This window comes from Staurois parvus, unplaced genomic scaffold (genome assembly GCF_062004578.1).
Source record: "Staurois parvus isolate SC_StPar_1 unplaced genomic scaffold, SC_StPar_1.0 ptg000151l, whole genome shotgun sequence".
In the NCBI taxonomy this organism is placed as follows: Eukaryota; Metazoa; Chordata; class Amphibia; order Anura; family Ranidae; genus Staurois; species Staurois parvus.
Window position 1 is genome coordinate 6,850,893 of NW_028317947.1, and position 144,179 is coordinate 6,995,071.

Below are 144,179 nucleotides of genomic sequence, written 5' to 3' on the forward strand. Positions count from 1 at the left end.
TCGCCACACTCTGCCATGTGCCACTTTCAGGTCTCCTCACACTGCTGGTGTGTTCAATTTTTTGACATAGGGTGCTGGCAGATTACGGGCCTCCCATAGCTGCTGCCAGGCCCCTAATCTGCCATGGGCCCCTATACCGCCTCCTCATGCTGCTGCCAAGTCCAGAGTGTGTCATGGGTCCCTGTACGGCCTCCCATTGCTGCTGTCTCCATAGCCACACTCTGCCATGTGCCACTTTCAGGTCTCCTCACACTGCTGGTGTGTTGAATTTTTTGACATAGGGTGCTGGCAGATTACGGGCCTCCCATTGCTGCTGCCAGGCACGTAATCTGCCATGGGCCCCCGTACCGACTCCTCATGCTGTGACGTTGCAACAAGGTGGAATTCAACCCTACATATGTTAGACCGCCTTTACGAACAGCGAAAGGCCATCACCGATTTCCTGATGTTAAAAGCGGATAAAGGTACTCCCTGTGTAACTTAGATGTCAGCCATTGGCAGCTCATGCGTGACACCTGCGCTTGCTCAGGCCCTTTGAGGAGGCCACGCTATTCGTGAGTCGGCAGGACTATGGGATGAACGACGTCATTCCTCTGTTGCACGTCCTTGAACAAATGCTGTTAACAATGGCTGGTCAGGGTGCGGTAGACGTGGTGCACAGATCTCAACGCCACATGACCCCTGTGGGGGCAGGACAGGAAGAAGAGGAGGAGGTAGAGGAGGACATTGGTGCTCAGGAATTATTGAGTGAAATGGGTGGTTTTTCCACTCAGCGGACAGGAGTGGAGGAGCAGGAGCATCTGGTAGAGGAGGAGGAGACAGAGGACCCAGACGCACCGTGGCAGTATGCTGTGGAGATGGAGGCAGGGAGTCCCTCGCATTCCTTGGCACAAATGGCCCATAGCATGCTCGGTTGCTTGCGTAGCGACAGCCGAATAATAACCATCAGACAGAAGGATGACTTTTGGCTGTCCACCTTGTTGGACCCTCGCTACCGTTCAAAAATGGTGGCCTTTTTCACACCTGCTGAGAGGGAGGCCAAAATAACGTACTATAAAAACCACCTATGTAGTCAGCTGGTCTCTGCCTGTCTGCGCCAACGTCCATCCTCAGACACTGTGGGCCCTGTGCGCTCGCGTTCCGCTGCCATGGCAGCAGGGGAGGGGTGGGGTGGTAGGAGCAGTGGCAGCTCCACCAGCAGCGGCTGCCTCAGTCTGCAGTCGATGATGAGTAGCTTTCTTCACCAGCGCAGTGAGGAAACTACTAACCAGCCGCAGCAGCAGCAGCAGCATCAGGTGGACCTGGAGCAGGACCTCAAACAACAGGCTTAGGCCTACTTGGACAGCACCCTGCCAACCGAGGTAGACAATCCCCTTGACTACTGGGCAACGAAACTTGACCTTTGGCCCCAACTAGCTGAATTTGCCCTTGAAAGGCTGTCATGCCCGGCCAGTAGCGTGGCATCGGAGCGCGTGTTTAGTGCGGCAGGAGGTATTGCAACTCCGCGGAGGACACGACTGTCCACCCAAAGTGTGGAGAGACTGACGTTTGTGAAAATGAATCAGGCGTGGATTAGTCTGGATTTCAAACCACCAGTTCCTGACACAACTGACTAAACCCGCCATGAATCATGCCCCAAACATGTGCCACTTTCAGGTCTCCTCACACTGCTGGTGTGTTACATTTTTTGTCATAGGGTGCTGGCAGATTACGGGCCTCCCATAGCTGCTGCCAGGCCCCTAATCTGCCATGGGCCCCTATACCGCCTCCTCATGCTGCTGCCAAGTCCAGAGTCTCTCATGGGTCCCTGTACGGCCTCCCATTGCTGCTGTCTCCATCGCCACACTCTGCCATGTGCCACTTTCAGGTCTCCTCACACTGCTGGTGTATTCCATTTTTTGTCATAGGGTGCTAGCAGATTACGGGCCTCCCATAGCTGCTGCCAGGCCCCTAATCTGCCATGGGCCCCTATACCGCCTCCTCATGCTGCTGCCAGGTCCAGAGTCTCTCATGGGTCCCTGTACGGCCTCCCATTGCTTCTGTCTCCATCGCCACACTCTGCCATGTGCCACTTTCAGGTCTCCTCACACTGCTGGTGGGTTCCATTTTTTGTCATAGGGTGCTGGCAGATTACAGGCCTCCCATAGCTGCTGCCAGGCCCCTAATCTGCCATGGGCCCCCGTACCGACTCCTCATGCTGCTGCCAGGCCCGTAATCTGTCATGGGCCCCTGTTGTCGCTTGTTGGCATATTCCGCTCGTTCAGATGCTCCTTCTCCTGCTACTCCTCTTCACGGATTCCGTCAGCAGTCTTTCTTGGAATCCGTTTCCAAGAGACAACAGTTTGCGAGCACGCACCAGATGGTGCAGAAACTGAACGTCCTCCTGTCCAAGTTGCTGCTGCCAGGCTCGTAATCTGTCATGCGCCCCTGTACCGCCTCCTCATGCTGCTGCCAGGTCCAGAGTGTGTCATGGGCCCCCGTACCGACTCCAAATGCTGCTGCCAGGCCCGTAATCTGTCATGGGCCCCTGTACCGCCTCCCCATGCTGCTGCCAGGTCCAGATTGTGTCATGGGTCCCTGTACGGCCTCCCATTGCTGCTGCCAGGCCCGTAATCTGCCATGGGCCCCCGTACCGTAATCTGCCATGGGCCCCCGTACCGACTCCTCATGCTGCTGCCAGGCCCGTAATCTGCCATGGGCCCCTGTACCGCCTCCTCATGCTGCTGCCAGGTCCAGAGTGTGTCATGGGTCCCTGTACGGCCTCCCATTGCTGCTGTCTCTATCGCCACACTCTGCCATGTGCCACTTTCAGGTCTCCTCACACTGCTGGTGGTTTCCATTTTTGTCATAGGGTGCTGTATGGCCTCCCATTGCTGCTGCCTCCACCGCCACACTGTGGCTCCACACTCTGGTTTTGGCCCCGTGACTGCCCAAATGAGTGAAGTGTGCGGTGATTCTAAGATCGACGGCACTCGTCTGCATGTCATACTGCCTGACAGTATTATTTCTCTTCCCCAGCAGACTCCAAGGGCATTTAAATTAAAGGTACAGTGTTCAGCACTAATATTAAGTCTCTCTGAAGCCTAGAAACACCCTTTTTTAAGTTAAATTCACAGCGAATATATTCGACTCAAATCGAAATTTTTCCACGAATTCGCCGAATCAGTCGAATCGAATTTTTGAATACTTCGCTCATCTCTAATTATGACAAAAAAGAAGAATCATATAGCTATGTGCCTTATGTCATGTAGAAATTACTTCTTCTTTCATTAGTAATAATGTTCATAATTGCTGACTTAATAGCGGCTATGGTGCTAATCAAAATGCAACTCCATAAAAAAAGTTCTCTGAACTGTACCTGAACTGTGTATTTATTTGCCAAAAGATTACACATTCTTTTCAGGCAATAAGGTGACCCAGGTGTCCCCACCATACTGTATATACAGTATAGCCAAGTCCTTGCAGTTGCAGCACAGATTGGTCCAGAGTATATCCCAGGTCATTTGGACTATGACGAAGAAACAGGGCACTTATGAGCCATCACTCATGGACCCCTCTGCATATGTCAGCACATGTACACAATAAGGGAGCCTGATTGGCACCTAAGAAACTAACAATCATTGGTGAGCCAGCAGGGCCTTTTTTGCTGGACTAAACACTGCCTAATCAGAATCACTGACATGTTTTAATACATACTTTCTATGAATGTGTATTAAATTATCCCCAATAGTCCACTTCATTTCATAGATTTTCTCTTGGTTGCATTGGTTCCAGTAGTGTATGTTTTATGTTAGAGCTTTTGTATAAACATATTTCCATCATGATAGCCCTCATGTGTTGCCAGGGTCAAACAAATCTGTCTTGAGGCCTTCAGAATCAACAGTGCTGGCTCCTGTAGCTTACAGTAAATAGCAAAGAAACTGTAGCTTTAACCAATCAGATTTTGAGTTGGCGACACCGGGGCCATCTAGCAGGTGTACTTATACCAGAAATACAACTGGACATACTCGACTTTCAGCATTAACTTCCGTGGCGATAGCAAAGAACTTATTGTTGGAACTGAAACATACAGATAACCTGTACAACAGAGTAACTGAACTCATCTTGAGGAAAGAAAGGAGGATGGATTTTGTGTACACATTTACAGTAGTTTTGGTTGAGTATAATGCATTTTATTTACCTTTTTTTATAAGTCATCCCTGGGTAATCCAAGTCCTGCTCTTTTCATGCTTAAGTTTCAAGGTTTGCAGCCAACAATTGCTGGACTAATTCAGGTAGGACATCACTGAAGGCCTAGGTTTTTACATATCTGCCTGCACTTCAGCTTTTATTCCTTGAGTTGGTTGCCAAAAGCTACAGAGTTCTGTAAAATGCAGAGTGTAGGGCTCACATGGAATGACAGGACTATAATGTATATAGAGAGCTGCCAAAGCCAATAACTAAAACAGCACTCTGCCCAAATAGTGCTATCAACAGCTTGTAAGCAGGTACTTCCAACGGGTTAAAACTTTTGTTTTGTTCTGAGTCATGCTCTGAGGCTATTTGGGTCAACTGCATAATTTGTACAACTAAATTGTTACAATGTACAATATTTTAAACAATAGCCAGCATGGATTAATGAAAGACAGAAGTTGTCAAACAAATCTGATTTCTTTTTATGAAGAGGTAAGCAAAAACGTAGATGAAGGAGTGGCAGTGGACGTGGTATACTTGGATTTTGCAGAAGGGTCTGACACAGTTCCCCACACACGGCTAATGTGTAAGGTAAAGTCTACAGGCTTGGTAAAGTCTGACTGTAAATGGATGGAAAACTGGCCAAAAAAATTTATTCAGAGAGTAGTGGTTAATGACTTATACTCTGAATGATCTAAGGTTATTAGTGGTGTACCCCAAGGTTCAGTGTTGGGACCCTTACTGTGTAATATATTTATAAACGATATAGGGTCTGGGATTAAAAGTATAACTTCATTGTCTGCAGATGACACCAAGCTTTGCAGTGGAATAATATCTGTACAGGTTGTCTTCAATTTACAAGCCGACCTCACTGCTCTCTTTAATTGGTCAGTTACGTGGCAAATGAGGTTTAATGCTGATAAATGTAAAGTTATGCACTTGGGGGCTAAACATCTGCACACATCATACATACTAGGGGGGAGTACAACTGGGGAAGTCAATGGTGGAGATGGATCTGGGTGTTCTGGTAGATCAAAGACTTAATAATGGCATGCAATGCCAAGCTGCGGTTTCCAAAGTAAGCAAAATCCTTTCTTGTATTAAAAGAGGTATAGACTCAAGAGAGAAGGGGACATTATTTTACCCCTGTACAAATTATTAATAATACCTCATCTGGAATATGCAGTTCAGTTTTGGGCACCAGTTCACAAAAAGGATATTGGGGAACTGGGGAAATTGGAGAGAAGGGCAACCAAACTGATAAGAGGCATGGAGGAGTTCAGCTATGAGGATAGATTAGAGCAAGTGAATTAATTCTCTTGAAAAGAGGTGATTGAGGGGGGATATGATCAACAAACAGGTGTAAATACATAAGTTTTCCATATGTACTTGGTGAGTTATTCACTTTAAGGTAATCACAGAGGACAAGGGGCCACGCATTACATCTGAAGTAAAAGAGATTTAACCTCAAAATACTGAAAGGCTTATTCACAGTAAGTGAAAATGTGAAAAAAAAGACTCCCGCAAGAGCTGATTTTGGCCAGCTCAGTAGATTGCTTTAAAAAAGGCCTGGATTGTTTCCTGAATGCACAAAATATAACTGGATACTAACATTTATAGGTAATGTTAATCCATGGAATATCCAATTGCCTCTTGGGGGATCAGGAAGGATCTTTTTCCATTACTGGAGAAAAATGGATCATGCTTTATTGGGTTTTTTGCCTTCCTTTCGACCATCTGTGGGCATAGAATTGTGTATATCGAGGTTTCCTATGTGTGTGTTGTTTTTTTCTCTGTGGGTTAAACTTGATGGACTAGTGTTTTTTTTCAACCAGACTAACTATGTGACTATGTGAATGTCGATATGTGTGCTGTGTCCTTAGGTTGACCTAATGTTGGTGGATCTGGGAGGAATGGGTTAACACTGCTGGTTAGGTTTTCCTGCTCTTTATAAGAAGATTACCACCCCCTACATGTCATACCATATGAATAGGGGCTCTTCAGTACTCCAGGGAAGATGGTTAAGAAAGACTACCAAGATGTAGCCTTTACTCTCTATCTGGGAAGCCCAGTAAGAATTCTCTGTGGGGTCTGGAACCTAAAGACTTACATGGACTTTTAGCTGCCAGTCGTGGATTTACCGCCTTTTGTGAATTGCTGTTGAATCATGGACTTTAAGGGATTAATTACTGCCCCTTTGGATGTACTGCCAAAATTGACTCTTGCCATGAAAGGATTGCTTTATGAACTTTGCTGCTAATTCAGGTATGACTACCTCATGGGCACTTAGAGAACATTTGCATAAGAAAGTGTGTAAAGATGTTCCTTTGTTACCTGCTTTTATTCTCCTTTGGTTTGTGAGTATATATCTATTTGATTTCATAATAAACACATGGTGTACCACGGTAATGCACGATGAGAGTGCACCCTTGTTTGCTTTTGTCCAACAGAGTCTAACATGCAGAATTCTGTCCAGCTATATTGCCATTCATAAGGACTACTGTATTTGTGTCACTTGCTAAAGCAACCAACCAGCCAGGAGATGGGTAACATGGCAAGGGTGACGGACACTCTAGTAGCGAAAGGGTGTCATGCTTGGCCTCTTCACTAGCAACCAGTTCCCCAAATACTGGGACCAACCTTGCAGCACAGAGTGCCTAGGGGTCTAGCCTGGGAGTCAAGAAAAAGGGAGAGAGATATGGAGGTACCTTAGGAGAGAGAACAAGAATGGAGTTATGTTAAATGCATTTCTTGTATCCAGTGGCAACAGTTGGAGCAGTCACTAGAAGTGAGGTGACAGGAATTGCTGAGTTGATTGAGATCTGTGCATGCTCCCGCGGTTCCAGCTGTCTTGAGACACCCCTGCTAAAATCAAGTCAACTGCATGAATGCCCCTTACATTGGTGACCAGTAGGAAGAATGCCCCCTTTACAATGCTAATCAGAATGCCACCCTTACAAACAGCTAAAGAGATTGTTGGTGTAATACGGCTGCCTCTTCCAAGTAGTACTGGCCCCAGAACTATGGATGGGAAGTCAATCAGCCACAACTCAAAGAACTCCTAGCAACCTCTGGAAGAACCCCTGGGTTCCATGAAACACTGGATGAGAATTGCTGATTAAAATAATGACAAAGTCAATCATAACATGTTTTTTTCTAATTATAACAATGTACATTTTTGGGTGTGGGAATGAAACAACACTTCAATGTTGTTTTTAACAAAACCAAGCCTGCCCACAGTCATATTTATAGCAACAGGGAAAAATAATCTTTCAGACTTCCACCCAACATCACATAAAATGTTGTCCCAAATGGCCTAGAGAAAGCGTATTAGTTAATACAATCCTATTATGTGAACTATTCACAGGAGAAAAAAAAAGAACAAAATATATACTGTATATATTCATATATAAAGCCCAGCTCCAGACGTAGCCTCTGATCATCCCCCACCCCATGGTATGTTATGTTTTATTTCTAAGTATACTTACCTTTTTCCAAAGTGTTCAGGCCCCTCATGTGACATGCTGGGTCCTCATACGCTTAACTTTTTTCTCAGCAGATGCAGAGATCAGCAGTGACTCTCTTCAAGAATACACTGTGAATTATTATTATTATTATTATTATTATTATACAAGATTTATATAGCGCCAACAGTTTGCCCAGCACTGTACAATATAACAGGAGACAATACAGTTCAATACCAGAGGGTTAGAAGGGCCCAGTTCCTTGGAGCTTACAATCAAAGAGAGGTTCATATATATTCCAAGCACGCAATACAAGACAGAGGGTGTCATTCGTCTTGTGGCCAAGAAGTCCCATGGGGGAAAATGTCAGTTGAATGTGTGAATATGGCTTAAAGCTGAACTTCACCCAAAAGGGGAAGTTCTGTTTTAAGTCATCCTCCCCGCCTCTACCATATTTGACATGTTATTTATTTGTGGGGGAGGGACTACCTGGTTTTAACAAGTACCCGCTCTCACTTTTGCTCGGATTGAAGTTCTCCCACCCCTCTTCCTCCTCGCAGTCTCCTGGGACACGTTACAGGTCCCAGAAAACTGTGGGGCCATTCACAAAGCACAGCCCGTGCATGTGAAGTGGTCAGCTGGCTACCCACAGTTAGGATGCTGGCCCCAGGAATCTGAAAGCTAGTGAAGAACTAGGCCGGGTGAGGACGGCACTGGATCCCTGGACAGGTAAGTGCCCTTATATTAAAAGTCAGCAGCTACAGGATTTGTAGCTGTTGACTTTTTTCTTTTTTTTGTTTCCAGAGCAAAGAACCACTTTAATCCTTTCATACACGGATCAAAATTTTGTCAGTTCAGCAGCTATCCATGTTAGGGCAGGGCAGTTGTACATATGTCAATCTACCAATCAACTTCTGTACAACCATGCTGTCAGGATACAATACATGAGTAGGAGTATTTTTTTCTTGTTCAATCCACATGAAAGAAAAAAAAAAATATCACTCATCCTTGGGTTGCTTTACTGATGGGGACAATTTTAATTTAAAGCTCAAGTCTGAGCAAAATTGTTATTTTTAATGTGATTCAATGGGTTTTTATGCATGCTCCTTCATATTTTGTTATTACATTAAATACACAGATCTGTAGATTAGAGACCTCGTGGATCAGCCCACACAGACACCTGTCTTTCTTCTTACCTGCTAAGATATCACCGACACAAAGAGGGCTTTGTTTTTCATGACTCGGCCAACTAATTGACTTTTATTGAAAAAGCAGTAAAGCACAACTACCTCCTTTTACAATCAGCATCCCAGTATCATAATTTCCAACTTATTATCTCAATGAAATTAAAGATATATCAAAAGGATTATCACAATACTATTTTCTAATCCTTACCACCACCAAAAAAAAAAATCACTAAAGTAATATAATGCTTACATTATCATGGAGAAATCCACAGCCATGGCCAGAGATCTTGATGTGTAAATGCTCATTTAAATGAACTATTACTATGTATTCCCTTTAAATAATTAACTTATTCAAATTAACTATTACTTTTTAAAAATTGAATTTACAGTGCCTTTAAAAAGTATTCATACCCCTTAAAATTTTAACATATTTTGTCATGTTACAACCAAAAACATAAATGTATTTTATATGATAGACCAACACAAAGTGGCACATAATTGTGAAGTGGAAGGAAAATGATAAATGGTTTTCAACATTTTTTACAAATAAATATCTGAAAAGTGTGGTGTGCATTTGTATTCAGCCTCCCTGAGTCAATACAGCTGTAAGTCTTTTGGGTATGTCTCTACCAGCTTTGCACATCTAGAGACTGAAATTTTTGGCCATTCTTCTTTGCAAAATAGCTCAAGCTTTGTCATATTGGATGGAGAGCGTCTATGAACAGCAATATTCAAGTCTTGCCACAGATTCTCAATTGGATTTAGGTCTGGACTTTGACTGGGCCATTGAATATGCTTTGATCTAAACCATTCAATTGTAGCTCTGACTATATGGGACTTAGGGTCATTGTCCTGCTGGAAGGTGAACCTCCACCCCAGTCTCAAGTGTTTTGCAGACTCTAACAGGTTTTCTTCTAAGATTGCACTATGTTTGACTCCATCCATCTTCCCATCAACTCTGACCAGCTTCCCTGTCCCTGCTGAAGAAAAGCATCCCCACATCATGATGCTGCCACCACCATGTTTCACGGTGGGGATGGTGTGTTCAGGGTGATGTGCAGTGTTAGTTTTCCACCACACATAGTGTTTTTAAATTTTGGTCTCATCTGACCAGAGCACCTTCTTTCATGTTTGCTGTGTCCCCCTCATGGCTTCTTGCAAACTGAAAACGGGACTTCTTATGGCTTTCTTTCAACAATTACTTTATTTTTGCCACTCTTCCATAAAGACCAGATTTGTTGATTGCATGACTAATAGTTGTCCTTTGGACAGATTCTCTCACCTGAGCTGTGAGCAGATTCTTTCACCTGAGCTGTGGATCTCTGCAGCTCTTCCAGAGTTACCATGGGCCTCTTGGCTGCTTCTCTGATTAATGCTCTCCTTGCCGAGCCTGTCAGTTTAGGTGGACGGCCATGTCTTGGTAGGTTTGCATTTGTGCCATACTCTTTCCATTTTTGGATGATGGATTGAACAGTGCTTTGTGAGATGTGCAAAGCTTGGGATATTTCTTCATAACCTAACCCTGCTTTAAACCTCTCCACAATTTTATCCCTGACCTGTCTGGTGCATTCCTTGGCTTTCATGATGCTGTTTGTTCACTAATGTTCTCTAACAAACCTCTGAGGGCTTCACAGAACAGCTGTATTTATACTGAGACCAAATTACACACAGGTGTACTCTATTTACTAATTAAGTGACTTCTGAAGGCAATTGGTTCCACTAGATTTTAGTTAGGGGTATCAGAGTGAAGGGGGCTGAATACAAACACATGCTACACTTTTCAGATATGTATTTGTAAAAAATTTTGAAAACCATTTATCATTTTCCTTCCACTTCACAATTATGTTGGTCTAGCACATGAATGAATACTTTTTCAAGGCACTGTAATGAACTTGAAAATAAAACAAAGTCAGGGAATTCAAAAATGCAGTACCGTCATTTTTCTAACAGTATTGCCCTTTTAATATAGCCTGCATCAAATTCTTGAAAGCCTTGCTCCAGTTTCAGTAAAGGTACTTGTCAGGGCTCTGTCCACAGCAGAGGTACTCAGAGACCTGGCATTCCTGCCAGTACCTTGCATGGCCGCAGAAATGCAGACTGCCAAAAATCTATGCGCATTGGCGCAAGGACCCGAGCCGGAACACGCATGCTCACTGGCGTATAGTTACGCATGCATTAGCTCAGTTTGGCGCCAGACGGCCTTTAGAAGTAAGCCCATCACTCCCTCAAATTGCTGGTTGATCTCTGGCCTTTGTCCGTGTTCCCTTGCTACTGTGATCTCCTGTTACCGATTTGGCTTGTTCCTGGACCTGTCTTCTCTGCCTGACTCCTGATCTGACCCTGGTTTGGCTAACGGATATTCTCACCTGCTCTCCCGATCTGACCTCGGCTTGGCTAACAGATATTCTCACCTGCTCTCCTGATCTGACCTCAGCTTGGCTAATAGATATTCTCACTCACTTTCCTGTGTATGACCCTGGCTATCCTATTGATTACGTCTGCTCCAATCTCCACTGGGTATCTGACCTTGGCTTTGAACAGATTACTCTGTGGTCCTTTTCTACCTCTCACGAGTGCCACCTGTCTGCAGACACCATTCCAGTGCATTAGCTGTGCTCCTGGGTGTACCTCTGACAAGCACTCCTACAGGAGACCCGTGGTACTTTGGGCCTGACTCCTTCTGTCCCATATCCAGAGGAGTCTGGAACTTAGCCGCAAGGGAAGCCCTCTCTCCATTGGCCTCTAACACCAGGTATGCGATAGTACCATTGCATGCTCCAAATTCATGTAGTTGTAACTACCAACACTTTTAGAATCTGTCACAGAGACATATTCTAAAAGAATTACTTGTTGGTTCACAGATAAACCAACTGGCGGTAATAAAGACCAACTTAAAGTTAGTGTACAGGGCGAGGGAGTTGTTGAGTTTTCATTATTTTATTTTATTAATATGTTTGTGTTTTACATTGATAGCACTGGTTAGGACAATGGCTGTCTGCTTCCTAGCAACCAATGAGGGAAGTCACACTGAACTGACAGTGGGCAGAGCCTGATGGGGAGATAGTTCCCCATCAGGTCCACTTTGCATGTGATTGACAGAGGATAGCAGTGGGCAGATATATAGCTGTTATGCAGTCCAATGGTGGCAATCCACCCACTGCCATTCGCTGTCAGTTACAGGCAAGGTGGATCTGATAAGGAACTAGTCTCAAAGTTTCGGGCTGCAGCCACGTTACAAGTCAAATTCATGGCTGCTGAACCTGTTCGGTGAGCGGAGCCTAAAGAGAACTCTGAGACTATTTCCCATCAGGTCAACAATGTCTGCAAATCACAGTGAACTAGTCTCTCAGTTCCCCATCGGGCTCCTCTCACCTCTAGTTTAAAACTCCTTGGACATTACTGTCAGTATGTCAGGATAAGTGTCTCCCCACGAAAACACTGAGGAAGGACTGTTCAGTATGAACACTCCTCTCTCAATGCCGGGATCAACAGGCTCTAGCAACTGTCTCTGACAGGTCCAAGAATCGAGTACAAGCACTGCCACTTTTGATGCTGTGTCCTGATAGAATTCTAAAGGGTGTCTACAAATGTAGCCAGTGCAAACGTTTGGTTAGCAAGTTGGTTGTTACTTAGAAACACTCCCTCCAAATATAAGATAGCCAGCTATCACCCATTGTATTCTCTTTTTTTCCTCTCTGCCTTTGGCAAAGGTCTCTAAGAAGTATCTGCACAAACCTGCAGCAGTTTTTAGTGCTTGCTATTTTCTGACAGGGAAAGCTTTGACACTTCCTGGTAGTGCCAAATCTTTCTCATTGCCTCAATCTCTTCCTCAGTATATTCCTATTGGCCAATTCCTATTGGGATGCCTCACTGGCTAAAAGAATGTGTGGGAAGTGGCAAGCTTTGACCAAAAGTTGCAATATTTAGATAGAATGGGCCCAATGAAAGCTTCTGCAGATATCAAAGAACCTTCTTAAAGCTCCATTGCACAGGGAGGACCTGTTTGCTGTTGTTCATGACCTTCCAGGCCTGCTGCTTAATGATGACTTGTGCTTGTGAAAAGAATCTAGGCCAGAGTTTAGGTGCCTACAGGCTTGTACTGCCTTGATGAAGGGTCTTCCCAGGAGGTGTGAAGCTGGCATTTGAATTAGAGCACCATGGAAGAACTTCACCTGCTAGGAAGAGTGTTCCAAAAAGCAAGATAAAGTCTTGAACACTGCAGGTAGTCTCATATATAGCTACAGTGCAAAACAATTATCCCAATAACTGGCTAAAGTAATGAGTGGGAGGAGACAGGCAATCTTTGAACAGTAATTGTGAGATTTGGGCACAGTGGGGCCAAAAAGAGCTGCTACAGATAACAATGAGTCAATGAAATTGTAGGATTTACCAAAAACCTCAAATGGTGCTAAAGCATTTCCTGGTAAATATAGCAGAATGTTCATAGCTGAAAACTCTCGGCTTTTGGCAGGTGTTACCAGGTAATCAGGATGATTACTAGAACTCTAGCTGCCTGCTGACTGACTCTCTCCTGTGAGGCAGAACAGGGACTGAAGGAAGGGTTGCCTTCTCAACTCCCTCCAATGGCACCTTAGTATGGGCAGAGGACCACAGGGAAAGCATTCCAGAACATACCTCCTTTCAGTACATAACACATGATCAGAGATGTGAAAAAGGAGAAGCTGCCTTCATTCTCAGGTTGTAAACCAATACTAACAAACAGGTCTTCAACATAAGTGCACATCGAGTAGGAAGCATTTCAGCCACAGAGCCCCCCTCTCTCACTCAGAGCCCTTTAGCCCTCCCCCCTCAAAGACCTTGCTGTTCTTAAGCCCTTTAGCTCCCTGTTCCCTTCAGGGTTCCCCAAAGCCTCTCAGCTCTCTGACCCTTTCAGAGCCCCCCAGATACTTTTACCAACCTGCCCCTTTAGGGCCCCCAAGAATCCTTTAGCTCTTCTAGAGTCACTGAGCTTCCTGCCTCATTGAGAGCCTCTCTAAGAGCCCTTCAGCTCCAGTCAGGACCTCCCAGCCCTCCCTCACAACTTCACTCACATACCACTGACACAGATGCGGGACAGCCTTTCTCCCACTGGCACCACAAATGCTAGCTCAATATGTCTTCCCACTCATCCTAGGGCATTTGTCCTCTGCCAATGATAGCTCCATATTTCTTTACAGCACACTGTTATTGAACCCTTCAATAAGAAGGCATTAAGAATGCCTCATCCATTGCTTCCATATCAGCATATTAGTCTTGTCTCTTCCTGACCACAGTTACACCGACTTCCAAAAGTTCCCATGCATGATCATGTTTAGGTGTGTTTCCTGAACTGGTTTCTGGTACAATGCTGGTATTTATTTTTTAAGTGACTAACAGGAATTCCAGTGTCACAGCCGAATAATTGTACTGTCAGTCAAGAGTTTATATTGTAAAGTGAGAGTAGTGAGTGACGCAACAAAATCACTGGGTAACTTCTCTAAAAATGGCATTGTTGTGGATTCTAAAAACCCAGCATTGCTCCATCTCCAACTTCCTGGTCATGGAAAAGTTTGTGTGTCCAGGATAAGAGAGGAAAACAGCCGAAGGCACAAGCTATGTAGGAGAGTTTCACTCACGTGTATCTGAGTTGGTGCTCAAGTAATGGAAGATTGCCCAGTAATGTGCAGGTAATTGTGGCTGATCACCTACGCATAATATTTTATAGATCAATGCAGCATTCAATGATTGTGAAAAATAATGGTGATAACCAAAATATTTTGGTGAAATTTACCCGAAACAGAAACTCTACATTTTGCCCAATGACCAGCTTAGTAAAATAAAATCTACTCTTTTGGCTTTTCTGTAATTAGATTATAGCTTTTTTGGAGGTGTATTTTATTTAGGTTTAGTTTGTTTCATTTAGTATTTTTTGTTTTTCAACTATTATTAGTGAACTGTTTCTTTAAATTATTAATTTTCCTTTGTGCTGCTGTATGTTTTTTCTTTCTGTGGAAAAAAAATCTATTTCTCGGCACAAAACAGGTTCAGGGTAGTTTAAATGAACTTTGCTCTCTTACAAACCACCTTAAAGTGTTACCAAACCCACATCAGTAAAATCGGTCTGTATATGCAGTAAAGCATGTTTGTTATATAAGTCACTGTGGAACCTAAGGGGTTAAATGTGTGTACTGTGGGAGACTGGATATAGTGAATGCAGGGTCCTGGGTTTAGTAACACTTTAATTTCTAAATTCCATTAACTCCAATGTATTTTGCAAAAATGGCAACATTTTGCCCAAACCTCCTTTTTTTTGTAAAAATTACAGGAAAATTGAAACTCAATTTTGTTAATCTCTTGAAATTAATAATACATCTCAGAGGAGTTATAGCCATGCAGCTCAAATGGCTGAACCAGGGGCGGACTGACGATTTGGAAACTCGGGCACTGCCCGAGGGCCCAGGGTCAGTAGGGGGCCCCATGAGATGCCCCTGGTATCTTTTTCATAGGCTTTTTTGAGTTTGGGCAAGGACACAGGGGCCCCATAATCCCCTATTGCCCGGGGGCCCCATGAGTTGTCAGTCCGCCCCTGGGCTGAACATCACCTTTACTCTTTAGGTCTAATACAGCTCAAATACAGCTCATAGTTTCTCAAGCAGTGGTACTGTATATGCATCTGTAGGAACCCAGCTATAAGCAAGGGTGTCTCTGTTCTAAATTTAGTACCAGCTGGGTTGTGTCCCTGGCAATAGTGGGTGAAGATGCAATAGTGAGTTATAAATATTCATTTGTTTCTGGCCAACCTCTAGGAGTTTTTTGACAGGGAAAAAAATATTTTGGGGGACCTTTTTTGACCTTCTCGGCTTACTACACAAGCTTTGAGAAGAAAACCAGAGCTTACACGCCTACAAGTTTGCACTACCTTCCTGCTGGGCCAACCACTCCCTGGCCAACCTCTAGGAGCTTTTTTTAACAGGGAATAAAATATTTTTGGCAACCTTCTAAAAGCTCTCTTGCTCTCTAGCCTGGGAGGACTTCTGTTGTTCATGATCTTCCCAGCTTGCTACCTGGAGAGGACACATGCTTTGAGAAGAAACAAGGCCTGAGCATAAGTGCTTACAATTTTGCACAACCTTGCCAGAGGGTCTGCCCAAGAGGAGTAAAGCTGGAAACTGGACTGGAGCACCAGATAGAAACTTTGCCTGCCGGATAGTGTTCTGAAGAGCAAAGTACAGTAAATGTTTGGACACTGCAGGAAGTTTCATTTATAGCTACGGTTCTAAACAATTATCTCAAAAACAATAGTCAGGAATAAATCCATAATAAAATGTAAATAAATATGTAAAATGGTAGATAAATATTTAGCATAATACAAATCAATAAAGTCAAATAATTAAAGTCCATTCACCATAAAAACATCTATTCATTAAAACATCCCAAATGTGCTACAAGGCAGGAAAAATCCATGTCCAGTGTAATAAAAGGATAGGAAATCTGCTAAATCCAGGATATGACCCTAGAGGTAACCACACTCAATGGATTCCAATTACCTTTTTTGAAATAGGAAGATCAAACAGCACTCAGTTGGAATGCCTGACGTGCAGAGTTATAAACATCCTTTTCTCCTTACTTGCTCCACAATTTCCCCATCATGGAAAGCACATAGGATGAGACATTCATTACATACATTACATCTTTTTATTAAAAGGTTTAAAAACAGTTCTAGTTCCTCACAAGCAAAGAACTTAGACCCAGCACTACCATCTGAAAAGTATGTTCGTATCCCAGGTGCCACACTGCAGCGTTTCTGTACATGCTACCTATCAATGCGTGGTAACATAGCATGTCCTTTTACTGTATCAGCTGCAAGTGGATTTTTTGGATTCTGTACATTATTCCTTTGGGTGTCCTGTGCTCTAACCATCTCTCTTTGGAGTTTATTGGCCTGAATAAACTCTATTGACTGTCCAAAAGTGATTGGCACCCATGTGTTTATGTCCTGAATACCAGTGAAGAATCCAACTCTGAGGTGAAATGTCAGCCCACCTGACCTCTGGGGGTTCCTAATAGCCTATAGGTGGTAGGGGGGTGCTACACACTAATAGATTCAGGGGGTACATATGTTAAATTGTTGTATTGGTATTAATAATTTGCCCAGTAGAAATGGAAAATCTTACAAAACAGACTGGGACTTTATTTTAAAATTTAAAAGCACAGCAAATGTTGAGACTGGGACTGAAATGTCCTGTGGTCCATGTGGCAAATAAGTGTTGAACCAATCATAAGTTAAGTATTTTAGCTATTTTTTTAAGATTTATAAAAATAAAGGATTACTTTCAAACATTTACTTACATAAAAAGGAATTTAAGAAATATTAAATGTCTGGCTTGATTTGGTGACAACCAGGATGTCTTTGGGCAGCATGCAACCTAAACTGACACCTTTGGCAAACCCATAGTGTACTTCGATCTTGTGCTACTGTTGTAAGTTGTGCAAAGCGAAGTGTCAAGTACTGAATAAAATAACTTATTTAACTGATTAAAAACTTAAGATATCTGATTTCAACTACAAATTTCCTGCAAGGAACTGGCCACTGAGGTCAAATGCTGGCTACTGGACCATTTCCTCACTTTGCTTGTTTGGAATTTCCTACTTTGCACAATGTGACTCCTATCCATCATGCCCCCTTGGAAGCTAAACAAACAGTGTATGGCTCTCCGGGACAAAGAATGCAATTTAGGATAATCCTAAATCTATTTACTTTCCTGAATTGCTTTACTTTGTTGTATGAGTCTTTCTTGTAATTGTGGGTAGGGCAGAGATATGGCAAAGATTTATATTTCCTGTGTTCCAAAAGAATCGATTTACTAGATATTGTTGTCAAAAAGATTAAATATATTTCTGACCTGCAATTCACTTCCTTATGGGTTTTTTTTTTAATTAGACATTAAGTAGGGCTTACGCAGTAAATTGAACTATTGAGCCTGTTTCTGAAGTAACTTCCAATCTAATGGTGGCCACACAGGCTTTGATTTTTGTTATCCAATCCATGTGCAGTTTAGTCAAAATTATAAAATCCACAAACAATTGAATAAACAGACTTTCCCTTCCAATCAATTTAGACTCCATTTCAATTGGATTCCAACTGAGTTGATCAGCTAGAGCAGAATATTATTTATTGTTTTGCATCAGTCGAAAGCACTGAGATACTTTGTTGATGAATATTATTGCATTTCCATCGATCCGATTACGAGATTACATGGTGAAAACAGAGATGAAATAGCTAAAATAGACTCATAATATACAATCATAAGATATTGATCAAAATCTATCCATATGTATGACATATTGATCAAATGGGTTATTGAATATAGATCAATTAATTCTAACAGAAGAGATCGATCAGAAAAGAAATTGATCATTTATCAAATCTTGTATGGTTACCATTATATTGGCACATACAATACACTTGCTTTGGTTACAATCTGGTTATTCTGGATTTTGAGTTTCAATTGTGGAAGACTAGAGTACCCTGAGGAAACCCACTTGAACATGAGATAACAAAATATTTGAAGCTAAATAAAAATAAATAAAAAAAGAAAATATAGATATGTTTTCAAACAATAATTAAATATATTTTAAGTGTGACTTGTATAAATAACTACAATTGACTTGATTTCAGCTTCCTGTAATCCCCCGCACTGAGACATAGAAAGGGTAAGGCAGAGATGAATTAGGTGTCCTGCACAGGGACAGTTTCTGAATGCAATGGACCTTTGTGCAGGATCATAAGTTGGGCCCTTTCCACAAAGAAAAAGAAAATGTGGCACAGGCAGAGCACCATGGCAAAAAAGTAGAAGTGGTTTACATTGCACTGAATATTGGGAGTGGCTCAAAGGGGTGTAAATAAATAAAGTCTGAGACAATGTGCATAGTATAAAATGAAGCAATGTGGAATAGAGAAAGAGCACAGATTACATAATGAGATGGCGCAGAATAGGGAATGTACACCACAGAGTACAGAGTGAGGTAGTGTGGAATAGAGAATTACAGGAGACATACACATATATATATATATATATATATATATATATATATGCACTAAGTCCACACTATTATGGATGACACCTTTAAAAAAAATGACTTAATTATAGTCTACACATACTGTAATTGTGCACAAATTCCAACAAATATTAGCAATAAATAAACTAAGCATGTAATTAATTGATACTAAAACACATTCAGTTCAAAGCTTAAAAAGTACAAAGCAAATAGATAATAGTTTCTACCCCCACCCCCGTACTCCTATTTCACCAATGCTCACCTCTATACCCCCCATGTACCTTTTTCAACAATGCTTACCTTTACACCCCCCATGTGCTTTTTTCACCAATACTCACCTCTGCACCCTCCCCTGTACCCCTATTTCACTAATGCTCACCTCTATACACCCTGTACCTCTTTCACCAATGCTTATCTCTACCCCCCCCCCCCCCGTGTATCCTTTTCACCAATGCTTACCCTCTGCATCCTCCCCTGTAACCCTATTTCACCAATGCTCACCTCTACACCCCCATGTACCTTTTTCACCAATGCTCAGCTCTGCACCCACCCCTGTACCCCTATTTCACCAATGCTCACCTCTACACCCCCAGTGTAAATTTTTCACCAATGCACACCTCTGCACCCTCCCCTGTACCCCGTTTCACCAATGCTCACCTCTACAGCCCAGTGCCATTCTTTCACTAATACTCGACTCTATTATCCCTCTTTCAATAATGCTCACCCCACATGCTCTGCTCATTTGTCATGGCATGTATTAGGGCAGGGCTCTGTTTCCTTCCAGTAAATGCGCTGGTTGCATTGGAGCCAAATGATGCAGCAAGCATCTAAACCTGCCTAGAGATGAATAGTGCTAGCACCCCCATGTTAGCCTTCACCCACCCCTTAAAAGGGCTGGTTCATTGCAGAGATACCCGGCATGGCTCTCCTTTGAACTGCAGCCACAAGTGACCGACACAGCTGCAGCTCAAAGGAAGACATCACCACTGCGAACAAGTGCAGAAAGTGCATAGTAGACCACCCCCCCTTGGGGCCTGTGTGATTTGCACACACAGTACACATTAAAGACATGTCACTGGTTCTGCATTCACATTTGCCAGAAGGGAGCAGAGAGATTGCCTCATCAGACTGTTGCTGCTCCTTCACTGTCCAACCACAAGGTGGGAGCACCAAGGTTGCTTAACTGCAGAGTCAAGTCACCAGGCTGGCTGTGGCTATCATATCTTTGGTACGGTAATCTCAGGACTGGAAGAGACGTTCTTTGACAGGTAAGATAACATATACACTAAATGTATTTCAAGTGTGCATTTTGTGGTTTGCTTGGAGTTCAGCCTTAAGCAAACTGATCCCAGGAACCCAGTGCTGCCAGGCAAAGGTGATAAGCATGCTTCTGTTATTCATGTATGTTAACATACAGTATGCACTTAATCAGATACAGAATAATCATAGGTTTCCATTTTCCTAAAGAGGATAACAGCCCATTACCAACAATAGGAGAACACCATTCAGAACCATGCCAATCAGCAGAGCAACTAAAAGGCTTCAATCACTCCCCCAAGCATTTCAGCTCGCAAACGTCTTCTATTCTGAAAGCCAATGTTTTCCATTGTGGATTGTATCCTGCAGGCACAGTTTTGCCTTGGACACCAATTGAAGAGCAATTGACTGTCAGGTTGCTATGGACAACAAAAAAGTTTTCCTTCAGATATTTATAGTTGAGGTCTACTGTTGGTGAATGAGCCTTGAAAAATAAATCTCAGTCATTCCTGAATGTCAAACTGAATGAAGAAATGTTTCACAGTCAAGCAGAATCTTCCAGGCTACCCTAGTTACAGATACTAGAGTGGATGTGAAAAACATTTGCTTGAAGCCTATGGATACCATTTAGCATCCTTGTTTCATTTTTAATCCAGGACTGGAAAAATGTTAGGTGAAATTTACCTGTTTGCAGTAGGCAATAAGAAATTTTTCCTAAAGCTCACAATTTCATACATCATACCTAGTTTAAGCTGCTAAGGCAACATGGACAATCCTTTCTTGAGACACTTTTATAAATAAGGATTTTTATTAGGATAGTGGTAAATTCATAACATCCAGGGTATAGTTTAGCTGTAGTGAAATGAGGAAAAGTAGACTTTCAATTGGTAAGGATTATTGCATTATGCAGTTCCTTTTGAAGTAAGGGCATATCATTTTAGACATTATGAAATGTCTCTCTGTGCTAACCATGTGAGGTTTGGCGTTATGGTAGTTTGAATTTTTAATTAATCCTTGGATACACAGAATTAACAATATAGGGAATAGTGCCAGATATTAAAGTACCGGTACATTAGCAACCCTCTTGGGTTGCAAAATATAATAGAGGAAACAATCCTCAACTTCCTTTTTCCTGATGATGTGGTTTTTGTGGCTTCAAGAAACAAAGAATGGAATGAAACAAATATTCCATCCTACATAGTGCCCAGTTTTAAAACCAAATGTATTTTAAGTCATGACATTTGCCACAAGTCCAAAGAACAGTGAGCTTAGTAGTTAAAATAATGGTTGGGACCATGCAAATTATTCCTTACTGGCCAACTGTGCATGTAGGTCTGTTAGTTTATAATAGAGATGCAGCTGGTTAGCAATAGATGGCTACATCTTCCCAGGATTAGTAGATGAGGACTATGGTTGCCCATTTTGAGCCTACTTGCACATGGCACAAAAGCTCTGGAGAAACTCCAGAGGTGACTAAGGTGGTAGTAACAGAGGGTCCTCCTGATGCTGCAAATTCTGAGGCTGACAAAGGGAGCTGCTTGTAGATAGCTTTAGCAAGGAAAATTGCAAAATGAAAGCCAAAAAGCTCAGAAGAGACAGGGCAGGGGCACCAGATGAAAAACCTTAATGAAAACTATCTGAAAGCAGCTTCTGCAGTCCCCCTCAGCACTTGCGACAGATAGTAGGACTTGTTTGGAAAATAGAGACTATTTGTTCCTCTTTTCTGTGGAACCACCCCAAGTTCTAGATATGTGTTCCCACAATAGATAGAATGCCTGGCTTTCCCAGTTTTCAATACTATTTTTTAGCAGCTCAGCTTGTTGAAATACACAACTAGTTATTCTCATCAAGCCCACCATTATCTCCTCTTTTAAATTCTAACACAGTGATGATCTATACCTACCAACCAGGGTGCTACTCCCACTCACCATCTTTTTATACATAGTGAAAAAAATGTTACAGGAATATTGGACTAGATCCAATGTGGTCTAATCACACGCTTCCAAAATTCCTCACTGTCCTAAATGCACAATCCTGGTTTACCCTGGGTATAAAACATATTGAACTATTGTACTCTGTGGGTGAGCTCAAGACATTTCAACATATCCAGGAAGAATTTGGGTTTCCATCCAAATTCGTATTTACGCACAACTATGTCATGCTGCTCTAACCAACTTTGGTTGGCTATAAACATGTGCAGTTCATTTCGTGCCGAATCAAAATTCAGATGACATTTCTGTTATTTGGGGATTCGGATGTATTAGAATTCTGAATTATAATAGTAACAATGTTAAAGGAATCTGAAATAACAAAACTAAATTCGTCCAAAATTCAGATCGATTCGAATTCGAAAACACAATTGAAAATACATTTGCGAACCAATTCAAATTTGAAAACAAGAATAGAATAAAATAGTATAGAAAATAGATGAAAGAAAAGAAAAGAACAGAAAAGAAAAGAATAAAGGAAAAAGAACAGAATAGAAAATAAAAGAATAGAACACAACAGGGTAGAAAATAATAGAGTAAAAAAGAACAAAATAGAATAGAAAATAAAAGATTAGAAAAGAATAAAATCCATTAGAACAGAATAGAAAAGATTAGAATAGAAAATCAAAGAATAGAAAAGAATAGAATCAATTAGAATAGAATAGAAAAGATTAGAATAGAAAATCAAAGAATACAATAGAATAGAATAGGAAAGATTAAAATAGAGAATCAAAGAATAGATAGAACAGTATAGAAAAACAATGGAATAGAATACAATAGAAAGAATATAACTGCCTTCCAAAATTCAAATTTTGAATAGAATGAATTTGAATTTGAACAGAATACTATATAAAATAATATAAAATAATAGAATAGATTTGAAAATACTAAAATACTTTACAAAAAACTGTGAGTTGCGCTATGGTGACTTGAGTAGTAATCAACAAAGGCACTGTGAAAATTTTGTTGAAATAGAAATTTCCAATATGGTCACACAACTCTTCATATAGCCCATATACCATCAAAACACATAAGAATTGTGGATTATGGATTGTAACATTAGAATTATTTTTGAATCTGTTAGGATCATTTTCGAACCCATTCAAAATTTCGAATTCGGTCGATTTCAAATAAACAAATTCCAAAAAAGGAATTAAACAAATTTAACTAATCGAACATAATGAAATTAGTCAACTAACGAAACAAAACAAAACACATTTTTTCATTTTGCACGTCTAGTTGGCTGTATTTTTTTATGACACGAAACTAAAGAAATCAATCTGACAATCTGACCGGACCAAACCAGCCTCAATGTAGCATGCAGCACTAAATAACACCTCCTGTTCTAGATACCAAAAAGCCAAAGATAAACCTTTTCAACCCATACATGCATACTGGCAGTAGTTTGAGGACACCTACAGTGGCATATATCACCTAAAGATAAATCGATTCACCTGAAATGATTTAGTTAGGTATACTACACAAATGAGCCTATGTTCTTCCCCTGTATGTTTTTGATATCATGGTATAACAGCCAATATTTTTTGCACTTTGGCCATGTCAGCATGTACAGGACTTCTGGATGAAAGATTGTATCTCATCTCTATAACCTGGCTACTTGGTATATTTGAAGATTTGGTATATTTGAAGATTTACGACTATCCAGGTATGATAAAACTCTCTTTTGCATCTTATATTTATATTCTAAGAAGGTCATACTAATGCCATACCACATCTACCCTCTATAGTTGAATGCAAATACACTCACCGGCCTCTTTATTAGGTACACCCGTTCAATTGCTTGACAACACAAGTTGCTAATCAGCAAATCACATGGCAGCAACTCAATGCATTTAGGCATCTAGACGTGGTGAATAAGACTTTCTGAAGTTCAAACTGAGCATCCGAATGGGGAAGAAAGGGGATTTGAAAGAGCAGGGCCCTTGATCCCCTCATGTTTTGCATTGTATTGTTGTTGTTCTGTCCCCCTTTGTAATGTACAGCGCTGAGCGAACTATTGGCGCTTTATAAATACTGTATAATAGTAATAATAATAATTTAGGTGATTTTGAATGTGGAGTGGTTGTTGGTGCCAGACAGGTTGGTCTGAGCATTTCAAAAACTGCTGATCTACTGGGATTATAATGCACAACCATCTCTAGAGTTTACAGAGAATGGTCCGAAAAAGAGAAAATATCCAGATTGCGGAAGTTGTATGGACAAAAATGCCTTGTTGATGTCAGAGGAGAATCGGCAGATTGGTTCGAAATGATACAAAGGCAACAGTAACTCATATCAATATGGACCAAAATCTGAGGAATGTTTCAAACACCTTGTTGAATCTATGCCACAAAGAATTAAGGCAAAGGGGGGTCCAAACCGGTACTAGCAACAGTGGTGTATTTAGGTTTCATGCTGCCATAGGCAACACAAAAATTCCCCCCCAACGAAGAGACCCTGACACTGACAAACATCCCCCTCTCCCATGACAAGAGCCTGACATTGACCACAACACCCCACCCCAGCCCCTTCCCCTCATCCGAGAGAGCCTCCCACTACCACCACCCCATACACACTGGCAACCCCCCCCCCCCCCGGCTAGAGAGAAGACACTTACCTTCAAAGCTCCAGACATACCCGGGAACAAGAGTCATGCATCAAGCAGCCTGCAGCCTCTCTCAGATCCCACTTGGTCCCCATGCTGCATGTGTCCTTTCTTCCATCCCTTTTTTTAGGGGGCAGCGCTGCCCCCCTGAAAAATGCTGCTGCTCCCCTGAAAAATGCCACCCTAGGCAAATGCCTTGTGGTAAATACACCCCTGACTAGCAAGGTCTACCTAATATAGTAGCCGCTGAGTGTACATGTTTAATTCCAATCTTCTATTGAACCTTGGGATAAACCTCAAAAATCTGAAGAATTCTGAGGATCCTGGTCTTCTTATACACTCCACTTATTTGACTTTGTTATTAACTGTATTTCCTATTCATACTGTATACACAGTATGTTGTTTGCTGTAAGTATGATGTACTTCTTTGCACCAATTGTGGCATAACTATGTTTACTCGAACCCCCCTGAACCCCAAGAACAACACAAAAAGGACTTTTTTTTGTAAACGTTTAGATGAGCCTATTGCTAATCTTGTATATACAAAGCAATACAAATATCTTTAAAAGCAAAAAGTGGATCAGACACTCTTAAAAGTGTTGGATTGCAATCAAATTTAGAGAGGAGAGAGATTTTTTTTCTATTAATAAGTGTCACCTGGTGGCCAGTTAATTAGCACATTTAGTAATAAAAATCTTTACACCAGAGCTAATAAAAGGGACACTTGATGAATAAGGAACAGAGGGATTTGGTTCCATGAAAGGGAATGTCCCTCCAAATGATTGACATTTGGGAGCTACCGTATGTAGAGGTGGCTACATTGGAATGAAAGGGATTTCTACTTGAAAGGAATTTCCATGCAATAAATTGCGAGTCTTGCAGGAAAATAGACAAGTGTGAATGGGTTGTAATAGCACTAGGAAAAAAAAAACCCTCTTCATATTCCTAAAGGGGCAGAGAACCCATACATATCTGCAGTAAGTAAATCGTGCAGCAGATGACGGACATTTGAGGTATTTGGAAGCTTTCCCAGGAACAGCTAGGCATGTAATCAAACAGAACAGAATAGAATAAACACTGACATAATTATCTACAGTACCATACATTGCCAGTAATGATACATTTCTATAGCTTTAGGGTAAAATCTTGTGGATTCCTGTACATGTAATGACAACTAGACAGGAGGTCTCCGCTTGTCCTACATAATTTACTCCTGGCAAATAGTCGTACTAATATGGGAAAATAAAGGTGTCTGCAGGGACTGAGGCCGGTTGTCCCTGGATTACTGAATGATAGTGCATATGTTGACATATAGTGGAACTAAACTGCATCTGAGCACCACAAACTGAAAATGCCATTTAATCCATTTTTAATACTTAAAGAAAAGCCACCCATCTATCCGTGCTTTATTTTGTTAGAAAATCACTTCTAGCTGCGGCCAGCTTGAGTAAGGGGATGATTCGTGTAGCATTTACTTCCTGAAAGTCATCTGCCCTTAGCTCAGGCATACAGGCAGAATGTGCTTAGCTGAGAAACTCCCTCCTAGAGATGAAAGAAAAAAAAATGTCCATAAAGACCTCTGGGATTTATGACATCATTTTGGTGTAGGTCATAAACCAGGAAGCAAATGAGGAAAAGAAAAAGTTTAGTAAAAAATAATATACCTTTCTATCTACACTGCTCAAAAAAATTAAAGGAATACTTTGAAAACACATCAGATCTCAATGGGGAAAAATATCATGCTGGATCACTATACTGATATGGACTGGGTAATGTGTTAGGAACATAAGGATGCCCTATCGTTTGATGGAAATGAAAATTATTAACCTACAGAGGATTGAATTCAAAGACACCCCAAAAATCAAAGTGAAAAATAATGCAGCAGGCTAGTCCATTTTGCAAAAATTTAATTGCAGCAACTCAAAATGGTACTCAGTAGTTTGTATGGCCCCCACGTTATTGTATGCATGCCTGACAACATCGGGGCATGCTCCTAATGGGATGATGGATAGTGTCCTGGAGTATTTCCTTCCAGATCTGGACCAGGGCATCACTGAGCTCCTGGACAGTCTGAGGTGTCGGATGGACAAAAATATGATGGTGTTCTATTGGATTTAGGTCAGGCGAGCATGGGGGCCACTCAGTGGTATCAATTCCTTTATCCTCTAGGAACTGCCTGCATACTCTCACCACATGTGGCCAGGCATTGTCGTGCACCAGGAGGAACCCAGGACCCACTGCACCAGTGTAGGGTCTGACAATGGGTCCAAGGATTTCATCCCGATACCTAATAACAGTCACGGTGCCATTGTCTAGCCTGCAGAGGTCTGTGCATCCCTCCATGGATATGTCTCCCAAGACCATCATTGACCCACCACCAGAATTAATATACTGAACGATGTTACAGGCAGCATAACAATCTCCACAGCTTCTCCAGACCCTTTCACGTCTGTCACATGTGCTCAGGGTGAACCTGCTCTCATCTGTGAAAAGCACAGGGCACCAGTGGCGGACCTGCCAATTCTGGTGTTCAATGGCAAAGGCCAATGGAACTCTATGATGTCAGGCAGTGTGCACAGGGCCCACTAGGGGACGTCAGGCCCTCAGGCCACCCTCATGAAGTCTCTTTCTGATTGTTTGGTCAGAGACATTCACACCAGTGGCCTGCTGGAGGTAATTTTGTAGGGCTCTGGCAGTGCTCACCGTGTTCCTCCTTGCACAAAGGAGCAGATACCGGTCCTGCTGATGGGTCAAGGACCCTCTATGGCCCTGTCCAGCTCTCCTAGAGTAACTGCCTGTCTCCTGGAATCTCCTCCATGCTCTTGAAACTGTGCTAGGAGACACAGCAAACCTTCTGGCAATAGCACATATAAGTCCAGGCATCACCTAATGCTACTAGTAGTGACACTGACCCTAGCCAAATGCAAAACGAGTGAAAAACAGTCAGAAAAGATGAGTAGGGAAAAAAATGTCAGTGGCCTCCACCTGTAAAATCATTCCTGTTTTGGGGGTCATCTCATTGTTGCCCATCTAGTGCACCTGTTGTTAATTTAATTAACCCCAAAGCAACTAAAACTGATTAACAACCCCCACGGCTACTTACCTGACCAGATCAATATTCCAGGTGTTTAATTGACTTGATGCTATAATCTGATTAAAAAGTGTTCCTTAACTTTTTTTTGAGCAGTGTATTTACTATTGCTAGCAGTAAAAGAAAAGTTATTCTAAATGTAAAATATGTTTTTTTAGAAATAACAAACACGGTATATTTACCTGCTCTGTGCAGTGGTTTTGCAAAGATCAGCTCTGATCCTCCTCCTCTTCTGGGGTCCCCAGCTGGTGATCCTAGACTCTCCCTCCTGCCCTCTTAGCAAGGCACTTGCTATGACGGCACTTGCACGTGTTCGCTCCCATTTGCCCATTGACACACAGAGAACAGCTCAGCTCTGCCACCCCCTCACTGGCTGTGATTGACAGCTGCAGGAGCCAATGGCTCCCGCTTCTGAATCTCTGTCCAGTGAGGAGAGAAAGAGAGAGACGCTGCTCTTGTGCACATTTCTGGATCGAGAGCGGGCTCAGGTAAGTATTTAAGGGGGGGTGGGCTCAGGTAAGTATTTAGGGGGTCTGCATGCAGAAGGTTTTTGTTACCTTAAAGTGGTAGTAAACTCTCATTTCTAGTTTTACCTACAAGTAAGCTTATAATAAAGCTTACCTGTAGGTAAAAAAATAAATTTCTCCTAAATGTGTATCATTTAGGAAATATTCTACAGAGCTACAGCTGGTGACATCTCCGGCACATGCGCTTTGAAGGAACGGCATACTCGCGCCGTTCCTTCAGAGCTTTGTGCTGTGGCCGAAACTCCCGTGCGCATGCGCAGGAGTGACATCATCGGCAGCTCAGCCATTCAAGCAGCTGCAACCTGGGAACCTGGAAAGTAGAACGGGTGAAGATGGAAGCCCTGCCAGTGGTGACAGTGCACCACTGGAAGGCTTCGTTTTAAGGTAAGTTTCACATAATGTGCTAGTATACAATGCACACTAGCACTTTATATTACTTTGCAGGGGGAAACTTTTTTTTTTTCTTCTTCGAACATTTTACAACCACTTTAATGTGGATTGAGAGAGTTTAGTTCCTCTATAAAAGTCATGCAAGCGTGTGACTCTCAGTATACGCTGGACATAATTTCATGTGATTGTAAAGGGTATTTTTTTTTTTTAAATAAGCACGTCATATTTACCTGTTCTGTGCAATGGTTTTGCAAAGCGCGGCCAGGATCCTCCTCATCTAAGGTCCCCCGCCAGCACTCCTGGCTCCTCTTTTTGGCGTGCCACCATAGAAAGCCACTTCCCATATGTGGCTCAATCCCAAGCCACACTGCCTGTGTCTATAGACACAGACTGCATGGCTTGGGCCCGCCCTCCACTACAGGATTTGATTGACAGCAGCAGGATCCAATGGCTCCCACTGTTGTGTCTCTGTCCTGTGAGGAGGGGAGAAAGCCACTACTCTCGGGTACAGCACTGGATTGAGATCGGGTTAAGTATAAGGGGGTCTGGGTGGAAGGAGATGCACACAGAAGGTTTTTTTTACCTTAATGCACAGAATGCATTAAGGTGATGTATGGTCAGTGGCCCTAAGATCACCGTTACTGTTGCTCTTATCCTAGAACATTTCTGAGCATTAATTCTTTATCCAGATGTTTTAGTTTTAAACCTACAGTGTTTTCTTTTTTTTTAGCTTAACACAAGTAAATTATTTGCTAAAATTCTTTATCAGCACTTGCAGTTTACAAATTTCAATGCTGATGGCTCCTGCTTTCTCAGTGCTCCTTCCCTGAACTTCGGGTGTTCACAAGGAATAGTTAAAGGCTAAGTTCACCTTTCAAAATAAATAACTAAATAAATGCATATATTATTGCAGGTAAAAAAATGTGCATTTATGATTTTTTGTACCTGGAGCCTGCAGAGCAATGCACCAGCGATCAGTAGAATACAAGTACAATGGCACGCTCTTGCACAATCTTCCTCTAGCTTTGTGCCCGTATAACCATAAGGTCTTTCAGCAACAAAGCTGGAGGAAGAATGAATGAACTTTGAGCGTGCTAGGCAGCATGCTCACAGCCCATTCAAACAAGTACATCTGACATTGTGGCAGATGGCAATTGTAGTTCTTTAATCCACAGGAATCTGTGAATGAATGAGGCGGCGGTGTGGATGTAGATCTGCACAGCTGTGGTGTCTTATGAAAGTGACAGCGGGTATGGGAAGGGGAGCGCTGCCAGCGGGAGATGCTCCTAAGGTAGAGGTATCCTTTAACAGCCTGGAGAAGGGGGGGGGGGGGGAATAGGGAGGTGCCTTGCCATCCAAGGCTATGGGGCTGTGTGTTTCTATTGATGTACACAGTGTAGGGAGACACAACTTTAGTCCCTGCATGCAAAAGTGGCTCCATAGGATGCTGCAAAGGAAAGGAGCCACACTGAAACAGGAAACCTGGGGAAGCAGGAAGCACCAGCTTAAACTGGAACATTTTGATTAAAATATAAAGATGCTGCATACTCTAGAAGTGAGTAATTAGCTGATGAAAAGGCTTAAAAACTGAGGTTTTAATATCACTTTAACCCTTTCGCTGCCATGGATGTATGGCCTTACAGAACCATTTCCAGTTGGCCAGATCAGTATGCCTTACATTCATTGCATTTTCCCTTCTCCTATAAGCTCATGGTCACTTCAGTGACCATGAATTTATAGCAGAACTGTTCCAAATGCCCCCTACTGCTCGTTTCCCATGTTCTACTTTCATCCTCCCACTTGCCTCTGATCTCCCCACAGCACTGATCCCCCTGTGGCTCCCCTGCAGCACTGACGGCTTCTACTTTCCCCCACACTGGCTTCAGCTGCTGCAGAGGAGCCACAGGCTGCGGTCATCCCTGCTGCTTGTGCACCTTTTTCTTCCACACTTTTCCCTTCCACATAACTTTCTATTAATGTGCTTTGATACAGCACTTTGGGAACATCCAACTTCTTTTGCAATTCTTTTTTAAAGCTTTCCCTCCGTATGGAGGGTGTCAATGATGGTTTTCTGCACAACTGTCAGGTCAGCAGTCTTTCCCATGATTGTGATTCCTACTGAACCAGACTGAGAGACCATTTAAAGGCTCAGGAATCCTTTGCAGGTGTTATGGCTTAATTAGCTGATTATAGTGGGACACTTTAAGCCTACAATATTGCACCTTTTCACAATATTCTAATTTTCTGAGATTGTGGATTTGGGGTTTTCATGAGCTGTAAGCCATAATCATCACAATTATGACAAATCACGGCTTTAACCATCTTGCTTTGCATGTAATGAGTCTATTTTATATATTAGTTTCACCTTTTAAGTTGCATTACTGAAATAAATGAACTTTTGCATGATATTCTAATTTTTCGAGTTTCACCTGTATATGATATGGAGTATGTTCACTTTAAAGAGGACTATGAATGATCAAGTTCTGTAAATGTATACACGGAGCATATGCATCCGTTATGGAGAGATATTGATGTTACCAACCAATTTGTCTATTGTTTTGATAGGTACTCCCCCTTGGGGGATGTTACTCGGAACCTGTGGAGTGGGGTATGAGTTTTTTTTTCTGTTTTTAGAAATGTTTAATAAAGAAACCATGGTGTACCATTGACCACCAGCCCTTTAATTATTGTTTTTCAATATGCATACATATAAACAAACCCAATATTCTGGTTGAGTCTATAACTAGTTTTGTTTTTATGCAGTTTCTCATGGTTTGAAAGTGAAATTAGATTAGGCTGCTAATAGACACAAAACATATCCTGTTAGTACACTTTTCATGCATCCATTGCAATTTAGAACTCATTCACACCAGTGTGCAGTTTTTCCGCAAGTGCACAAAGAAAACAATTGTTTTATGTGCCCTGTTCACACAGAAACCCCTAGTATTGAGCAGATTTTTTTTCTGTGTAGGAATCTACAACGTGTATAAAAACGCACTAGATCTCACTTGAAAACTGATTTAAACTCGTGTCTCTAGAAATGAAATCTGTGCGTTTTTTTTTCCCCATCACTTTATTTGCACGTATGGTATGAACGAGGCCTAAATGTTCATAGAAAAACCCTTTACCTTTCATTCTGCAGGCAGCTATGATTTATGTACAGAATCTCTTGCCTATATTATTGTAGATTATTGGAAGAAAAAAAAACCTACTGGAGGTATCCAGTTGTTATGCTGCTCTCACAGCATAACAACTGTATACCTCCAGTAGGATTTTTTTTCCCCCCATACACTGCATTGATGATGACTAAATATGCTGAAATGGATGAAGGTCAGTTTGGGAAAAATGGCTCTATAGGATTAGGCTATATTTGCACCTGTAGCTCTGGATGTACATCTGGCCACAGGAAAGAAATGCAATGATTTGTATGGCCCTACCTGCTGTCCTAAAATGAGGAATACTCCTCTTATGTATGGAATATGTGATGGAATGAGACCTGTGAATACTTTTTGATTTAAGCTGGCTTTACTGTCCGAAGCTCTATGTAAAGGTATAAATCCATTGTGTTTCGGCGGTTCACAACTGCCACTTCATCAGGGTTGTATGCCGTCAATAAATTACATTTATACTTCACTGCAATTTGCATTAAAGAAAATGAATACATTAGAGGTCAGTAGCTGAGCACCAGCGTCTGACCTGCCTGAGAGTGTGTACACACTAAAATTTTTTTTTTGTTTAACCCAGCAGGCCAAACACAAAAATATGTGAGATCGCCGTACTAACACAAGCAATGTTGTTGCGGCGGTCTGTTCCTCTATGCCTTTGTGTTTTGACAAGGGGACTGCCCCCCCTGCCAGCCAGAACATACTGATCAGATGCTCGTTTTCCAGCATGCCATTTGACAGAAGCCGGTTTTACTGGTCTTCTGTAGAACAGACAGCTGTACACATGGGCTGAAAGTTGGCTGGTTCCTGCTAAACCAACCAATTTTCGGCACGTGTGTCCAAGGCTTTAGGCTTTGTTCACACTAGTGTGATTTCAGATGCAACTTGAGTTGCACAAAAACACATGACAATGAAAATCACATTGTTTTCAATGGTGCCCGTTCACATCAATGCAATTTAGCAGGGTGTGATTTTGGAAAAGGTTCCTGTGCTACTTTGGTGCGATTCCAGTGCAGATTTGGTCCATAGTATATGTAAACCACATCCAAGTTACAAGATGGATCAAAATCGAATTGCAGCAGTGTGAACCTAGCCTTAATCATGGATTTAAATCATAAAAAAACAGGTAGATTGTGACTCAACAGATCTCCCTTGAGATACCTCTGTCGACAGAGTGGCCTTCAAAAATGTAAAAACTCAGACTACCTATCCTCCCCCTCTAAGGGGTTCCAGCCCTCATACAATACACATTTACAGCTTGTTAATTGATTAATTGTCTCACTGCTTTTTCCAGCAGTTTATAAACACTTGAAATGACCATGAGGTCACCCAAATCGTGCACTCTGCTCCTCCAAAGACATCTTGCTCTCTAACTTTTTTGTCACCTCCTCCCATTATCACCTTCAGGACGTCTCTAAAACCTCTCCAATTCTCTGGAACTCCCTACCCAAGTATGTCCAGTTAGCTCCTACCCTGCTTGCGATGCAGGGAAGACTACCCCACCTTCACCTAAAAAACTGTACTGGACCACCGTCAGATCATCCCCTGCAACAACTACTTTTTGTATCACCTCCCCCTCCCTTTAGATTGTAAGCTCCATGAGCAGGGCCCTCCTAATCCTTCTGATTTGTGCTGTCTCCCTTTATATTGTAAAGAGCTGTGCAAACTGTTGGCACTATATAAATCCTGTATAACATTATTAACGAGATTATAAAACACATCCTCCTACTTCTTTTTGTATAAGCAGGTTTAAAAGCATTTTCCTCTCCCAGTATGCTCAGAATAGAGATAGGTGAGAATCTGAATATAATCTTATTAAAGCCAGACTCTGAAAAACATTAAAATTATCCCTTGCAGTGGTGTATGCTCGCATACTGCATACTATGGAAGGAAAAAAGTGCTTTTACTTACCTGTTCCCCCAACATCCAGCAGTGGACATAGCAGAGAAAACCCTGTGGGGGCTTGTCCAGCAGCATGGAAAATCAAGTAAGCAGATCTACCTTTCTGTGTCCCCTTGACAATCATCCCTTGCAGTGCAGATGCAGCCCCACTGCAAGGGATCATTTTAAAGTTTTCAGGAGTCGGGCTTTACATTTTTCCTGGGGGTATCAATAACCTCAAGGACTGATTTTATCAGCAAATGTAGAATCTAACATTAAATCTCACCCCTAATTTTTTCTCAGAATGCTAAAATCATTGCACATAAAGGAGCTGATTCATTTCAGAGGAAAACAGTTTTGCTGTTGGTTCCTGAAAAATCTGTTATTGGTAGGAGTATTTTCAGGAATATTGGCTGGTTCCAATTAACTGACAGACCACATTTTCAGTGCTGTCACCATTTCTAACTAAACGAACGAGATGCCCTCTTAATGAAATCATCCATGTAATTTATCAAGAACATATACAGTTATGGAGTAAATCTGTAGAAAGGACAATAAGGATATGGAAACTGCAGTAACCTACAACAGTCTATTAAATAATCTGTCTTAAGAGGTCAGTACACACAAAAAAGATTTTCCAATTTTAGATAGTTGACAAAGGGTTTAACCGCCTCTTATCTCTGTACTGGTGAGATTTTTCTGCTTAAAGAGGAACTCCAGTTTTTTTTTTTTTAAGTCAGCAGCTTCAAATTCTGTAGCTGCTGACTTTTAAAAATAAGGTACATACCAGTGCCTAGGGGTCTAGCACAGGTCTTGTTGCCACTGTCGGTCCTCAGTGCCACCACCTTGGATATGGGAGCCGACTGTGGCTTCATAAGTAACCACAGTTGGCACCCTATGGAGCTTTGAGAATGGTCCTACAGCCTCGTAGGACATGTGACATGTTCCAAGAAGCTGTGGGAGGGGAGGGGGCAAGGCAAGGGATGTCATTCTCAGCTAGGCAAGAATAATGGAAGTGGGAGCAGGAACCAACAAAAATCCCCCATCCCCTCCCCGCCAAAAAAACCCTGTAACTTAGTTAACAGCAGGTGGGGGGTTTGACGGAAGCTGCAAGACTTCACTTTTTGAGAGAAGTTATTCTTTAAAGTATATTTCCATGTCTGCAGTGAAATTTGAGAACCACCCCTCCCCCCACACTATATGTTTGTAATGTATTACCATTCACACAGCATGCATAAAAATATGGAACATGCCTCAGGCAGTCCACAAAGTACAAAAATGAGAAGAAATCTGTTCCCACTGACAAAGTGTGGATAGATTGAGTTTCTCCTCATTAACAAATAATGCAGAACCCAAGCTCTGAGATCTTCAACCCATTGTTAAGACAGATAGTGTTGAAATCCAGCTTACAACTGATAATGAGATCTGCTAGTACAGTACACACAGGGTTAATTATGATAAACATTAACTCCCCAGCCTCCTCCTTGACATTACATACCAGTTTTGGAATTTTCAGAAAAGTGAAAGTAAAAATGTCAGCACCAACATATGTTAAAATTAAGGCTATGGTGAATGGGAGCATGGACAAAAAAAAAGCCGAACTTACCCCAGTTTGGAAGCAAAAGTGGAAATACACTTTAGCTCTTTCAAGCCCAGCTGTGGCGTACCTGGGATGGGGGTGGGGGGGGGGGGGTGACGACTGGCCAATCACATGACCACTGTGATTAGCAGTCACACTGGTCACATGATTGGGAGCCAGTCCTGGTGGCTCCAGATCATTAGGAGAGACTGAGAGCTGTATTTGGTTACAGCAGTAGCATAATGTCAGCACTGAAGGTTCTGCTGCCCATGAACACATATGTGGGAAGTGTGGATGTTAAAGCCTACCCTTTGTCATTGTACATATGCATTATGTGGGCGTCAGGAGCTTAAGTTCATCAGTCTGCACAGCTGCTTTGGCCATTATACGAGTTTCCAATGTTGGCGCATCAAGGACATATATAATAAGATGGAGGCTGACTCAGCCCACCATGCCCCAACTATACCTAAAATATTGGTTTGGAGCAAACTGACACTTTATCGAAGTTAAAGTCATATGAATGGCAGTTAGAAGCATTAAAAAAATAAGCAATCAGTGAAGAACATAGCAAAAAAGACACTTCAAAACAAGAGTTCTCTGTTTATCCAAAAGAATAAAAAAAATCCCAGGAATCCTGGAAAGATTGCATACCTGTACCCGTCTTATTTTTTACATTTACTATCAACGAATATAGGAGCACAGTTCTTACAATCAGAGGCCTATGGCGACATTAAATAAATGTATAAAAATGGTTGACACATCTCCTGGCTGAGCCTGTATTAGGTAGTCCTCATAACAGAGAAAATGTCTATTAGACAGAAGTGTCATAGAGCGGTCAGAGCTTTGGCAGCTACTCTTCTTCCAAGAGGGAGTGTCAGGTCTGTGATTGCCAGCACAATTTTGGGGCTTGATAAGGTGGAGACTTTAACCAACTCAGAAACCTTTAAAGAAAGAAGATACACCAACTGTAAAATCAAATAAGAAATCACATTTAAAATCTGCTGTGTAATTTAATAATACTTTTTTGTTCTAGTTTTGTATAGTGGGTGAGTGTTAGATCCTCGGTTAGGTTTTTGTTAATTTATAGACATGCTGTATATATAAGGGGATATAAATAGGAAAGCTTATCGAGTCACAACACTATATAAAAAAAATGAAAAAGAATTTAAAAAATTATATTCCAATATGTATCCAAAAAGTATCACAATTTTATTTCTGCCACCGTTTTGCCTTCAACATAGGTATGGACATTTTATACATAGTTACACTGGTCCAGTTTGGACCAAAGTAACTATATAAATACTATACCTGGCTGATGTCCCTGGATGCTGGAAATCACTGAAGCAGATACTGCTGCTCCAGTGATCTTCCCTAGTTCCTGGGTCCCTTTGCTGTGTGGCTACCCTTCTTATATTCTGAGGTTGTCTGCTTGGCACAGATGCCATTCAAAAAATGCAATGCATTTTCTGAATGAATGCAAAGCATTCTCTGATTGGATGAGGTGGAGAGATAGGATGGTGGCATCAAACTTTGATTTCCAGCTTCCATGAGCATTGGCCAGGTGTGGTATATGCATAGTTACATTGGTCCAAGCCAGAAGAACGTTTATCAATCTAGTAGTGCCAACCACTACAGTGATTTCCAGCTTCCCCTGTAGTCCATCAGGTGGTATGAGATCTACAGTACATACTTACACTGTGCCAAGCTAGACCAATGTAAGTAAGCAACACAGATCATTCCTGTGGATCGGCTTTAAAGGGAACTTTACAGTCCATATAAAAGCACACCTCCAACTACATTTTTTTTTCTGCATTGGAAAGGGTGTGGGAGAGTTAGAACCTCTGCCAAGTTTTTATTACTGTCCATGTCTTTCTATTCTGGTGAAATCTGTATTTCAATTATTTGTATGAGTGTCACTGGGACAGAAAATCTAGAAAATGGATAAATCTCCTCATTGAGTTATCGAATAAAAACTTGACACAAATCTTAATTCTTCCCAATGCTTAACCCCCCCCCTCCCCCCCCACTGGATTTAGGCTTAAACAGATGTATATCTTTTCTACTAACGTTGAATATGCATTTTACCCAGACTGTAAGCCTGGCAGCCAGCAGTTCACGATATCCTGTGATTACCACTTTAAATAGCTAGGGGGAGGACATTTTTAAAAGGACTGTTACCCTAGAGCTTAACAAGCAGAGGCTGAATGTGGAGAGGGCAAAAGGATCTGGGAATAGGTGCCACATGATCAGATTTGCAACATAGTACAATACTGAGAACTGTGGGCTAGTGAGGACAGCGCATCACACTTACAGCTTTTATCTTATCAGTAAATAATGATAAAAGGGTCCCTATCACTCACCATGCTGAAAGGCATAAACTGTAGGATCCCGCCTTTCCCTCCTGGCTCAAGGCTCTCCACGCACTCCTCCATAAACCACTGTACAAACTGGGTGTGGGAGCCAGCTGTCCGCGCTCCCAGAATGGATGAGATCAACAGGAAAAGGTTGGCTGCAGGCAAGAAGAGGTATTTTCAGGAAGGGGGTGGTTTACCATGCAGTTATTTAGTAACGAAACAAGGAACATCTAATACACAAAACTGTTGAAATATAAGAAGATACCATTTAATAAAATTAAAAAAAAAAAGAAAAAAAAGCAGGATATGATGGGACACTATTCCTCCCACTGACACTAAATGATGAAGCACTATTCCTCCCACTGACACCAATGATGGGGCGCTATTCCTCCCACTGACACCAATGATGGGGCGCTATTCCTCCCACTGACACTAAATGATGGGGCACTATTCCTCCCACTGACACTAAATGATGGGGCACTATTCCTCCCACTGACATCAATGATGGAGCACTATTCTTCCCACTGACATCAATGATGGAGCACTATTCTTCCCACTGACATCAATGATGGGGCACTATTCCTCCTACTGATACCAATGATGGGGCACTATTCCTCCTACTAAAACCAACAAAGGGGCACTGTTCCTCCCACTAATACCAAGGAAGGGGCACTGTTCCTCCCACTAATACCAAGGAAGGGGCACTGTTCCTCCCACTAATACCAAGGAAGGGGCACTGTTCCTCCCACTAATACCAAGGAAGGGGCACTGTTCCTCCCACTAATACCAAGGAAGGGGCACTGTTCCTCCCACTAATACCAAGGAAGGGGCACTGTTCCTCCCACTAATACCAAGGAAGGGGCACTGTTCCTCCCACTAATACCAAGGAAGGGGCACTGTTCCTCCCACTAATACAAACGATGGGGCACTCCTCCTCCTACTACTGACCACATTATGCCATTTGTTTTTTTTTATGACAATACCCACCAAGCCTACGGTATCGTATACTCTCACTGACACTTGGACATTTTCTACTCCCACTGGCCACAGTCCAGCCCTTATAAAGTCTAAAGGACAATGAACTGGCATTTTGTATAGAAGGTTTGGAGTCCCCTGCTCTACATAATTCTCAGCACAACTCATGCAGTAGCGAACATCTGCTTGGCATCCTAGGATCTGTGCTTTTTCTCCTGTTTCACATGTGCTCAGCTATGAAATGCTAACATAACGCAACAAATAAGTAAGATTTCAATATCTGCATATATTTTAAACAGGTAGTCATCAGAACACCATCATGTTTTAATTCTGCAGAAAGAATTATTCCTTTAACTAAAAAAATTCCAAAAGGTCAATATTTTAAACAGTGTTCAGTGGAGATCTTTAAAGCAATACAGTCGCCTCAATGACAAACAGACCGTGGGCAGTCTGCATCAACAAAAAAAAATAAATAAAAAGGAGAGTGAGGGCCGGTTTACACTATAGAAACGCAGTCCGGATGCATACCGGACGTGTTTCCGCATCCCCTTTTTCTGACACATTCTGGTGCATTTATGATGCATTTTTGATGCATTCCAGTGCATTTGTTATGCATTCCAGTTCATTTTTTCCCCTCTCTCTTTCTTTAATGTAAATAGGGACATGTGCGTTCCAGTACGTTTTTGCTGCGTTCCAGTGCTTTTTTCCACGTTACAGTACAGTTCTGTGCAGAAAAAATGCAGCATGTTCTACTTTTTTTTCTGCTACTGGAACTGCAAGCACTGATGTGAAGTATGACATGGGCAAACATATAACCAAATTCCTGTGTGTTTGGATGCAGAAAAAAAACAACTGAAAACACATGTAGTGTGAACTGGTCCTAATACAAACTTTTCCTAAAGTGACCCTGTCACCACAAGGTCACTTTTGGCCAAGAGGTCACCTTTAAAAAGAACTGTTTATAGACTTATTTTTCTGGTGGGCTGAGTATTGAAAAGTCGCCACTTCTCCGCTCCCCAGCCAGTAATCTATAGTCTTGTACAACTGGCCAAAGTGGCCAGAGGGGGAGCAAGTATTTCACACACCCAAAATGTAGAATACTTGCAGCAGCTGGGAAGTAGACAAGCAGCAGAATTTCAACACCAGGCCTGCCAAAATGGTAAGTATATAAAAGCTTTTTTACAAGTGATTCATCTAAAAGCGCACCCTGTGGCCTATGTTGATAGGGTCACTTTAAGATCTACAGGAATTGCCACAGTCTGACACCTCCACGTGTCTCTGATAATGTATCCTGTGCTTCCTCCTGTCAACATCTACATCACTACTATCTCATGTATCAGCGTAGGGGTTTACTGAAGGAAAAGATCTCCCAGCTGTAACATGTTTGAGTAGGTCCCATTACTTAGCAAATTTTGTAGAGATGTGTAAAACAGATTTGTATAACAGAAGTAGTGTATTACTAATCCTGAGTATACTAAACACTCCTATCTCTTCCAAGCAGCTTGTCATATGACCTAAGCCAAGGCAACAACCATGTGATCACTAAGGAAAGGTGACATTTAGGCACAAACAGTTAATCAAGGCCACTGCTTGAAATCTAAACCTCTCCTTGGGGTTGGAGATCATGACATTACTGCCCAAGCCTTCCCACCTCCCAGGGAATGCTTTGCATTTGTTGAGAAAATGCAAAGTGTTCCCTAAAAGGCGCCTGTACCGAAGAGAGCAATCCTCGGGTTCACAATGCAGCAGGGCAGCCGCTTGGCAAGGGACCTGAAAATTAGTGGAGATGACTGTAAGTGCAATGCCTACTAGAGTGATTTCCAGGATGCAGGGGGATCCCACAGGTATAAGACATATATACTTACAATAGTCCAGGCTAGACCAATGTAAGCACTGCCATTCCTAACCTGCAGCTTATAAAAAAAAAATTTGTGCCGACAGGTTCTGTCAGCCTATGTAAGCATAGATCAAAAGAAATAGGGATGGCTTAGGAAAAAGTAATAGGTGACAGGAGATCCTGAATTGTTTCTAGGACATCATTGTCTTGAATTTTGTGTGATAGGTATATTTTAAGGATGTGCTGAGTGGCCAGTAACATATTACAAAACTACTTGAAAGCCCTTGTATAGTGTCAAAGTGTCTTCACAGCCAAACATGCTTACTAAGGCATTTGTGCTGCATGTGAAACAAGACAAGATTAATCTCCTAATAATGTCCAGGCTGAGACCACACAAAAAGGTCAGTCTGCAGACAGCTGCTCACCCTTATCGGGTCAAGAAGCAATCTCCTATGATCTTGTAATTGTCTCCGATACAGTATAAGGAGACGTGGGGGCTAGAGCTAAAGTGAACCTGTTCCACTACCCTGCATCTTGATTTGACATTCAATTATATTTATCGCTGATGCTGTGGCAACCAGCTACAGCACTAAATCAGTCTATGGAAAGGTAATGTTCAATGTGTGATCTTACCAAGCACTCTGTTCAATGGTTCTTTGGAGCTGATGTTGTGGATCTGCGAGGCAGAGAGAGAGCTGTTCATAGGACGTTCAGCTGTGAGTGAAGAACAGACAATTTATGTGACTTTACAACATCTAATACATTTAATAAAGGCAGCCATGAGCCAATGTGGCAGATTAAGAAGCAGAATAAAGCCACAAAATGTACTTGCTATGATTATTTGTTTTAGATTATAATTCTGATTATATCTGGACATCTGTTGTGAAATTCAATAAATGAATTGTATGGAAAAGAGGTTAATTAAAGGGATGGCAAGACTATCTGGAGCACTTTCCACACAATATCACTTTCCCTTTTTTAGGTCACCTGCATGTGTGTCCAGGAAAACTAAGAACAACATTCTCAAAGAGGTGTTGAGAACTTTTAGACTTGCATGTTTAGTCAGACGAAGGAAAACTTCAGACAAGCTCAATAGCTCTGGTGAGGTGGCTCCCACACAGCAAAGCTTCCTTCGATGGGCACCCAATGGTAGCTCAAACCACAGAAATACAGAAAGTAATGCCAGACTAAAATTGAATAAAGGAGTCCAAAATCATTTTAATTGTTGGTAAAAAAAATCATATACAACAACAGCCAACACTGTTCGGGGCAACATCACTCCCTTTGTTTGTGGTATATACTTATATGCATATCTAGACATCATGTTTCAGCATTATGACTGTGTTTTTGTGTATTTTTGAAACCTAGATGAAGGGAGAGTGGTGTTGCCCCTGAAAAGAATTGGATGGTTTTATGCGACTTTTTTTTTTTACCAACAATTAAAATGATCTTGGACTCTTATGCTGTTTTAGTCTGGCGCTCCTTTCTGTGTTTCTACAGGAACACTATAAGGCCTAGTTCACACTGGCTTTAAAAGCAGGTGTTTGAGGGGCGTTTTTAATGCTCCTCAAATGCCTATAGAATTGATACTATGGGCAGCACACAGTACTGCTCACATTATCAAAACATGAAGCGTTAGCGTCACATCGATTCAGAATTGAAGCCTCATGTCAAGTCTAGAGGAGTTTGAAACCTTTCAACGGCTCCCATTCAAGTCTTTGGTGGCGCTCCGCAAACGCACTGGCAGGTGTTTGCTGGGTGTTAATACCATAAGAGTTTATTATAGGCATTTGTGGTGCATTTCTAACACTTGTAAAATGCTTCTAAAACGCCTCAAAACCACGCTTAGGGCATTTGGGGAGCATTTTTAATGCTTGTAAAACACCCATGCTAAAGCTCATTAACGCCGGTCTAACGCTCATACTAATTCTATAGGGGCGTTTTTGAAGAGTTAGACATTTAGTCAAGTGTGAACAAGCCCCAAGTCATATTAAAATACAGTATAACAGAAAAAAATTGATGTGTAAAAGTACAGTAACCTTTAGCATCTATTAGAAAAAATTTCTTGAAAGAGAACTCCAAGACTAATAGAAAATGCAGAATTTTTTTCCATCTTAACAAATTCAGACTTTTTCAAACAGTATTTCCCCTGAATTATGTTCAAATTTTGTGCCTATGCCCACAACATTTAATGAATCATGTTGAATGACAACACAGCTTACACACAGCTTACATAGGACAAATAGAGGAAGCTATGGTTTTATCCTGAGAGCTGATGTTTTTTTCTGTTTCAGATTTGCTCAGCAGGAGACTTAGAACAAAAAGAGAAAACAGTAGTCACTCAATCTTCAAACTAGAAAAGGAGGCACAAGATGGCAGGAGCAATTCACTAAATATATACCATATCAATCCTTCAATACAATCATTATTGCCTGGCTAGCCAGCAAAAAGGACCTGCAGACTGCTGTACTGTAGTACCTACATATACAGTTGTGCGCAAGTCAAGCAAAAACTTACGCGGCCCATTTGAAATGGAGAATGAATTATTTATTTTAATTATTTCAGGTACTTATATAGTGCCGTCAATTTACGCAGTGAGAATATATATATATATATATATATATATATATATATATATATATATATAAACATTCACATCAGCACCTAACCCTCAAGGGGCGTACAATCTAAGGTCCCTAACCTACATTCATACATACACATACTAGGGCCAAATTAGACAGGAGCCAATTAACCTACCAGCATGTCTTTGGAGTGTGGGAGGAAGCTGGAGTACCCAGAGGAAACCCACGCAGGCACAGGGAGAACATGCAAACTCCAGGCAGGTGGTGCCGTGGTTGGGATTTGAACCAACAACCCTAGTACTGCCAGGCAAAAGTGCTAACCATTTAACCACTGTGCTACCCCATGTCTTTATCTTCTGTGAATTATACAGTGCAGTATTACTCCATAATACAGCCTGCATTTTGCAGCCTATTCATAAAATGCAGGCCATGGTGTGGTGCCTGTGATGTCCTACAGAGTTCTCTCTGCAAAAGTAGAGACTGACCATCACTGACCCCCCATTACCGCCTCTCCCTTCACATTGATCTATCACTGAACTGCCCAGACACTGTCAACTCTCCACCCTTACTCCTCCATGACCCCCCTCTACTTCCTATCCTCCTCCTCCTTACCAGTGATCTATCACTGATTCCCATTGGCACCTCTCTGCTCATTGACCCCCATTACCTTCTCTACCTTACCACTGATTCATCACTGAACCCCACCATTAACTCTCTACCCTTACTCCTCCATCACCTCCAGTAACTTTTCTTCTCCACTGACCTCCACTGCCTCCTCTTTTCCCGCTGATATATCACTCACCTCCCACTGCCAACTCTCCACCCTTACCCCTCCATCAATGACCCCCATTACTTCCTCCCCCTTCCCAATTATCCATCAGTGGCCCCCACACTTTTGCTACTCCAGTGCTGACCCCCACTGCCCATTCCCCTCCTCCACCTAATCCAATTCCTCCACTTTTAGACTCCTGTATTACTGACTCCCAGTGCAGTTTGTCATCCCCTTTGACAGGCACACTTCTGCTATAATTCAAATGAGCAAATAGTCATTGTGTATTCAAACATATCATTGTTTAAGTGTGTTTCCCGAAAAAGCTGTGTACACTTTTCATTCACTCAAAAAGAAAAATGATACTTTATCAGAAATGTTCAAATGTTTTCATAAAACTGACATTTCAAAAGCATGCGTCTATGATCTCGATTTTGTAAATTAGAAACAGATTTAGTAGATTTTGTTTCTGCTTGGTAATGCTGAGTACTAGGGAACTCTGTCATTTTAAAGTGATGACTCACTGAACGCATCTTAGATTTTATTTTTTATCTTTTCATGTGTCTGGGTCATTGCTGTACTTCTGACAGATCAAATCCTGGTCTACAAGAATACCTTAAGATGACGATCCCAAATAACGGGAAAGTTGTGTTACTATGAATTTCCAAGATTACAGCACTATTCACTGACTGCCCCAATGAGTAGCAGGGCCGAAATCGTGGTGAGTTTTAGTGTCTATAAACAAACTAGTTGTATGTAAAATAGCAACAGAATGACGTACGAATTTAATCCAACTGAACAATGTCAGACTATGGAACAAATGGTCACAAAAAAGGAGAACTGGAACATTACAATCTCTTTCTAAGAAAGAGTGGTCCGAAGGAAGCTGACTAATAATTTTTTGAACTCTATAGGCAGTTTTATTTTAAGGCATGTAGGTTTCTCAAGCCTTAAGCATAGATGAGCCAGCATTTTCAGCAAGATTACAAAATGACCCAGTGTAAAGAATTCCATTCATTCCAAAGTCAACTGTTAAAAGCAATTTATTTTTATTGCATATAAATGAAGAAAAACCTTTAAGCGGTTGTAAACATACATTTTTTTTACATGTTATACTTACCTGCTCTGTGCAATGGCTGCACAGAGCAGCTCCTTACCTCTAGGGTCCTCCGTCAGTGCTCTCAACTTCTCCCTTGTGCGTTCATTGACACACACAGCATGGCTCGGCTCTCCTCCTCACAGGATTTGATTGATAGCAACAGGAGCCAATGGCTCCTGTTGCTATCAGCAATGTATGTGAGACCAGGAAAAGGAAAGAATAGCTGCTGCAGATCGGACAGCAGTGGAATGAAAGAGGACTTAGGTAAGTGCTTAAGAGGGGGCTGGGGGGGAAGCTGCTATTGAAAGGGGTTTCTTTACCTTAATGCAGAGAATGCATAAGGTAAAAAACATATTGCTTTAGAACCGGCAAACAAACATTGCCACCTTCAGGATGCAGTGCTATGTTTGATGCTGTAATGAGCAGATTACAGTTAAAAAAATAATAGACAGACAGACAGACACACTATATTGAAAAAAGTATTGGTCGGTCTGCCTTTTCACACACGAACTTTAATGGCATCCCAGTCTTAGTCCGTAGGATTCAATATTGAGTTGGCCCTGCCCTTTGCAGCTATAACAGCTTCAACTCAAGGTTTAGGAGTGTGTCTATGGGAATGTTTGACCATTCTACCAGAAGCGCATTTGTAAGGTCAGGCACTGATGTCGGACGAGAAAGGCACTGATGTCGGACGAGAAGGCCTTGCTCACAGCCCCTGCTCTAATCCATTCCAAAGGTGTTCTATCAGGTTGAGGTCAGGCGAGTCAAGTTCCTCCACCCCAAACTAGCTTCATCCACATCTTTATGGACCTTGCTTTGTGCACTGGTGCGCAGTCATGTTGGAACAGGAAGGGCCATCCCCAAACTATTCCCACAAAGTTGGGAGCATTAAATTGTTCAAAATGTCTAGGTATGCTGATGCCTTAAGCGTTCCCTTTACTGAAACTAGGGGGCCAAACCCAACCCCTGAAAAACAACCCTACACCATAATCCCCCCTCCACCAAACTTTACACTTGGCACAGTGCAGTCAGGCAAGTACCATTCTCCTGGCAACCGCCAAACCCAGACATGTCCATCGGATTGCCAGACAGAGAAGCAGGATTCGTCACTCCAGAGAACATGTCTCCACTGCTCTAGAGTCCAGTGGCGGCGTGCATTACACCACTGCACCCGACACTTTTCATCACACTTGGTGATGTAAGGCTTATGGCAGCTGCTTGGCCATGGAAACCCATTCCATGAAGCTCTCTACGCAGTGCTGTTGTACTAATCTGAAAGGTACACAAAGTTTGGAGATCTTTAGCTATTGACTTTGCAAACAGTTGGCGACTTCTGCACACTGTGCGTTTCAGCATGTGCTGACCCTGCTCTGTCATTTTACGTGGCCTACCACTTCGTGGCTGTGTTGCTGTTGTTCCCAGTTGCTTCCACTTTGTTATAATACCACTAACAGTTGGCCATGGAATATTTAGTAGCAAGGAAATGTCACGGATGGACTTATTGCACAGTTGGCAACCTATCACGGTACTACACTTGAATTCACTGAGCTTCTGAGAGCGACCTATCCTTTCACAAATGTTTGTAGAAGCAGTCTGCATGTCTAGGAGTTTGATTTTATACACATGTGGCCATGAAGGGGAGATATATATAAATACACACACACACAAACCAAAAACTGTGGAGTGTATCCTTTAGATCTTGCAAAAGCTATGCATACATACATACACACACATTATATATATATACATACATACAAACACACCAAAAACTGTATAGCTTTTGGAAGATCTAAAAGGAGATTATATAATCAGAGTGTAATGTATATCAGATCAGCTTGTGTATGGACAGCATTCTGAGAACAGAATCCTGGATTAGGATTGGCCATGAGGCAAGTATTCCCAATCTTTTAACAATGTTTATGGCCAGATATATATGACTCTCAGAACAGAATATTAAAATTGTGCTAAAGGACTTTTTTTGGATCAATTTAGAAATTATAATCCCGGTCAGGTTTTTACTGAATAGGATTATTTTCCCTCACTTCTTGTCTCAAAGAGAGTGTTGAGCAAGCACAGTTATAGTAAATGATCACAGCTTTTCCAGCCCTTTACCCTGTACAATTTTTATATTTTAGCAATGGACCTATAGATTCAGATTCAAAGTTTTATTTGCATCTTTCTCTATTATTATATTATGTTAAAAGAAATTAACATTTTTAAAAGCTGCTTTTTTTAATCACTAATCCTACCTAAAACAAAGAAACAAACAAAACTCTAAAATAACATTTCTGTATGCATGCTAAAAAACAAATTTTTCAAGCAGAAGTTAACTAGGGCTAGTGAGGTAAAATAGAGTTGTGTAGGAAAGACCTTCATAAAATAAAATAAAAAAAATTGGACTTTTAGGTTTGCTACAGCAAATCACAATGCAACTTTTTTTTTTAGCACTATAACGATTAGTGATTACAGTGAGATTATTATACAGTGATCATTGGAGAAGTTAGTGACAGGTATCTCAGCTGTCAATAGTGGGACCTGGCAGGTACACCAAAAGCAATCTTGTGACTTCTATCAGTGTCCAGCACTGGTTAAAGTTCATAGAAGTTTTTATTCTCCCCTATGAGGCTGCAGGACTACTGACCCTCTGTCTGGACAGTGCTGATTGGCCTTGTGCTGATCACATGCACTCTTCCAAGAAAGAAAAAAAAAACAAACTTTCTAGCAATACACACCACACTGAGCATGTGCAGCTTGCCCCCAAGGCTCTGTTCTATCAGGAGATGGACTGGGGACAGTAGAAGAAGGGGAGGATCAGAGAAGACAGGATCAAACAGCCTTTTTACACAATGTATTGGATTAACCCCTTAGGTTTTAGTGAGTATAACAAGCATGCTTTATTGCATATACAGACTGATTTTACTGTTGTTTAGTAACACTTTAACGGAAGTCCTGCATGTCTTACGTAGTATACCCAGGGCTTCAAGGGGTTAAGCATGAAATTTCATATTCTTTCATAAGCCTAGTTGTCTCTGGTTTTCTCCAACTGTACTAATGATCACACGTGAATATAATTCAAGCTTCCTTCCCTTTCTTCATATGGACGTAAAGAGGGAAATGAGTAAGCAGCAGTCAGAAGTACTAAACGCTATACAAACTTCTGTGCCTGTATAAAGAACAGTATCATGATTTGATGTTACATGCATTGGCAGCCCTTCCTGGTTAGGATTCCAAATAAAGTAAGTATAGCGTTTCCCAAGGGGAATTCTCCGCATGCTGGAGCTGGGTGTGCCAACAGGATATTGTGCAATATATCACTGAAACACAGGTAAAAGGATTAAAATAAAAAACATACCACTCCCTATGCCAACATAACATAGATTGTGAACTATATGTTTTTACATGATTCCTTCTTAATATTAAAGACAGTTTTAATCAAACTAAATCTACAGCCACAAGTGCATCTGGATAGAATGAAGACTTGTTAGAAGCCATGCCAAAATTTCATTACTGTCTGTATTTCACAGGGGAGATTCGCCTTCTAGTTCCTGACGAGTGCTGTCACTGGGAAAGAAAGTGATAGGAAATTCAAAATTTCAAAAACGGGGATAAGGGTAAACCTTTCATATGGGACACCTGTTCTGGTGGCACCTAAGAAGGGATTTTCCCTCCCTTTGGGGAGATGTGAAAGAAAATCTCCTAGTAAAATCTGGCTGTTGGTGCCTTGCCATTTTAAAATGCAGAGAACTGTTTTACTATAGTACTATTTTACATTTTCCAATAAAATTATTAATGTGAAATTTCATTAATTTCTGTGCACCAACACTGAGATGTGGTGTGTAGAAACGCATAAAGAAATGGAGCTGCGGCGCAGGATGGCAAAAAGCTGTCATGTTGCAGATTTGTGGATTGCACTTCAGCTCACCTGAAGGGTGCATTTAAAGCCTCATTCACACGAGCATAGTATTTTAGGGCTGGTCTGCAAAAATCAATATCACACCAGTAACTTACGTCAAGTTCGTGCACAAAACTAGGCACATTTGCTGCACTTCCTTTCCTGACCACCCAGGCTGCATTTTAAAGGTGACAACACGCCCTTCTTTTATGTTTGTTTTTAAAAGTATAGGGCACATTAGAAAAATTGACCAACTAGTTAACAAAGCACGTGATCCCTGGCTGGTTTGTTTACAAACAGAAGCTGGGGGTTTGGACAGGTGAATTGGCCTCACAGTACAGTTTGCTGGGTGGATGGTTCAATCACAAACAGGCTGGATTTGGGTCGAACCCAGAAGCTCGTTCCTAATTTACACTCTCAAGAGTATAAAAGAAGGTAAGAAAGGTGCATGGGTTACTCATATCTTGCTTTCATTTGGGCAGCACAGTGGTTAAATGGGCAGCACAGTGGATAAACTGTATAATTCACAGAAGAAAAAGACATGGGGTAGCACAGTGGTTAAATGGTTAGCACTTTCGTCTGGCAGTACTTAGGTCGTTGGTTCAAATCCCAACCACAGCACCACCTGCCTGGAGTTTGCATGTTCTCCCTGTGCCTGCGTGGGTTTCCCATCTGGGTACTCCGGTTTTCTCCCACAATCCAAAGACATGCTGGTAGATTAATTGGAACCTATCTATAGTGGCCCTAGTATGTATGAATGTAAGTTAGGGACTTTAGAGTGTACACCCCTTGAGGGATAGGGACCGATGTGAATGTACTATATATATAAATGTGTGTGTGTGTGTAAAGCGCTGCGTAAATTGACGGCGCTATACAAGTACCTGTAATAAATAAAAAAATAAAATACATTTTTATTGCTTTCAGCTTCTTGTACATGTAGATCCAAAGATAATCATATTTCAGGCTTCCTTTTTCCTAGCACAGGCCACAAATTCAGTACAGTTACACAATTAGATTTTGCTTGTATCTGTAGAAATGAAACCCCAAGCATTTACATGGTATTTACCAGGGTTGGCTGGTACCGCTGGTTCCTCTTCAGTGGAGCTCAGGAGTCGCATCAGTTTGGATTGCTGGGTGTCATCCAGAGGAAACAGACTACTGTAGTCCTACAAGCAAATAAATGCATATAAGAAGAGCATAGTGCCTTAGTGATCAGAAATTTAGCTCAGGGGTACTGAATTCTGATTACCACGAAGGACACTATATTTTTCTCCCAATTTTTTTGTGTATATTCTAATCTCCTCCAGCAATCCCAAAACACCCCGACAGGCATACTGGCTTTCACCAAAAGCAAAAAGTGTGTTTGTGGAGGAGCCTGCAGTCCTACAAGAGTTAAAAGCATATGTAAACCTTAAATCTATTTTATATAAGGTTTGGCAACACAGTTTTCTTAAGGAAATAACATTTTGTGAATCTCCTGTCTTGTTTCTAACCTAGAGAATTCTGCCAATTACAGCAGTTCAAAGAACGAAAGGTATACCACTCAGGCAAACAATCCAGATCAATCCACAACAAGTGCAGGCTCTGGCTTGCCACCACACATGATGCAACAGGAAGAAGAGTCAGCCGCACACCGGAGGATAGATGAATATAGTGTATATTTATTGATCCATAGGACACAAAAAACACCAGGAAATGAACACAGGACCTGTTAACGCGTTTCACACGATCTCGTGCTTAATCATAACCAACTTATGATTAAGCACGAGATCGTGTTAACAGGTCCTGTATTCATGTCCTGGTGTTTTGTGTGTCCTATGGATCAATAAATATACACTATATTCATCTATCCTCCGGTGTGCGGCTGACCCTTCTTCCTCTTGCAATAACAGCAGTTTCCATTGCAGGTGGACAACACTAATCTATTGCCTTACAATTAGCAGCAGTGTTGTCAGCCTGTCTTGTATGCGCTTTCAGATCGCAAACTGAGCTGCTTATCTGACAAACCTCAAAGGTAGCCTAAAGTCAATTAAAATAGCACACATGGAAGGCTGACAACGAAGCTGCTATTTGCAAGGCAGGGAAATAGGGTTGTCAGTCTGCAACAGGAAGTGTTGTTACTAGTAAGATCTTTAGATAAAAAAACCTTACAAACCATTTACAAAAAATGATGATCTGTATAAGAAAACTGTATACAGCAAGGCATGATGCTAAAAATACAGAAAAACACACACATATCTACAGTTATATAAAATGCGCGTGCATTTTTCCAAATGCTGGTGATGAATATATTTATTCTTTCACTTCAAGAGTATCTAAGCTTTGTGTATATATGTATGTACAGTGGGGATCGAAAGTTTGGGCACCCCAGCTAAAAATTTGTATTAATGTGCATAAAGAAGCCAAGGAAAGATGGAAAAATCTCCAAAAGGCATCAAATTACAGATTAGACATTCTTATAATATGTCAACAAAAGTTAGATTTTATTTCCAACATTTACACTTTCAAAATAACAGAAAACAAAAAAATGGCATCTGCAAAAGTTTGGGCACCCTGAAGAGTTAATATCTTGTACTGCTCCCTTCGGCAAGTATCACAGCTTGAAAACGCTTTTTGTAGCCAGCCAAGAGTCTTTCAATTCTTGTTTGAGGTATCTTTGCTCATTCTTCCTTACAAAAGTCTTCCAGTTATTTGAGATTTCTGGCCTGTCTGTCACGCACTGCTCTTTTATCTATCCATAGATTTTCAATTATGTTGAGGTCAGGAGATTGTGAAGGCCATGGCAAAACCTTCAGTTTACGCCTCCTGATGTAATCCCCCGTGGATTTCGAGGTGTGTTTAGGATCATTATCCATTTGTAGAAGCCATCCTCTCTTTAACTTCAGCTTTTTCACAGATGGCATCAAGTTACCATCCAAAATTTGCTGAAATGTTATTGAATCCATTTTTCCTTCTACTCGTGAGATGTTCCCTGTGCCACTGGCTACAACACAACCCCAAAGCATGATTGATCCAACCCCATGCTTAACAGTTGGACAGAGGTTCTTTTCATTAAATTCTGTGCCCCTTCTTCTCCAAACGTACCTTTGCTCATTCCGGCCAAAAAGTTCAATTTTAACCTCATCGGTCCACAGAACTTGTTTCCAAAATGCATCAGGCTTGTCTATATGTTCATTTGCAAAGTTCAAACGATGATTTTTGTGGTGAGGACGTAGAAGAGGTTTTCTTCTGATGACTCTTCCATGAAGACCATATTTGTACAAGTATCTCTTTATAGTGGAATAGTGTACGACAACTCCAGTGTCTGCCAGATCTTTCTGGAGGGATCGTGCAGTCAAACGTGGGTTTTGAATTGTTTTTCTCACAATCTTGCGAGCTGTTCTGTCTGATATTTTTCTTGGTCTTCCAGATCTTGCTTTAACTTCCACTGTTCCTGAAGACTGCCATTTCTTAATTACATTCCGAACAGAGGATATTGACATCTGAAAACGCTTTGCTATCTTCTTATAGCCTTCTCCAGCTTTGTGAGCGTCAACTGTTTTCAGTTTCAGTTTTCTAGACAACTGCTTAGAAGAACCCATGGTGCTGATTGTTGGGGCAAGGTCAGATGAGTCTGGGCATTTAAAACCTTTGAGATTGACATCACCTGGTCTTCCCAGATGATGATTGACAACAATCCATGACACTGGAAGGTCTCAGCTTTGCAAAGGGGGCAGTGCATGCTATAAATTCTGCAGGGTGCCCAAACTTTTGCAGACGCCATTTTTTTGTTTTCTGTTATTTTGAAAGTGTAAATGTTGGAAATAAAATCTAACTTTTGTTGACATATTATAAGAATGTCTAATCTGTAATTTGATGCCTTTTGGAGATTTTTCCATCTTTCCTTGGCTTCTTTATGCACATTAATACAAATTTTTAGCTGGGGTGCCCAAACTTTCGATCCCCACTGTATGTATGTATGTATGTATGTATGTATGTATGTGTATATATATATATATATATATATATATATATATATATATATGCACACACACGTCTACATACATCTTTATACCTATTCATCTCTTTCTCTCAAGGGCTATAAAACTGGCAATCGCAATCCAAATTCTACATTCGAGGACCTCCCAATTGCATGAATGCTGAACATCTGGCTCAGAATGTACAGGGGTGTACGGAGGTACATAATGTGGGACAGAATAGCTTGCCAAGCTTGAATATTAGGAATAGGCTTGTGAGTGATTTATCCCACGGAGATTCTCCAAAAAATAAAATACTACTTTTGTGCAGTCTTAGCCTTTAGCTCCGGTTCACATATGTACTATACAGGAAACATGAATCCTGTGCGTTTCCAGCATCGCATTGAAATCGCACCGCGTTCATGCTATCTGCTTTGGGCTTCAATGGTAAATTAACAACGCCCCAAAAATGTGGTCCTATTCTGAAACAGCAAAAAAAAAAAAAAGATGCCTGTGCTTTTATTGTGCAAGTGCAATGCAATTTGAGCCCAAACAACATGAACGTGCTCAAATCACACTGCAAAGATTTGCATGTGATTTGAATAGGAATGTGTTGTGATTTCTATCTGAATCACATGTGGTGTCGCGCACTGCCCAAGTGTGAACCCAGACAAAATAAACCATTACACCAGTTGTTTTTTAAAATATTATTTCAAAAATGAATATTGAACTGAGCACACCTCAATGTCTTCTCGGTGTCTTTTCCTTTGCCGTGGGGAGGGCTGTCCTTTGTTTTGGGTGGAGTAAGAAGTCATAGCGCACCAAACAGATAACCTGAAAGAAAGGAAGATGATGGTCAAACAAGATGACAAGCATAAAAAGAGCATGGAGCCAGTGAATGAAAATGCTAATTAAGTGTGGTAAACGCATACTCACTTAGCCAAAGCCCGGCCTGGCGGATCCATTAATGTGTGCCATTTGGCAGAGTCTGTGAGAAGGGAGGGCAGCACATGTCCCAGGAGGGTGAGCGTCAGCTGCTGCATGTCCAGAGAGAAGATAGCATAGAGTAGTTCTACAGCTCGCACTGCAAATTCCAGGCGGGTTTCTTTCAGAAGTTCCTAGACAGAAGAATATCAAAATAACAACCCACTATACTTTAGATTTTTCCATTACAAATAACGCCACAGATGATTTACAATGTAAAGTTACCTTATTATAGTCAAGACAACTTTTTTTTTTTTTAATTTGTCAGGTAAAATTGAAAGAATGAATGTTTTGTATTTTAAATGCTGCCAACACAAAGCTCAAAGCTCCTTTTTGTGTTTTCCCATTTTTCTTTCTCTGTTGTTAAAAGCTTGTCTATACAGCTCAGTAGCACAAGCTTAAAGTTGCACAAACAAGTGAATAAATCAGAGCAGTGGCTCAACCCCCACTCTCTCCCACCATCTGTACAGCTCTGTTCTAGGTTTTAATTAGAGACAAGTGTCTGAAATATCACAACTTCTGATGTTCTTTCCCATTATTATAATAATGATTTTTATTATAATAGCCAATGAGGAGAGGGAATCCCAGGATCGCCGAGACTCCAGTGCACATGGCTGGATCGAGAGGGGGCTTAGGTGAGAATTAGGGGGGAATGGGGGTGATGCTACACAGAGAAGGTTTTTTTTACCTTCATGCATTTAATAAAAAACCTTGAGCCTTTACAACCACTTTGTTTGGAAGAAACACTCTAGTCTTAGTTTTGTCCAGAAATGGACCGTGATATTCCAAGTGACGAGTCAGAAAAAATGGGGACAAGTACTGTAGGTGTCTGCCCTATTGTCTACAGAAGCCAGAAGGTCTGTTAAAGAGAGGCAAGGAGACATCTGCTTCATTCCACACAGAATTCCTGAGCTCATATGAAGAAAAAATGCTCCCATTCCGCAATTCTAGCAAGTGGAGGTGAACCATAATGCAGAGGAAGGCTTTTATGAACACACTTTGAAATCCAGACCTTGTAGGGTGACTGGGAGCCAAGCTTGGGGCAGTCTTGACATGGTGGATGCTAGAGAGGAGAAATTAAAGTGACATTTCCTAATATATAAAAAAGGGAGAACATTTGCGATCTGTTGCTAAGGCTTCTTCTGATGGGAAATATGAGTGCTCTTGCCACCAGTAGCGTCCTTCATAATAGTATAAAGGGAAGATCCAAAAAGAAGTTTCCCATGCAGAACAGATCTTAGACATGGGTACCACAGTTAAGCACACAAGAGATAAGCCGGGAAAGCCCCCAGAAAACCATGACAACTGAAGTTTAAAGCTATGGCCATTTACTCCATGCATCCTATAAGTAAGGGATCATCCCCAGCAGTAGTAAGATCTCTTTTAGGAAATTATGCCTTGTCAACCACAGCTAGGATGGGAGGAAAAGCAGGGCCAGCAAGCATGAACATAGCTCTAAAGTTAGAAAATAACTTTTATTTTTTTTTAATGACAGTAGGAAAAAATTGAAAAAGCAAAAGGAACTGGAAAAACCCAATACAGCCAAAAAGGACTATGATGGTATGAAGGAATTGCAATACCCCGGGCGCTAACTTAGTACTTGTGACTCTGGTTCTGAGGTATCAGGCATCAGGTGAGAAAGCAAACGATCAGCTTGCGTCATCAGTGGAAAATGACGAATAGAAGAGTATTAAAGGAACTATGTAATTAGCCAGAGAGGAACCTCCTGTAATGGGGTGGAAGAGGCCACCAATTTTAAATAGGTAAAAGCTTTAATAACGTTGACCTATAAGGCAGAATAAAAAAAAGACAATAATGGCTAGGTAAATAACATTTAAGGTGTAGATTGCCTCATAACTGTGCCTTTAAAATTGCACATGTGCTTGACACTACCTTGTAGGATAAAAATTACAGATCCAAGTAATGATCCAACAAGACATGTATTGCCAGGAACTGGAATGTAAAAGTACAGAGAAACTTTGTTTTACCCTGTCCATGGTCCTGTCTAGGGTCCAGATTTCACCGGTCAGAGTGGGCATACCATACCTTCAAAGGGGTCTTCAGGGTCTGGGTGCCATAGGAATGGACAACTGCCATGGATTTGTATAGCATCCCATAGCTAACTTACTCATTGTACCATGTGCCAAGATGAGTGGCAAATGCAGGATTGGGTGCCCACAGCAAACATTACAGTCCATGGGATCTGGGTATGGTTCTCAAGGTGTATACAGCAAGGGTAATCAATATGGAAACTGCTAGTGAGCCACAAGGCAGTAAGCAGTCAGATACTGATAGAAGTGTCAGTCGAAGAAGAAGAAAAAGAAAACTGGTAAAAATCTGAAAAAAGTCTTCAACGGCAGAAGGGGTCCATCAGGAGAAGGCGATCCCACTTTTGCCAGTGTCCAATCATCTAGAGCAGGGGTCTCCAAATTTTCCAAACAAAGGGCCAGTATACAGTCCTTAAGACCTTGTGGGGGCCAGACTGAGGATAATAGGAGTAGAAAATGTCCTGGTGTTAGTGGGAGTAAAACAATGAATCATCATTGGTGTCAGTGGTAGGAATAGTGCCCCATCGTAGGTGTCATTAGGAGGAATTGTGCCCCTTCATTGGTGTCAGTGGGAGGGCATATGCTCAATTCTTGGTGTCATTGGGAGGAATTGTGCCCCCTCATTGGAGTCATAGGAAGAACATATCCCCAATTGTTGGTGTACTTAGCAGGAATTGTGCCCTTCATTGGTGTCAGTGGGAGGACATATGCCCAATTGTTGGTGTCAATAGGACGCATGCCCAACTGTTGATGTCGGTGGATGGAATAGTGCCCCAAGGGTCAGACAGAAGCAAGCAAAGGGCCACAGTTTGGAGACCCCTGATCTAGAGATAGCAGCATATAAGCCAAGATCTAAGAATCGATTCCTTAATCCTGTACTGTACGAGTTCTCCAGATTTTAGTTGCTGCATGCTTGTTTCAGATTAGTGACCCAGAAAGTTCCAAGACCAGAGACAGCTAGAGATTTTGTTTTTCTAGAAAGAAGTTAAAAGCAGCAGCTTCATATTTCTTTGAGTAAAGGTTCTGTTTAAGCGGAGTGCACACATGAGAAAATGTGGGGAATATCTTAGATTTAAGTGACCTTAGTATCCAGAGCATAGGCAAATTAGATCTGGACCTAATTAGATCTGTCCAGCCTTATGAAATGTAATGTGCAGAGGGAAAAGCAGCACAAGGAGCCAATCAGTTGTGTAGCAGTGCTCATGTGCGGACAAGGGGCTTGCCCTAGAAGAGAGTAGAGTAACAGTGAGATGAGCTCATCAACCTGCTGCTTCCCATTTCACTGCCCAACCACAAGCTGGATGACAAACAAAACCTGCAAATGTTACCCAACTTCCCTCCTAGATTGTAAGCTCCAAGGAGCAGGGCCCTCCTATCCCTCTTGTATTGAACTGTATTATTGCTGTATTGTCTCCCGTTATATTGTAAAGTGCTGAGCAAACTGTTGGCGCTATATAAATCCTGTATAATAATAACTGCAGCATAGAAATTCAGGTATTTTGCACTGTGCAGAGATATGTACATCTCAGGGCTGGATGGACAGAAATACAAATTCTTTGACAGGTAAGAGCTCCCCGACAGTATATGCATTTTATGGCGTTCAGGGTTTACTTTAAGCACTTCAATATATACATATCAAATAGCACCTGCACTAAACACTGATCACCTCAAAATTGAGTCAGTTTCTTATAATCCTGGCCATGCTACCATCTAGAGTTGAATCATTCATACAACTGCAGCTGCCATTATTCATCTAAACTTTAGATTATTCATCTAAACTGCACAATCCTTCTTAGACATTGTAAAAGCAGGTACAATATATAAACTGGTGCCACAATGCAATCCTCCACAAAAAAAAAAATCAAGGACAGCTATTAAAGGACTTCCAAGTAAATGCAAACTTATGTTATGACAAAACCACAGTAATAGTCACAGTTATATACTTGCATTTATTCCTATACAACATTATGTTTGTGGTGCACCTTTCATCACCATTCTTTAAAAGTTTTATCAGACCTTGAAAGATTCATGGTACCGTGTTCGAATGAACCAAGGCTTAGCAGAAAGGATAAGTCTTTTTAAAGGAGAACACAACTGTCCTTAACATAAAATCCCTGAAGGCGGAGCACAGTGATTCAACATTAGGATTGTATTCTTCAACAGTAGCTCTCCAAGGCCACAAATATATTCAAGCAAGTGAATATTGTTCTGCTTATTGTATGGTCAAATCACACAAGTGTAGCACAGCAAACAAGGCTATAAAACACAAACAAACAAAAAACCTCCTTTAACATAAGGGGGATAGGATAGAGAGGAAAGATGGTCATCCAGTCTAATTAAAGGACAGCAGGGGGCGCCACTAAGTGCAGTATTTAAAAAACACTTTAATAATACATCAGTATTGCACTCACATATTAGTGATGGCTATGTCGCTTGTAAGCATAGAGATCTTTAGAATCGTTTAGAGCTTTTAAATCTCTCTGCTTACAAGCGACATAGCCATAGCTAATATGCGAGTGCAACACTGATGTATTATTAAAGTGTTTTTTTTAAATACTGCACTTAGTGGCGCCCCCTGCTATCCTTTGTCCTTACAGAGACATGCTCCAGTCTCTTGGTGGAGCTGCCAACTCCTTGTATAATCCAATCATTATGGACTTTGTTTATGGACTTTATACGTGAACATTGTTCATAATTTTAAGTTATTTAGGTTCTTTCATCAATTCATTACATAATCCTTTAGTGCACGAGTGTCAAACTGGCGGCCCTCCAGCTGTTGTGAAACTACAAGTCCCATCATGCCTCTGCCTTTGGGAGCCATGCTTATAACTGTCAATCTTGCAATGCCTCATGGGACTTGTAGTTTGGCAACAGCTGGAGGGCCGTCAGTTTGACACCCCTGCTTTAGTGGTAAGTGTTCCTTGTTATCAGGAATTGCGCCATACAATTTTGTATTTTATTGATGGTCATCCAGTCTGCAGGCTTTTCATTGCAGTATCTTTAGAGGAAAACACTTCCATAAGGATGGAGATAATAAAATCTCCACTTTTAATTGAAAACTTCAAAAATACCTCCTCCTGAGGAGGATGCCATGTTTGCGAAGAAAGGCATCAAGGTTTTAGGGAGTTTTAATTGCCTTGATCCATGTAGAAGTGTTTTTTTTTTGGTCTACCTTGCCCTGTGGACTAATAACTTACAAAGCGCCAACGCCATGGCTTTCTCAATTACATGGTAATCATTTCAGGTAAGCCTCTACATGTGAGCGTGTTACCATAAATTAAATCAGTAATAAACCTAAACACAAAAATGTAATATATTGCAGCTTAACAATCATTAGATGTGTTTGCATTAGTTTTCTTTTTTAGGCTTTTCACTTGGTAATCTGGCCAGTAACACACCTCCTGTATTAAGAGTTCCTCTGGACAGCAGCATTGTTAATCTTGGGTGAAGGGAGTGTTAGAGTAACCAGCAGATTTAGCTACACTAACAAATTGAAGCCAAACTCCATCTCACACTTTCTAAGTAGTTTCAGAAGTTATTTTTTTTTTGGGGAAAAGGTTTTACAAAAATAAATAAAAATTGATCATCGTAAGCACCCCTGTCAGTAGTAAATGTTTTGTCTCATCCCTCTAACTGCTACAACTGCAGGAGAGCTTGTGCTTTTGAAAATCAACAGACTTACTGGCTGGATCAGTAGGCGAAAATAGAAGAAAGCAAGTCTAAAAAAGAAAACTAATGCAGCCATCACATCTAAGAATTTGTAAACTGCAATATAATACATTTTTGTGTTTAGTTTTAATACCACTTTAAATTGATACACTTATCTCACATTATGTGACACAACTGAGCAACAGTGTTGAAGATACAGCAATGAAAGACCTGCAGATTGGATGACTATCAATCCTCTATCCCTGTCAGAGGAATTCATTTCTATAAGCTTGTTTGCCGTGTCATATTAATGTGTGATTTCGGCTACACAATAACATGAGCATTATTTCCTTAAGAGGATATATTTGTCAACATCTCGATAATCTTCAAGGCTCCCCAGTTTCTTTCTTGGTTTCCAGTGCCTCTTAAGAGAAAATGGCACCATTCAGCTGGTGTAATATCAGAATATTCAGACTAACCTAGTCATTAAATTCTACATTTTGACTGTGAGAGTCACACCGTGAGCGTCATTGACTGTCAGATCTCAGGTGAACTGAGATCTGGCAGTCGACGTGGCGCCTGACCTAAAGCAGATAAAACAATGCCTTACTTAGCCACTTGCCCTCCAGAGGATTTACCCCCTTTCCTCACCAGGCCATTTTTTGTGATACGGCGCTGCATTACTTTAAATGACAATTGTGCAGTCATGCAACGTTGTACATAAATGAAATGTATGTCCTTTTCCCACAAATAGAGCTTTCTTTTGGTGGTATTTGATCACCTGTGCAGTTTTTATTTTTTGCACTATAAACAAAAAAATACCAACAAGTTTGAAAAAAAAAAATATTTTTTATTTATATTTATATGTTTATTAAATATATATATATATTTTTGCTATAAAACATATCCAGTAAACAAAAAAAATAATCTAATTTCATCATAAAATTTAGGCCAAAATGTATTCTGCTACGTCTTTGCTAAAATAAATTCCCAATATGTGTAAATTAATTGGTTTACGTGGAAATAAATTTATATATATATATATATATATATATATATATATATATATATATATATATATATATACACACATACACACACATACACACACACATACACATATATATACATACATACATACATACACTGGAATTTTTTTTCTTTTTTATACTAGTAATGGTAGCGATCAGCAACTTATAGCGGGACTGCGGTGGGCATTCTGACACTGGGGGGGATCTAACTGCTACATACACCCCCAGTGACACGAATACAGTGATCAGTGCTAATAAAAAGCACTGACACTGGGCAGGAAGGGGTTAACATCTGGGCGATCAAAGGGTTAACTGTATGCTGTCTCACTAAGTGTGCTGTGTGTTTTACTTGGGAAATATACTGCTGTGTATTTCTCTGCTGTGCACACAGGTCTCTCCCCTGTCAGTGATAATCGGTGATCGCCGGGTGATCTCCGACCGGGACTCAGTGATCGATAGCTGTCGCCGCCAAAGGCAGCGCGGGTAGGGTGGAACGCGCGCCCCCCTACCCGGTAATGCAAAATCACTTGTATATACACGTGATTTTGCGCAGCCGTGCCACCCTGTAGCAGTAGCTCTGCTATAGGGCAGTAGGGAAGCGGTCCTTGTCCTTAAATGGTAGATCTTAAAGGTAACCTGTACGTTTCCTATGCAAGGCACAGTAAAAAGGTTAGCCAATTGGAACTGCAGCAACGGATTTGTATTTTAAAATTTTTTTTAAAAGTCAATATTTGTAAAAACACTAAAACTCAGTAATTTTTTTTGGTTCTCCCCTGCAGGCCCCTTGTTCCCTGTACACATTGTTATTCAAGCTTCCGCCTCATGTGCTGGTGTCCACTTCCTACATTGAAAGCCTACCACTGCTAACAAGTTCCCCCACATGTGCATCGTGCTTGTAAAATAGCTTCCCACAGGGACTTCTATTGTAGGATGTTCTAATAATGCCAGCAGACTGACTGCCTACATCACCCTAGTATCAGAACTTCCTATTCTGTCACTATGCAGATGCCAAGAATAAGAATGTCAGGGTGGGCATACAGCCCACTAGCTACATTACTTAATACAATATGAAGCTCTCTTTGGCCCTTTCAAAGAAAAAAACAAAGCAAAATCTGTAAGTGAAATTAGGAAACAGTTTAAAAGGAAAGTCCCATTTAATAGCCCAGTCTTTCATACCTGCTTTTAATCTAAAGCACGACTAAACTCAGCGATAGCAATACAAAATCCTGGGCCACACTTCAGAGCGGCCCAGGGCATTGTACTGCTGTGGATGGATGGAGCAGTATGTGCGCCTTGAGAGACCAACACCTAGAGCAGAGAGAGAAAGCCAGTGGGATGGTATGCAGGCTTTGAGTGGCATCATATCTGTCATATGGAAAACTCTGTGATACCTACCTTTGCATCAATGGTCCGATGTGCGACTTCTCCCGGCTTTTGTTCGATGCTGTTTTTCGGCCATTGTGACTGGCTGGCAAATGCGCAGGAGTGCAGTTATCCCAGCACATAGGCATTTTGCCAGAACATAGACTAAGCGGTTGATATCCACAAATGTTAGACAACAGAGAAGCAGGCAGGGGAGAGTTGGCTGTTGAACACTGGAGAAGGTCCAAATAGGAAATCTCCAGAAACAAGACATGCTGGATATAGGAGTTGGAAGCGCTGATTCAACATGAGGAGGTGAAATCGTAAAGTTTAGAGATTTCCCTGTAGTGGTACCATTGGTGGAGTATGTGGAAAGAGTAGTTCTGCTACATCATAAGCACATATTGACCTACTTAGCTCCCTTGCCCCGGCCGTGCGCATATATGTGGTCTCTCGGTGGGTGGGCCTTAACGTCGAGAAGCTGCATATATGCATACCTAAAGATAAACAGACCTATGCCAAGAACATGCGCTCTGTGCACTCCCAGCGCTTAATGGAAATCTTCTAATCTCTACTTGAGATCAGGAGCTTTCCAATCATGTGACTGCTGTGACAGCCAATCATGGTGGTCACAGAAAAAGACCGGGAAGCGCCGACACCAAGGAGTTATTGAATAAAAAGGGTCAACTATTTCCGGTGCGTGAGTGCTGTTTAAGGGGTCACTACAGAACGTAGCAGCACCCAGTGGGGGTTAAAGACACACACATGCACATTGTATTTATGGTTCAAATTTAAAGATGTTTCTATGCACTTTATTTGTCACGTTATACGCATGTTTACGAACTGTGACACATTGCATGTTGAGGTTATATTTATATGGTTATCATTAGGTACTTATATTATCTGCACTGAGCACTTTGGATATTTATTTGTGATTGATTATATTAAAAGGCTAAATTTATGTGTTCAGGTTGCGCTGCCTCTCTTAGTTCCTTTTTTGCTTTTAATGCGATTGACAGATTGCATCATAAATGTACTTTATTTTGCCCATGGTTCCACTTTAGAAATTAGAACTCTGTACTGCACTTTGTAACAGAAACTCAATAGAGAGTAAAGCTAGGTGGCACATTTACATCTTTGATGTAGGCCCACATGGTTAATTGTATTGTAGAATATTCAGATTCTTGCATAAGCCCTATGGTTCAGATTCTCTTTACAGCACACAGCAGTCAAAGTTTTGCATTTATACAGACACCAACATATGGTACAACATATGAGTGGTATCAACCAACAAACTCTCCGTACCTTAACTAAGTTGTTGCAGAACCAGTAGACACCTCCCATCTGAAGCAGTGTGTCAAAGATGTGCAAAGATCGGATGTCCACCCAGCCTTTCTCTAAAGTGGTGGTGAAGGCTCCATGTAAGACTTCTTTAATTGGCTTCTTTGGGGGCAGCCGGTGAACATATGGCACAGGCTCACTACCCGTTACTGCAAATTTGATCTGTGTGGCTGTCTGCTGTAGGACTTCAGAGCACATGTTCTCCAGGATGGAACTCATGATAATGACTCTAAGCAACAGAGAAGTTGATAAGTACATTGCAAAGATGCTGAAAAGAATAAAACAAACAATAGAATAAAATAACATACCGCTCATTGTAAAACTGCAGAATGTTGTCTCCATACATGGGTGTTCCCAGCTGCCGAATCATCTGCAAAGACTTGTCCCGCTCATCTAGACCCAACATCCGGACATGAGCCACCAGCCAGGCTACAGCACACACAGCCAGGCTGCAAACCTTCCCTTTAATATTATCTGTGATTTTCTGCCATGCACATACACAAAGAGAGAAAAGATATTAGGAGGAGGCGAGAGTTATATGCCCCAATATCTGTCTACTAGGAGGAGGAAAGAAGTATGTGTATTTATATTTGGAGGAAGTGAGTGGTATGTATATCAGTGAAAGGTGTAATATGTGTCCTAAGATCTGAAGGAGGGAAGAAGTGTGTTCCCAGATCTTTTTATAAGCAGGAGGAGGAGGGTACATGTCCTGAGATCTATGGATTCACAAGAGGGACAGACACATGTTCACGGATCTTTGTATTGGCAAGAGGGGAGAGGCACATGCCCGGAGATCTTTGATGCAGTAGGGGGGAGTGGCACGTCCCCAGAGATTTTTGATGTAGTAGGGCGGAGAGGCACGTGCCCAGAGATCTTTGATTTAGTAGGGGGGAGAGGTTCATGCCCTGAGATGTGTATTTACAGGAGGGGGAAGGTACATGTCCTATTAGGAGAAGGTGAGTGGTATGTCTTGCTGTCAGGGCATTATGAGGAGTTAAATGGTCCTTTAAGAGCACCTTAAGTCTCTCTCATCTGCGTCTTTTTCTACATACAGTACCCCCTGCTCCTCCAACCTGTAACATACTTTTTAATAGGTTTACATAATGAAAAAAAAATGTGTGGGTAACAAAGACTTTTGGTCTGCATTATAAGAGTGCACAACATCAATACAATTCTAAACACACAGATTTACCTGAATGGCTTCAAATGACAAGACTCCATTCTCCCAGGCATTATGTACCTCTAGGATTGCAGCTGGAATGCTGAGACAAACCTCATGCCATTTTGTCTGACTGTGAACAGCAATAAACAAAGACAACAGAGCTCACTATCTTCACAGCAAAACATTTTCATACAAAACAGCTTTAGGCAGAGATTAATAACTGTGAAGGACATGAAAACCTGTGCTTCAGTTTAGTCAGGGCTTTTTCAGTGGGAATTGGGGTAACGCAGTTCCGGCACTGAATACATTTAATGGCAAGGGGTGTTGGGGTATGCTGGAGGGTCTACTGATGCTGGCTGCTGGGGGATCTATTGTCACTGGAGGGAGTCTATTTTTGTGTGTGTGTGGGGGGTCTATTGTTTTTGATGGGGATTCTATTGTTGCTTGGGGGGGTGGGGGGAGTCGTATGTTGTCGGAGGAGGGGAGTGTCAGTTGCTGGGAGGGATCTACTATTGAGGGAGAGGTCCATTGATGCTGGGGGATCTGTTGTTGCTGCTTGGGGGGTCTATTGTTGCTGGAGTGGTATTTTCTTGTGGGGGTCCATTGTTGCAGGGGAGATCTTTTGCTGGGTGGTATTTTGCTGTGGGGTCAATTGTTGCTGGGGGAGGGTTTATTTTTGTATTGTTGCTTGCTGCAAGGGGAAATATTTTACTACTTTTCTTGTTATCAGTGAAAAAAAATCCATACAAATTACATAGCATCACAAAATGATACTTGGTTCTCTATTCTCTAAAAGGGGCAATTCTTGGAGGTGGGCAAGAGGAAGAACCAAGTGATGGCGCTCAGAGGTGGTTGGGGGGGGGGGGGCAAGGGGTGATTCCGAAAGGGGGAGTTCCTGCACCTATTCTCTGATGAAAAAAAAGCCCTGAGTTTAGTAATGTATTCAATAAACCCAGCATGTGACAAGTCATACAATCAATCTATACTTACATTAGCTTCATCTCTGTGGATGTGTTAAGAAGTGCCACTAAGGCTTCTACTTTGGGGATATCAGGATGGCGGAAACAGGGGTGCTCTGGATTCAAGACTTTGCCCTCTCCCGGCATACAAGTTTGCATCCAACTTTCAAAGAAAGGGGTCTCTGAACCAGTACTTCCATCCGACAGGATCATCTAACATATAAAAAAAAATATATTAATATGTTGGATATTTAAATGCGCAGATTGCTAACAAATTTCACTAGGCTGCACTTGGAGGGAGCACGGAGGAGTGGAGGAACAAGTAAGTAAATCGTCATTAACGTGTTGCTGGAAAAATAACAAGTATGTGTGGCAGTAAAAGGGTGGGCTTTAACACTCACATGCAGCATATATGCATCGCTGAGGAGGGCACTCCCTGCATGCTTCCAGCGCAGAGACCGAGTGGCGAAAGACAGCTCCAAGTCCCTACTTGTGATTGGGAACGACTTTTGACCAAGAGATCACTGTGACAGTCAATCACAGTGGTCACATAGTCATCAATCCTCTCCACTCCCTGGGCATGCAGAACATCTTAAAGAAATGTTAAGGCAGGACGAAATGAGGAAGAGTTAGTTTTAATTAAGTTAATTGGCAACAGTTCAGTAACATGCCAAGGTATAAAAAAAGAATCTTGGAGAGTCAGAGTGTCTCAGAATTAAAGATGAACAGTGGTTCACCACCTGCGAAAATTGTCAATTTCAGAATAATGTTCCTCAACGTAAAATTACAAAGACTTGAAATATATCATAATCTACAGTATACAATATCATCAAAAGATTCAGAGAATCTGAAGAAATCTCTGTGTGCAAGGGACAAGGCTGAAACGCAATACTGGATGCCTGTGATCTTCGGGCTTTCAAACAGCATTAAAAACTGCCATGATTCTGTGATTGACATCACTGCATGGGCTCAGGAACACTGTCTGAACGGGGATCGCTGCACCATCCAAAAATGCAGGTTAAAGCTTCATCATGCACAGAAAAAGCCATATCTGAACATGATCCACAAATGCCGCTGTCACCTCTGGGACGAAGCTCATTTGAAATGGTCTGTTGCAAAGTGGAAAACTGTTCTGTTGGCAGACAAATCTAAATTTGACATTCTTTGTGGCAACCATAGGCACCCTGTCATCTGGACTAAAGAAGAGAGATACGTCAGTTCAAAAAAACCTGCATCTCTGATAGTATAGAGGTGCATTAGTGAATATGGAAAGGGTAGCATGCACATCTGGAAAGCACCATTAATGCTGAAAGATATGTCCAAGTTTAAGAGCAGTGAATGCTCAGGCAAGAATGGGACAACATTCTTCTCCCAAAACTTCAGCGATTGATCACCTCAGTTCCCAGGGTAGTTAAAAGAAGAGTTGATGCTACATCGTCATAAACACGGCCTTGTCCCAAGCTTTTTGAGACGTGTTGCTGCCATCAATTTTAAAAATTATTACCTTTTTTTTTTTCTTAAAATGGTACATTTTCTCAGTTCAAATATGTTTTCGATAATATGTAACGATATGTTTTCTATTGTGAATAAAATGTGGGTTTATGAGATTTGCAAATGAAAATAAATAAATTTTACATAATGTCCCAACGTTTCAAATAATTGTATTCTGTTTTATGTAGATTGTACATAATGTCCCAACGTTTGTGGGGTTGTACCTTCAAAGAAACCTTACCAGTCACTTTTGTCTCTATAGGCGAATTTCCTAGTTTCTTAAAATTAACCTCATGCTTCAAAACTAAAATTGCCCTAAAGAGCGACTCTGTGCTCCCTAACAGCCCCCAACCCAGGTCAGTCTTTTTTTTTTTAGATACTTTCAATCAAGACACCCACAGCACCAGCAGACTCCTAGCAGAATGAGTTCTTGTATTGAGGCGTTATTGGAGAATACTGGCAGCTATAGTTTAATGGAGTTATAATGACATATATATAGAAAGAAGTCCCCTGACACTCAGGATGGCCCCTCTCCCCAGCAAATACTGATTACTCCGCTGCTGATATGCAATCTGTCAGTACTAATGTGATCAGTAGAAGAGCAGAGTATTTATCATTCACCGCTGACCTGCTGCCTCAGGCTGGGAAAATAATGGTACCCTGCTAACTCCTTCTGCTCTGTGACTGACCATTGTGCACACATATGAAACACCCTGACATTTTGTAGGCTGGGGTAATATTTCAGAGAATGCAGCTTACTGTATATATTCAATAGGATCTAATGGCCTCGTTGAGGCGCTTTTAGACCTCGTACAGCAAAGGTTCCCAGTGAATTCATACACATAAATAGCCAGTTGTACCCCTATGGTTCAGTCATCATGCCGTAGAAGCAAATGTGAAATTATGGACCCACTTGTGTCTTCCTCATAAAAACACAGACATGTTTAATAAATAATTGTATTTATGAATACAGAAGTTGCCATTAATTTAAAGGTTTTTTTTTTTTTTTTTTTACATGCTTTCATTTATTGGGTCACCACCCTAGAACAAGCATGTGCATATAAGGTATCCAACATGTGCTATGCACATGTTTGTTTCAGTTCAGCAACTCACCATGAAAGGAGCTTAAAGGTGACAACCCTGAAGCTTGGACCTTCCAACACAGTCAGCAATGGCAGCTCCACTACTACTTTTCAAAGCCCCCCCTCAACATAGCCGTGCTATTTACACCTCTAATTACAGACTTCAGATTAGTGGGCAAAAAAGAGCAGGTGTTGCAGCCCACCCCAGGCAGCGATCCTGCCAAAACAGTACTGCTCACATGCAACCTTTTTAGCACAGGTCCTAATGGGAGAAGCTGTGCAAGGCTGCAAGATAACAGCTTCTCCATTAGGTGCCACCAAGAAATGGTTACAAATACGGTTCTTGATGCTGTGTAGCCCAGAGGCTAAAAGGAAGAGGGGACCTCAGCCAGGCATAGCCAATGGCTCCCAGTACATGTCATCCATTGATCTGAGGTGTATTTTCATGTCTAACTAGTCTGATAGTCAAAGAAGGCAACTAAGCTCAAAATTTTCGTTATCAAAGTACACCTGTCAAAAATGCGAGCAATTTTTTGCTGCCTTTCTTGAATGTAGTTTTTATATTTCTGAATGTGGTTGCAGGCCTTGTGGTCCTCTGTCTTACACAATGTTCTCTAGAACCCGGCGTGGGTATTATATGTGAATTTTTTGTGTTTGTTGTATGTTTCCCTATCCTCTATTGTTTGTTGTCGCTTTGTACCATACGATTTGTCATGGTTTGTTTGATTCTTTCAACATGCTTAATAAAATCTTTGGTAAAAGAAAAATGCAAGCAATTCAACGTGAAAACATAATGAAAAGATGCCTAACCAAAGACTGCCTTCAGTGCAAACCATATGCTAATGTGATTGGTAAATCAACAAATACATGCTCTTAGTTATTAAAGCTCAGGTTTGCAAACTGGATGCTACCACCACACAACGGGCATCCCTTTTTCGAGGGGCTCCAAGGGTGCTCATGAGATGGAAAAACTGTATGGAGGCAAAGTTAGGGCTGTTACATGGCTACACTATGGTACACTTAAAGCTGGCCATAGATGAGTCAGTTTTTTTCGTTCAACTAGTAGGCTGAACTGACCCACTTTCCCCTTCCATACATTTGAGGTGGATGGGGGAATCCTTCCTGCCGTGCCTTTGCAATCTGACAGCGAGGAAACCTCCCCACCGTCAGAATACATAGATGATTGAGTGGATTTTTCTCCAACAGGAAATGTACAGACATCGATTGGTAGATCGACTTCTGTTCATCCACAGTGGCCATATATGGATTGAAATTTGGCCAATCCCTTCTGAACCATCTGAATTTTGATACATGTTTGAGTCGGCTTTAAACATGCCAAGCAAATCAGCTGCAGTGACTGTTTGGGCTGTAGACCGAAAACATTCCTGTCGGCCGTCGGGCGAAAACATCCCTCTTGGCCGTCGGGTGAAAACATCCCATTGGGCCGAAATGAAAAAAAAAAAAAGCAACTATACAGTTGCCAAAAAAATCCCACCCCTCACCGCTGCCGCCACCGGCTGCCGCTCGGTAGTTCTCAGTTCTCCACTCCGTCCTAGATTGTAAGCTTGAAAGAGTAGGGCCCTCTTACCCCCCGTACGCTGTCTGTTTTTGTGGTACTGTGCCATGTATTGTCCCCCTATTGTACAGCGCTGAGCAAACCCTTTGGCGCTATATAAACTCGATGTAATAATAATAATAATAATAATAATTACCTGAGAAACCATCAATCCCGCCGCTGGGCATAGAGATGAGTGAAGGAAAGATGGCCGCCACTCATCTCTATGCCTTTGGAGGACCGGAGCAATGTCACTTCCTGTTCCGGCCATTTTTTTTTTTTTTTTACTAGATCAATGCTTTTTTTTTTATCTAATGCTTTACATTGCAGAGGAGTGATGTGGGGTCTTATTGACCCCATATCTCTCCATAAAGAGGACCTGTCACTAATTATTTCTATCACAAGGGATGAATGCATTTCTTGTGATAAGAATAAAAGTGATTAAAAATTTTTTAAAGGGACAGTGCAAAACAAAAAAAAAACTAATTAAAAAGAAAAAGTTAAAGTGCCCTCACCCCCCCGTACTCGCACGTAGTGGTGAATGCATACGTAGGCCATGACTTTTAAGTACTGTAGTTGCACGCCATTCCACAAGCGTGCACAATTTTAAAGCGTGACATGTTGGGTATCTATTTACTTACCATAGCATCCTCTTTCATATACTACAAAAAAATTGGGGTATATATTTTTTGCTTTGTTTTTTTTAATCAAAGTGTATTTTTTTCCAAAAAATTTATACTCATTTTTAAAAACTGCGCATTTCTGAATTCGGCCAAGTGCATTTTGAATTTTTTTTTGTTTTCTGTACCAGAATTTTCATTTCTGGTGCACCACTAACTTTCACACAAACCAATTTATATACACTTATTGGGATTTTTTTTTTTTTTTATATGAAAGACATGTAGCAGAATACATTTTGGTCTAAACTTATGCAGAAATTTTTTTTTATTCTTATTGTATATGTTTTATAACAGAAAGTAGAAAATATCAGTGGTTTGTTTTCAAAATGTTAGGTCTTTTTTCATTTTTTATAATAAAAAATATATATATATATATATAATAGAAAAGCCCAGTGGTGATCAAATACCACCAAGAAAACTATTTGACTGAAAAAATGTAAATTTTCATACAGTGTGGCATGACTGTACAATTGCCAGTTAAAGTAGTGCAGTGCGAAATAGCAAAAAATTGACCTGGTCACGAAGGGGGTAAAACCTTCCAGAGGGCAAGTGGTTAAAGCTCAATTCCAACATTTTTTTTTTTTTTTGGTTAGAGTGGGGAAAGGTTTTAGCCTCCGTTAGATCTGTATTGCTCCCCAACAGGCACACAGACAAAAAAAAACAAAAAACTGTTTTTCAGTTCTATTACTGAGGAGCTTTTGTTTACTTCCTCTCTCGGTGACCACAGGGGAAGGGATGAAAAATTGGCCAAATAGCTACAAACCAGCAGTAAAAGCCTTACACAGTATTACCCCCACCTCTCCTTCCACAACACATACACTTTTAGATTGTGCTTTAAACCAACAGCTGAATATACAGTTGAAATATATAGCCTGGAGCTGTTTTACCTGCCAAAATAATTGTAATGCTGTCCATCCAGTCCTGAGATTTATATAACACTACCTGACCATACAGCCAGGTTGGTGACCTGATTTTTTACCACTGCAGTTAAAGCCCAACTCCATGAAAATCTAAAATGATCTCCTGCAGTGGGGTTGTGCCCAGTCTGCAAGGGGCAAGTAGATTGTTTCATCTATGGGGGAGCAGCACATTTACTTACCTGATCCTCTGCTCCCCTCGCAGCTGGTGCTCCCCCATTCTCTTGTGGTGGACTGCACCCTGTTGTCATCACATCCAATGCAGGGATTTGGACCCTGCTTTGGTCTTGGTGCCCTCAGAAACCTAGACCACTTGAACATGGGGGAGAAGAAGCAGCTGCGAGGAGCAGTCTACCTGTGGAGGAGTGCAGGATCGGGTAAATAAATACTCTGTTTGTAACACTTGCAGTGCAGGCATGATGGTTTATTTTTTAGTTTCCCGGAGTTGGGATTTAAGCAATAAAAGCTTAGTCACCTCAGTGCATGTAATTGAACAGTGAAGGACCAGCAGCAGTTCACCTCTTTGCTCAAACTGCACTCTCCTCCTTTCAGCAAGTCATTGTCATCACATATGCATGCTGTACACCTGATTGACACCTAGTACTGCCAATCTCTCTCCCAGTCTGAGTGCTGCAGTTTAGGGGATTATGAGAGACTTCTACTAAGTCAAACTCAGATACTTATACTAGTGCCATTTAGAATAAATGTTATATGCCTTAAATGTTACTAAACCCCAGGAGCCTGCATTCATTCTAGCTGGTCTCCAACAGTACACACTACATGGAAATGCAATTATTTTAGTAAATATAAACTGCTAAATACCTTTTCTCATCAGCAGATAGAGTAGTCTTGTGACTTCTCTCAGTGTCCAGCAGGGCACTGGTTACAGCTTGTAGGAGGAGTTTTCTTTCTGCTCTAAGAAAATGCAGAAACTCTGATGCTTTGTACAGCACAGATTGGCTCTGTGCTAATCACATGCACACTCCCAAGAAAAAAACCCAAAAAACAAACCTCTAGCAAACTGAGCATGTACAGAGCATCTCCACACTATATGTGTTATCAGGAGATAAAAAGGGGGTACTGGAAGAAGGGGAGGATCAAAGACGTCAGGATCAAACAGTACTTTTACACAATATAGAGGATTAACCACTTAGGTTCGACAGTGAGTATGACAAGCATGCTTTACTGCATATACAGACTGATTTTACTGTTGTGGGTTTAGTAACACTTTAATTCGTTTTTTCCTTTTACATGCTTGGAGATCCCCTTTAGGCTAAATTGCCATGGCACATCCTCAATCCTCTACATTCTCCTATGAGCAATATACTTGGTGCAGCTGTCATAAAGCATAAACAAAATAACCTATTCAAAAGAAAATGCAGAGATTCCATTTTGATCAATGACACTGTAAGAGCACAAACAACAAACCCACATATGACAGCATCAAGTCTTCCAGTTTCCCTGGACAATGAAACATATTCTAATAAATTTTTATTGCCACAGAGCAATTTTAATTAAATGAATCAGACTTCGTGTGCATTAGTGTACACTCTAGAAAGGATCATTAATCAGCCATTTGACTTTACCCAAAGTCCATTCAATACCACAAGTAAAGAGCTCCCTCTTGTGTATGTAAATGACCTCTACTATAGTAATCATGCCTTAAAGCGGTCATAAAGGCTAATTATTTTTTTTCCCTAAAATAATAAACATGTTATACTTACCTGCTGTGTGCAATTGTATTGCACACAGCCCTGCACCTTCTCTTCTGCGGTCTCTTTCTGCCGTTCTTAGTTCCTCTTCTGTGTGTGCTGCCACTGCAAGCCGCTTGCTATGGGGCACACCTGTGGGCTTGCTCCAAAGTCAGACTGTGTGCATCCATAGACATACACAGAGAAGCTCAGCCCCTGCTCACTCCTGACAGGAGTTGATTGGCAGCAGCGGAAGCCAATGGCTCCCACTGCTGCCTCTGTGTCCTATACGAGGAACACAGACGATCACTACTGGGATATTTTTTTATCTTAATGTAGGGAATGCATTAAGGTAAAAAATGTCTTGCCTTTACAAATACTTTAAAGCCAACCCGTGCTTTGCTCATGTAGAAATTTGCTGCTGGGGAGGGAGGCTTTAAAACAGAGCTCCATGCAAACATCTAAATACAAAAATGCAGTACATAATAAAGGGAGTGGATATACCTGACAAACAATTTGTATTTCTATCGATCCAGTTCTGAGATGTGCACAGCTCTGTTACGAAGCACAAGAATGACACTACTTTCTAAAGTATATTTTAATAACGAATACAGTGGGGATCGAAAGTTTGGGCACCCCAGCTAAAAATTTGTATTAATGTGCATAAAGAAGCCAAGGAAAGATGGAAAAATCTCCAAAAGGCATCAAATTACAGATTAGACATTCTTATAATATGTCAACAAAAGTTAGATTTTATTTCCATCATTTACACTTTCAAAATAACAGAAAACAAAAAAAATGGCGTCTGCAAAAGTTTGGGCACCCTGCAGAGTTAATATCTTGTACTGCCCCCTTTGGCAAGTATCACAGCTTGTAAACGCTTTTTGTAGCCAGCCAAGAGTCTTTCAATTCTTGTTTGAGGTATCTTTGCCCATTCTTCCTTACAAAAGTCTTCCAGTTCTTTGAGATTTCTGGGCTGTCTGTCACGCACTGCTCTTTTAAGGTCTATCCATAGATTTTCAATTATGTTGAGGTCAGGAGATTGTGAAGGCCATGGCAAAACCTTCAGTTTATGCCTTTTGATGTGATCCCCCGTGGATTTCGAGGTGTGTTTAGGATCATTATCCATTTGTAGAAGCCATCCTCTCTTTAACTTCAGCTTTTTCACAGATGGCATCAAGTTACCATCCAAAATTTGCTGAAATTTTATTGAATCCATTTTTCCTTCTACTCGTGAGATGTTCCCTGCGCCACTGGCTGCAACACAACCCCAAAGCATGATTGATCCAACCCCATGCTTAACAGTTGGACAGAGGTTCTTTTCATTAAATTCTGTGTGCCTTCTTCTCCAAACGTACCTTTGCTCATTCCGGCCAAAAAGTTCAATTTTAACCTCATCGGTCCACAGAACTTGTTTCCAAAATGCATCAGGCTTGTCTATATGTTCATTTGCAAAGTTCAAACGATGATTTTTGTGGTGAGGATGTAGAAGAGTTTTCTTCTGATGACTCTTCCATGAAGACCATATTTGTACAAGTATCTCTTTATAGTGGAATAGTGTACCACAACTCCAGTGTCTGCCAGATCTTTCTGGAGGGATCGTGCAGTCAAACGTGGGTTTTGAATTGTTTTTCTCACAATCCTGCGAGCTGTTCTGTCTGATATTTTTCTTGGTCTTCCAGATCTTGCTTTAACTTCCACTGTTCCCGATGACTGCCATTTCTTAATTACATTCCGAACAGAGGATATTGACATCTGAAAACGCTTTGCTATCTTCTTATAGCCTTCTCCAGCTTTGTGAGCGTCAACTATTTTCAGTTTCAGTTTTCTAGACAACTGCTTAGAAGAACCCATGGTGCTGATTGTTGGGGCAAGGTCAGATGAGTCTGGGCATTTAAAACCTTTGAGATTGACATCACCTGGTCTTACCAGACGATGATTGAGAACAATCCATGACACTGGCAGGTCTCAGCTTTGCAAAGGGGGCAGTGCATGCTATAAATTCTGCAGGGTGCCCAAACTTTTGCAGACGCCATTTTTTTGTTTTCTGTTATTTTGAAAGTGTAAATGATGGAAATAAAATCTAACTTTTGTTGACATATTATAAGAATGTCTAATCTGTAATTTGATGCCTTTTGGAGATTTTTCCATCTTTCCTTGGTATCTTTATGCACATTAATACAAATTTTTAGCTGGGGTGCCCAAACTTTCGATCCCCACTGTACACTGACAACACCCTGCCCCCAGCATGCTGAATGGACAAGAATGAGAGCAGCAGATGACTGATTCATCCACCTGCTCACCTCTCCTGTCATCTTGCATTTGTTTAGCATATTTTCAAGCAGCTCACCTGACTGTTGCATAGTGATAACCCTCATGAATAAAAATATGACCATAAATAAAAGATCTACCTCTGAGCCATAGGTCTGTGCTACATGACACAGCATCAAGAAAGAAATGTCAAACAACAGGGCACGGGTGGATGCAGCTTTTGCTGTGGAAAAAATAGGAATAATTAGTTTCAAGGGTTAAAAAAAAAAAAAAATAGAGTATGCCCTATGGTAACTCAGGGGTCATCTGGTTTTCAAATAAATCTACTAAGCAAGGCCTCTAATTACATAACATATTGAATAGTACTGTGAATACGATCCACTGAAGACACAACATAAGACAGGCCTGTAAAACACAACTTGCTTCTTACAAGTAGATTATAGTAAAGTGGAAATCATGTATAATACATTTAAATATGCAAACATAAATGGAACTTACAGCCTTCAGTACCGATGTGTCGCGTAAATTCATTCAGTCTGAAATAGAAAAATGCTATTTTATTAAATGCAATGTTCGTCTATCTAGCTTATTAAATGTATGAAATATTTCATACATATACTTCTCCTTTTACTTCTCCTTCTCAAGCTGATTTAAGCTGGTTTGCTGAAAATCATACCGCAGTTTACAAAGCTCATTAGCTCAGGCTTAATGCAAAACCAAAGATTCTTTATTTTAATTGCGAACACTCGGAAAGCTTTAAAATAGTGTTGTATGGATACCTGTAAAACGGTGGTTTTTTTTGGGGGGGGGGGGGGTTTGCTGTGTGTTTTCTGGTGTGATCTCGGATAGCTGCATAGCTTGACTTTAGGTTTGCCACACCTCCCAATTAGTAAGCCACCAGGCATACAACACGGGGGGTTTCTCTAATTTCCGCCGTGTGTTCTTTAGCTGTATTTAGTAAAACAGCAATGAACAAGAAGTGGAAGGAGCAAAGAGCAGGAAAAGAGAGAGGATTGGGGTTAGCATGGAACAGTGCTCATACGCACCCACTTTTAATGTGGTACTATTATTATTGTACACGCAGGGCTGTGGATATAGGGGTACCACCAGTCCTCCTGTATGGGGCCCAGGCCTGCAAGGGGGTCCAGGAAGCTGGGTGAATTGGGTGTTGGCAAAAAGGGTGATAGGCACAACGGGGGCTATTACTGGAATTGATCCCCCTGTATGGCTCTCTACAGCAGCTGAAAGCTGGCTTCTCCTCTCCCCCCCACTGGCTTTCAGCTGCTGCAGAGACAGCCATATTGGGGATCTGTTCCAATAATAGCTCCCCCATCCCACCCCCATCACCCTCCCTCTGCATCATATGTTTTCCCCTGCTGCCTAGGCCCCCCTGTGTGCCCCCACCCTTGCAGTGCTGCCAGCTTCCCTCTTCTCCTTCTCACCAGCAGCTGCAAGCACACAATAGGATCCTTCAGGATGGAGAGCAGGGGAAGGATCCGGTAAATATGTCACATTTAGCAGCCCCTTCCTTTCCTGAATGAACACAATGAGTGATTGGTACCACACCTCACCGTGTTCATTCATAAATGCAGCCTAGTAAACTGTTTATTTGGAGAGGTACCCTGTCAGGTTGGCTGCATGGGGCCCAGTGGTTTCTAACAGCAGCCCTGTGTACAGGATTTATATAGCACCAGCAGTTTGCTCAGCACTTTTTAATGTGAAGGGAGACAGTGTGGTTATAATACAACTCACGTCAAGAGGGACAGAAACGCCCTGCTTGTGAGAGCGCATAATGTAAAAGACATATTTTTACACATCATGGGGATAAAGTAAAAGATAATACTGATACGTAAATTTACTTATTTCAGGTACTTTATATAGCGCCGTCAATTTACACAGCGCTTTACACATATATATTGTACATTCACATCAGTCCTTAACCCTCAAGGGGTGTACAAGCTAAGGCCCCTAACTTATATTCATACATACACATACTAGGGCCAATTAAGACAGGATCCAATTAACCTACCAGCATGTCATTGGAGTGTGGGAGGAAACCGGAGTACCCGGAGGAAACACACGCAGGCACAGGGAGAACATGCAAACTCCAGGCAGGTGGTACCGTGGCTGGGATTCGAACCAACGACCCTAGTACTGCCAGGTGGAAGTGCTACCCATTTAGCCACTGTGCTGCACATATTACAACCTTTAGATATTTTCAGAAAGTAACATTCAAAAATGTCTGAGTGTTTGCATAGAAAAAGATAGTTTTACTTGAAAAACTGAGAAACTGTATCAGCAGCACAGTTTAGTGTTTAGCACTCTTTAGCGCTAGGCTCCCCAGTTCAACTCTAAAACCAGGACACTATCTACCCAAATTTTGTATGATCTCACTGTGATTGGGTTTCCTCTAGGTTCTCCAATTTCCTTCTACACTTCAAAGTCAAGGAGGTTAATTGACTCCTATCTACATTGGCCCTAATATGTATACACATAAGATAGGGACCTTAAACTGTAAGTTCCTTGAGACTAATCCCTGCCTTTTAAGACCGTCCTATACAGACTTCCAATTTGAAAGGAAGTAATCAGGTTTTATTGCGCTCTCTCTTTTTAGAAATCCCATAATGGTTTGTGACACCATTGTCATGGGTGCGCCCTGTATGAAATATTTATTGGTAAAATTCTGATTTTATATACTTTGTTAAAAAATATAAAACATTTAGCCCTGGTTCACACCAGTGTGACTTGTCATGCGATTTGACAGTTCCAAATAGCATGACAAGTCACACCCTATTTGTGCCTATGGAACAGGTCCAATTGGTACAACTGATTTTGCGATGCGGCACAGATTTTGAAAAAAAAAAAAAAGGTTCCTGCGTTATTTTTGGCAAGTTCATGTGGGACTTTCATAGATATCTGTGCATGAATCGCACAGATGTCAGGCAAGCGGCACATAAAATTGTACTGAGCAGAGGCTTTGAAATTGAGCTACTTCAAGAGAAGCAGCGAGATTTCAAAGTTGTATTCAGTGTGAACCAGGGCTAAATGAGGATGTATAATCTTAAAATAAAATTGACCAAAAATCATTACAGTTTCCACTTAAAGAAGAGAAGCATGTCATTTCTCTGATCACTTACTGAATGAATTTACGGGCAAAAGACTTCAATTTTCCAGTAGCAGCCGCAGCTGCTAGCAGCAGATCCAAACTCTTTCCGGTTAACATATGGCCTAAAACCCCCAGAAGACCTTCAGGGGACTTGGAATGATCAGCATCCATTGTCTGCAAGAAATTTAAAACGTAATGCCGCTGTATAAACATTTATAAACTATATTTAATTGCTACACACCCAATTTGCCTTACTATAGGGTTAATAAAAATTACAATTGTAGTTCAACCAATAGTCAACTATGATTTACTAAAACCAGTAAAAAATGCAAACATAGCTCTTTTGTAAGTTATGGACATACCAGCTCGATTCTGACTGGTCAGAGTCATCACCATGATGTCCCTGACCAATCAGAATGATCTGGCCTGTACTGGAAATGCTGACAACACATTATTCCTAAAGGGGAAACCATGCAGCAAAGGAGAAGCATTGTGTAAGAAGCAAAGAGATCTGTGCATACAGGTCTGAAAGAGACACCAACAAAAGCCAGAGTGAAAGGGACCTTGTGACCATAGATATTCAAGTACTACTACTAAGCAGTAAATGAGCTTTAATAAAGCTTTCACTGCCCTCTGTAGCAGCAGGCACTTTAAAGCAATTTCATTTGGAAGCTTTTGTGACAGAAGTGCTGAAATCATTCAAGTCATTTCCAGTTACACTCTATTCCCTCTAAACAGTGACTTGGCAGCCTTCTAATAGCCAATCTAATCACAATGCAGGTGCTCTGGGAAGAAAGCAAAGAGCTGCTTAGAGGTAACTTGAATGACTTAAATGTTTCTCCAGTGAACTTTGAGGATGAATTGCTCTGAAGCACTTGCAGATAGAGAGGTCAAAGTGATATTAAAGGCATTTTAAAAAAAAAAAAAAAACAAATATGTTATACTTACCTGCTCTGTGCAGTGGTTTTGTACAGTCCTCACCCTCCTCTTCTTGGGTCCCTGCCGGAGCTCCTGGCCCCTCCCTCCTGCCAAGTGCCCCCAGAACAAGCAGCTTGCTATAGGGGCACCTAAGCATCCTTGGCCCCGAGCCACTGCTCTACATGTCCATTCCATGGCTCGGCTCCGTCCCCTCTCCTCACTGGTTGTGATTGACAGCAGCAGGAGCCAATAGCTCCCACTACTGTCTCAGCCAATGAGGGGGAGAGTCTCTGTAGAGCCAAGGATCTTGTGCACATCGTTGGATCGCGATGGGGCTCAGGTAAGTATTGGGGGGCAGCTGCATACAGAAGGTTTTTTACCTTCATGCATAGAATGCCTTTACAACCACTTTAAAGCTCATTTACTATTAAAGAATATGTAAAAAGTTGAATGTCCATAGCCTGGCCACAGGTTCTTTTTAAGGACAGTATGTATGCCTATGCCCTGAACGGTCAGCTTCATTTTCCCAGGAGACCCATTCATGCATAGAGTGCTACTGTTCTCTTTGTCTGTCCTATTCTACAGGGTGTCTTTCACCCATACAAATCATAGTGGTAAAAGAAGGTTTCCCTGTAGGCTCCTCCATCAGTTGTAGATTTCTCGTAGCCTATGTTGATGCTTACTCACCTTCAGGATGTTGGTGACAGTGGGCTCTGCTCTGAGGATTAGTCCTGGATTAGGCTGGATGGCAGAGCTCTCTGTAGAGCGTGGAGCTTGCTCTCGGTCTGCGGTTCTAACAATAGTGACAGAAGGAAGGTGATATACAAAAATCTTTACTGAATTCTTCAAACATGTTTTGTAACTTTCTTATTACCCAACAAAGTAAAAGCTAGGATCTCAAAAAATCAGTAGAAACTTTTAAACATTTGGTATTTTATTTCTCTGGGTTACGTAGGGAATGTACTTATTTGTTATGTTTTTTTCTGAAAGCTGCAATACTGGACCTAATTTCTAATATCAAGCGTGGCTTTGTGCTTGAATGATCAGACTGGTAGTTCAAGTTACTGATCTGATCTTCAAGTACATAAAACTTTAAAATATGATAGGGGCAGGAAAGAAAGCTTATAAATATTACCTTTTAGAGATAAGGTTTTCCAAATGATGGTCAGACAGTAAACTCAGCTTGTGACATTCCTGAAGCAGCAGGCTAACACAATCACAGCTGCGGAAGAAAATAGAACGTTTATTTGCATTAGAACATTCATCACCGATGATTCACTACAAATCGGATTTTTTTTTTAGGCTGGATGATATAAAACAGTTGATACAGAAAAAAATGTGGGGAAGTTAAAACACTAGCTTCTCTAGTTTAGCACAGATAACCATTCATTAATGTCCATTAAAACTGAACCTAAAGCAAACTAATTATTACATAAATGTTAACCATTTTACCTGCTAGAAACTTAGGCTTTAAAATGAAATTCCGTTTTTTTTTGGCAAAGTTCACCTTTTAAAAAAAATAATAAATGCACATTTTTTGCAGGTAAATTGAGGATGCAAAGTAAAGCTCCTGCAGACAGTGCACTGTCTGCCAGTACCTCCCCGTATTTATCAGTCTAGACTGAAATTGACAGCTTAGACTAGCACACTAAGTACTGGAAAACACTTTCAGTCCAGCAGAGTCAATGAACTACGAGAGAGTTCACCAGTGCTCTCGCAGTTCACTGAGGACTACAAGCCATCTGCCGCAATGGCAGACACTATTAGTCCATCCATTCACAGAACTCTTTGAATGAAGGATGCGGCTGTGTGGGCAGAGGTCACATGGCCGCACTGTATTTGAATAATGACAGTGTGTGAGGGGTCCACTGTCAAAATGGGGGATCGAGACAGGGTGCCAGCATGTGCTTTAGTAACATATTACACTATGAATATGGGTGTAACATGTTACTAAAGGTGAACTTTTCCTTTAATGTTGGTGACTGTGTGTTTGTGTGTGAAAACATACTTTGCAAGAATTATAAATTATTATTAGAATTCACTATGGAGTTTTATGACATTTAACAATGCATTTAACTTGCAGCTTTATACATGTATACATAAAACAGCACAATGAACTCTAAAATCCTTGAAAAAGATTTTTACTTACAGGTTCTGTAGAGCAATTTATCCCTTTTCACACATTTTAGTTTGAAGTTCTTATCAAATAGCTCAGTTGGAAGTTTTAATCAGACAAATGGCCCCAACAGTCAGGCAGCCATTGCTGTGCTGTGTCCTGTGATACACTCTTAGTGCTCTGGGAACCCTTTGTCGTGTAATAAATGTTTATTTGTAAAACCAACTAGGACCAACTGTTTATAACAAGTACAGAAATCACAAATTACATTATTTTCCAACATACATACGCTTGTGAGATGTTGGTTGGAGCAGACATTTGTTAATTCAGTATTTAACTTTATCAGTCAAAGCTGAAATAGACAGCTTAAACTGCTACACTTACGCCGTCCATAAACGGTTCGAATCTTGGTTGGTTTAGCAGGGACCGGCTGAGATTTTAACCATGTACGGGCAGGCTGAATGTACCCAAGTTGATCAATCGATCAACTTGAGTCCAACCAGCCTGTTGGATTTTACATGTGATTTTTGCTAGCGGCTATTATAGCCACTAGCAGTAATCACTGTGTTCTCCTGGCGGGGACGGCTCCCCCCAGCCCCCTACTGGGAGAACACAATGGCTCCACGGGATGGAAAAGAAAATTGTTTCATCTATGGTCAGCTTAAGTACTGGCAAATACTTTCACTTTTACATAGCCAAAGGCCATTGCAGCAGATGACTTACTTGCACCTCTGATCAGCTTTATCTAAGAGTGGGGTTAGCTTGAGTAAATACTCAAATGCGGTGTTCAAATCCTCATTGAAGTCCTACAAGACATAAGAGTGACAGTGGTGTGACAACAGTAACAACCTGAAATGCTTTGTAATGTGTGCAGTACAATGCTTTGCAATGTGTGTATGATGTGACTGCTTACCTGATCTACCTGCCAGAATTTCTTCAGCTTAGACAGCACTTGTGGGATCTGAAGAAGATATAAAAACAGGTAGCGAAAAAAAAACTCAATATCTCAACACAAAAAACTTGAGGGAACAAAACCATCGCTGAATTTGTTCCACCTGCTGTCAAAATGAGGTACTGTATCCTAGCTAGAAAATACAAGTTTTCAGTGGGAAGCACTGTATCAGAAAGGACAGATTTTAGTATGCTCAGCATTATATAAATCATTTTTATGTGCTTTCCACTGTTTATGAGGCCATGGGGAAGAGGGTACTAAATGCAGCATTATGGATCTTTTTTTGTTATGAATTTTTGGGAAACAGAGTTCTGCACACAATACATTTGGCACATTAGGCTAGGCTAAGTGGTTCGATCTACTTTGAGGTGTTTAGTTAGCTTTTCCACTGCGGAAAAACATCTTATATCTGGTACCCCATGGTTTATAAATCTTACTATATAGTCAGAAGTTCCCTTACCCAAAAATACTCACTCTGACCAATCATGCCAAAACTAACATGCCACTAAATGCAGTGGTATAGGGAGGGCTTTCAATCTAAACTGGAATTTCCCATTAAATAAGATGGCCAAGTGAATGTAGAACTCTAGAACCATACAGGCCAGTCTAGAAGCAAGCAAAATTCTTAGCCAAGGTTCACACTATTGCGGTGTGGGAAACATCGTAATCCGTGCGAGTTTCCCATGCCACATTCACTGCTTTTGCGATCTTCTGTCGGCACGAACGTGGTGATACTAGCTTAGGAGCTCTGTGGAATACTAGCAACCTACTATTGTACACTTGGAGAGTCATGCCTATTGTATCTGGAAACATGTGAGTGCAATACTAGTGTGTCTGCTTTTACTAATAAACAGAATTACACTATTTTGGATGCCCCTCTCCATTCCTTACATGTATATACCTAATCTGCTTTACATTTGAATTACCGGGAATGACAAGAAACATTTAATCAGGAGGACTACAAGCTCCAGCATGACTTCCTATGCCCCACCATAAGCGTGAAAGACTTTTATTTCACCATAAGAGTCCGTTAAAGTTGGTGAGTGAGGGGGCACACAGTCGGGGAGCACAGGGCACTTAGCACCTTCTGGAAGTGATGGGATTTTTGTTCACTTATTGATTTCGCATTTAGGACTTTATTTCACAATGTTTTGTTATGTGTTCATTATTATAGCATGTTTTTCATGTAATATAACATACATTGAGGAAGCGCTCCTGTATTGTGTTGACAAGGTTGTACGTTTTATAGGAGCAGCAGCCCAGTTTTTTTGTTTAATATTGGGTGTGCACTATTGATTGGCATGTCCTAAGCGCAGGTGATCATTATCTATCATCACCAACTTTTCCTATTTGCTTTTAAATGTTCAACAGTAGTAAGGAGAATTTGTATGGAGGATTTGATCTATATCTAAGAAAAGGAGTTGATCTTTGCCCGGGTGCTTTCAGTTGGTATAAAGTCCAATTAAAGGGACACAAGTGTTTTATGACCTAGCATTATCTGTGAGGTCAAAAGCTCCAGATGAGAGAACATCTGGTGATTGGTGGATTTGCAACACAAGTGTGATATAGAAGACATTAAGAGTACAGAAGAGAATATTTATATGTATATTCATGAACATTTGAGAAGCATATAAGTGGACTTTTTTGGCTTTTTTTTTTTTTCATTTTATCTGATGTTGTGCAAAGTATATTTTGACTTGTTGGGCATAACTGTTTAATTGTATTTAAATTAAAAGCACTGCACTATTTTTGAGTTATATGGACACACTACATATAAAATATGAGTATGTGAAGGGTGGGGGCAGCTTTCATATAGGATCAGTATTGTGTGATCACTGCAATAGAGAGTGTTTAGAGAATTGTAGTTATTTTGTACAGAGCAGCTTGCAAGACTATATACATTAACATCACAAACGTAGTGCATTTGCCTACATGGGATCCCACCGGATCGCATGCTACAATACGAACATGCGATCCGATTGTGGTGGGTTCCAAATGTACTGCAGAACGCCTTTGGTGCAATTTGAGCCCATTCAAAGTAAATGGGCTCAAATTGCACTGCACTGAATAGCATGTGAATTGTACAGGAATGCAGTGTGATTCCTGTTCAATTTACTTGCAGTTCACAGTGCGAACCGAGGCTTAGGGAACATGTTTCAAGGATAACTAAGAATGACTAAAGCAAGCACGAACTCTTCTGGGTGTAGCTCTTGGGATATGCCCCGCCATGGTCAATAATAATCAAGTAATAAAGATATATATTAATGCAAATTACCCACAGCATGATGTAGCAAACATACAGACAGTTTGGTAACTGAAATCTAAAAGCTTGCTGAGATATTACAACAAACCACTAATAAAGTGCATGAAAGTGGCATGCTCAAGAATCTGGCCCAATAAATAAGTTCTATCATCTTAATCAAGGGCAAAGATAGTTTCTACAGGGGACAATTAGACTGTACTACCCCCAGGTCACTGAAGGATTATGGCCATAAGGGTTATGGGAAACACTTTCTCAATGCTGTTAATTGCTCTGTCTTCTAGAGGTGTCTGTCTGCTAATATCTTTGAGATCTCCTACATGCCAAAAAGGAAATAACACTTTCCAATACATGTTTCCTCAGGACATACTTTGAGAAAAGTAAATGCAGTCCATTTCAGCTCATCAGTTCCTGCAGGTGATTCAATTAACCCTACAATGCATGCCTTCCAGACCTCGAGGAGGAAGAGATGAGACGGAATCCGCTGTGGGAATAGGAATACGGACATCATCAGACACGTTATCACCAAAGCAGCACTTAAAAAATAATTAAAGGAAAAATAGACTAGTCACCAGCCAGGTACAATATAGCCAAAGTTTGTGATTCATAATATAGAACAGGATTAAAAATACAAATTATGTTTTTCAGCTGCACTAATTTTGAATGAAATGCTCCAATGTGTAAATAAATTGTTGCAATTTTTCAGGCAATTTTAACCAATTTCCACTATCACCAGCCACCAATATTGACCTATCCTGAAAATGTCAGTTACCTGGCTGTCATATTGACTCACTTGCATTAATACTTTTACTTTCTATATCCAGATATAAACAAAAATATATGTTCCAGGTGAGTATCATAGAAAGCTTTTGTCAAGGGATTACTAGCATTTTCAGAGGTCAGCAATGCCAGCCCCATATTCCTATTCTTGACAAGTTTACTTAAGGAAGGATTAAGCCTATTGCACATCAGAATCTCCCTAGGAAGGTTAGCAATGGCCGACTCTCTCAATATATAAAGGCATCATCTCACCTGCATTCTTCTCACTGTGTTCAGTTGCTCCACAAATGGCTGTGCCTCCCCTGTAAGGTTCATTGTGCCTTCTAACATCACAACAGCATGAACTGTGGGGAAACCCGTGCAGTGTAGCTGCTCAGAGTGTGAGGAAAGCATGGATGGAATGCTATTGAGGTAAAAGAAAACAGATTGTCATCCCTAGTAGTCATACCATCATCACTTTTTTAATTAAGTGTGCAATTCAGCTTTCAGAGTAGCCAACTATAAAAAGGTGGTTTATATGAAACAGAAATAATGTAACATGTAGGCATTTCAGCAGTATACCAGATATTCCTATATTCAATATGAAAGTGTAAACCATGGAGCAATGTTTTAATAACAGGATTTTTGTTCTCGTTGTATTATACTTTTCTTGGAGTCCATTAAGAGAAACAGGAAGAAATGAACTGTCATGTTCTGTTGCTACCTACAGGAGGACTAGACACTGGTAACTCAAAAAATTGTAGGCCAGCCAAGGATAACCTTCCTACTACTAGTGTATCTTAATTTTTTGCTACTGTCCTTGGAGGATGGACTTATTTTTCTTTTTTTTTTTTTAACGTGCTGGGAAACATTCACCTATTGTTTGCCAGCACTATTTTGTCTTCTACATTTTTTCTTCAAATCTTCAAAGAGTTGGTTCCAGCAAGGATTTCTGAAGTTCCAGGATCCATTCAAGCCTTTGCAAAGTCTGGATGATCATGACTGCATTGTCTGCCAGAACCTGTGCTGACTCTTCCCTGCACAGGAAGTCGCTTAGGTATTCCACAATGAGAATACCTTGAAAGTGAGCAAAGCTAGTACTAGAGTCAGCACCTTGGTAAGCACCCAATGTGCAGAGGAGAGGCCAAATGGCAGAGCTACAAACTAAAAGTGGATCAGGCCACAGCAATGTGTAGAAATTGCTGATGTGCTCAAGAGATGGAGACACACAGGTATGAGTTCTTGATGTCCACAGAGGCCAGGAAGTCTCCCTGGTAGAGGAGATGATGATACACCTGGTAGATTCCATATGGAACATCTGAGGTTGAATGAAGATATTTAGACTCATCCACCCTATCAACTGTTCAATGTCTGCTACCGCTCTCTGCCATTCCCTCCATTGGCTGCCACTAACACAACAAATTAAATTCAAAATGCGAACAGCAGCTTACAAAGCCATCCACATCTCTGGCCCCAGCTACATCACTATCCTATTCTCAAAATACCAACCAAAAAGCGCACTCTTTGTTCCTTCCAAGACCTCCTGCTCTCTATTTCCCTTGTCACCTCCTCCCATGCTTGCCTGTAGGACTTCTCCTGAGCCTCTCCCTTCCTGTGGAATTCCCTACCACAATCTGTCTGAAAATATCCTACTCTGTCCACTTTTAGGCGATCCCTGAAAACTTTTCTTGTCAGAAAAGCCTATCCTGCCTCCACCTAAAAATTGTACATGTATTATCTCCATCGGCTCATCCTCCACAGTTATTACTTTTTCTATCACTTGATACTCCCCTTTTAAATTGTAAGCACTAACGAGCAGGGCCCTCTGATTCTTCCTGTATTCGATTGCATTGTAACTGTACTGTTTGCCCTCACATTGTAAGGCACTGCACAAACGGTTGGTGCTATACAAATCCTGTATAATAATAATAAATAGAGCGAAGGCAAAGTGAACAAGAAGGCATAAACAGACTAGCAGACCCAATTTATACTTGAATAAAAAGACTTTTGCATGATTTAACACCCATTTTGTCCTGAAATACTGCAGTATTGATATCAATTTCTAGGAATTTTCCTAAATACTTATCCTAAGCACTGTTCACAAAAAATGTGTACGTACTACAATAAGGCTGGATTCAATGTCGGGAGTGTTGGTGTAATATACCGCCATTCATTCTGAACGGCATCCCCACATACCTGCATTGCAGTGCACATCAATACCCAAGGAAAATATGCTATGGAAGGGGGCTATTTCTAAGCATGAGGGATAACTACACCAAAGATACAGTCACACATTAAAGAATTACTATTTTATAAAAGAATGCGTGTGGTCATAGCAGATTATATTTAACAATATTTTATTTTTATAAACACATTTTTTTACTTCCTCTTTTCAAGGTATAAACAACAGATTGCCCATCCAACACATTTTTTTTACTTCCTCTTTTCAAGGTATAAACAACAGATTGCCTATCCAACACTTACTATTTCTCCACTTTCAAGCTTCCAGAAAGGCAATGGTGACATAGCCCTGGATGTACAGAAGCCTCCTGGATAGACACCGTCACTTTTGCCTGCAATGGAGATCTTGTTCTAAACTGCAAGATCTCGCAGTGTTCTACTGCACATGCACTATATGAATGCACCATACAACATACCACTCATTTGTCAATTTTCCAACAGATGAATGTAATGTTGTAGGAGGCATGCACAGCATTTTTCCTACCTCATTTAGCGCATGCGCAGTAAACCTGAGGAAAATACGTCATTGGTGGGCCTGCACAGGTAGCAAGAAGGGAAAAGATGGCCACCAATGATGCTCATTTTTGAAAGGACAGCACAGCAGTTGGGGAACAGAGGAGGCATCAAAAAGGAAAATTACAAAGAATAAAAGTGCATGGACAACATGTTTAAGTACACATTTTAAAATATAATTGGCATGTTTAAAGGGGGGTGTCCACTTTAAAACAAGCTGATAGTAGGGCTCAGCAGACTTTCAACAAGCTTCATGTAATGCTAGTTTATAAAGCCTGCCAGCAGCTTTTTAAAGTGAAAGTACTCCCATTAAGATCTGTGTTTAAATACTCCGACTGCTAAATGGAACTTTAAAGGCTTCAACAAAGCTTACTGAAAGCCCTGGATATAATTAAGAAGTTGACGTACACACTTCACTTATACAAGCTTAAGATCTTGTGAACTAGGTCTTACAGAGCATGATAGTATATGATTTGTGTATGCAAATCCTTTTTTTTTAAGTTTTAAGTACAGTTGATAATGGTTAAAAAAAGAAAAAAAAACATGGTATGTCCCACAATGATTTTCCTACACTTCCGATCCCTGGAACACTAAAGGAAATAGGAGTAAATCTTCCCAAAGCAGGAGGTGATTGTAGCCGTATTAGTGCATTTGCGACAGAAACAATTGAGTACTGTCCGTGATACTTTTTTTATTTGCACTAACATACAATTTTGAGGACAAGCTTTCGGAGGAAATCCTCTCTCCATTAACAATGGTCACCAGGACACATAAGGTTTTAAGATCGTTACTCTATCTAAAACAAACGAAAAAAATGTTTGGGCCTTACATAAAACTTAATTCATGTTCCACATATTGTAGATCTGATAAATCCGGTAAATTGTTAAAAAGATAATGTAAATGGACTAAATCAAACCAAGGGGTATTGAAATCAGCAATCCTTACACTTTACTTTAAAACACAATATCTCAAACTATGGAGAGACCCAAACTGGGTCATGGGCATGTTTGGAATAGGCTGCCACATGAACCTATTCTAGTTTGTCCAAACAAGAATTCAGTGACGTGATATAAAACACAGTTTCCAATGATATACTACAGAAATGGTGAAGATAATCTATAATAAGTTACTTGGCCATTGCTATTGGTCTTTGACTTTGCTGATATTTTTGTAATACTTCTCTTTCTGGGTCCCATTATGGCAACAATTCTGTTATTTTGGTATAAATATTTTAGGAATCCCTGCTTTAAATTATATGATAAAACGCTGTTTTTTCTTTCTTTTGAACAAGTCTGGGAAGGTTTTTTCCTTTTACAGCACACCTGGAGGTACTGAACAGACTGCAAAACTATTATGCCATGACTCACGACATCTAAAGAGGTGACAATTGCATGCAAACCTATGCATAGACATTGTAGCCAACTCAGTACTTTGTGTGGTTTTAAAGTGTCAGTTCACCTTTACAGAAAAAAAAATTAAAAGGTGAACAAACACTGTACACACTTCACCCCCCTGGTCCTGTCTGTACTTAGTGTATGCTGGGCACGCGGGTCCAGCGGTTTGGGTATTTGAAATCCCAACTCTTCTTCTTATTCTCTGTGCAGCACTTCAGGGGCAGACCAGAGCGATTCTGATTGGTCAGCGCCTACACAGTGAATCACTCAGGTCTCAAGTAGTCAGGGCCAACAAGACCACTGCTATTTTTCTACTTGATTGAAATGGCAGTTGCCTTCACAATAGTCTCTTAGAGTTCTTGGGAGAATTCAGGGAAACCTGGGGAAGTCAAGGTATATTGCTTCCCAGAGAGACACTGCGGGGCAGCATTTTTAACAAGCAAAAACATTTTATTTTGGGGGGAGGGGGGCCCAGGGGGAATTCGGACACAAGGTTCACAACATTTAACTGTGAAAACAAGGCTGCTATCATTACAATATACAGTATTTGTGGCCTTGTTTGCCCAATTTACTAGCAATCCTGCTTAAAAGCTATATATAACAGAGGCTTTTGATTGTCTCTTTTCTTTAGGATAACTGGATTCTTGGTTTCTGCCCAAAAAAGTTATCTATTGGAAAAATTGAAAAGGCCCTTCACAAACAATTATTAAAATAAGCATCCACACTAAGAGACTATACTTGAATGAAACTCTACCTCCTAACAGGAATATGAAAATATTGATGGGAAGTTGGAAGTGTCTCTGTGGAGAAGGAGATACTGTCAATTCTTAGTGCCCTGCCTTCTACAGGTGGGACCCCAGAACACCTCCTGTGTCCTCATAGGTAGTTTATGTAAATGCACTTTATCCTCTACACTAAATGCTTTTATTAGGTTTATGTCAACGTTAAACAGACTCCAGCGATGAAAAGCTTTTGGACTAACAGTCACAACAATATATAGAGAGCCCCTCAAATAAAACCATACATGCTATGGGTAAGTAAAGCAGACAAGACCGTACCTCCTGATTAACGACACACAATCTTCTGCCTGGCTTCGTAGCTGAATGCTGGGAAGGAGACTTATACAATCGGCCAGTCGCAGCAATGACTGCTCCACAGATGCCCAGGAGGCTACAAGCAGAAAAGACAAAAATAACAAGGTCTGACATAACTGCCAACTAGAGAGTATCACCCAATGCAAGTGCCACAATCAGGACGACATGGCTGATCCGATACAGAGACAAGGGATCCATTAGACCTGATTCTTACAGGCTACTTAGCTTGAGAGGGAGAATCTATCAAAGAAATTAATGCTGCAGACCTCACATATCCACAGGGGACCTGGAGGAAGTCAAGCTGAAAATACCTTTAACTGTGAGTAGGCTCTTATCCTATAGACTGAACAACACAACTAGAAAAAAAATTAAAAACCTTTAAAATCTAAATGCCCAAGGTAAGAAAAAAAATTGAGGTGTTGCCAGTAGCAAACAATTTTATTACAGCTGTTTCTTCTAGTTCAGGTAAGAAAGGGAACTTAATTCACAAGACATCTGTAAGGTATTCTTAGGTGAAATGAACTTGACATCTCTGTGTAGGCTGTGTGCCTAAACTGAAAGCATATGTATTGCAAATTTTTTTTTGAACCAGGTAGGGAAGTGTTAAAACCCATCCTTTTTTTTTTTTTTACTGTCTATAACTTCCTGTCTGGTAGACAACACAGGAAATAGGAGGAAATCTGCCCAAAGTAAAGGAAATCCTCTTTTAGACAGATGTCAACGCAACAAGTGTCCACATAGGAACACTTAGCTTTGTTCCTGCTCTGATGACAGCTAAAAATGATGGATTTTCCTTCACTTCAGTCTCGGTGACTATTGTTACTAGGACAAATAGAATATAATGAATCCCCCAAGAAGGGACACAGACCGCAATAACATTTTTACAGGGTTGCTAACCCTTCCCCACTCTATTTAAAACAAAAGAAAAAAAAAATGTTGACTCTAAATACACTAGTAAAGCAGTACTCTACACAACTGTCTCTTGTCTGGTCACACAAATGTTAACTGTGGTTGTGTTGGCTGAGATCAAGTTTTGGATTGAGCAGGGCTGGTGATATATGGGTAGTAAGTTACAGTCCTAAGCTGCTCAACTGGTATTGATACCAATGGAAAAAAGTTTTACCAACAAAGCCTGACAAGGCAATTCTTGTAGTACCAGTACCAACAAGGGCGGGCACAAAAATTAGCAAAGTTATATCTCCTAAAACCCTAGTCTCCTAAAACATATTTTGCTATCCTCGCTGTCAATCATGTGTGTCCCCTCCTATTAGCATGCTTATTGCAATGCAGCACATTTGATTGGCTATTTGTTTCTCCAAGAACAGCTCATTTAGAATATCAATGCCGTTTAAAAAAAATCATAGTTTTGTACTTACTGTAAAATCCATTTTTTTAGGCCACTGAGGGACAAAGAAATTCAGGTACAGTTCAATTATACTGCCTTTTACAGGAAGACTGGATACTGGCAAACTAGTCTCTAACATAACTCTCTCTACCCAGTATGCCCTAGTTTTGTAGTAAAGCAGTACTTTCTTTTTCAGCCATTGAAGGACACAGGAATTTGAATACTGTTTAAACATCCAAAGCAGTCCAACCGAGAGGTGGGCAACACAGAAAAATACATAAATAACAGACCTCTCTAGGAGGTCTGGGTACCTTCTGCAGATCAGGACTTACATGAAGGGCCAGTGCCCGAACATGAGTAGATGAGGTGGGGCCCCCACTACATAGGGGAACCTGCCATTGTGACCAAAAAAAGAAGAGTACGGAGTATCAACCTAATGTTCCAGACCAAGATGAAGAGAGTCTCTACCAAAGGGGAATGGCTTGACAAAGAAGCTGATAAACAAGAACCCACCAACCAGTCCAAAGGAAGTCCTCTCCCCCAGCAGAGTCCCTGCAGTAACTGGGAGTGACATCTGCTGACAATCCAAGGAGACACATGGTCCTCCAGCGTAAGATCTGCCACACACCCAGGGGCACAAACCTCTCAACTTGGTGCAAACGAAAGCCAATTTTCAGAGGAATGTCCTTCAGAAGCACTTTTCAAATGAGGCTAAAATCCTCAGCACCATCCAGCACAGGGGTTAAGTAACTCTTCCTGGTAAAGGGAGAACTCCCACTCTTTTCCAGAGGCGAAGGCACACTCGTAGCAGCAGGAATGCCCCCTCAGTGTCCATATACAGATATACTGTATGGCTTAGCAGTATGCAACTAGACACAAAGTGCTTCAGTTACTCACAAACCCAGTCAGCTGGAGATCCACTAGATGGTTCCAAGCAGAAGCAGCAGTGGGGTGGTGCTTCCTCTATGCTAAATTGCAGGAAAGAATGCAGAGCACAGACATGCATTGCTTCACCCAGCTGATCATGTCAACACTCTGTCCCTCAGCGTTACCCCTTACTAATTTGGTGGCAAATTTGAATGGCCTTACTCACAACGTGAGTCTTCACAGTCATGGCCACACCTGGGACTGTGCCACAGCTCTGGACTTGGAGAGCACTCCTCAACTAAATTTCACAGTACATTTAACTTTGGACAGTGCCACAATGCAGAGAACAGTGCCTGAAGGTCACCTTCCAGACTAGTCCCATGTGTGCAGTCCAATGGGGTCCAGGCACGGCCTCCAAGGAAGCAAGGAATCTTGACTGAAGTCAATGGAAGAAGAAAGCAAAAAACTGGTTTGACTTTTCTCTGCAGAGCTTAGGAAAAAATGCCCATCCTCCTACGACATTAGCAAAAACCTGAGGCATTCTAGGTAGATGAGGAGCTTCAGTAGAGGCTGGGTTAGGATTTCTTTGTTTGCCAGTGTTCAATCCACTTGTAGATGGTGGTATAACCAAGCTATATCTAAATTCCTTTATCCCTCAATGGACAAGAATGAAAAAAAAAAAAAAAGATTACAGCTACACTTAGTTGATTGCTAGAGGAAACACCTTCAACTATTCCCTTCCTCAATGTGAAAGAAAAAGCCACATGCACAAGACTACAGATGGCCTTTGTGTAAAAGGTCAGTGTAGATGAGATAAGCTTTACAGTAACTATAATAGTTAACTATAATCTTCCGTCCTCTCAAGCTTACTTGGTTCCTCCAGTTTGGCAATATGGATGAGTGCACGGTTCTTAGTGCTGCTAAGGATGGACTCCAGTCTCTTCAAGCACATGGAAAGCTGACATTCCCCAATCACTGGATCCAGTATTTCCTTCAGTTTTTCCATATAGTATGTACAACATCTTAGAAGCCAGTTCACAGCATTCATGAGAGCCCGACACATGCTGATGCATTCTTCTGCTTTACCATGACAGCTAGAAGCAAAAGATAATAGGCAAAACTAATGCTGAGATGTCATCAATTTAAGCAACTGGGAAACATCTATAAAATTAATGCACAGCCATAACCTTTACTAGCAATTAGATGATATTTTGTTTTCCTGAAATGAAGTCACTTAAAGTGTTACTAAACCCACAACAGTGAAATCAGTCTGTTTATGCAGTAAAGCATGCTTGTTATACTAACTGTGGAACCTAAGGGGTTAATCCTCCGCATTATGTAAAAAGGCTGTTTGATCCTATCCTCTCTGATCCTCCCCTTTTTCCACAATCCCCAGTCCAACTGCAAATCTTGCAAAGCCTAGGAGACACTCTACACATACTCAGTTTGGTGTGTATTGCAAGTTTTTTCTTGGGGGGCTGTGTTTGTTACAGGACCAATCAGCACTGTCCAGACTGAAGGTCAGGGGTCATGCAGCCTCATGGGACAGTCAGAGCTGAATGAAAACTCCTTCTACAAGATTACCAATGCTCAGCTGGACACTGATAAAAGACACAAGAGTGCTATATACTGCTGATGAGAAAAGGTATTTAGCAGTTTATATTTACTAAAATAATTGCATTTCCATGTTTTGTGTACAGTGAATGCAGGGTCCTGGGTTTAGTAACACTTGTGTTTAATTAAAAAAAAAACAACAGCAGTCTAGGACTGGACCAATGTCAGGAGACAAACGAATGCACCCAATATTCATACATTGTTATGAATCCTAAAATCTACACAACATACCATGACCAATCTCTGTATAAACTTTCAAACAGAACCAGCAGATATTCTACATATGACCTGGGAGTGCCCCAAACTTAGGCCATTCTGGCTACAAATTATAGGACTCCTTCACATTTCTAACATCTGTAATCAAACTCTATAGGGTGTCTTGTCAGATTACGCCATAGATAAGGTCTCTATGGCACTTATACAATTACATCTTTTCTATGCTAGGAAACTAAAAGCAATTCAATGGAAAATGTATATTTATCCCTAAAATTGATGAAAGGGTAACATTAAAGGATATGTGAACTCTTACCTTGTAAAACAACCCATTATGTTTAAAAAAGAAATGAAAGGCAAATCATTTGTGTACATATATAGTGGGGAAAATAATTATTTGCTCCCCTGCAGATATTGAAGGTTTGCCCACTTACAAGGAAATGAAGGGTCTATCATTTTTATCATAGGTGTATTTTAAATGACAGAGACAGAATATCAACCAAAACTCCAGAAAGAACACGATACAAATGTTATAAATTGAGTTGCAGTTAGTCCTCTCGATTTAAGGTGTTCCTAAAGACAACTCCTTATTTGTATAAAAGATATCTGTCCACAGAATCTCCTTCTTGGGCACCACCATGGGCAAGACCAAAGAGCTGTCAAAGGAAGTCAAGGACAAGTCAAGTTTTACCACTGGAGAACAGGCAAGATGTTCTCCCAGCACAGCTAGAACACTGACCATACTGGGATGGATGTGCTGTCACGCATAGCGTGGTCAGTGTTAAATAGGAAAGCAGGAATACTGGCAGGGTCACCAGGTATTTCACACATAGGAAGCAATATAAAGTGAACAGGATACTTTCTAACACAAGTACATGCTACAACAGGCACCTATCAGGAATATGAAATGTTGGGGTAACATTCTTTAACCCCTTCACGCCGGATCGTCCCGGTGTGAAGAGGCGTTCCTGCGCCGGGAGGTGGGCGGGGCTTAGTGTCATGTGGCTGCCGGGGCGTCACGTCCGGTCACATGATCGGGAAAGGTCCCGATCGAAAGAGCGGACCGGGACCCTTCCGTGAGTACCGCACATGTGCTCAGGGCGCGCTCTCTAAGCACATATGTTTTTTGTTACATGAATGCAAATGTGCGGCCGCTCGGCGTCTAGGCCCAGACGCCGGGAGGCCGCACATTTGCGTGCGGCCGGTGTGAAGGGGTTAATTAATGAGGCACTTCCATCCTACAGACTCACATACAAAGCTATTTAAAGCATATCTAACCTCAAGAACAAAATGGAACATATTGCAGATTACCAATCCTTAAATGTGATGGCTGCATTCATTTTCTGTTTTTAGGCTCTTTCCCTTTAATGTTCACCTGGTGATCCTGCCAGTAACACACTCCCTGTCACAATGTGACATTTCATTACTGTACTGTATCTATGGAGGATCAGGATCATCATCCTACAAAAGTGTTTTAGGACTACTGGGAGCAGTGCTGACAACAATCATCAGATGTTATTAGCTCGATTTTTCGTAGGATCTCTAAGTGAACATATGCGTTGCTCTGCACAAGCAAATTAATCTTTATTAGTATAGTGGGCAAGAGAGATGTACACTTTAAATCACTCTTTTTTGTGAGCGTATCTAAATACAACAATATTTGATTTTTTGACATCTTATTAGTCCTCTGTTTAGGTGGCCCCCATTAACTTTTTTCTTACAGGATTTTTTTCCTCCTTTATTTATACCAGATAATCATGAGAATAACACACTTCCTGTACTAGGATGCCAATAATTTCTATGCTGTATCTATGTGCTGTCACTCTAGCCTCTCACCTTATTTAAACTACAAACACACTCTCCTCTCTTCATCTCCATTACATGGAGGCTGTGGTTCACAGAAGATAGCTTGAAAAGAAGTTAATATTGTTGGACGTACCAGTTCATCTCATGGAAGTTACAAGAACATTTAACTTCTGGCAAGATCAACAGGTATATTCTGTACTTGCTGAAAACGTTCTTGGCCAAAAAAACAAATGAAGCCTCTACATCTAAGGAATAGTAAGTTGCCATATATGACATTCCTGTTCTTGGGTTTAAACACAAACATTACCTTAGATTGTCACAGAACATGTCCATGATTTCCAGTAGGGCCTGGACACAAAGGTCTCTGGAGAAGTCATCAAACTGGAGAGAAAATAGAGCTGTCAGCATACATACACATCTACTCTGGTACTGTTATTCTGTACTGCAAGTGTCATTGCTGTACACAGCAACTAAAACACTTCTAAAATGAAAAAAATTTTACGTAAGAGATTGTAATGGTGGCTACACACTATATGAGTACAATCCCCTTTAGATCTTTAGATCTATCATCAACTAGGCAGTACAGGGGCTTGCCTGAATGGAAAAAAATTGAATGGATTGTTCAGACATGTACTCATATTGCAATCTAAAGGAAATTGTACAAAGATAGTACATTTAGATTGTACAGTATACAGACAGCTTAAAAATTACAGTCAATATATCTATATTTCCTTCATGACCTATATTCCGATTCAGGCCATATAGCAGGTGAGGCCAGGAAACAGGGGTGGTTGCACTTACAGACAGGAACCCTAGAATAAATCAGAGGGGGCTGGGGTTACCCCAGGAGGCTGGGCACTGAGGGGTTCCGCAACAGTCTGGGGGACACTGTGGGAGGCTGGGGGCAGTGTGAGGGTTAAGGGCTCTCAAAGGGCCTAAGAGCACTGTGGGGGGGAGGGGGGGTTGTGGCACACAGTGGGTATTTATGAGAGGCACTGTGGAAGATGTGAAACACTGCAGTGGGTTAAAAGATCTGCAGCTGGCTGGAGGCCCAGGAGGAAAGAGGCTCTGGCCCAGCAGCAAACCATGGCCTAAACCATTGTTCTATGGAGAAACCACAGTAGAAGTCATCTTCCTGCAACCAAACTACCTTAGACTAAAACCTCAAATGGAGCCGCACAAAAAAAAAAAAAAAAAGGGGAGGACAAGAAGGAGAGAAGTTACACCTTTAGCGCTCTTACCCATTTTGGTAAATTTCAGCTTAAACTATTGATCACTGTAAACACCATATTTGTTTTTAGATCAACAACAAGGTAAAGAAACAGTACAACTGTGGGCTAGATATGAGGCTAACAAATATTTCTAGTCAATATTCCAAATGTACCTAAGATTTTTTTAAAAATGTCATTTTTTTGGATCTGACCATAAAGAAAATTCTCACAAACCACTATTCTTTTACTGTAAACTTATTGAAACAATCTACAGCAAAACTATCGTCTGAGAGCACCAGGTTACAAGAAACAAGGGGTGGCCCAGGGCACTATAGCCAAGCGCTAGGTGACCAATTTTACCTGTTTTGCATTTTACATACATTTTCAGTTTTGCTTGGAAAATAATCTTTGTTACTCTTAACATGTGCTACTCCTCAAAATGCCTTTATGACATTTCCATACAATGTCTGCCCCGTGTCCCTTGTACACATCACAATAAACAATCTGGTTCTGCAAATAGCTTGTCTCTCAGCCAAACCCCGCATAACCTTCCCATGATGCAGTGAGCTAAATTCCACTTCCATACATCTTCTTTGACCAGAATTCTCTCCTTAATGTAAATATTTGCACTTCTCAGCTAGGATCCTGATTTTTTTTTTCCGCTCCGGGGGCGATGTGACCAGAACGCGATATTATGTACACATGAATGTATACATAAAAATGTAAACACACAGTCCTCATATGCCTCCAACAATCCAATGTGTCTTTATGAGAGGGAAAAACAGGCCAGCTCTGTAATTCCTGCTAAATGACATCTATACTTAATTTCATCTTCAATCTCGTCTGGTTTACATGAAATGGAAAAACATTGAGCCCAAACAGAAACCAGTTATGATATTTATTCCACTGAAACAGTCCCGAGACTATTTTTAGTTAGCACCGAGCACAGCATACTGTACAGAGGTTACACAGTTCCTGAGGCAGTCTATGCCTTCATCCTCATGTTCCCCGGTCGTTTGGCTTATATGGCCATCTCCTTGTTTATTGAACCCATTTGTCCACCAGTGCCAAAAGAAAATCGTGGAAACACAGAGGACTATGCGTGGAGGGTTAGAAACATGGAACACTTTCAAATCAGGATGGAGATAGTGCTCCTAGAACATAATCAACTGGGAAGCTTTCAGGATTGGAGTATCTCAAACTGGCCATACACTAGTACATTTTCTAACAACCATTTGTACAACCATTGCCACAGTACATTTGATGACGTGACGTATGTTTGAAACTACTTAAAAAACACTTTTGATTTTACCATCGCTATGCACCCCTCTGTATCTCTGATGAAAGGTCTACTTCCATAAACTTGGCAGGAGACAGACCCGGTCACCATGGTCTACACAGAAATTCACCTTCAAATTACAATTTAAGCTGAAAACATTATAAACACCATATAACAAACAAGACTCTTACCTTGCTGATGGCAGTCAATACAGTAGCATAAGATACCATCTGCAAAAGAAATAGCTCATCTTAGTCTCTACAGATTGACAAAGATCAAAAAGAGTAATCAAAGTGGATCTGTAACCAGGCCATAGTTGCAGGAACCATAAAGATATATATTCTCAAATTTCACAGCAGAAGAGCTGAAGTCATCCAAGTCTCAGCAGCTCAGCACACTCTGCTCAATGGGGAGCAGATTGAAGGGGCTCAGCTGTGATTCAGTAGTCTTCTATTTAGCTTTCTACTCTCTAAGGCAGGGGTCTCCAAACTGTGGCCTGAGGTCCGTGTGCGGCCCTCTGCTAGCCTTTATCTGGCCCTTGGGACACTATTCTTTCCAATGAGAAGGCATTAATCCTCCCACTGACACTAACAATGAGGCACTATTTCTTCCACTGATAGCAATGATGGGGCACTATTCTTCCCGCTGACACCAATAATGGGGCACTACTCTTCCTCCTACTAACCATCAACCCTGTGGACAGGTTTATTCTCACTGATGCTGGGCCCAGGACATTTTGTACCCCCAGTGGCCATAACCTGGCCCTCCTAAAGTCTGAAGGACAATAATCGGCCCTTTGAAAAGTTTGGAGACCCCTGCTCTAAGGTAAACCCAAAGCAGGAGCTCGGGAAAGGGGTGAGCGGAGCTGCCAAGGGAACAACTTGGACAGCTTCAGTGCTTTTGCTGTGAACCCTAAAGATACATTTCTCCACAGTGCCAGCAGCTACAGAGATCAGCAAAGGCTTGTTTTAAAGGAGAAGTCTCACTTTGTATTTTTTTAAATGCCAGTTGCTTGTTATCCTATGCTTCTGGGTATAGTACAAGCTGACATCTCTAGGCTTACAGTGCACCCTTCTCCCCTATTCCCAACAACACTCTACAAAGGTGACAGTCACAGGAATGCAGGAGGAGGGGGCACACTGTCACAGGTAAGAATGCACCAGAGCTCTGCCTGTGCTGCTGTTTAGACATATCCAGTCTTTATACATGCATTATGAGGAGCTGGGCTAGCAAAAAGAGCTCACTATACCCGGGGGCATTGGAAACTGTACAAAGGCTGCGCACCAAAGCATCCAATACTCAGGGGTCTCTGGTTCTGTATATGAAACTGTTCAGCTTTGCACTGAACCTATATGCCAGAAGATCCACATCCAGGGTACCCCACCTTCTGTAGAAGTATACATCTGGGTGAAGAGTCTACTCCCCTGGAGTCAGTCTTTAGATGCCTGGGAAAATCCGCCTTCAATTTTCCACGACATTCAAGAGAGGATGGGAACATGAAGTTCCACCCAAGACAGGCTTACTCCTTAGCAGCCCAACTTCTGGTGCCTCCCTGATGATTTATGTGCGTCACCGGCACTGCGGCACTGTCCAACTGAACCCTTATAGGGAGGCCCTCCAGCTGTTCCAACCAATTTCAGGATGTTGAGGGGTAAGGACCTCTCCTGTGGTGACCACGTTCCCTAGACTGAAAAATACTCTAGGAGAGAGGGAAAAACTATTTTCCCATCTCCAAAATTTGCAAAAAGTCCAGCAGTCCAGAGACAGTCTAGGGGTGTAACTGCATTAGGGAGTCCAATGACTGTATCCTCTATCCTGTGTCCACAAGACATTCAGTTGGAGGGACCTGAAATGAAACTGGGCAAAAGAGACTACCTCAAAAGGAGGCTACCAACTTTCTCAGAACCCACATGCAAAGCCAAATAGAGGGGTTTGTCAGAGTTTGAAGCAACTCCACCAGGGTTCTCAGAGCAAGCAGTTTTTGTGAAGGGGTAGAATCACTTTCGATTGGACCATGTCCAAGGCTGGACCTAAATATTCCAGGTTAGGAATAAGGCTGACTTTTGTACTTTAAAAGGACCAATTCATACTTCTCCAGAGTCTGCATCTTTCAATTTACACTGAACTCCAGAAGTAGAGCAGTCTGCTCCTTCAGAAGCAGGTTATCCAGGTAACCTATGACAGGAGTACAAAGAACCCAAGACTGGGGCTATTATCTTGGTGAATACTCTGGGAGAAACAGACAGGCCAAACAGCAGGGCCACAAACTATTAGCTAATTTTTCAGAAATCTTGAAAAACTAGCTAAAGTAGCAATATTTGAGCAGAGACTGCACAGACATGACCATTACCTAAGACACTAGCAAAATACTGAAGCTAGGGCTAGCTGAGAGGGGCCTTTTTTTGCCAGTGTCCAGTTTCCTGAAGGCAGCAGCATAACCCTATTATATTGGATATGATGAAACGCAGAGTCCTGGAATGTACGATAAATAAATATGCTTTTTTTACCCCACAAACTGATTGAAGTTTGCAGGAAAAAAAATTATTCAAAGTATTTCAGCAGACATCTTTCAAGCTATATTTAATTTGTGAAGTGCTATGAGAGTAAGGCTTGTTTACTTAAGAACTTTCAATGTCCATAGCCACATGTAAGTTCGGTGTGCAGGGAAATTATATTAATTTAACATCAACTTAAAAAGTGTGTGTGTGTGTGTATATATATATATATATATATAAATATAAAAAGCACCTGGTGATCCTGCCCAGTAACAAACTTCCTGCCCTAGAGTGACAGTGCTCACTCACTGTACTGTATCTTTGAAGAAGCAGTGTTGTCACTCTAGGACACCAAGGGGTTTATTTACTAAAGCTGGAGAGTCCAAAATCAGACTCCCTTCTGCATAGAAACCAATCAGCTTCTAACCTCAGCTTGTTCAATGAAGCTTTGGCAATGAAACCTGGAAGCTGATTGGTTTCTATGCAGAAGGGAGTCTGATTTTGGACTCTCTAGCTTTAGTAAATAAACCCCCAAGTGTTGTAGGACTACAGACTACACAACACTCCTTCCCATCAACTCATCTCCATAACACTAGAGGGATGTGTTCTGTAGTTCACAGATGTAAACTGGGTAGAGTGGATACCACCACAGAGTGTATGGGAACTTGAATATATACTGTAGAACAAAATGCTATATTTAAGGTAACCCTGTCATGACAAAGGTACAGGATCTGTCACTATTGACCTTCTTCTTAAAATGCTTGCTGCTTTGGTTGTGACTGGAATCAATACTTTCAGAGCCACTGATTTGGAACATACATACAGGAAATAAGTGTCAGGATTCTTTATCTTGATATGAGAACACCAGAAAAATTGAACCCAGTGCATTATAGGAGATCTATTATCACAGCATACACTCTCATTTTATAATAACAGCATTGTATTACCAATACAAACAACTGTTATTACTGACAATCTAGTATAATCTTACTTGAAAAGACATCATCTTCTCCCCTAAGCAAAGGCGGGCAATCCTTTGCCCCACGCTATCCCATTCCCTGCACCTCTGGGATTCTGTCCGCAAACAGGCGGCTCTCTATACCCCAAATTCTCCCGTTGCACCTATATTTGAAAACCCGGAGTTTCCCCCTGGTCTGCGGCCACAGGAATTTCGCTGGTGGATAAAGGCTTGTACCAGGTGGGACACTTTTTGGGTCATAGGGGGATATACCCCGCTTCTCATCTTATACAACAGCTTGGGATGCCTGCATCCGAACAATATTATCTGCAGCAAATTCTTCATTTTATCCCTTCCTTACATAGGAATGTCATTGACGCTCCCACGCGATCAGCGTTTGAGAGCAGATGTCTACGAGGCAGGGTTCGGAGGGGGGGGCATCTTAAGACTGTATAAGTTGTTTGTGTCTCACTCGAGTAGATCATATATGCTAGCCTGGGAGAAGGACATAGGCGAGGAGATAGAGAAGGATTGGTCCCTTAGAGTACACAGAGGCATTATGAATGTTTACATTGTGGAGGCGGGTTATAAGGTCCTCTCTCGCTGGTATTTAGTCCCGGATCGATTATCGAGAATGTACCCTGGCTCCTCCCCGCTCTGTTTTCGAGGATGTGGGCAAGTAGGCACGATATTCCATATTTGGTTGACGTGCCCTAAGGTTAGAAGATTCTGGATTCGAGTTCACTCCCTGATCTTCACAGTGACCATGATTACTGTAATGTTATTAAGAACCCCAGAACTGCTCTGCTTAGCGAACCTATTATGGGCGTCTCCAGGTCCCCACGACCTTAATTTCTATTAGGTTCCTAGCAGCTAAAATCATGATTGCTACTGCTTGGAGGGGTCCAATGGTTGACTTGACGTTGATGAAATGTAAACTGTCCTGGATTTTGATTAATGAGAAAATGGTCAGCATACTGCGGGACACTTCTGCTAAGTTTGAGCGGGTCTGGAATCCATGGCTTGATTATCTGCAAACTGGGTCCGAATATTGATATATGATTTGTTTAGGTTCAGTGGGGCTGGTCGAGTGGGTAGCCTCTATCCCATCCTCTTTTATTTATCTCTGCTTTTTTCCAGTCTATTATTGTTTTGTGATCACTCGGCCCTCTGATGGCTTATTGCAAGCTATAGTTACATTGTATGGTGTGGTGTTTTCTTTTATACCTGATGTAGGGGACTATAGCTTTTCACCTTTGGCACCCTGGGATTGTTTCCATGGTCCCAAACTTTCTACCCCTTTGAGTCTGCTGGAGACCCATTTCACGGTTTCCTATTTCAGGGTGGACTGAGCTACAGGATCGTGTTTTAATCTCTACTTCCACTGTGATTATATATGATTTGCTTGTATCTATGAGCTTCGCCTGTGTTGCGAGGTTATACTGTAAGGCTTTGGAGGGCCTACAAGGGCTATTGTTGTATACGTTTTCCTTTGTTATGCCTTAACAACAAAAAAATATTTAAACAGAAAAGTAATCTTCTATGTTGTGAGCTCTGCATGTCTGCTAGCCATCGTTTTCCACAACTTTCTGGATTTCCTGCATGCTTTGCAGCTCCTCCTCTGCCGTTTATTTTGATAAGAACTACATATCCCATGCTACCATGTATCCAGTAATTAGGGACAGATGATTGGTTCAAGAGGCAATATAACTATGCCCAGGGCCAATCATCTGTCCTTAAGCACAGGTAACAAATAGATATACGGAAACATGTGAAAAGTGGCAAACAGCCAAGGCTCCTGTAAGCCTCTCATTGCTTTGTACTGGCTTCCTGACCACAGCTGTTCGCAACCAGCTGTGATTCAAGCTGCAGGATTCTGCTAATGGCCATAATAACAAGCATGAATAAGGACTTAGAACCGATTACTCTCCAAAGTAACAGAATTCTGATGTTTAGAATATATTCAGATGCTTGTTAAAGGATAAGTACCGTATTTTTCGCTCCATAAGACTCACTTTTTTCCCCCCAAAAAAGGGGGGAAAATGTCAGTGCGTCTTATGGAGCGAATATAAAGCGGCCGGTCCGGTATTTCTGCCGCCACCATGTCAGAATACCGGACCGGCCACTCAGCTCTTCTCTCCTGCAGGGCCTTACCTGTTCCTCGCTCCAGCGCTGCACAGTCTTCCCGCGCTGGCTTCTGTGACAGCCGGGTGCCCACTGCGCATGCGCTGCACTTTGTGAATGGTCCAGTGTTTTCTGGGACACATGACAGGTCCCAGAAGGCGCCGGGCCATTCACAAAGCGCAGCGCTGCTCACGCATGCGCAGTGGGCACCCGGCTGTCACAGAAGCCGGCGCGGGAAGAAGAGGGAAAGACAACTCCGCGGAAGTGGGAGCGGGTACCTGTCAAATTCAGGTACCCACTCCCCCTCCCTCCCCAAAGGTCAGCAGTCTCTGGTCATCCCCTGCACTGTCTGCAGTCTCTGGTCATCCCCTGTACTGTGTCCCTGGTATTTTCCCTGTACTGTGTCCGCAGTCTCTGGTCATCTCCTGTACTGTGTCCGCAGTCTCTGGTCATCTCCTGTACTGTGTCCGCAGTCTCTGGTCATCTCCTGTACTGTGTCCGCAGTCTCTGGTCATCTCCTGTACTGTGTCCGCAGTCTCTGGTCATCTCCTGTACTGTGTCCGCAGTCTCTGGTCATCTCCTGTACTGTGTCCGCAGTCTCTGGTCATCTCCTGTACTGTGTCCGCAGTCTCTGGTCATCCCCTGTACTATGTCTGCAGTCTCTGGTCATCCCCTGTACTATGTCTGCAGTCCATTGGTTCAGAATATTTTTTTTTCTTGTTTTTCGCCTCTAAAACCTAGGTGCGTCTTATGGTCAGGTGTGTCTTATGGAGCGAAAAATACGGTATATCTAAAGCTCATTTGGCCATACTTGTCCTGTGAGTCACAGTGATGCACTTAGTTCTGAACTCCTGTAACCCAGCTTCAGCTGACAAGTTGGGCTTTAGATGTCAGAGCCGCTCCCGTTGCACAGCCCGGCGCTCTAGTAAGCGCTGGAGGACCAGAACAGAGAGTCAGTAACTGGCAGTCACAGTTCTCTGAGCAGAGAGAGCAATCAGCGGTCATGTGATCACTCAGTTGGCAGTCTTAGAGCCAGAGAGGGACAACTGCAGCATCACATAGATGATGCCTGCACAAAGGTAAGTATGTTTGGTTTATTTTTAAGCCACACTTTTAATGTTTACACTCAAGTTGATTTCCTAACTATCTCCACGGACAAACATTTGCACTTGGAGCTCTCATTAACATCTGTCTGATGGCTGGATCACAAACAAACGACCATCTACCCTCCCGTGAGTAATTACAATCCTTAGGGCCTGTGCTGACAGACATATTTTTAAGTCAGATGACGTTTGCATTACCTCACAAGTCTATGAGAATGCAATACCTGCCTGAAGCAGGACACTTGCAGGGCAGAAAGAAAGACACCTGAAAGTCAAATGCACCTGTCTATGAATTCTGAAAAATCTCAAAAACGTCTAAAACTTATGTCTAAGTAATAACATTGACACAAGTCCAAATACGATCAAGACGAGTCCTTGGAAAGATTAAACAGAAATGATTGAATTAATTTTAGAAGAAAAACTTGATTAAATCAAAAAGTAAACTAATTATTCTTGAACTGGTCAAAGCAACGATAAGACTATTAGATTACATACCTGAGAGTTGATAGCATACTTGAGGTAAGACAATATCAGAGGGTTGGGCGCTGGTCCAATCATGGCCTGGTCCAAAAGTGCTTCTGTAGGAGAATAAAATTTAAATAAGAATGATAGAACCTTGCAAATGTACTACCACAGAGCAGAAATGCCAATTTATTTATAAAAAAGAGTAACTTTTTTTTTTTAATGCTAAGGCAAAGAGCATAGTCATTAAAAATCTGCTTCACCCCTCTGTGATATGCCACTCAATTAGGGACATATTAATCTGTTTTTAGTGTCTAGCAGAAGACAGAAGCTCAAGGCCTGTCATGAGGCTATACATAACCACTGTATTATAGGTGCAGCTTACACAGATCAGAGCTCAAAGATATGTCCTAAAATGATCCACTTTGTCAGTACTAACAAGAGCAATGAGCATGAGCTATAACAGTGGTGGTCAACTTAAATTTAATAGATGGCCTCAAGTGCGGCCCCTGACACATCCAGAGGGCCACACAACAGCAGTGTGTTTTTGTACTTTGAGATGCATTACATTGAGTCAGGCTATGAAGCCGCTCAGTCCTGGTGCAAAGTACAGCAATGCACACTAAAAAGAAAGCTGGAGCGATCATTGGTGTTAGTGACCACGATAATAACCCCTAGTACATTGGTAGTGAAATTTAAACCCCCTTCTGGCGGTCAGTATAGTTGCAGTGAATATTACGGTGTTACTAAACCCAGGACCCTGCATTCACTATATCTGGTCTCCTACACTACACAGAACATGAAAATGCAATTATTTTAGTAAATATAAACTGCTAAATACCTTTTCTCATCAGCAGTTAGAGAAATCTTGTGACTTCTATCAGTGTCTGGCCGAACACTGGTTAAAGCTTGTAGGAGGAGTTTTCAATCTCCCCTATGAGGCTGCAGGACCCCTGAGCCTCTGTCTGAACAGTGCTGATTGGCTCTGTGCTGATCACATGTACTCTCCCAAGAAATAGCTCTCTACCAATACACACCAAACTGAACATGTGCAGAGTGACTCAGAGAGCTCTGTACAATCAGCAGATAGATTGGGGACAGAAGAAGAAGGGGAGGATCAGAGAAGCCCGGATCAAACAGCCTTTTTACACAATGCAGAGGATTACCCCTTAGGTTCCACAGTGAATAAGCATGCTTTACTGCATATACAGACTAATGTTACTGCTGTGGGTTTAGCAACACTTCAACTCCACTGCTGGGTGCTAGAATGTAAAAGAGTATTTCAGCATACGGCACCCCGCTGCCACTCAGTAAAGGGAAGCCCAATAAGTGGCTGGCTACACACAGAAGGCCAGTGGATTATGTGCTGGGCACCACTGATCTAGAACGTTAATTCTGTAGACATTTGTATTGCACTTATTGAAGTTCATGTTGGAAGCCAAAAACATGTTTTTTACAGTTCCACTTTAACAGACAGAATGGAAAATTTAAAGTAGCCAATACAACATATACGTTTCTCTGGTTCTGTTTTTTAGCCTTTTCTATTGTAAATGGAAGCTTATGGTTCCTTAAATACATTTAGGCTCCTAGTAGAGGCTTCTTGTGCATCCCAAATTATACATTATTATTACAGTAATAAACCCAAAAGCAAAACATTTATTATACTACAGCTTACCAATTCTTAGATGTGGTGGTTGCACTAGTTTTCTTTTTTAGTCTCTCTTTCCTTTATTTTTGTCTGGTGATCCAGCCAGTAAGTCTTTTGGTTTTCAAAAGAACAAGTGTGACTGCAGTGTGATTTGGAGCTTGGCTTCAGTTTGTTAGTGTATCTAAATCTGTAAGTACATCTAACACTCACCTCCCCTCAGAATGACAATGATGCTGTCCAAAGATGTCCCGGTGCCCCTTCATCCAGTGGGGGGCACTCTAATACAGGTGGTGTGTTATTGTACAGATCACCAGGTTAATAGAGAGGCTAAAAGCCAAAAAACAAAAAAAGAAAAAAAACAAAAAAAGAAAACGAATACAGCCACCACATCTAATGATTGGTAAGCGGCAATACGTCACATTTTTGGTTTTAATACGGCTTTAATAATCACTCTTGGAATCTCCTGGGGGCGTTCTGAGACATTTATATTGTTTAAAGTGGAAAAGCTTGTCCAACCCTTAAAGCTTCAACTTCTGGCCAGAAACATTTTGTTCATTTTTTTAATACAACAGGGAAGTTTAAAACATTTATTGGGTTTTATATTGCTGTTTGGGACTCCATTTGTAGAGATATCCCCTCATATCCTGTGCCTGGGACACAGGGACAAGAAATGAGGTAACAAATCACTGGGACATGAAGATACAACAATAAAAATCCAATGGAAGATCTACTGTTAACCCTCTCTCCTTAAAACTGAACTCTAAGAAGATATAAAGACACACATTAATGCAGGTCTGTAATCATTATTACATTATTTATTGTATTGTTTAAATGCAAGAAGCCAACTGCCTGAAATTGAACTGATTGCAGTCCCAGTACAGCTGGGCTGGAGTGTAAGAGTGAGCTCATGTGCTGGAAAGTAGCATGTTGACAGAAGGAATAAGCAGGGTGACAGACAGAGCTCACAACTGTGCTGCTTCTCCTTTCACTGTCCCATCACAAGTTGTGTGGCGGGTCCAGGACAATCTGGGCTCAAAGGAAATCGGTTGAAAGATGCTGGCCATCAGACTGAGGGCACCTAGTGGCAGAAAAGTGCTTTAGAGGGAAATTTCTTGATTGGGTGTGGATTCACACATGTGCGATGCGGATTGAAGCTCTCGTTTCATAGCTAATTGACACAGTAGTAATTAAGCGGTTCAGGTCAGGTTTAGATCAGAATTTTATCCTGTTCACAACTGATGACGTGCATTTTAGACACAGTTCCCATAGAAGTCAATAGCCTATAATCCACACCTGAATCAGACCGCACTGCTCAGAAATCAGACAGGACTCTTTTTCAGCCCAGGTTCACAACAATGAGGTGCGGGAAATGCTGCGAATCCTGTGTGTTTCGCACACCGCATTGCAATCGCATCACATGTAGTGTGGGTGTCAATAATAAGTTAATGGCACCCCATAACCAATCACAAAACATGATGAAATTGCCAGAAATCGCATTGCATGGGTGAGAGCACCCATGCGATGCAATTCAGGTGCGGATTTAACAAAAAAAAAAAAAAAGGGAGTCCTGCACCTTTTTGGTGCAGATGCGATTTTAGCCATACAAAGTGTATGGCTCAAATCGCACCACACAGACATTTGCATGTCATTCACACAGGAATGCGGTGCGATTCATGTGCGAATTACATGTGGTGCCCTGCACAGCATAGTGTAAACCCGCTGTTAATCCGCAGTGCCAGTGCACTGGACATTCGTGATGTCATGTGGATTGGATACGGTTCAAAAACATGTATGTGACCCAGGACTGAAGGTGAATATTGCAGCAAAATCTGGTTTTCTTGTTTTGTATTTCAATGGGCTATTAGTTTGTATCTTATTTTGCTTGGAGTTCTGCTTTAAATGCTTTTGTTGCTGTGAAAGAGATTTCCCATACAGCTTACCCCTCTCCTCCTCCTCCTGTATGAGGATACAGACAAAATACAAATTTGACATAGGCTTTAATCCGTTGCACAAAAAAAAAAATCAAAACAATTTTGACTACAGTTAGTTTTAAGCACAAGTCTGACATGACATTTCATACGAATATTTCCCAGTTAAACATAACCACAATTATTTTCCCACGTTTCCTGGCTGCCACAACCCCACTACTACTGCCAAGTATGCACTCAGTCCAATGATTTTTTTTTTTTAAATCAGCGCTAGGGACAGAATTTACATTAAAGGGTAAGTTTACCTTTAGTAACAGTTTACTTGTTACACCCGTATTCAGGGTTTAACTTGTTACTAAAGTAGCAGCCCTGCGATACCCCATCCCTCATGAAGATGGGCAGAAGAACCTCTCCTTGCACCCGCTGTCAGAATTCAAAAACAGCACAACTGTGTAGGGTTCCATTCACACAGTCACATCATTCATTCATAGAGCTCTGTGAACGAATGAACTACAAGTCCCATCTGCCATCATGGCAGACGGCTTGTAGTTCTCAATGAACTGCGAGAATGAAGGTGATGGCTCTCGTAGTTCATTGATTTTTCTGTTCTTAGTAGTCTGCAGGAGCCTGCCATTGCACCCAGGACAAAAAATAAATAAATAAAATGTACATTTTTTTTTTACCTACAAATTTTTTACCAAACATTTATTATTTTCACAAACCTCAACTTAGCCTTTAAATGATGATTGGATTGTCCTGTGTGCTGGTGGCTGCTCTTTCAAATTTTCCATCTTCTGCCTAATATACCCCACAGCAGAGATCTTACTCTGCTGCAGGAGTTAATACAATTGGCTTCACCATTGACAGGAACTTGTCAAACGTGCTGACTATGCCCTCGCTTTATGCCCCCTGCTCCACTCCTAGAAGAATTAATATCACTTTGATGGGTGTATAAATGAAAAGGTCCATCTCCTCCATTCATAAATTGCTTTTCATTGTGGGAAGTGATAGTACAGTTTCTATGAATGGAGCTGGGTAGAGTGTGATAAAGTGCCAGCACATCTGAAGAGCCCACTGGCTTGGGTTAGGCAGCTCACAACAGAAAAGGCCATTATCCAGTGGGTACCCCAGCAGGTTGCCAAAAATCATACACACATACATGGAAGGAGCTCCAGACCACAAGATAAAAGAGTTCAAATTCATTTATTGTTATTGTTTTAAAAAAATTCCAACGCGTTTCAGGGATCAAAGGAACTCTCCCCTTCATCATGTCTTCAAGTAAGAATGAGAACCTTGAATGGACTCAAAGCTGTCCTGTGTGAATCTGTGTAGGGAAGCTAATTGCTGGATCAGAAGAATTACTGGCTAGGAGTTTCTCCAACGCAATCAGTCTGATCCAGCAATGACCTTCCCTGCACAGATTCACATAGAAAAGCTTTATTTTTAGTCCATTCAAGGTTCCCATTCTTACCTGAATCTCTGATGAAGCGGGAGTTCCTTTCACCCCCCCAAAAACACGTTGGCTGTTTTTTTTAGCACAGTACCAATTAATGATTTTGTACTCTTAATTTTTTGTCCGGCACTCATTCCAAATATTTATCTGTTTTTCTGGCACCTTGGAATTTTGGAGATGTCTGACCATCTTAGGTGTTTTAAATCTTTCCATCGCACTAGCTATACAATAAAATACAACAAACTGAAATTCCAACAAGGAAAGTGGAACCCCTTGTAACTGACTCAAAAAGTGTGCAGATCTTGGAACTCTAGTGCACAGATTCCTAGGCGTGCTACTGCTATTTTGCTCCTGGGCACTTTATTACTTTGTTTCAAACAAATTCATTGTGGTGATTCTGTCACATTGAGTCCTCATACGTTTATGGAATATTGGAGCCCTGAAGAAGGGGGATACTTCTGAGCTCCTGAAACACATTGGCTGTTTTGTATTGTCTTATGAAACAAACACCATTAGTAAGAGTTTTTGGACTCCCGGGTTTGTTGGTTTGACGCTTCTATATGTTGTTTCAAAGCTCCAGGTCCCCCAGTTTGAGGGGCACCCTGTTTTGTGTTTGACAGCAGCCTTACCTGAGTCATTGTGCCTCATATGAATTTGTCTGATCTCTTCAAACCACGAGCCATTGATGAGTCGAATCCAAATATCTTAGTTACACATACTCCAGTTTCAGCATAAAGCCCCCATCCCGTAACCTACTGATGGGGGCCATGGGCAGAAAAAATACCCAGTCCTTCCAGGTATGGAAGTGCATGTGACATTGATGTATTGAAAATTAATACTTTATTATGCACACACTGGCCTTATGCAACTGTCCTGTTTTTTGTGAGCATTCAGTGGTCACAGACCAGCATCTAATTTTGGGTGAACTGGTCTGATTTTCTATAAAATGTGAGAATTCCAGAAGCTTTACTATACTCTTCGAGAAAGTGCAGAGGTACTACACATACCTGCAGAAACCTCCAAAGTCCCCACCACTGCACTCAAATACTAAGCTGCTCTGATGGGCAAAGCTCTGCAGTTTCCTGCTGGCGTTGGAGGTTTCTCACCGACCTCCCAACACATCCCTATTGGATCAACATTATAGTTTGTTGCTTCAAAGACTATGGCTTCATTCACATGGTTGTACAGTGTGCAGAGCCTGCATACTGACATTTCCAGGACTTGCTACCACAGAGTACAGCCACCCATTGAGATGCATTAGTAGAGTATTTGGTTGTGAGCTGGGGCTTGTTCAAACACTTGCACGACACAAGCACTGACGTATTCTCTGTGCTCACACTATCGGAGCATACGTCAGTATGCAAGAGGGTGCATTACGCAACCCCCATGCACGCCTGCCTCTTCTTATGCATCTTAATGAGCGGTTGTATGCGGTGACAGTTGGTCCATGAAATGCCAGTACACAGGTCCTGCACAAACCTGTGTATGAGGCCTAACAGTAAGGTACCCATGGAATGAGGAGTGGGCTGGCATCCATACCACAGGAAAGTAAAGCTTTGCACATCACAACTGGCCAGTATTCAGTTATAAACCCAGAGATTTATGCAGGTAAGTGCCCCTCAATGCACCTGTTGCTATCCTAATGGAGGTCAGTGAGTGATACCCCGCAAAAGAAAAAGCTAAATACTAATCCACTGAGCAACAAAGCAAATCTTCGTTCACTGAAGAGCTTTGAGACATGTCAAAAAGCATGTTCACACTCTTAAACAGAGGCTGCCTGCTGGACAGGTAAGTTATCCACCTATTCTTTTACAGAGTGGTATTACCAGAGTTCCATTCCGATGGTGAGAGAGTTTTTACTTTTCTGGATTTAACAAAAAGGAAAATTATCAATTCAGGATAGACTGAACTGAAGTGCAAAATTGAACTTAAGCAGTCTGCTGACTTTTAGTTTAACTGACCTGCTAGGTTCAAGATGTCCCATGTTACTCCTTTGGGAAAGAATCTCTTCATATTGATAGCCCATTGGTAGTCGCTCCATCTCTCCTTCCAGGCCTGCAGGATGGCCTGCTTCAGATTCATTAACTTCATGGTTCAGACCTGTTTAAGCACAAAATATCCAATCTTACATCTATACATTGATTAAAACAAACTTAAGCCATGATTTCACCTGGTGATCAAGCCAGTAACACACTTCCTGTCTAAGGGTGTGTCCACTATGGATGGAGGAGCAATGGAGACACCTTTGTATGGACTTGACTAACTTGCTTTTTTTTTTTTTCTGGAAAATAACAAACCTGTATAGTGCTGAATAGCAAGAAAGTGGCAACGGGGAGGGGTAAAACTTTTTGATAGTCAAGTGGATAAAGTATAAGTCACCGGTCACACCACTGCAAATTAAAATCACGCGATTTGTGTGCAATTTAAGCATGATTTCAGGTGCAATTTCTGAAGACTTTATTGCTACTTGTGAAGATTATCAATGATTTCTTGCAATTTGCAGTGCGATTTCTTTATATTCTATGTATGAAAAATTCCAACAAAAGTGCAGAGAAAGTAATGCAAGAACTACTTTAGAAATCTTGCTGCAGTAAATCGTACAGGTTAAGACACTGACATTCATTAGATGCGATTTCAGGTGCAATTTAAATTTTCAAATCACACCTGAAGTTGCACAGGTATGACCAGGCACTTAGTGGCTAAATGCAATTTTTTTTTTAGTTTTGTATAGAGTGGAGATGGATTAGAACCCCTGTCAGTTTTTATTGCTGTCTGTACTCATTAGGGAGATTCACCCTATTTGTCTGGTTTACAATTATCAGTGAAAGTGAAAGAAAATCCAACTTTTTGGGTTGTCCCCAGAACAATAATATCTCCTGAGGGGGACACTAGTTCTGGTGACCCAAGAGATTCCTTTAACCGCTTTCCCGCCACCCTATAATAGAACTACTGCTACAGGGACATATACGTGATTTACATTTCCCCGCCAGCACCCGGCGATTGTTGGGCAGAGACCTGTGTGTAAACAACAAAGGTCTCTCTCCTGCCAGCAAGGACATGCTGCTGTGTATTTCTCTGCACAGCAGAGATATACACAGCAGCATGTCTCTGTAGTAAAACACACACAGCACGTCATGTAAAACAGCACGCTGTTAACCCCTTGATCGCTTCAGATGTTAAGCCCTTCCTGCCCAGTGTCATTAGTACAGTGTCAGTGCTTTTTATTAGCACTGATCACTGTATTAGTGTCACTGGAGATGTCAGTGACAGTTAGTCAGTACCCCCTCAGTGTCAGAATGCCCGCCGCAGTCCCGCTATATGCTGCTGATCGCCACCATTACTAGAATTTAAAAAAATAAATTCCAGTATATATACCGCCATTTGTAGACGTTATAACTTTCATGTAAACCAAATAATTTTCATGTATTGGGATTTTTTTTTTTTTTTTTTAGCAAAGAAATGTAGAATACATGTTAGCCAAATTTATGAAGAAATTTGTTTTTTGTTTTTTTTCCACTGGATATGTTTTATAGCAAAAAGTTAAAAATATTACTTTTTTTTTTTTTCAATATTGTCGGTCTTTTTTTGTTTATAGTGCAAAAAATAAAAAAAGCAGAGGTGATCAAATACCACCAAAAGCTAAATTTGTGGGAGAAAAAAACTCCATAAATTTCATTTATGTACAGCGTTGAATGACAGTGTAATTGTCAGGTAAAGTAACACAGTGCCGTATTGCAAAAATGGCCTGGTCGGGGAGGGGGAATAAATCCTCTGGAGGGCAAGTGGCTAAGTAAGCCATGTTTCAGCTGCTTTAGGTCAGGCACCGTATCGACTGTCAGATCTCAGGTCACCCGAGATCTGACAGTCGATGACTCTCACAGTTATTTTGCAGGGATTATATCTCACGTCCTGTTTTCCCGTCCAGGAAGTGCAGCAAACTCTCCCCAATGGGACACAGAGGGCAGAAAAACAGACAGGGGTCATAAGCATCCCTTATGCAGGCCACAGATGGGTCGAATTCAGAATGATTTTTCGTCGAAAATCAAAAACGTTGTTCGCTCAGTAATCCGATGGTGCCATCAATGATTTCGAAAATCGGCCGACCAAGTCATAAAGTTCACCCCATACAACAGGTGAAAATTCGGTTCCTTCCAGGTCACGGCTCATGCGCATATTCTTTTTGGAAAAACGATCGTACGATTTGACCATCGAGTTGAAAATCTGTAGTTTTTCACAAATTTTCCAACATGCCCGATCACCGAAAAGGGGAGGGACCATGAAAATCGGCAGGTGCCACTGACCCACTAACAGAACGAAAATCAGCCGATTATTCTTAGGTCGAATTTGGACCCATGTATGAGGGCATAAGGGAGGGTTATGACCCCTGACAGTTTTTCTGCACTCTGTGTCCCATTGGTGAGGGTTTGCTGCACTTCCTCTCCTGTAGCCAAAACAGGAAATGAGATATAATCCCTGCAAATTAACCACTTGCACTCCAGAGGATTTATTCTCCCCCCCCCCCCCCCCCTTCCTGACCAGGCCATCTTTGCACTACGGCACTGCGTTACTTTAACTGACAATTGTGCGGTCATGCAACACTGTACTTAAATTACATTTATCTCCTTTTTTCCCCACAAATTGAGCTTTCTGTTGGTGGTATTTAATCACCCCTGCTTTTTTTTATTTTTTGCGCTATGAACAAAAAAAAAAAGACCGACAATATTGAAAAAAATAGTAATATTTTTGACTTTTTGCTATAAAACATATCCAGTAGAAAATGCAAAAAAAAAAGTGTCATCTTTTATTTCTGTCTAATAGCCAAAACAGGAAATGAGAAGAAATCCCTCCAATGTGAGGGTGTCAGCAGACCAAGTGTCCCCATTGGAAGATTACCCCTTTGTTCCTGTACTGGTGACAACCCAAAAAAGTGGAATTTCTTTTTTTTTTTCTGTTTTCACTCTCAGTGATTGAAGTAAACAGAACCAAATAGAACAGGTAGACCTCCCTAGCAGTGTCACCATCAGCAATACCAAGTGACAGGGGTTCTAATCCTTCTCCATTCTACTCAAAACTAAATGTAAAGTTTAGCCATTAGTTATACTAGATGTGCACTACAAACCCTTCTATGGGGATACAGCAGCCCCCCATTTAGGGTCAGTATTGACACCCTTGTGATAGGTGACCATCCCATATACAGGATGTAAACACAGCACATCCAACACAGTGTTAGCACCCAGGAAGAAAGAACTTCCAGCGAGCTCCATGCACCCATCATTCTGCTGATCTAGAGGCAGTCTCAACCATCCCATTACAACACCAAACCTGCTCATCCCCATCCTCCCCTCTCACCTCCGATCTCTCCACACTCATTCCTATGAATAGGGAACCTCCATACCGGCTCCGCCCACCTGCCCGGCCTGTGTCGCCTGCTGATGACATTGCACGGGCCGCGAATGCTCATGGGAGTTGTAGTTCACAGTCAATGCACGGGGCGCCGCTCAGTTCTGGCGGGAAGTCTCTTGAGCCACATGAGGCGCCAGCGTGAGGTAGAAGAGTTGTCGTCGCCTCAGACAGAGCTGTGCCGGTACGTTGTCCGCAGTCACACCAGAGAGACACCAACAAGCAGCGTTTTCTTTTTTTTTTGTTTTATTATTTTTTAATATTTGTGTGAGACTTTCATGTTTTTTTGGGGGTTAGGTCCGTTATCACACACAGCAGTACATGTTGGTGCGCTTTTGGGCAGCAGCTTGTATTGTAAATTCCTGTTTTACAGAATGTGGCATTTAAGATGGAAAATCTAAGGGCCAGTTCACACTACATGTGTTTCAGTTACTTTTTTTCTGCATCCAAAACGCACAGAAAGTAGGTGATATGGTTGTCAATGTCATCGTGCACATCAGTGCTTTCAGTTCCAGTGCGTCCAGATGCAGAAAAATAGAACAGGCTGCATTTTTCCTGCACAGAATTGTACTGGAACGCGGTAAAATACATAAAAAACGCACATGTCCCTATTTAAATTGAAGAAAAAGAGTGAAAATGAACAGGAATGCATAAAAAACGCTTCGGAACGGGTCAAAAACATGCATGTGGAAACATCTGGACTGCGTTTCTAAAGTGTGACTAGGCCTTGAGGGCCTGTTCACACCACATGCAGTCCAGTGTGTTTTTTTTTTTCCCCTACATCAAAAATGCATTGATAGTAGGTTACATGGTTTCCGATGGCATAGTGCGGTCAGTTCCAGAAAAAATAAATAGAAAAATAGAACATGCTGCATTTTTGTCTGAACTGTACATAAACACAGTAAAATGCATCAAAAATGCACCGGAATGCACCTCTCCTTATTTAAATTGAAGAAAAAGAGTGGAAACATAAACTGGGAAGCATCAAAAACGCACCTGTCCATATTTCAATTGAAGAAAAAAAAAGGAAACATGAACTGGGATGCATCAAAAACGCAGTGGAATGCATCAAAAACACATCGGCACGTGCAAAAAAATCATAAAAACCGCTCCTGTCCCTATTTAAATTGAAGAAAAATGAACTGGGATGCATCAAAAACGCAGTGGAATGCATCAAAAACACATCGGCATGTGCAAAAAATTCATAAAAACGCTCCTGTCCCTATTTAAATTGAAGAAAAATAGAAGAAAAATGAACTGGGATGCATCAAAAACGCAGTGGAATGCATCAAAAACGCATCAGCATGTGCAAAAAATGTATAAAAAACGCTCCTGTCCCTATTTAAATTGAAGAAAAAGAGAGAAAAAATGAACTGGGATGCATAGAAAACGCACCGGAACTTGTCGAAGTACACGCGGAAACGCATCTGGACTGCGTTTCTATAATATGAACTGGCCCTGAGGTCCTGTTCACACCACATCCAGTCCAGTGCGTTTTTTTTTTCTACATCAAAAATGCATTGATAGTAGGTTACATGGTTTCCAATGGCATAGTTCACTCCAGTGTGGTCAGTTCCAGAAAAAATAAATAGAAAAAGTAAAACATGCTGCATTTTTTTCTGAACTGTACATGAACACAGTAAAATGCATCAAAAACGCACCAGAACGCACCTGTCCCTATTTCAATTAAAAAAAAAGAGGAAAAAGGAACTGGGATGCATCAAAAACGCAGTGGAATGCATCAAAAACGCACTGGAACGTGCAAAAAAATGTATCATAAATGCTCCTGTCCCTATTTAAATTGAAGAAAAAGAGAAGAAAAATGAACTGGGATGCACAAAAAACGCACCGGAACTTGTCAACGTACATGCGGAAATGCATCTGGACTGCGTTTCTATAATATGAACTGGCCCTGAGGACCTGTTCACACAACATGCAGTCCAGTGCGCTTTTTTCTTTCTACATCAAAAATGCATTGATAGTAGGTTACGTGGTTTCCGATGGCATAGTTCACTCCAGTGCGGTCAGTTCCAGAAAAAATAAATAGAAAAAGTAAAACATGCTGCATTTTTTTCTGAACTGTACATGAACACAGTAAAATGCATCAAAAACGCACCGGAACATGTCAAAAACACGCATGTGGAAATGCATCTGGACTGCATTTCTAAAGTGTGAATTGGCCCTTAGGGCCTGTTCACACCACATGCAGTCCAGCACGTTTTTTTTCCCTACATCAAAAACGCATTGATAGTAGGTTACATGGTTTCCGATGGCATAGATCACTCCAGTGTGGTCAGTTCCAGAAAAAATTAATAGAAAAATAGAACATGCTGCATTTTTTTCTGAACTGTACATGAACATAGTAAAATGCATCAAAAACGCACCTGTCCCTATTTAAATTGAAGAAAAAGAGGAAACATGAACTGGGATGCATCAAAAACGCAGTGGAATGCATCAAAAACGCATCGGCACGTGTAAAAAAATTCATCAAAAATGCTCCTGTCCCTATTTAAATTGAAGAAAAATAGAAGAAAAATGAACTGGGATGCAACAAAAATGCAGTGGAATGCATCAAAAACGCACCAGAATGTGCAAAAAATGCATCAAAAACGCTCCTGTCCCTGTTTAAATTGCAGAAAAATAGAAGAAAAATGAACTGGGATGCATCAAAAACGCAGTGGGATCCATCAAAAACGCACCGCAACGTGCAAAAAATGCATCAAAAACGCTCCTGTCCCTATTTAAATTGAAGAAAGAGGAAAAATAAACTGGGATGCATAGAAAACGTACCGGAACTTGTCAACGTACATGCGGAAACGCATCTGGACTGCGTTTCTATAATATGAACTGGCCCTGAGGTCCTCTTCACGCCACATGCATACAAGAACTGTCACAGAAGACTACGGGGGGGGGGTGAAGGACAACTTCTGCTTCCAATCGCCTTAGGCGATCGCAGTGGAAGTGGAGGCGGGTACATGGGTACAAAAACGCACAGGACTGCATGTGGTGTGAACAGGCCCTCAAGGCCGGTTGACACTATAGAAACGCAGTCCAGATGCGTTTCCGACACGTTCCGATGCATTTTTGATGCATTCCAGTTCATTTTTCCTCTTTTTCTTCAATTTAAATAGGGACAGGTGCGTACCGGTGCATTTTACTGTGTTCATGGACAGTTCAGAAAAAAATGCAGCATGTTCTATTTTTCTATTTTTTTTCTGGAACTGGAATGCACTGGAGTGATCTACAGTCAGGTCCATAAATATTGGGACATCGACACAATTCATACATTTTTGGCTCTATACACCACCACAATGGATTTGAAATGAAACGAACAAGATGTGCTTTAACTGCAGACTGTCAGCTTTAATTTGAGGGTATTTACATCCAAATCAGGTGAACGGTGTAGGAATTACAACAGTTTGCATATGTGCCTCCTACTTGTTAAGAGACCAAAAGTAATGGGACAGAATAATCATAAATCAGACTTTCACTTTTTAATACTTGGTTGCAAATCCTTTGCAGTCAATTACAGCCTGAAGTGTGGAACGCATAGACATCACCAGACGCTGGGTTTCATCCGTGGTGATGCTCTGCCAGGCCTCTACTGCAACTGTCTTCAGTTCCTGCTTGTTCTTGGGGCATTTTCCCTTCAGTTTTGTCTTCAGCAAGTGAAATGCATGCTCAATCGGATTCAGGTCAGGTGATTGACTTGGCCATTGCATAACATTCCACTTCTTTCCCTTAAAACACTCTTTGGTTGCTTTTGCAGTATGCTTTGGGTCATTGTCCATCTGCACTGTGAAGCGGCGTCCAATGAGTTGTGAAGCATTTGGCTGAATATGAGCAGATAATATTGTCCGAAACACTTCAGAATTCATCCTGCTGCTTTTGTCAGCAGTCACATCATCAATAAATACAAGAGAACCAGTTCCATTGGCAGCCATACATGCCCACGCATTGACACTACCACCACCATGCTTCACTGATGAGGTGGTATGCTTAGAATCATGAGCATTTCCTTTCCTTCTCCATACTCTTCTCTTCCCATCACTCTGGTACAAGTTGATCTTGGTCTCATCTGTCCATAGGATGTTGTTCCAGAACTGTGAAGGCTTTTTTAGATGTCGTTTGGCAAACTTTAATCTGGCCTTCCTGTTTTTGAGGCTCACCAATGGTTTACATCTTGTGGTGAACCCTCTGTATTCACTCTGGTGAAGTCTTCTCTTGATTGGTGACTTTGACACACATACACCTACCTCCTGGAGAGTGTTCTTGATCTGGCCAACTGTTGTGAAGGGTGTTTTCTTCACCAGGGAAAGAATTCTTCGGTCATCCACCACAGTTGTTTTCCGTGGTCTTCCGGGTCTTTTGGTGTTGCTGAGCTCACCGGTGCGTTCCTTCTTTTTAAGAATGTTCCAAACAGTTGTTTTGGCCACGCCTAATGTTTTTGCTATCTCTGATGGGTTTGTTTTGTTTTTTCAGCCTAATGATGGCTTGCTTCACTGAAAGTGACAGCTCTTTGGATCTCATCTTGAGAGTTGACAGCAACAGATTCCAAATGCAAATAGCACACTTGAAATGAACTCTGGACCTTTTATCTGCTCACTGTAATTGGGATAATGAGGGAATAACACACACCTGGCCATGGAACAGCTGAGAAGCCAATTGTCCCATTACTTTTGGTCCCTTAACAAGTGGGAGGCACATATGCAAACTGTTGTAATTCCTACACCGTTCACCTGATTTGGATGTAAATACCCTCAAATTAAAGCTGACAGTCTGCAGTTAAAGCACATCTTGTTCATTTCATTTCAAATCCATTGTGTTGGTGTATAGAGCCAAAAATGTTAGAATTGTGTCGATGTCCCAATATTTATGGACCTGACTGTATGCCATCGGAAACCATGTAACCTACTATCAATTGATTTTTGATGTAGAAAAAAAAAAACAATTTTTGTAATCAATAAACATAAAATCCATGTACAGAACATACATAAATATATGCATGTTTACACAATAAAATGATAAAAATAGATAAATATAGCATATGCTGTTCTCAAACAAATGATGGCGTTACAGCAAAATTCTCATAAATGAATGTGTCAGTACTGGGGGAAAATAATATAAGAATCACATCACTACAACAGACATCAAACCTGTGAGGTCAAGAAACAAACCGGCATTTGTCATGCATGCAACCCTTCTTCAAAAAGAAGATACCAACAAAAACTAAGGGAGTGAAAAGAACAGCATAAGAAAGGAGCTCCTCACACAGAGATGGACAGTTCACCACCAAAGGCAGGTCTGATATTCCCCCATGCCCTTACTCCGACCGCCCGAGGCTCCCTGCCCTTCTCAAGACCATGAATCTTCCCAACCTCATTCAGAATATCTTGTATCACCACCTCAACAGGGAGGAATTTCTTCTGTAGGGTAATCCGGTACCTTTTCCCACTGACCATCAGTATATTGCAGCCTTTCTCTCACCATCAGTACAAGGTGGAACTTCTCTCACTGACTACCAAAGTGTGGGGAGTGATTTATACTGACCGACCTAAGGGGCCTCTCCTCCCTTGGACCATCAATAAAGCGGCCCTTTTCTTACTAACGAAAGTGGTTAAAGGGAGGAGGGCGCTTCTGTATAGGCTACCAAATCGGTGGTGGGGGGGGCTTCTATTCAGACCACCAATTTAAGGTGCCCCTTCTCCCACTGACCACCAATCGAAAAATGTGTGTGTGTGGGGGGGACTCTATATTGACCACAATATAAAACAACTACCAGTATAAGGTGGCCTTTCTCCCACTGACTACTAATGTGATGATGAGGGTGGGGTGCTATATTGACCACCAATCTTGTCCCACTGTCCACCAATCTTGTCCCACTGACCACCAGTATAAGGTGGCCCTTCTCTCGTCATCAGTACAAGGTGGAATTTCTTGCACTGGCTGCCAATCAAAGGGTGGGGAGTGATTCATAATGACTTCCAATCTAAGGGGCTCTTCACCCATGGACCATCAGTAAGGTGGCCCTTTTCCCACTAACCACCAATTAAAGGGGGAGGGGGTCTTCTATACAGGCTACCAATCCAGGGAGGGGGGGGCAGGGTTCTATTCAAACTACCAATTAAAGGTGGCCTTTCTACCACTGACCACCAATCTAAGGATAAGGAAGGGCTCTAAAGGGTCTTTTCTCCCACAGACCATCAGTAAGGTGGCCCTTTTCCCACTAATCACCAGTAAGGTGGCCCTTTTCCCACTAACCACCAATCTAAATGGAAAGGGCGCTATACAAAGCACCTCCCACCAATCTAAGGGAGCCCTTCTCCCACTGACGACTAATCTGAGGATTGGGGTGGGGCCTTATATTGACCACCGATCTAAGGTGGGAGCTTATTACCAGTATAAGGTGGCCTTTTTCCCAAGGGTGGGGGTAAGGCGCTATTTTGAACACCAATCTAAGATGGACCTTCTCCCGCTTACTGCCAGTACAAGGGGACCCTTCTCCCACTGACCATCAATCTGTGGGTGGGTTCTCCCACTGACCATCAGTATGAGATGGCCCTTTTCCCACTAACTACCAATCTAAGGGGCCTCTTCTCCCATAGATCCCCAGTATAGGGTGGCCCTTCTCCCACTGACTACCAATCAGAGGGTGGGATGGGGAATATACATATATATATATATATATATATATATATATATAAATATGTGCTCTTCTCCCATGGATCAATAAGGTGGCCATTTTCCCCACTGATCTAAATGGGGGGGGGGGGGGATCTATACAGGCTACCAATCTAAGATGACCCTCTACCACTGACCATGAATCTAAGAGGGGAGGGAGGCTTCTGTGCTGACCATCAATCTAAGGGAGGTGGTTGTATTCAGGCCACCACCAGAAGGTGGCCTTTCTCCCACTGGCCACCAGTATAAGGTGACCTTTCACCCACTGACTACTAATCTAGGGTGGGGGGGTGTCTATTGACCACCAATCTACATGGGCCATTCTCCCTCTGACCACCAGTAAAAGGTATCCCTTCCCCTACTAACCATAAATCTAAGGAGGACCTTCACAAAATGACCAATCTAAGAGGGGGTGTGTAACGTAGAAATATTAGATTTTTGAGAAATGGGGAAAGGTAACACACAACCTCTAAAAGTACATTTGTTACATGACAACTAAATAATAACCAGTGCATAAATACATTAGCTGATTTGCATAATTGATTAGTGAGTTCCTGTGCCCAAACACAGGGTCTGGAGGTAGGGAATCTTTCGCAGCAGGGAGTACAGAATTTACTGAATTTTATACCAGGATAACTAGACACCTTGGCACCAGCAATTTGGGCTGAGGTCTCTACTGATCCCAAGGTATAGTATAGCAGACCTGTGCTTAAAAGAAAGGGTTAGAGTTTGCTCTAGTGATAGGCACAAAGAAACTCAGGGTTGCAGGATCCCCCTAGAAGGAGACCAGAAGATTAGAACTTCTGGGACCTATAGTTCTGCACCAGTATATGCTATGATTGAGATTACTGGGACATTTAGTTCCCCATTGGCTGTGAGCTTCTATTTGGACACTGAAACGGCAGCACTGTGCCCATCTGCTGTCTTGCTGCGTGTGTGGACGATGAGCAAATGGGTGCACAGGACCTGTTGGAAACAAAAGTCTCCTCTAACCCTCCTCCAGCGGCTGGACCCCCCCCCCCCTCCCCAAGATCGCCAAGACCCACAAGTGTGAGTAGCCCACCTCACTGTGATTTCTGTCATGTATTCTGTTGCCCTGTGAACTACTGTCCCTCATTGTGCCTAGATTATTGCCCTGTGACCCTGGACTAAATTCCTGCTGTATTAGATTACTGCCTGTCCCGCCTGCCTGGATTATTGTCCTGCGACTCTGGATTTAACCCCTGCTGTACCAGATTGCAACCTTGTTGCTGACTGCGTTACCATGTGATGGTACAAATGTAACCTAAATCATTAGGCCAAATAACATACTCGGGAGTCTTTTCATTCTAAAAATCAAACCTTGTTACATGCACCTCCATGCGGAAGCTACCTGAATTTTTGAGAAGCTACGTGAACTAAACCTGGCATTGTGGAATGGTGCTGGTGCTTGCAACAAGACCTAAGAAATAAGTAATAGGACCTCATGTGTTGGGGGATCAGGAGGGGACGGACAAGGGTTTTGTCCATCTTTTGCAGCTCAGAAATTTGTGAAACAATGTCTTTTCATTTTAGCAATCAATTTTCTTACATCATGTGGACATTATACAGATTTTCGAGAAGGCACATGACAAAAATTCTAGCATTATCATACAAGTACCATAATTAGAAATAGAGCTAAGGAAGGACCATCCTATAGATATTGATCTTCCTTTTATTCTACCGCCGCATTGCCCACCGCAGACCACACATAAATTTAGATAGTTAGGAACTGAGGTCCAACTGCCAGTGTCTAAATTTTATGACAACAATTTATTGCCCATTATTTCCTCCTTTCGTGCTAAAATGGCCCATTGGGTTAAACTCCCCCTTAAACTGCTGGGACGCATCAATCTCTTTAAGATGATTTTCCTTCCAAAATTTTTATATATCCTGTCTAACTCCCCAGTCTATGTTCTCAAGGAAGGACCAAATGGATATAATACGTGATAATGCGTGTTGTAGGGGACAGTAGATTGGAAACTCTTCCAAGAAACAGACTTCTCATTTTACAGAAGCCTGAAGAAAGATGAACAGATAATCTTTGTGCTGCACTTTTGAAAGAAACAAGAAAACAACTTGGTTTTGTCGCAGATAATCCCCTTTTCTACTGCTAAATGTGGAGAGAGGGTTTTGCTGCTGTATGTGGGGCTGTCTGTTTTTTATAGCAACGTTGGGGGGGGGGGGGGTGCTTTGTTAATTGTTGGGAAGGGTTAAAAATCCATTAACTATTTTTAATGTGTTGAGTTAAAAAAATTACGACACCACAAGACACATTTAATGTGTTTGAAGCTAGACTTAAAGGATAAGTTCACCTTTTTGCCCAAAATAATAAATGCACATTTTTTTGCAGGTAAAAAAAAATGTGCATTTAATATTCTTGTCTGCAGGAGCCTAGAAAGCATTGCACTAGCGATCAGTAGATCGCTGATGCCATGCAGGTCTCATGAAGACTTGTCAGAATATCTGCTTGCCGTACGGGATGTACGAGCAAGCAGATATTCTGACAGGAAGCTTCAGTGAACTACCACGGCATTCCAAAGCGCCATGGTATTTCTTTGAAAACTACAAGCCAACAGCTTGTAAGGCTGCAAGGAGTTGTGGGCACTCATTCACAGAACTCTGAATGAGTGGCGCGAACGTGTGGGTGGAGCCCCTCACGCCTGCGCTGTTTTCAAATTTGACAGATAGTACGGGGAGAAGTTTCTCCGTACTATCTGTCAAAGGGAGGGGCGGTGGTGGTGGCTGCACCTATGGGGACATGTTACATGTTCCCAAAGGTGAACTTATCCTTTAAAGAAAAGAAAGCGAAGATCTTGTGTCATTTAGTGGGTGGGGGAAACATAGATATACCTCTTATGCAGCTAAAACATTTCAAATCATAGCCTTGTTATCCTACGAATCAAACCTTATAGCTCAGTTCACACTACTGCGACCTGAAAGTCACACAACTTACATTGCGTCTTTGCCAGGCGACATGATGCGATTTGAATATGACATGATACATGACTTTGCCATGCAACTTTTGAGTTTGTTTTTGTTTTTTAACCAATTGGAAAATATCCGGTTTTCTGTTAAATTTAGTTTAATTTATTGAATTTCTAACAAAATTAAAATTTTCGGTACAAATGGAATTCGAAACTGTCGAAAATTGATCAACCAATCCGAATTCTGTGTAAAGAACAGCTGGTTGCTAAGGAGCAGGCCAGGAAGCTGGCCGCCGCATCCTTAACAACCTATGACTCATCAGCTGAATGTAATTAAAAGAATGGCAGCAATTTAAAATAAAAAATAATTTAAAAAACTGTATGGAGGTCCCCCCCTATACATGCCAGGTCCTTTGGGTCTGGTATGGATTTTAAGGGGAACCCCATGCCAAAATTAGCATAAAAACGGCATGGGGTCTCCTCCGTAATCCATACCGGACCCTTATCCGAGCATGGAGCCCCGCAGGTCAGGAAAGGGGCTGCATGCTTTTGGGGGGGGGGTGCTTTGGGGTAGGGGAGATGGGGACAAGGGCCTCTTCCCTTGGGCTATGGTTGTGGGGGCCTGCGGGGGGATGACTTATTAAAACCTGGAAGCCCCCTTTAACTGTTTCTCGACCGCCCTATAGCAGAAGTACTGCTACAGGGCGGCAGGGATGTGCAAAATCATGTGTGTGTGTGTGTATATATATATATATATATATATATGTATATATATATATATATATATATATATATATATATATATATGTATATATATGTGATTTCGCATTTCCGGGTAGGGGACGCGCGCTTCCTACCCGCCCTGCTATTGGCTTCTCGGCATGTTAATCACCGGATCCTGGCCACCGATTCTCGGCCGGAACTCAGTGATTGTCGGCAGAGCTGATGGGAGAGGTCTGTATGTACACAACACTGATCTCTCCCGTCAGCAGGAACAGGCTGCTTTGTATTGCTGCACAGCAGAGCAATACAAAGAAGCTTGTCTACATAGTAAAACACATACAGCACAACACACAGTTAACCCTTTGATCGCCCCAGATGTTAACCCCTCCCTGCCCGGTGTCATTAGTACAGTGCTTTTTATTAGCACTGACCACTGTATTCGTGTCACTGGGGATGTCAGTGGCAGTTAGTTCCCCCCCCCACTGTAGAATGCCCGCTGCAGTCCCGCAACAAGTCGCTGACCGCCGCCGTTGCTAGTAACAAAAAACTAAAACCAAAATTCCAGTATATATACCGCCGTTTGTAGATCCTATGACTTTCACATAAACAAAATTATCTACATGTATTGAGTTTTTTTTTAGCAAAGACATGTAGAAGAATACATTTTGGCCTAAATTTATAAAGAATTTTTATTTAAATTTTTTTTACTAGATATGGTTTATAGCAAAAAGTAAAAAAAAATTTTTTTTTCTTTTATTTCAAAATTTTTGGTCTTTTTTTGTTGTGCAAAAAATTAAAAATGCACAGGTGATCAAATACCACCCAAAGAAAGCTCAATTTGTGGGGGAAAAAGGACGCAAATTTCATGTATGTACAACATTGCATAACCACGCAATTGTCAGTTAAAGTAACGCAGTGCCGTATTGCACACAATGGCCTAGTCAGAAAAGGGGGTAAATCCTCTGAAGGGCAAGTGGTTAACAAGGGGGCCCCCAGATCCTGCCCCATCCCCCCCTTGTGAATGAGTAGGGTTACATAGTACCCCTACTCATTCACCAAAAAAGTGAATAAGAACACAACGACCGTTTTTGACAAGTCCTTTATTAAAATAAATGTCCCTTGAAGTAGATCCAACGTCAATCACGTCAGTCAAAAAAAAAAAAAGCGCATTGCTCCCACCATCTGAGGCATCTGCCGTATGACAATTCTTAAATAGCTAGGTGGCCACCCGATGACATCACTGGGTGACCCCTTGTGACAGGAAAGAAATGAGCAGGAAGACCTTGTGTGTGTTGGGGGACAAAGGTGTCCCTCTTTTGCAGTTCAGAAAATTTGGAAATGAAATGTAGGTCTTTCATGTCAAGAAAAAGACCTTATGACATCCTCCTTCATAGAGAAACTACCTGAATTTTCAAGAAGGATCATGACAAAGATTCTTGACAGCTAGATGCATGTGGTTACAGCTAAATCTAATAAATAAGCACGAAGGCCTTGTGCCTGTTGGGGGAACAAAGATGTCATTCTTCTAAGCTTTGAAGTTGGGAAGTATGCTCTTTTCATTCCAAGAATCAAACCATATGATCTCCATACAGAAGTTACCTGGATTTTCAAGAAGTCACATAATAAGGCATTCTGGCAGCATGACACAGGTGGTTATAGCTAGGCTTAAAAAATGAAGAAGATCTTGTGTTCGGGGAGAACAAAGGTGCCCCTCTTACACAGCTCTGAAAATTGAGAAGTATGGTGCTTTCATTACAGGAGTCAAATAAACAAAGCACTTTTACTTGTTGACAAAGCAACACTATTGGAGAAGTTTACAAGGAACACACTGAATATTTACTGCGTGGCCACAGTGTATTATTTTAACAGCATTTTCCCAAACCCATATTCTCCTTTAGCACCATTCAGGGGATGGGGATGTAGCCGGGTGCTCTCACAGTCTAACCATCCATCATTAGCAATGTATGCAGTTGAAAGAACATCACTCTAAGTAATGACTCCTTCCACCTCCCCAACATTATCTCTTAATACCCCTATCACATTCTTTACCAATTACACACAGCACAGCCCAACAGCTTCACTATTAATGTGTACGTCACGCTTCATTCCCCCTGCTTTCATTCATTTACAATAACTCCTTGCTGTTGGCATCTGGGGATTATTAATGCAAGGTTTCAGGGTACTGCACAGCTGGCTTAATTATTTGATCAGAATTTTAAAAAAATGTCTTATACAGTTCTCATTAATCTTCACTTTTATTTTTTATCCTTAAACGGTAATAACTAGAAAAAGTTACCAAGCAGCAGCTATTGCAGGTGGTACATATAGAACATTTTTTTTAAATCTCTTCCAGCAGGGGGAGCTGCAGAATTGGGCCATGTCGGCCATCTCCAGCCATCCCAAAAGTGGAGGTGGGGTCCCAGGCTTCATAAAATATATATAATATATATTTGACTGTGGAAATTTCCACTAGATTGCAATAGCTATATGTTTATAAAACACTTTTCCACAGTTAACTGACACTTTACAGTCTTTACATCTAATTCAGTGTATAGTGCACTTATATAAAGTAGACAGAGATTGAACAGTATCACAAAGAATCTGAAAACAAACCTGGTGTTATGAAAGAAAGGGGACATAAGGGTACAGTTCAGTAAGAAAACATCACATAGTCTAGGCTACCAGATGTAAAGCTTCACTTACAGATTCATTGGGTTTGTCCAGCCCTGCTTATAATACTTAGGCATTAACTCTTGGTATTTCACTGTCCCACTTTGAATCATGGTGATTCATGATTGTACTTAAAGGCGATCTATCCTTAAGAAAGAACACTTGGAGATGCAACAATGTACTCGTAAAAGGGTCAGTCCACTTAAAAATGACATTCTTGTTAAAGTTGGAGCCTGCTGGACTCCCTTACAAACAGCAGACGGACCTGGACACATATTAGCATAGCCCCTCACAAACCAAGCATATCATGCAGCTGTAAAGCAACTTAAATATCCTATTCTCTTTCTAAACCCCACACTGCTCTTTTCTCACATCCTCTACCTCACCATTGGGCAAACAAAGGGTGACATTATGACTCCAGCTCCAGAACACAGATCCTGCTTGAGGCATGGCCTGCACTGTCAATATGGTGATGGGAACACCAGCCTAACATACTACACCCTCACCACCTGTATCTGTTGGAGACCCTGATTTCTTCTCAGGCAACAAGAGCAGCTTTGCTCCTCCACTTACCCAATTGGCTCCCTCAAGAAAAGAAAATAAACCTTGGACAAATTTAAATCTACACTTCAGAAAGAATTTGAAGCAGTCACCATTAAACGCACCTCTAATCTCACAAGGGAGTCGAACCTACACTCTAGAAGGCAAGATGGACGACTCCATTACAGTCATTGGAAGAGACTTGGGAGTCTTATACTACACAGCCTTCCACAGACCATTATCGATTTGAATCCACAGCCACTGCTTTGTTACATGATGTAGCCCCATTTATCTTAATAGAGCAGCTGGAACTCCATTAAATCCATGGGACCTTGGGCCCCAGGAAACCAGAGGGCCCTTTGCGCAATATTGTCATTAAATTTACAAGGCCTTCTTGTAAAGTTGCTTTATCCTGTTATGATGTTATTACCTTGCATAGTTTTGTATCGCCAGCAAACACTGGGATTGAACTATTTAGATAGATTGTAAGCTCGAAAGAGCAGGGCCCTTGAACCCCTCGTGTTTTGTTTTGTTACTGTATTGTCTCATGTACTGTCCCCCACTATAATGTACAGCGCTGAGCAAACCTTTTAGTGCTATATAAATACTTTATAATAATAATAATATTTATGCCAACCCCTATGTAATTTATGAACAGGTTAACAGAATTGGTCCCAGGACAGAGCCCTGGGGCACCCTGCTCACAACTCCAGACCATTCTTTAAATGTTCCATTAATCTCTACCCTCTGAACCAGGGAAATACCCATGGAAGACAAGTTCCTAAGCCTACCTCCCTTCAGCAGCTCAGAAAGGCTGCATCTGGTGAGGCAGGGGTAACTGGACAAGTTATCTACGGCCAAGTGGCACTGTCAGAATCAGCATGCGGTTAGCCAGGCGGAAGTCTAATGGCACAGCTTCTCCAGAAGTCTTAGCTACTGTGGGGAGCTCCTCCCCAATTGCTACCAGACTACTCCACTTCCACCAAGGTGGTCCTCTGTCCTTGGATCCCTCCAGCTGTTTGAATGTGCTGGAAGAGCTACCTTAGACTTCACTGAGAGGGATGCTGTCTCTGAGTATAATTGTGAGTGGCTGTTTATGTTGTGTTCTGAACTGTTTAATTGAAGTAGTGATTCCCAGCTAGACTCTCTGTTGTTAAAAAAAAACAAAAAACGTAAAGAGTCCATGTTTGTGCAGCTTTCATAACATGTTTTGTAATCTGCAGTGTGTGAATTCTCGTTGCCATCCTTTAAACTGTTTTGTATTATTGCTTCTTACAGTGCATTAGGTTAGTTAGCTGAGAGTTACAGTTACTCCCTATCTGATGATTTGGTTGATTACCTATTCTGTGAAAATGCTACCACACCTTGTTCACAGCATGTGCCTCAGAAAAATGTTAGGGGAATCCCATTTACTTTTTGCTGTAATCTTCCCTTTATCTGTGCTTTTGGAGATGGCTGAACCCACAGGCACATTTTACTCCAGGAAAAGATATTTGATATTGAGATGACACTTGTAACACACTATGTTCTGAATGGTTCCAAAAATGTTTTCCTCTTCTTCTAAAAGTAATATTAGAACATAAAAAAGGAAAGCTAATAGTAGCTTGAGATGCAAGTCCAGTTCTAGACTTCTTCCTGGACCAGCAACATCTTCCTGGCACCACTGCTACTTAAACCGCCACCAAAGCTCATGGAATTGATCACATTTTGTACTGCTGCAACAATTATTCCTAAATTTCAAGGCTAATGGCAGCACCGCACCATAGTGTCATGCACCTTACTGTGTTGCCTGAGATGACAAGGGTGGCCTTTTGTACAATTCCCATGCAAGCATTTCTGGTGGTGGAGACTAGAAGTACTAGGCTTGCATAAGGGCGTGGGCATCAGGAAGTTGGTTCAGCAAAGTTAAACTTGGAGATGCTGAGGTTGGATGAGCAGAATCAAGGAGTCAGGTCACAAGCCAAGTTCTAAAGTCCAAGCATTAACACAGATCAGTAGCAGGCATAATAGCAAAGAGGAATCAGAAGAAAAGTGTTAGGTGTAGTCGGGTCAGTAGTGAGACCAGCAGGTTTTCATGAACATAGAAAGGGATCAGAGCTAAAGACAATCTAGCAATGAAGCTAAGCAGACCTCAGGTTTAAATAGGCCGCTGCATGCCAGGATCCTTTGGTGCGTCTGTGCGCAGTCTTGTCCTTGCGCATCTTGTTAAGCTTCTATGCCCAATTCCCTGCATATGTATACACAATTGAGCACTTGGTGCACAGCAGTTAGCACTTGCTGTACAAAGTTCCTGACACATAGTCTGATCATAACCCAGTTTCACTAAACTGTAAATTATCACCACAGAGAATTATCACAATTAAATGGAGACTAAAGAAAACCTGTATCACTATGCAAGACACTACCCTTCAAATTTAATCACAGATACAGAATGTCTTTTCTGATGACTTCCAATCAGTCTCCTCTCTGGTCACATTTGAAGACATATTGTTGAAATAGGTACACGCCAAAGAGCATTGTATGTAGAATGAAAGAACTGTATAGTTTGTTATCCACCATAGAGAAAAGGAGTAAATCCCACGCCACTAACACATGAGATAAATATGCCAGAGAACTTGACCTCATACTCAGACAAATATGAGAAAGCATTGTGCTGGTCCAAACACAAATACTATTCCTGCGCTAATAAATTAGGACCTGCACTTGAAAGCAGATTAAAATCTGCACAAAAATCTTTTACCCTCATCTGATTTAAGGATATGTGAGGTAACCCCACCCTGGACATCTTCTAAGAAAAAAAAAGTTTCTCTCTTTGCAGATTTCCTTTAAATCATCTGTGACCAACCTTCCCCATTCCCATTAGAAAAGGAGACATTTTTTTCACATCTTACTCTCCCCACTATTTCTGAGCAGTCCCATGTCCTTCAACACCAACATAAAGTATTCAACACATTATCCTGGGGTTGACTGTAGTATATACTACAGAAGTGGGAATTTCGCAGCTTCGGTACTATACGTGGGTTTCCATTCCCAGACTTTCAATATACACAGAGGGTATAAAACAAGAATTCCCACTTTTGGCAATTTTTTTCAAGAGAGAACCTGAACGTCTTAGGAATCACAATTACATGTCAGCAGTACAAAATGAGCTATTTAAGGGAAGATGCCCTCCAAATATCCTTCCCAAAATTCTGCTAAATTCTAGATCAATATGGCTACTATTCTGGCTTGAAAATCAATCAGACATCCCACTGATCCATTTCCACTTTCTTGCAAACTTGGAATTTCCCATCTCTATCCTAGATAGGTCACATTAACAATGTCAAGATTTCTCTTCTCCCATAGCTCTTATCACTTTTGAACTCTACCAGTATGGATCCCCTCATTATTTGTGACTTTTTCAAATGCAAAATCTTTATTTTACCTGGGCACATAAAAGACCTAGAATACCATACTCTACACTTTGCACTGCACAAACTGCAGAGAGGCCCTAGTGTTTCAAATATAGAAATATACTACTTGGTCCAAACACGAATTGCGAAAGCCCCATGATACAGTGATAGTTATTTAAGGGGTTGTGGTCCTAAACATGATTACCTGTACATGTGGTGTTCAAAACTGATTCCATTGTAGCTGAGAATCTTTGACCTAATACAATTGCTTTTCCCTATCACTATCCCTAAAGAGCCCTGACTAGCTTTTTTCCACCACATGATCCCAGTTCTGACCTCAACCCAACAAAAGTTAGCCACTTTCCTACTTCTGTCTGCTAAAAAATTGTGTCCAAGTGTCAGGACCAGGATCTAAACTCACAACCTCTGCTACATCCAGCATTAGCTCTTTTTGCTGAGCCACCTGAGATGCTGCACAACACCCTATCTGATCCTTTGGACAATCCTGCCCTGTGCCTTGCTTTTGGCGAACCTTGAACTCCTTGCTTTTCCCATGAGCTTCCTATTTAAGCCATGCCTTTGCACATCTTGTTTGCCAGATAATTGTGTTCTCCAGCCAATATCTTGCTCTTTTCTCTCCTGCTGCTGTCCATATCTTCACTACTACTCGTTAACGACCTTGGTTTGTTCTTTGACTATGCTTCTGCTCGATCCCAACCTGCAACTATTAGTTACTGACCTTTGGCTTGTTCCTCGACTACACTTTCATCCTTGATCCCAGCCTGAAACCACTTGTTAATGACCTTTGGCTTGTTTACTGCGTACACGTCTGCATGATCCCTACCTGCTATAGCTGCTACTGGACCCCAGCTTGCTCTTCTTCTGGTGGGGTGATCCTGAAGACTGTCACCTGGTGCTATCAAGCAGCAAAAGCCATCTCCACTGTCAGGAACGCTGGTGAATACTGGTTAGTACTTAGACTCTGCACCTTGGGTGAGCCTGCGTCATTCACCAAGGTTATCTGCTTGTGTACTTATCCAGCTGGTCGGTGGGAGCCTCTCTACCTCTATAGCTGCTGGTCTTCAAGCCTGACTCCTAGCCATGACACCAAGGCTTGGAAAATAAACAAAATAAAATGAACACAAGTATAAACATCTTCCTAATCAATAATAAAATAACCAAAATTCTCAATTATTCCCAGCATACATTTCTCAAAATCTGGGAACCTTGACTTCATTATGTCCTTCCGACTTAATTTATTCAGCCTTAACTATCTATGAAAGAAAATAATGAATCCCACTTCTTGACCACTTGGGCAATCACTCTTCAACAACATGCTTACTTCTGTTTTACCCTTTTCTGGAACCCATCCCTCCTCTCACCTACCGCCTCTTTCATCTAAATTTTTCACTTCAGATTTACTTTTCAACAGCAGTTGAAGACCCCTGATGGCCTTGAAAATGTGCAACACATTCTTGTACTATATTGAAAATGAAAATGTTGCTGTCTTTGATGAACTTTACTGAAAGCTTTCTGCTGACAAATGGTTATTGCGTGGGCATTAATGTTGAAATACGCTTACCTGGAAAAATATTCATAAAAATCTATTGAAATAGAAAACCTAGAGAGATTATCTTTTCCATCTCATACTATCATTCATTGTGTAGTGCACCTATTATACCCCAAGGTCATCTTTTCTTATGGTTGTCCTGCATATACTCTCAGATGTTTACAGTCGCACTAAAATTGTTAACAATGCACCACCATGACTCACTGCAAATATGGGTAATGTAGGCATTGTCAGCACTGTGTGAAAATAGATTCATTATAACATGGATGGACATCAGGTAGTTAATGCATCTAAAAAAAAATGGCATGTTTTTGTCTTATTTTCTGACAGAAATGTGTCATTGGTCCTCAGCTGGACCTACTGGTTTAGAAATGTTATTAGAATTCATCTGCTAGCACCTCCTGACAGATGCACATTTGTTATTTATTCACTTTGAAGGAAGTCTAGTGTCTTCTGTCAAATGGTGACATATAGGCAAGGCTAGCAAAGCAGTGAATCCAGGGACCCCTGAATCCTGAGCTGTTCAAACATTAATTGACCCAACTTTGTTGGTCCAGAACCTGGCCCAGCTCCTTCCTGCACCTTAAGCAGGAGTGTGGAAATTTTTGAAAAGACTACTTGTCCAGGGACTAAATCGGTGCCCCAATCTATTTGTCCCTCATGACAATCTACTTGTCTAGATAAAAAAAAAAAAAAAATGTAACCAAAACTGTATTTAACTTTAAAGTGACATTAGGAATGTCTGGGAGGGGAGAGACCTTGCAGTGTAATGAGCACTGATTGGGTGCTTGTCAGGAAAGCGGAGTGTCAGGTTTATCTTCTATCCCTTCTGCTGCCAGAGCCATTTTTGAATTTTTTGCACAAGTTTAAAAAATCATTTTAGGCGTGAAGATTACATAAAATGCACTAACATCATATATTTTCTGAAAGCAGAGACCCTAGAGAATAAGATAGTGGTAGTTCCAATTTTTTAGGTCACATGATATTACCACAAAAGTTCAGTAAAGAATGCAAGGAAGTTAATTTTAGGGCACAAAAAAGCAATAAATTACCCTATTTTTTTGTAAAATATAAAAGATGAGGTTGCACCGAGTAAATAGATATCTAACTTGTGAAACCTTAAATTTGTGCGCACTCGTGAAATGGCAACTTCAGTACCCTATATTTTCTATAGGTTGACACTTTCAAGGCTCCCTATAGGTCATCAATTTAGCGTTACGGAGTAGGTCTGTTTCTAGAATTATTGCTCTCATTCTGGCATGTGCGGCAATATGTGACATATATCGCAATCAACGTTTTCATGCGTAGGCGCCCCAGCGTGTGCTTTTACATTTGTACGTGCGTGTATGTGCTTGGGTGTAACTTTCATTTTTTACAATTAAAAAAAAAAAAAAAAAAAAAAATGTTTTTTTTTTTTTTTTTTGGTAATGGGTTCTTTTTATCTTCTCCTATAAAAGACCCTGCATGTCTCCCCTGTGCTCCACTGAATGTAATACAGTGCACATCGCACCGTATTACATTCTTTCCTGGCTTCCATGGCCGGGAATCTCTCAACGGGGACCCAGAAGTGACATCATAACGTCACTGCCGGATCAGGACAAGAAGGGGAGGGGACATGTCCCCATGTGCTGAGGTAGATGAAGACAACATGCAGAGATTGCCTAGCTAATTTCCTCCTTGCATGATGTATGATCTCCAGTGTTTTCCTGCCTGTGTTCCTGTGTACGACTCGGTCTGGCTGACTTCTCTTCTAGTTCCTGTTCCTGATTTTTGGCTCCTGACTACGCTGACTTCTGGTTTCCTGACCCTGGCACATCTGATCACCCGCACTGGCATCCAAACCCTGGCTTCTGTTTTGACCGCGTTCCTGATCTATGTTATGTTTGCTATTTCAATAAAGATGTGATTTTAACTGCACTTTGTCTCCACCTGATTTATGGTTCCTGACACTATCCCAGTCGTGTGATAGTGGTACCTTTCAATCCTTTGCAGATTTTCAAAATGTATGGATTTCCCTGTACTGCATATTTTCACTATTTGCAGATCAGGCATGCAGCTGCAGCACAGTTGGGTCTGGTCAACGTATACCTTTCCCTCTTCAAATTGGAACATTTGCTTAACTAACCACAATACAATAAATTGATTTACCTATACTATACCACTCTTATACATATTAAGACCAAGAGACTTATGTTGACTAAACACCAATGGCAGTGGGATATATCTGATCCTCCAGAGGATGCATGGGAGAATCTCTAAGAGCCATATACTACTACGGTCATCTGTGCCAGAGACAAATTGATTCAACTAAAATATTTACACCATTACTTTTATATGATATATAAATTGTTTAAAAAGGGGAAAAATCCTACTCCTATTTGTCACAGATGTGGCTCTGATGATGGTATGCCATATGGTATGGCAATGTTCCATAATTTTGATTACTTTGGTTAGAAATAAAGGATTTTACTGTCTTTCTTCTGGCAATACCTAATATAGGTAAACCAGCTAGATGCTTTATTGGTTATCTCAAAGATTCTGACAGGACTTCCTGTACCAAACTACTTCTTCACCTATTATTTTTTTATGTGAAGAAAATTCTAGAAATCCAGTGGAAATTCTCTGACCCACTATAGAGTGTTGGCCAAGGCCTGATCAATCAGGCCCCACTGGCATATAAAATGACCTATGAGCCTGTCAAAAATAAAAATTGATAAATTATGGAATCCCAACATACCATTACACAGGAATAATACATGGGAAAATGTTGTTTAGACTTTAGAAGACTTCTATTCCCTTGTGAATGAGAGTCTGAAAGATGCAATTCAATCATCAGTATGCAGAGACCAGCTAGCACATGCCAGTTTCCATAGTCCACACTCGGGATGCCCACCTGCTCACTTCCTGTGCCCAGGGGGCATAGCCACATGTTGTGATCCAAGGACAAAGCTGTTGCAGGACAACTGACAAAGTTGGACTGTCCCTACAAATCTGGGACAGTTGGTAAGTATGATCTGCCCACCATCATACCCTTTCCAACATTCTCCAGCATATACTGCATACAACTACACACTCCTCTCTTGTATTCACTGCCCTACCCACTTCACTCCTCTCCACTTCTCTCCTTCACATACTATTATTATTATTATACAGTATTTATAAAGCGCCAATAGTTTGCTCAGCGCTGTACATTACAAAGGGGGACAGAACATGTGACAGAACAATACCAATACAATGTGATACACGAGGGGTTCGAGGGCCCTGCTCTTTTGAGCTTACAATCTAGGAGGGAGGGGATGGTGGCACAGGAGGAGATAGCTGTGGGGGATGGAGTGGTAGGAAGAGTGGAGGAGGTCGGCAAGTTAGCAGGGGGTGGGGTAGGCTTCCCTGAAGAGATGGGTTTTCAGGGTGCGCCTAAAGGAGAGGAGAGTAGGTGATAATCTGATGGGTTGGGGCAGGGAGTTCCAGAGGATGGGTGACACCCTGGAGAAGTCCTGGAGGCGGGCATGGGAGGAGGAGACCAGGGAACTAGAGAGAAGGAGGTCTTGTGAGGAGCGGAGTGTGCGTGCTGGGCGGTACTTGGATATTAGGTCAGTGATGTAGTTCGGGGCAGTATGGTGGACAGCTTTGTACGTCAGTGTTAGGATTTTGAATTTGATCCGTTGCGCAATCGGAAGCCAGTGGAGGGATTGGCAGAGGGGGGTGGCGGAGACAGAGCGGTTGGAAAGGTGAATGAGTCTGGCAGCCGTATTCAGGATCGACTGAAGCGCGGATAGCCAGCAGCGAGGCAGGCCAGTGAGGAGGGAGTTGCAGTAGTCGAGTCGTGATATGATGAGGGAGTGGATGAGCTGTTTAGTGGTTTCTGGGGTTAGGAACGTGCGGATTTTGGCGATGTTGCGGAGGTGGAGTCTGCACGAGTTTGTTAAAATGTAAATCCCCTTTATTCCCCCTCTTTACCACCCTGTCTCAGCCGCACGCGTGCGTCACGGTTAGCTAGTCGCTGTGGGCGTGGCGTGTGGTGGACACGTGACAGGGTGATCGTTTTAACGGATCCTTGACATACTACCCACTAGTACACATTTTTAACATTATTTGTAATATGCCCAACCTTTACGCGTCTTAAAGGGCACAATTTTGCTGATTTAGAATAGGCTTTTAAAGAGAAAATTGAGATCTTATCTTTTTTTAAAGAAAAATTATTGTCATCAACTGGCCCTGAACTGCATGATCCTCCTTACTAGTGCAGTTTCTTCCCAATCCATAACTGGACAAGATTTAATGTACCTACCTTGGATTATAATTACTTTTCTCATAAAGGTAGAAATTTCTTTCTGTGAGTAAAAAAGAAAAGGTGCACAAGAGTGTGAAATCATTAATGTAGGGAAAGGATTGTTCAAAAGCAATAACAAAAAACTCTTCCCTGCGACCCTTAAAGATTGGCATAGCTCAAAGTAAACCCAAACCTCAACATATTTGAGCTAGAACTGCATGTATTTACAGCTTACTGAAACCTCAATAAGGTCCAGAGCAGATTTGGACTGGGTGGGATCAGTATCTCCATTTTGTATTAAAATTTTTGGATTTTGGATATTTTGAAAACCATGCCCATATACTGTAATATACTATCCACTCTTCTGTATATCGAGAAAGTCAATATGTGGCGGGAGTCCCTGATACAATCCAATGATTGCGCCAAGCCTTGTAAAATCAATGCTTCTTGCTGAGTTGGGTTTACTTGGAGGATTCTGCATATATTTTATTAGTTTTGTGGTAGTAAAGGAGTGGTGGAAACTTAAAAAAAACAAAAACCTATTCGACCTTGTTTATTACTTTTTTCTTTTTAGCTAACACTGCTAATAAATTACGCTATCTGAAATATAGTGGTGGAACCATTGGCTAAAGCCGTATAAGTGGTTTTATTGGATAACAGCCCATAGTTTTCAGAAAGGTAGTCTTTCACATTTAGTCATGCAATTCTATCTCCCTTCTCATCTGTTTTATTAAGATGTTGCCATTTTTAAAAGGATTTAGGACCACCCATTAATCCCTCAATAAACCCTTTCTGATTTTTTTGTCATCCTTGCATAGTTTACAAAATCCTATTGGCCGATGAAGTGTGCAAACTGTATTGTAGAATGCCCAGGGGACATACCAGAGCTCTGACTCTGAGCTCACATTAAAGTTTGCATACAGAATGAGCCCACATTTAGGAGTGCCACAGGAGCACAACATATATTTTGCTCATAAGTTAACCATTTGAATACCGGGCAATTTTACACCTTCCTGCCCAGGCCAGTTTTCAGGTTTCAGCGCTCTCACACTTTGAATGACAATTGCGCGGTCATACAACATTGTACCCAAACTAAAATTTTATCATTTTCTTCACACAACTAGAGCTTTCTTTTGGTGGTATTTAATAATGCCGGGGATTTTATTTTTTGCTAAATTATCAAAAAAAGACCGAACATTTTGAAAAAAAACACGTTTTTCTTTGTTTCTGTTATAAAAGTTTGCAAATAAATAATTGTTCTTCATAAATATAGGCCAAAATGTATTCTGCTACATGTCTGGTGAAAATAACCCAAATTAGGATGTATTTTTTAGTTTGTAGGAAAGTTACAAAGTTCACAAACTATGGTATAGATCTGAATATTGATCAATCCTGAAGTACTGACGGCCAATCTAATTTCTTGAGGTCCAAGAATGTCAGAACAGTACAGATATCCCCCAAATGACCCATTTTTGCAGAGTAGACAGTCCGACGTACTTCATAAGAGGCATGGCAAGTTTTTTGACGTTGTATTTTTTTTGTCATAATTTTTCGGAAAATGAAAAAATACAAAAAATTATTTTCACTATATTTTTTTTTACATACTGTCACCAGTGCAGTACAGCATCTTCATATAACTGGCATGGCGGTGATCAGGGACACTGACTGGTGACAGTATGAAAAAAAAAATAATTTTTTTTTAATTTTTTTTATTATTTGTAATTTTTTATTACTTTTTGTAACATTGTACTACTTTGTAACATTGTACTACTTTGGGGAAGTGATCAGTATTTTTTTTTTTCTTACACAATTTGCTTATAGCAAAGAATTACTTTGCTATAAGTAAACATTTACCTGAATGACATTGATTCATTCAGGGGTTTTTTTTTTTTTTTTTTGTGCTTAGCTGTGATTTGGCCACAGCTAATCCCATGACATGCGATTAGCTGTGACCATTCACAGCTAGGCAGTAGTATAAAATGGATGGCATGAATGAAGCCATCCATTGTATACAACTGTCATGTGACCTGCTCTGATTGGTCACAGCAGGTCACATGGTACCGGCAACGGATCTGTCCGAGGTACGCGGCTGGTGACAGATCGCACCGTTGCGTGGCTCTGCAAGCGCGAAAAATGCGCATGTGCGGGAGGACGCCATTTGGCGTCCACCCGGAAATCCAATACATTTTTCTGGACGCCTTTTGGCTATTGGCCGGGCGTGTATTGGTTAAACTATATGTTAACACCTTGAGGTACTAACCATATATGTATTTCAGCTGTGTGTTTAGGTGATTATGGATGCTCATGTTAGTTTCACATTTTTAGTTTACGACAAGTTCACGTCAACATAAACTGGATTTTAATATTGGCAGGCTAAAGTAGCAGAAAATTTGCATAAACAGACCATGTCACCAAGTGGTCACTGAACTTACAAATCATTGCTATGCCACTTTTCCAAATAGTTTTACCTGCTTGCAAGCAATGTTTTTTGTGAATGTAAACTGAGCCACACATGCGCAGCTCATTGTACAATCCCGGCACCTATTACGTGCTGGGATGAATTGACTCCCACTGGCATTTGCAGGTGCTGCACTACATCAAGATGACCAGTGACAGTGAATTCAGAAGACTGGGTGAAGATGGCAGCGGTGGAACGACAAGGGACATTGCGGAAATCACAACACCGAAGTGGGGCACTTTGGCAGGGAAGTCTGCCTGTAGGCAGGTGCAGTCTGTGTTCTCCATTGGAGGTTGCACTCAACCGCAATGGCATTGCAGAGGGAAAGGAGGTGAAGAGGAACATACTCCTCTATCATTTCCTGGGTCACTGGAGAAGTGATCCATTTGGATGCTAATACCCCATGTGACTCTGGTGGCCATTTTCTATTTAAGACCCTGGCACACATTTTGTGAGTGGGCAGCGTAAGGACAGGTTACCTGTCTGTCAGGGAAAGTGAGTAATGGTAGGGAAAATTTCCAAATGAGTAGAAACAGGATAGGGTCACACCATCCTTCCGGGAATCCTCCCTTTTTAGGTGCAGACTAGCCAGGATGCATTCTGCCCTTTTATGATGGATTCTGTCGGCCCGCTCAAGATCTGCTCTGTTCTACACTGTCAAAACATACTGTGAGTGTTCCCGTTGGTTGCCTTTCCTCCAGGCTGTTTGGAAACTGAAGTTTGACATTAATACAAATTCTCTTCCCGCAACTGGACTCTGTGTAATTACTACCGACGCACCAAGTTGCACCTCCGAACATGCTGTTTTGCATGCATGCATACTTGCACATTATGGCAAAAATGCTGGGCGCCAACAACAAAGTTAAGTTCCAATTTAACCGCTTCCTGGCAGAAATACTGCTACAGGGCAGCATGGGTGCTCAAAATCACGTGTATATATATGTGACTTTGCATTTCCAGGCAGGGGGTGTGTGCGACCTACCTGCGCCACCATTCGCAGCCGTGGCTGTCAATCACTGGGTGCTGCCGGTGATTACCGAGTATTTCCAATGTGGAGAACTGTTTTTTGTTTACTAACAGTTCTCCCTGTCAGCTCGGGCACACCAAAGCAGTGTGCTTACAGTGAAGCACACACACACTGCCCCCTAGTAAAAGACACCCAGCACACAGTTAACCCTTTGATCGCCCCTCATGTTAACCCCTTCCTGCCCAGTGCCATTAGTACAGTGTTTAGTGTTTTTTTTTTTTTAGTACTGATCACTGTATTGGTGTCACTGGGGATGTTAATGACACCAAGTCAGTTCCCCCAGTGTCAGGATGTCTGCCGCAGTCCCGCTATAAGTCACTGATCAAAGTCATGCTTATACATAAAAATAAAGTGACCAAGTAATATTGCACCATATGCAAAGTGAAAAAAGTGCTAAAGTGCCAAAATAAGTGCGAAAAACATATAATCAAACTTATTAAATAATCAATGAAAAAACACAGTCCATCAGGTGAAAAATATAACCATGCGATGTGTAGTGATAAAAAATTTGTGGTTAGTGCCAAACTCTTCTCCTACAGGTGGCTAAATTGCCTCCTCACCTCCTCCCGGTGACCACTAGGGGCCAGCAGGCTTGCAGGATCACCCTGGATCCCTAATTTCAAATAGATCAGCAGCTTTCCTCCTTCATTAGATTCCTTTATGAGACTCCTGTTTCACTAATTCGGCCAAGGTGTCTCTGAAGAACAATGGCTCACCAGTCCAGTGAGCCAAAAAAGAGAATGCCCTCTAAGTGCAGTATTAATGACTCCTTTTATTAAAAGTATAGAGTAGCAGCACTCACATTATATCGCAGTCCACCCTCCTCACCGATGTGTGGGTATACTACATGTGAATGGGACTTCCTAGGTGAAGCAAGATGGCGTCGTACGCCGGAAGTGCGTCACCACGCACCGGAAACTTCGGACTCGCGAACCTACGCGTTACGTCACTGTCTGCTCGTGACTTGCTCGGGGTTGATTATTTAATAAGTTTGATTATATGTTTTTCACACTTATTTTGGCACTTTAGCACTTTTTTCACTTTGCATATGGTGCAATATTACTTGGTCACTTTATTTTTATGTATAAGCATGACTTTGATCATTGATCCTAGACCAGGGGTGGGCAAACCTTTTGACTTGAGGGCCGCAATGGGTTCATATATTGGACCCGGGGGCCGGACCAAGAGTAGATGAATGATGTGTATGTGTCATCCATAGTAAGTATAGTAATATTCCCCCATAGTAAGCATAGTAATTAATCCCCCATATAGTAATTCATCCCCCATATAGTAATTCATCCCCATAGTAATTCATCCCCCATATAGTAATTCATCCCCCATATAGTAATTCATCCCCCTATAGTAATTCATCCCCCATAGTAATTCATCCCCCATAGTAATTCATCCCCCATAGTAATTCATCCCCCATATAGTAATTCATCCCCCCTATAGTAATTCATCCCCCATATAGTAATTCATCCCCCTATAGTAATTCATCCCCCATATAGTAATTCATCCCCCATAGTAATTCATCCCCCATAGTAATTCATCCCCCATAGTAATTCATCCCCCATAGTAATTCATCCCCCATATAGTAATTCATCCCCCCTATAG

At 41.5% G+C, this 144,179-nt stretch overlaps 1 protein-coding gene across 1 annotated transcript; it reads right to left on the reverse strand.

Moving 5' to 3' along the window:
* Positions 1-35,822: 35,822 nt before the first annotated feature.
* Positions 35,823-116,316, reverse strand: MED24 (mediator complex subunit 24). Its single transcript, XM_089674379.1, has 26 exons — positions 116,239-116,316; positions 112,851-112,989; positions 105,894-105,976; positions 98,910-98,948; positions 96,536-96,609; positions 93,466-93,689; positions 90,348-90,459; positions 85,415-85,565; positions 84,753-84,866; positions 82,084-82,131; positions 81,894-81,976; positions 80,190-80,276; positions 79,742-79,847; positions 78,168-78,310; positions 75,529-75,566; positions 75,171-75,253; positions 65,375-65,556; positions 64,415-64,514; positions 63,531-63,706; positions 63,187-63,451; positions 53,745-53,926; positions 53,549-53,642; positions 49,919-50,018; positions 41,144-41,224; positions 37,705-37,853; positions 35,823-36,285 (listed from the first exon to the last, which is right to left on the reverse strand). The coding sequence occupies exons 2-26, from the start codon at positions 112,978-112,980 to the stop codon at positions 36,169-36,171; spliced, it is 2,961 nt and encodes a 986-aa protein (XP_089530505.1). The 5' UTR covers positions 112,981-112,989; positions 116,239-116,316; the 3' UTR covers positions 35,823-36,168.
* Positions 116,317-144,179: the final 27,863 nt, after the last annotated feature.

Bases quoted from the DNA above. Each gene is read 5' to 3' on its own strand.
- MED24 (XM_089674379.1), bottom strand. From the start codon at position 112,980: ATGAAGTTAATGAATCTGAAGCAGGCCATCCTGCAGGCCTGGAAGGAG. The intron at 93,690-96,535 runs GTAATGTTTGTG...TTTTGCTTCTAG, and splicing joins ATGTTCTGTGACAATCTAAG to CTGTCATGGTAAAGCAGAAG. The intron at 90,460-93,465 runs GTAAGCTTGAGA...TTCTGCTTGTAG, and splicing joins TGCCAAACTGGAGGAACCAA to CCTCCTGGGCATCTGTGGAG.